This window comes from Rattus norvegicus, chromosome 4, assembly GCF_021556685.1.
Source record: "Rattus norvegicus strain SHRSP/BbbUtx chromosome 4, alternate assembly SHRSP_T2T, whole genome shotgun sequence".
Taxonomy (NCBI): domain Eukaryota; kingdom Metazoa; phylum Chordata; class Mammalia; order Rodentia; family Muridae; genus Rattus; species Rattus norvegicus.
The window spans coordinates 59,952,899-60,077,783 of record NC_141537.1 but is presented as its reverse complement, the minus strand read 5'-3'; the positions used below and the strand labels follow the sequence as shown (position 1 = coordinate 60,077,783).

Sequence of the window (124,885 nt, the reverse complement as noted above, 5' to 3'; positions counted from 1 at the left end):
ATTAAGCTACTCATAAGCAAACAGAACAAAACAAAACCTCCTTCCCCAGTTCCCTTGTGGAGTATAAGTTGTCAGGACCCTGAGCTGGAAGAAATATGCGGTGATCTTTCACGTTGGTTTTCGTTCCCGCCAGGTTGTTTATTGTCTACAGAGTCTGTCTCTTATGTTGTCTGACATGTTTGGGGACATAACCGATTTTAGTCTGCTTGCACATAAATCCGTGAGTTCCTCTTCTTGTTCAACCCTGAAGATAATCAGTCACTAAGAATATTTAACAAAGTGTCGAATGTCTTTAATGTACATTTTTGTTCTTCACAATTCTTTCAAAAACCTAAGCCCCATAATACTTCTCTCTCCAAGACAAAATCAGAACCATATGGATTATAATTCGATTAAATTATGTGAACATGTTGAATACTTATATCAATTCAATCATTTTTATTAGCAAGTGTATTGTTCACATAAAAAGCAATAAAACGAGGTTCAGTGTGCTTCCCAGGGTTCCAAATGCATTTGAGTAGTTAAACTTCTGCAGACTTTCAGTGATTATTGAAATCAGGGGCTGGAAGTGCTCATTGGGTAAAGTGTTCACTGTGCAAACATGGAGACCTGAGTTCAGATCCCTTGCACCCACATAGAAGGCCAGGCACGTCCACACTGCAGTCCCGGCACTGGGAGGCAGAAGGCTCCCTGGGAGCTGTTGGCCAGCCTGTTTGCCAAGTCAGTGAGCTCCAGGTTTGGTGAGAGAGGGTGAGTCTCACCCCGCCTCATCAAACAAGACAGCGGACAACTGAGAAAGACCTCGGGCCTCCATGCACACTCATGAGCACATCCACAGGAACATGTGCGTACGCATGTGCCGTGTGTGTACGCATGTACCATGTGCGTATGCGTGTACCACAGACAGAAATCATTGAGATTATCATGCCAGCCTTGTCTTGGTGCCAAGATCAGATAATGGCATTTAGAAATATAACCAGCAGAAGTACAAACAGCTTAAATTCTGACAGAACAGGATTCCACACACAATTTTATGAAAGTTCACGAGCCACTTCTTTGTTTATCCCACTGGTCCCCTCTGGTGCTGATCCCCCCTTGCTTGAATGAAAAGCAAATTCTCTCTACCTGTACTGTGTTCTGAAGCTCCTGGTAAATTGTGTAGTAAACAGAGGTCAGTTACTTAAGGGCCATTGACTGCTAGTCCACATTTTTACAAGAAAATCAATATGGCTTCCCTTTGAAATTTAGACAAGAAGCTCCCGAGGGGGCCGGTTCACCTACTCTGTGACAGTAGCCCTTAAGTAAATATTCAGAATAAATAAACACGGATCCATGGCTGGTCAGGGTGTGGTCAGCCTGCTGTGTGAGAGACTGGGGAGCTCATTATCTTTTTGTCCCTTGTACAGCTTCCTCATGTCCCTTCTCCCCTCTCCAGAGAGTTGACTGGAGAGTTATGTTACCTGGTTTTGTCCAGTTTCACTGTCCTTTTAGTGACCTTCAGGATTCATCGTGACAGGTACCCCACTCCCACCGCCGTCTCCACCAGACGGTTATTTTCCCTTCTGTTTCAAAACTCAAAGATCCCAGCTAGTACCAGCTGTGTTAGGCAGCACACGTGAGTTCTCTTTGGTATGTTCCGATACATACAGTGTTCACAGTAGTCCAGCGAGATGGAAACCCCTACCCCTATTTTTAGAAGAGGAGGCGGGGCAAGCAGCTCACACCGTATTACTGACTAGAGGAGAAGCTGGTACCCAACCCAAGAATGGTGGGTACCCAACCCAGTGGGCTCTTGGCTTTGGCTTGTCAGGGGAGACTCAGCCACGCAAGGTCTTCCTGAGTGATTCCTCGGTTTCCCCCATGGACATGTAACTTCTGCATGGCTTTTGCTTTCCCTGCCTTCTTCACCACTGAGATTGTTCTGGAAACTGCCTTCTTCTGTCTACTTATGCAAAACGCAGCAGAGCATAAGCATAGCTACCCCTGGGGACGTTTTCACCTCTCCACGTCGGTGTCGGGGGGTCCCATCTCCAACAGCAGCAGCATTCTTTTTTTTTTTTTTTTTTTTTCCGGAGCTGGGGACCGAACCCAGGGCCTTGCGTTTCCTAGGCAAGCGCTCTACCACTGAGCTAAATCCCCAACCCCAGCATTCTTTTTTAAGGTTTCTTTTATTTGTCCACAGATACATGGCGAACTTGGACTTGTGGGATGAGAGTTACAAAATTTTAACTGACCGTAGAAGGGGATGCAGACCACTGTCTAAACTGTTCACGCAATAAAGCACACCGAAGTGCTTCTGTCTAATCTCTTCTTCTTTGATAACATTTCTGGTTTAGGCTGACACCAACTTCAAGAGCTGGCCAACGGCCTCAGGCCCATGTTTCGGGGGAAACAGAGGCACAACTGCAGCCTGTGTCAGCACAAGCCTTACCTCACCACATTCTTCTCCAGAGCAGCTGGCACTGTGACCGTGGCTAAGAGGGACTTTTAATTTTCTCCTTTTACTTTGGCAGCAAACACTTGGCCGGCTCCATCTCTGGGGTTTTTAGATGATACTCACAGTTTGAGTTGCCAAATGAATGCGGATCGTGAAAGCTTTGGGGAAGAATTCATTTCCCTCTGACGAGTTCTCAGGTTTGATGGTGCTCTGTGCTTTTCCCAGAGCTCCTCTTGGCCGGGACACTGCAAACGCTATGCCTGTTCATCTCAAGTTCCTCCAGGCAACATCTGGGGCTTAGCATGTCCACGAATGATGCTTGCCTAGTCCTTCAAGCAGGAGCCCCCGTGCATCTTCCAATCTACCTAGTCCCTCTCGGCCTTGCGGAACAACGGCCAGGATGATGAATGGCTCTGCGTGGTGAGGGGTGGGTGAAGTCATATCTGGACTACGTTCAATGACACTTTAGCTTCAGGCCAAAGCCAGAAAGCTAAACACCGGCATCTGAGCGTTAATTCAAGAGACTACCTAAAAACCTCTCGTGGAGCAGCCACGGCCCCTGGGCTTCACTGAGAGCCACCTGTAATGGTCTGAGAAAGACGTGAAATGAGTTCACATGAAATAAAGCCCTTCAAGGGGCCCTGGAGACTCGACATCAGCATAATACATTCCCACAATTGCAATGGGAACTGAATGTGAACAGAAAGGGCTCTTGGGAGTCCCCAGTGGAGCTACAGCAGAGGATTTAAAGTCCGTCCGTCCCTACTGGGAACCTGTGCGGGCCCAGCCTTGTTAGCAACACAGCTATCCAGAGTATACACCCTTCTAAATATAAAACAGGGACCGTCCTTGGACCGAGATGCTGGAAGAGGAGTTTGGAGTTCTAAACAAAATATTTTTAAAAAGAACAGGCACTATGGCGGCTGTGAGATGCTTGATGCTGCTGAATTGCTGCTAAGTAACCCACACAGGCTTGCCTCCTAGTGTGTTTCAGACAGCCTTCCCCATCCCAAAGCTGACTGTGAAAGCTCACTGCTTTTACAGTGGAGAACTGGGAAGTGTGAACAGCAAATCCACCACCTACACTTGTGTTAGTGTGCATGTGCATGGGTGCGGTGTGTGGGGGGGGTTGTGTGTGTTCACATGTGTGCAGGCATCTGTGTGTGTGTGTATCTCAGGGAGTTGGCAAGTGTGTGTGCATCTGTGTGTGTTAGACAAAATGATATTCATAACATCCTGCTTCGTGGCTAACTTTTTACAGAAACAGCGATTGGTGTGCAAATCGTATACCCGTGCCTCAGCTGTTGGAAGAATGCAGTGATGTTTGTAAATTACAGAACTGCTCTGCCATCAGCACAGTCTGTTTCTAGAACATTCCCATCGTGTACCCAACTTCTTTCACTTAATCTGCCATGGACATTTTTTCCGGGTGAACACAGACCTAGATGGTTTTAGGCTTCTTTCTGTGCGGCTGCGTCACACTCGGAACAATATTGATCCTTATGAAGAAGGTTCCTTTTGATGCACTCTGTTCCTTTGCTATTCCAGTCTTTCAATACAGCCCAAATATTTTCATAAAATAAATTCTTCCAAATGGATCTGCTAAGTCAGGGAGGCCTATGTTTAATTTTTAATGTCAGATTGCCAAATGTACAGAAAGTTATCCTCCTGCCCACAGTGCAAGGCTGTGTTTATTTCTTCATGCGCTTGATAACCCTGTGCGGCCAGTCTTATGTTGTCCTCTATCTGATGAAAGAAAAATGTTTCATATACAAGCGTTCACCGAGGCTCACACCCTTCATGTTTTATTGACTTTTCCCAGCTCATCTTTTTGGGAGATAGCTGCTTCTCTTTTAAAATGCCACTCTTTTTTTTTTTTTTTTTTTTTTCTGGTTTTTGAAGATAGGATCTCCCTCTCTCTCCTCTCTCTCTCTCTCTCTCTCTCTCTCTCTCTCTCTCTCTCCTCTCTCCTCTCTCCTCTCTCCTCTCTCCTCTCTCCTCTCTCTCCTCTCTCTCCCCCTCTCCTCTCTTTCTCCCTCTCTCTCTTCTCTTCTCTCTCCCCCCTCTCTTCTCTTCTCTTCTCTCTCCCTCCCTCCCTCAGTCTGTTATTTACTTTTACCCACTCAAGGTCACTAGTACTTATTCTCCTTTAAGTTGCAGTGTTCCCTACAATTGATGTCTTCTAGCTTCACGTTGATGAATGATAGGAACCAGACCTATGGATTTCTACCTGTGAGAAAGCAGGAAGCTCTTCTCACAGCAGAAACGTTCCAGTAGGAGCAAGCCCCACATCGCTGATACTCACTTACTATCTAAATCGCTCTTAATATAAATATCACGTGTGCCGGTGGCCTAGCAGTGGAAAGTAAACAAAGTGACCCAGTGCAGCCTCTGCCTTCACAGAGCTCACGGTGCTCCATCCCCACCTTTTTCTTACTTTTATTTCTTTCCTTCCTTCTTTCCACTTTTTTATTTTTTGAGATAGGTTCTCATGTATCCCAAGCTGGCCAAAGATGACCTTGAACTAACCCTCCTGCCTCCGTCTCCTGAGAACTAGGATTATAGGTGTGCAAGTGACCCGTGGTTTTATGAGGTGGTGAGGATCAAAGCCGGGCTTCGTGCCTACTAAGTGAACCCTCTGCCAACTGAGGGACATCTCCAGCCCCAACTGTTTCACTTTCTCCTCTCTCTCTGTCTGTCTCTGTCTGTCTCTGTCTGTCTCTGTCTGTCTCTGTCTGTCTCTGTCTCTCTGTCTCTCTGTGTCTCTCTCTCTCTTTCTCTCTCTCTCTCTCTCTCTGTCTCTCTCTGGAAAAGTAGAATTCTTTCAACAATTACTAGGCACTGTAGTCCAAGAACTGTTGATTTTGGAGGTGGAATGGCAAGGTGGTCCTTAACAGCAAGGAGAGTGTGGTTTATTTTAAATTAAGGGGTTCTGCGTCTGTTATTTGTAAAATAATGTCCTCGTATTAATGTTTTCCTTACCAGTCTTTATTTAGGCGGTGACCAGCCAAGGCAGTCAAACACAGCTTTGACTTCCCCACAACCTCTTATCACACGGCTTAAAGGGAAGATGAATAGAGTCCTACAAAATCTTAACTCTTAAATACCTTTATTGTTGTTTGTTTGAGACCTGGTCTTTCCAAGTAGCCTAAGGCTGGGTCCAAATGCGCAATCCTCCTGCCTCCATGTCTTCATGCTGGGACTACAGGGCCGTATCATCAGCCTGGCTGGACAGGCCTTTCTCCTGGCCTCCTAATCTTAGTATGCAGACACTTATCTGTACAGCCTTGGTCTGTTTTTTAAAATATTTGGGTAGGGAAAAACTATGAAAATAGAACTCCAAGATGAAAAGCTTTGTAACCTTCAAGCCATTTTTCTATGAAAAAGAAAAGACATTATGTCCTAGTGCTTGAAGCATCTTGAAATCTAAGTAGCAGAGAGGAAGGAGCCCCCAGTCATCCCAGTCCAGCTCCGTGCATCCTCTGTGGCAGTACCTCTAGCCCCACGCTCATTTCTGAGGGCTGCAGATGTAACCAAGGCTGATTCTTGCTTTAAAGAAGGCAGGATGGGTTGGGGATTTAGCTCAGTGGTAGAGCGCTTGCCTAGGAAGCGCAAGGCCCTGGGTTTGGTCCCCAGCTCCGAAAAAAAGAAAAAAAAAAAAAAAAAAAAAAAGAAAAGAAGGCAGGTGATTGTGCACTGTGATGCTCACTGGAAAGTGTGCGATCACAGGCCTGCAGGTCACCATGCCAAGGGAGGTCAGCTTTTCAGAGAGTGGTATGGACAGGAATATAGGAATGTGGACAGGAAGGAACAAGAGGCGGCCAAGGTCATGCGCTGGGGACATCACAGAGGATTTGACAAAATGTAAGCGGTTTCCACCATTCCAAATGAAGCATCCCCAATACATTACAATTAATGTAATGTCCCTGGCTGGGCATTCAAACCTTATCCTCAGAAAATGATTTCACTTCGCCTCAACGTGTTCTTCCAACTCATTCAGGAGGAGGAGGAGGCCACACTGTGCTCCACAGTAATCTTGGCATCTGCAAACATTGCCATTGGACAGCAGTGGCTAGCGGGATTTTTATATTCCATACTCGGGTTTATGCTTTTCAAGATGGCTACCATCAGCTACCCTGCTCCACAAGCTGAATTCCTCTTCACTATGGGGGTACCATGCATTGGTTACCAGCTATTACCTACCACTAAGTGATGAACAAACCACCCCACTGCCTCTTGGATGCAACTTCACAGGACCCTGGACTACAGGAGAATTTAGGGGTCATGTAGTTCAACCATCCACACATTTCCATTGAGACCCTCGGGAACTCACTTCTGCTCCCCCCACCAGACTAAAAAGGTAAACATCCCTCATGCATTCCTTACACAAACCCCAAGATCCTCCCTCTTATACAATCAGACTTTATTGGGACTAAGGAGAAGAAAGAGGTGGGGGATAAGGGCTGCTTTCAGTAGGGGTGTTTGACTGTGTGGTCCATGATGGTCAAAAGGGCCAGCCATGTCTCCTCCGCCGTAGGGATGATCTGGGAGGCAGGCAGCAGGAATCCTCTAAGCCCAGTGTCCCTCAGTTCAAAAGTGAAAGAGTACTTGATGCCCTGGCTGTAGGTCCAATCGATAGTGCTCCCACTGGCTTGATCTAGGGCAGGGGCAAAGACAGAGGAAAGGGTAAGGGTTGATCACTAGAAATATCTACATGGACTGAGTTAACGCCCAAAGCCTTGTGCAATGCCAAATAGAGTCAATGTCTTCTAGGGGCTGCTATTGACACACAGTGGGGCTTCCAGGAAACCTCTGCTGGGTCTAAGCCCAAGAGGCCCAAATAGGGGACCAGCAACCAGTAATGGCTGTCCTATTCATTAGCAGGCTGCCAGAAAGTCTGTGTAATTGCAAAAGTCTGTTTGAAAACTGTCTCCACCCAACAGTCACCTCCATGACACCTCTAAATATGCCAGAGCCCCCTGCTTGGGAAACCAGCAATTGATCTCTGGGGACTCTGGTCTGCAGAGGAAAGTGCAAAGATTCAGAGTCAAACCAAAGCCTGTCTGTCTCCCTTCGGGAGGGAAAATCTCACAGGTTTGCGGAACACACTGGCTGACAGAGCTGCTTTTGTTGAACTGGGCAGTAGGAGAGGGAGGTGGGCTTCACATTAGAGTTTCACTTCAGGACACTAAACACAGCAAAATCGCTGGGCTCGGGTTGGAAACCATTTCCAAAGAAAGCCTGGGATCCCAAACGCGTTCCTCCTTGGGAAAGACTACAGCCTACTTCCCCGCCTAGAATCCAAGCCCACCGTCGAGCAAGCACGTGAAACGTGTGTGTGGTTCTCCCACCCTGGTGCCCGGATCCTGCTTTTGCCTGCCAGGCAAAATTTTCGAGGCAAAAAAATTCCCCAAACAACCCCATACCACAGGGCACAGCACAGCCTTTACTCTAGAAGGTTTTCCTGCCTGGAGGCCTATTCCCTAGACAACTGGCCCCTCCTGGCCTCCTGCACTTCCTTCACCACTCGCCCAAATTCTCCTCAGTCTGAAAGCCTGCCTCTCAGCCTGGTATTCAACCTCCACCCCAGTAGTCCTGGTGCAGCTGGCCGGCTCTGTATTTCCCCTACATCCAACACCCGATCCAGTGTGGTCTCTAAGCACGTGGTCAGTCTTCCTGCCTAGAATGAGCATTTACCCCTTTCACTGACAGCTGTATTCCAGGCATACAGGGCGAGGCGCGGTGCAGAGCAGGTGGTCAGTAAACACCCCTGCCGACCGTCTTCTGTGTGCTTGTAACAATGACCCCCTCAAGGGCATCTCCTATCCCGAAAGGAAGGGAGTGGAAAGGCGTTATCTTAAACAGAATTTTATGGAGACCTATAAATCCCATCAGAGTTCCAACTCATCCGTGCAGGGGTCCAGATGTAACCTGGAGATAAAGGGACAGCTATGCTTGGAGGACAGATAAGGCGCCCTCTGAACGGTGTCAGGGAAAAACAGGATTCAATATCAGGAAGAAGCACTACCCAGCCTTCCAATAGCGCAGCTAGCAACTCACAGATCTGAGCACCCAAGGCAAGAAGAGACAGCTGATGCCTGCGCCCCGGCCACGAGTAACTTACAGATTGTATCGATGATGCTGCCATACTTGAACTTGGTCCCGTGTAGAGACGTCAAGGCTGTCACAGCAGACTTAGCTAGCTGATCCTGGAGAAAACATCGAACAGTGCCCATGGTTAGATCCAGAGTCACCCAAGTACTGTCAGGGTGGCCCAGGAGTGGGCAGCAGCATAGTCAGTCCCCCCAAGCCCTCTGCCAGCCAGCCCTACGCTGTGACAGTTTCATGTTCCCTCCATCTCCACAGGATGGATGGATGGGGTACGCCTTCTCTCCAGTCACACCACAGCTTGGGGCAGAGCCCACAGCTTCAGAGTCTAGCCTTGCCTCTTGCTCTGTCACGTGACAGAAGTGACTCAACCACACGCTAGGCTTCTGTCTCCCAGCAAATGGAACAGGTCTACCTTGCTGATTGACACAAGTCTTTCTGCCAGACCTCCCAAGTCATCAGAAGACTGGGAAAACGTGGGCCCTGGGTTCACTGGTAGGTTCTCGGCCCTTCATCGGCTCTGAGGGGGTGAAACCCAGTTTCCTCAAGGAGGGAACACAGGAGGAGCCCAGGCAGAGGGCGGTCAGGGCTCTCACCCACCAGCTCTGCCTGGTCAGGGGCTGGTTCCGACGTGTAGCCGTAGGGGTAGAGCAGGAGCTGGGAATAGCTGTGGATGGAGATGAAGGCCTTGATGTTCCCATGGCTCGTCACAAAGTCCACAATGGACTTGACCTCCACCTCAGAGTTGGGAAATTTGCCTCGGTAAGTTTCCGAGCAGGGGTTGCTACTTGCTCCGGCCACTGTGAAAAGGCAGGGGACACAGCTATGACTTCTTAAACCAAAACTTTCACAGCTTCCAGTGTATTTCACGGACTTAGTTGAGAAGTGGGCTGCAGGGAGGCCTCAACCCCACCCCCACCCCAGCTCAGCCCCGATTAAGGAGCAGCCATCACAGTATCCAAAGTCCTGACTTCCTTTACCAGGAAGGCTTGGGTAGAGCAGAAACCAATTTACACAGAGTCATGGCCAGGGATGGCAGGAACCTATACTGAGCTAGACATCCCCCAGGGAAGCTCTCAGACCCAAATTGCATCTAAAAGGAACTTTCTTTTTACAAACAAGGGCTCAGGTCCACCTCCCACCCAGAGCTAAGAGCCCACCCACATTCTCCCTTACTCCTGGGTCAGGCAACCAGACAAAGGCAGACAAGAAGCCATGTTGTCCCATCCCTATCCCATGGGAAGTCTTACTCCCAAAGCCAGCGTCCCAGTTCCTGTTGGGGTCCACACCAACACAGAGGGAGCCCTGGGTGTGTGATCGAGTCTTGCGCCACATGCGATTCTGAGGGGGGAAAGAGGGTAAGCCAGGGGCCAGCACGGCTGGGCTGTTAGCTTGCTGCATTTGACACAGAATAAAAGCTGCGATGGAAGTCAGGACTGGAGCAGGGGTCTCAACCGAGGACAACGTCAGCTCCCCTAAGACATCACAGTGTCAGGAGGTGCTTTGTGTTATCATCAACAGTGAAGGGTTGGTAGCAGAATCAAGTAGGTCAAGAGACTACTTAACACCCACCGTGCACAGACAGTCCCCACTAGCAAAGAATCATCTGCCTGAGATAGCAAGATAGAGCCTAGGCTGAGACCCCAGTTCCACAAGGACAGACCTACTTGCCCCTTCCTCCACTAGTGGGGCTTAAAGGCACATCCCACTGTCCTGGGGAACAAGAGGCAGTCTGTACCGTTTTGTGGGTGTAGGCAAAACCATCAGGGTTGGTGACAATCTCCAGGAAGATGTCCATGTTGTCAAGAACGGCTGTGAAGGTGGGGTCCTGGCCATAGTCTTTGGTGATCTGGTGGGCGGAGGAGGAAAGATGGGGTGTTAGTCATGTTGGTTCAATGGACACATCCCCCAGCCTCCCTCTGTGGGCATTGCCTCTGGGAAGGGAAGGGCTAGTCTCCCACAGTCAGTGAACACCAGTTCCCCAGAGAGCAAGGGCTCTCCTCCTCTCCCCAGCTTTACCTTCTTTGCAAACCAGACCCCACTAGCCTGGGTGACCCACTCCCTAGAATGGATGCCAGTGTCGATCCAGATTGCTGGGCGATTGGTCCCTCCAGTGCTGAACTGGAAAAGAGGCAGGGAAGTGGTTAGGGGGGCAACTTTCCACCAGGCCTGAGTTCATCCCCTGCAAGGGAACACACCTGGGCCAGAAGCTTCCTGTTCTCTGGATAGCTAAAACTGAGGGGGACTGTTTATGGTCGTCCTTTGAGGGGTTATAGTATCAGGGGTCAGACAGGGACCCTAACAGAGCGTGGACTCTGGCCCTGTTCTGATGCTCAGAGTACTGTGAAAGATCACTAGGAAAACATTTGAACTGGATGCCACACTCCATGACCTTCTCAGATTGCAGCACTTGGTTAACCCTGGGGTCACCTTAAACTTTGTGAACATGAGTATAGCCACCTAGGCCTGCACGAATGCTCAGACCTTCCCAAATGACCTGCACAGACACTGTGTAGAAAGTACATTCTGTCACCCATCTGTGAGAGTCCACACCCTTATACGGAGGTCCGCATGGGGGCCCACTGTGGCACATGTGCCTGTGTCTACTCGTGACCTTCATTTACCTTCAGCACATGGATGGGGCGACCTTCAAAGGTGTTGCCGATCTGGATCTTGCTCACAAGCTGTGGGTGCTCAGCCACCAGCAGGTCCATGAATTCGTAGATCTGAGAGGAAGAAAAGGGACTAATGGCTCCTGTGAATACAGGTGTCTCCTACCCACAGCCAGACCAGCCTTGGCCCTGGTCTGTATTCTGTCAACCATGAAGAAGAGTATGGTGCTGTGGGCAGAGTCTCCCAGGGCTGTCCTCACCTCATCCAGCGTATGATAGGTGGCATAATTGAAAGAGTCAGTGGACAAGGCCCTGGCCTGGAAGGCAGACATCTGCTGTTTCTCCTCATCGAGCAGTAACTGCACATCTTCAATCATGATCTCATAGCTAATACCATGATATTCCAAGAATGCTTTCACAGATTGGATGCTGGGGAAGGGCACTCTGACATCAATGGGGATACCGGCCCGGGCAGCGTCCCGCCAGAAGTCCAACTAGGGAAGACAGAAGCCAGAACTGTTTTAGCGGGCTGGAGGCACCAACCAGGGCGGCAGAGTGGGAGAGCCTGAGAAGGGGCGTTGGCACTAGAAGCTCCCACAGGGCTGGAGTTGAAGAACGGGTGCTGGAAGCAGAGGAAAAATGGGGGGGGGCTTGGGAACTGGACAGAGTCCAACATGGGCAGGAAATGGCCAAAATGGAGAGGTTTTAAGGAGCGAGGCAGACAGGAAGCAGGAAAGGGTCCTGGTATGTCATCGGATTCTCAGGGGCACTAAGATCTGAGTCTGGGGTCTGAAGTCAAATCTCAACCACTCAGTCTCATGGCTCTTGCCAAGAGGCAGGGCCTGAGCCTGGGGACTAACTAGGGGTTATAGGAGTTGGTCCCAGATGGCCTAGGAAGTCTCCTGGGTCCTCGGGGAAGCCTGCATGGAGTCTCTAACCTGCAAGTGCTCCAGGTCCTCCAACTCCTTCACTTTCTGCACCTGGGCTTCATCGGCTGCAGAGATTCGGAGAACCTGGTGTCTGGAGAGTGGGAGCGGCTCTGAGTACTTGAGGTACCCCAACACTTCCCAGGCTGAACCCTTAAAGGCACAAGGGGGCCTGAGCAATGGGAGACCTGAACTCCATCTCTTCTCTGCCTGTCTTTGGAAGATTCTAGACTTTCATGCTGTCCCCACCACAGTTTAGACTGGGTTATTCCCAAGCTAACCAGACCTCTTTCTCCTTCTAAAAGTTCCTTCTCAGAGTTTAATTCTGTCAGTATCCATAAGAAGCCGGACCCTTTCAAGCCCCGCCCCACCTGCTTCCCCTCAGGCTGTTGTCGGTCTGTCTTCTCTGGCTATGTTTCCATGTGTCTGTCTGCCTCTTCCAGACACCAACTTGGGAGAGCCATTTATCCCCCACGCCCCCCTCAGGATACCCACTCCTCTCCACACACCCCTACCCCACAAAGTTCTCATTGCCACAGACTGCTTCCAGCAGCAGACTCAGAATCAGTAGTCTCTTCATGGTGAGAAGGTCAGGCCAAGACTGAGATCTGAGGCCTTTTTAAACGCTGACAGGGGTCCCCGGGGACAGTTCCCCTCACATCTGGATCAAGTCCCATGGGGAGGGAGAGGCTGGAGTTCCAAACTGCGGCACCTTTCCACTCTTCCTGATAAAGTATCGGGGAACAAGGCAGGTGGAGAGATAAGCCAGGCTTCTACCCTTGACCATGGGGTCAGCTGCGCCTGAGGTCTCCCAGCTGGGACTACTCATCCGGTTTCCCACAGCCGCAGATACCTTATTGTTAGCTCACGATGTCAGAAACAAGGACGGACATATTTGCGTTTTTACAGTGTAAGGATTCATTGGGTAACAATAAATGCACACATTACATCAATCCCAAGGCCTTTAACTCACCGACTACGAATCTCGCTTGACACCCATGGCCATTGGCAGACACGGGATCTTCCCGATTACTGATATCAACCCTGTGATCACACATTAATGTTTCACAAATGCTAGAGAGGTTCCCCCAAAGAGTTAAAGCAGCTGCTGGGTTCAGAGGGACTTTAGTAAAGGCAGGATCGGATGCAGGTGGTGAGATTAGATATCGACGCCACCAACCCTGTTACAGAGCTGATCAGGCCCAGGGCTGCCAAGTGCTAAGCTCAGTCAAGGTCTCGAGCTGGCCCGAGGCTTTGTGAGCCTGAATGACAGAATGGCGGTCGGCCATGTCAGGCAAGGAGATCATGCTGAACAGAAAATTCAGGAAGGGACTCAACAGCTTATTGCCTGCCCAAATCATAACAGGCGACCCGATGCTCTGATAATGGGCACCCAGTATTTGGTGACCCAGATGACAGGGTCACAGCATTCACTGTTGTGTGGAACAAGCTCACAGACCTTTTTTTTTTCCTTGATAGCATTGAAATGCCCCTGAAGCCCAGTGTTCCTGTAAGGTTGGTAAGTTCCTGGGTGGTGATATCTTGTGTAAATAAGTTATTTTTCAGCCCGTGCCTCATGGACCATGCCAGGTAGATGACGACTGTGTATAGACGTGCACAAGGTGCAGAGTCATTCCGTCTCAGCACCTGCTCTCACAATGGGGCACACTGCCGGGTTTGGTCTGCTCGTACACGCGGAGAGGCCAGAGCCTAACCCCGGGCCTTGTTCACTAGGAGACATCGATTTGTGCTTAGTTTTAATTTATTTGTATTCTCATTCCTCATGCAAAAGCCACGGCTCAGGTGTGCCTCGTTCCGGGGAGGACCAACAAATTCTGCTCTTTTTTTTTTTTTTTTTCCATACAAGTTTTTTTTTTTTTGTTGTTTTGTTTTTTTGTTTTTTTTTTTTTTTTTTTTTGGTTCTTTTTTTCGGAGCTGGGGACCGAACCCAGGGCCTTGCGCTTCCTAGGTAAGCGCTCTACCACTGAGCTAAATCCCCAGCCCCTCCATACAAGTTTTTATCAAGTTGCAAGTTGCTCTTCTGATACATGTGACCAAAAAAATAAAAGCCTAGGAAGACGTTCATTCTCTAACTTCAGAAGAGAACAGAATGGGATGGAGAGGTGCCAGTTGAGTAGGCAACCATGGCAACCTCTGTGGGGCCCTCCAGCTGTGACACATTAAAACCCCAGGACGCTTAGATTTCTTCTTTACTTTAAAATCAAGCCATGGAAACACATCTCGGTGGGACACCGGGAGCTTCATCAGGTCTGTAGGGCAATCAGAAGCCACTGTGGGTACTGGACTGGCAACGGGGGAGGGGGGTCGCCAGGACAGTGTAGGTTGAGGACATCCATATTTTACCGAGGCTTTGGTGTGTGGCGAAGTCACCAGGCTTGAGCGTGTGCTGGAGTTTGGGAGAACCAGGGCCGGTCCTTCTGCACCCTCCTTTAGTTTTGCCATACAGCCACCCTGCAAAGCCTATTGGTTACTCTGAAGATGAGAAGCCGTCACTGTACAATGGCTAGTGGCATGTGTTTCCAGAAGAAAGAGCAGAACTCAGGCCTGGAGGAAGGGCCCTCTAAAGAGAGAGACTCTCTAGTGACGAGGGTCTTTGGGGAATGTCACATCCAAGCCCAAATCTTTGCCTGTGACAAAGAAATAAGCAGGCATGCACATCCATGACAGGTTGTGGGGACAGAGTGTTTCTGCTGAGCTCAGGGAAGGTTCGGGAAGCTCGTCCCCATCAACAGAGCAGATTTAATGGGTTTCCTCATGAAGGACATGAGCGTCAGCACCACGTCCGGCTTTCCTGTTTTCTATAGTGTATTTCCTGTTCGCATCCCACTACAGGTTTATGAACATCTCCTCTGTGGTCTCCCCTCCTCTTCAGGAAGTTGAGGGAGGTGGGCTGGGGGATCAGGGACAGATGAGAACCACATAGCTTTGTGGTTTTTGGCTGGGAAGAACAGGAGGCCAATTGAAGGTCCTGGGAGTATCCAAGAGAAGCTATCAAGAAGCTAGCCCAACACCTGGGGTTTGAGCCTATGCCATTTTCACTAAGGGCTGTCACAAATACTTAGGGAGGCACTTTGGAAGGCTAAATAGGTTGGAGTTGCTCCTCTCTTGTGCTGAAGATGGGGCAGGCCTGGCCCAATTCAGTCATCCAGAGGAGTAAGGGGCAAGAGGAGGCTGTCGATGTGGCCACTAACTCAAGGGCCCATGGAAAACAGGGATGGCTTTAGCCTAGGAACGCTTTACAGGTTCTGCCTTACTCAGCCCCTGTTCCAACATGGCTGGAACCACGCTGGGAGGAGAAACATCCCAGGCTTAGCAAGCATCAATATAGTGACAGAGCTCTTCTGGGAAAATAGGGAGAGGGGGCTGGGGGGCACTGAAGGACAAATTTGGACATCTGTCCTGCCTCTGTGGTTCTCAGAACCCAAGCATTTAAAACAACTTTTGGACAATGGTAACACATTCCATAGCTCCGTGTGGTCTGGCCTGCCCATGTCTAGCCTCTCCTCTTGTCCTTCAGCAGGGCCCCTGATTTTTCCCAGAGGCCCCTCCTGGCCAGCCTGGAAGCTCTTTGAGGCCCAGTGTTCCTTGGACTCTCCTGCAGCCTGCAAACCCCTAACAGCCCCATCTTCTTGCTTTTCTAAAGGAGTGTTTAAAACCTTAGCTCTTTTCTGTAGTCATTTACTCCGTGTTCCTGTCTCTCGCTGGAATGGTCAGAGGGGAGAGGAGGAGGAGGCTGGGAATGGAGACAGCACCGGGCAGCACTCCTGAATAGAGGGCAGTGGCCCTTCACCCTGGGCCTCTGCCTCTGGCTGGCCTCACACAAGCCGCTCACATTCCAAACTGGCTGGCTGGTTTGTTTTCTCAAGAAAGCAATAAGTGCACACATTCACTGCGGTTCTTATGGCTTTCCGTGTGTATAATCACTCTTTCTCCTTCAGTTTTTCCAATTTTTTTAAGCTTTCAAATAAATGCTCATAAATTTTACGGGTGAAAAGGACGAAAAAAAAATTGTACCTAAAAGGTGCAGCTTGTTGAAAAGGGGAAGAAAGGGGGGTTGGAGGGGGATGTAGAAAAACCGAGGAGATGGGAGAGGGGAATGCTTCAGGTTTATGTAAAAGAGAGGTTTTTAAGATGATTTTTCTAGTACTAACACATCTGAGTCTTGAGCTGTTGGTCAATTCACTTAAACCCTGGCCAGTACCTCCCTGATCTTACTGGGACCTGATAGTGGCCTCTCAGCCACGGGGGTCATGGGAGCCTTGTGCAGATCTCATGGTGCAGAGGCCCCATTCTTTCTAACCTCAGGATAAAAGGGTCTGGCTGCAACATCTGGGAACATCTAGATTAACTTGAATAAGAAACTAGTTCTGAGGCCCTTCCCACGCTCCCCCCCCCCCCCCATCGAAGCTGTCGCAGACTCCATTGGGTGTCTTTCCAATATCCGTTCTTCCTTCCTCCTCATCAGCAGAGGAACTCTGCTTTTATTTGAAGCTGCGATGTGACCAGCTGCAGAGCAAGTTCCCAGCCTCCCTTGTAGCTGACCGGCGCCACATGGCACGGCTCCAAGCCATAAGATAGGAATTTAAGCCCATAGACTGGTCAACGCAGTAGCTTACACTTTAACCCCCTGCTCGCCCTGCCTGGAATTCAGACTTGTGTTAGAATGTAATGGCACCATCTAGAAAAGAGGTCAAAGTCCATCTGTGCTCCTCATAAAGGCTCCACCAGGGGTCCCACAGGATGATACCGGAGCTGAACATTTCCGGTCACCTAAAGCCACTGCACCAATAAAGACTATTTCATAAAGTCTTTGGAATGAAGTGCTTCGCTCACACATTTGTGGGGATATCAGCCTAAGCAAACCTATTATGCTGCCAGGTATACAAAGCACAGTACAGACCATTAAACACATTACATAATTCTTGGTAGAAGTACAAACCTGTGTTCCGGCTTCCTCTGTATACCAGCCGATGGTTTTGAGGGCCAATTAGAATCTACTTGTGGTGATTTGAATGAGACGTGTCCCCGCTACTTATTCAATATTTGAATACTTGGTCACCCCATCGGTGGTGATGTGTAACAGGGCAACAGAACCTTTAGGGGGTTGTTTCTGGATGTGCTGGGATTGAACCTAGGTCCTTGAACACGCTGAGCAAATGCTCTACCACTGAACCACATCCCAAGCTTCAAACCCTGTGCTTGCTTCATCTCTTGATGGTGTGACTTTTCCTTGTGCTCATCTCCTTTTATCCTTCTGTGTGCATTGAGGGACCAGGTCCTGCCATGTGCATATACCATGACACCTGGGTGTGCAGTGGCATCCAGAAGTCCCCACTGCTACGGTACATGTGTCTGTGGCAGAATGACAAAGCAGACCAGAAAGGCCTGGGTCCCCACTGTACCGAAAACAATCACTGAGACAGCCTTGGACTGTCCCTGCCCAGTTAACCCCACCTGTTTTGGCCATAGTATGGTGAGTTCCTGTCACCTACAGCAGTGCTTCCCCAAGGCTGAGGAAAGACTGTCCTTCCTTGAATCTCGGTGTCTTTCCCGGTGCCTCTCCGCAGGAGCTAAGGGAGAGTAAACAGCCCAGATGCAGAGCCTTCCCTCACAGCTCTCAGAAAGAAACAAAATCAATTAGTTACTAATGATCATGGCTTCCAAGGAGATAAATGAGGCCTTGGAAAGCAGGAGTGTGGGAGACAATGATCTACGGCCACTGGGTAGTCTGAGGCCTGAGGCTTATGAGGAAATGTTAGAGGGGAAGATTGGGAGAAAGAATGTGCCAGAGGGGAGAAGCGGCATGTGATAAGATCTCTCCTGGGAGGAACTGGGAAGGAGCTGGTGAAGGAGGGCTGAGAGGGACAGAAACGTGGTGGCAGAGGGGTGGGTTGGTTATGTGACCTTGGGTAGGATTTTAAATCATCTGAGGTTTTTTGGTTGGTTGGAGTGTTTTGTTTTGTTTTTGAGAATGGGCCACATCCATACAAGCAGGGAGGCAGAGACAGGCAGAACTTGTGAACTCTGTGAGTTCAAGACCAGCCTGGTCTACACAGTGAGTTCCAGGACAGCCAGAGCTACATAGTGAGACACCGTCTCAAGAAAACCTCGGGGCTGAGGATTTAGCTCAGTGGTAGAGCGCTTACCTAGGAAGCGCAAGGCCCTGGGTTCGGTCCCCAGCTCCGAAAAAAAGAACCAAAAAAAAAAAAAAAAAAAAAAAGAAAACCTCAAACAGGGGCTGGGGATTTAGCTCAGTGGTAGAGCGCTTACTTAGGACCCCAGCTCCGAAAAAAAGAACCAAAAAAAAAAAAAAAAAAAAAGAAAACCTCAAACAAACAAACAAACAAAAAAAGAGACCACCTCCACCCGTCTATGTCATTCCGATCTCTTGTGGAACTCTCCCCTTTACATGGGATCTGGCCAACCATGCTGTAAAAACAGGTTTCTGACACCTTGTTCTGGGAGATTGAATGTGAAGCAGCTTCTGGGATTGAGGCACAGGAGGAACTCTAGGTCCCAAGAGCCAGCCACACCCTGCTCACTGTAGTATGTGACCTTTGTTGATGATACCTCTGAGTCTGAGCCTTCTCATCAAAATTAAGGTCACTAACAGTTCCACCTAAGATAGCTATGAGGAAACAGCATGCTGAATCCCATAATGCACTGGGACCTGTGCTTGGCCCAGAGTAAGAGCTAGAGAAGAACTTAAGACAACATTACTAGAAAACCTATCGGCCCAGTCCTCCTGCCTCCAGGACGATGCTGCTCCAGCTGTACAGGAATCATCTGTCCCACCCCAGAAATGCTGGTTAATTGTGAAGATGAAATCCTAATACCTTCCCGATAAACAGGTTTCCACAGACTCTGCTATAGGTAACTTGGACAATGGTGACACGAGTTTCAGACTGTGTGGCTTTGTTAGGGTTTTTAAATACTCCGAAATAGGAGAGTAAATAGCATTCCTTATCTTAAAAATGAATTTATTGAGCCAGGTATGCCAGTTCACAAGAGGCTGAGGCAGGAGGATTGCCATGACCTCAAGGTCAGCCAGGACCACACCAATAAGTTCCAGGCCAGCTTGAGCTACGGTGTGAAATTCTGTCTCAAAAATTTTTTTAATTTGAAAATGAGCTTATTAATACCAGTAATGTCCTTTCCCATGAGGATAACATAGAAATATTTGTGGAGAAGGCGTAAAAGCTATAACCATGGCTCCAGTGTGCAGAAGTAGAGGCCATTTTATTTATCTACGGCTTAGATTAACGTAGCTCATGACCCTGTATTTCCACTAACAGAAAACTTCAGGTTGGAAATTCCAGCTCGATTAAACCACTTCCAGCTTTAAAAATAAAAACACCTCAGTTTCTTGAGGAAATTTCAACCAGAATGTTCTGACCTCCTCCATTCCTGGCTCATCCCCTGAAAATAATCCAAGTTCTTTAGGGGTTCAGTACCCTAACTTCCTTGGGGCTTCCACAGCTGCTCTTTTGCATGTCTATAATGGCCAATATGTCAGAATATTATACAGGCTGTATTTTCTCTGTCTCTCTCCCTATCTCTGTGTCTGTCTGTGTGTGTTTCTTGCTCAGAATTCCCAATAGCTGCAGCTCATACAGTCGCCTCTAATATCAGCCCAGCCCCCTTCCTCAGACACTTAGTGATTCACTGCTTCAACTTGCAGTGAGTTTGGGCCTTGTCTAGGTCCGATCTAGTGAATATGAGTTTGTTCGTCTAAAATCGTCCCCTTCCAGCAAACGTTTCTCTTTTTTGCAGGCTGTGTGGAAGAGGTTTCTTCCTATATCTTTCTGCTTCCGTTCTTCTGTGTTCCTCAGGAACTGGTTTATAGGCATCCAGAATCCTTGCACACACGCACGCGGGCACACACACACACACACACACACGCACTTGCACACAAGCACACATACACACACATTCACACAGACACACACTCACACACTCATTCACACACACACTCACACACACACACGCACTTGCACACAAGCACACATACACACACATTCACACAGACACACACTCACACACTCATTCACACACACTCACACACACACACACGCACTTGCACACAAGCACACATACACACACATTCACACAGACACACACACTCACACACTCACACACACTCACACACACATTCACACAGACACACACACTCACACACTCATTCACACACACACTCACACACACACTCACACACACACACGCACTTGCACACAAGCACACATACACACACATTCACACAGACACACACACTCACACACTCACACACACTCACACACACATTCACACAGACACACACTCACACACTCATTCACACACACACTCACACACACACTCACACACACACACTCACACACACACACACACTCATGCACACAAAGGGCCCAACTTTTGCAAATGAAGGTCTTGTTCTTAAACTAGTGTTTCTGCCTCAGACTGCTGCAAACACTTCCAGTCTTCAATTGATTCCTCGCTTCTAGGACGTAACAGCAGGCCTTTTCCATGCTCCCCAAATGGCAGGTGCTGGAGAACACACTCACTGGGGTCTCAAAATGCTGCCCTCTTACTCTCTCAGTTAAAGTGCGACTCAGTACATGCCTAACCTTGATGGTCACAAACCAGGGACTTGTTCCGATTCAGACATTGGGTTACTGCAACTCTTGAGTAAGCCCCTTGAATTTGTCCTCCACCCCATCCCTGGTCTGAGAACCCTCTTCTCCCTCAAGGGACAGAAAGTTCGGCGTTGGCTATTCTGTTGTTTAAATCAAGCCCAGTCCCCTCTGGATTTATTAAAATGTCAAAAACTGCTAGGGCAACATATACATTGGCTGTTCCCAGGGAGCAAAGAGAGGGACAGGCGGAGCTCAAACCTCATGGTTTCCTGAAAGCAACAGGGACGGGGGTGCATCCCAGACATGACGAGCTGCCCTGAGGATGCCTAAGCATCCAGAAGAGTCAGCAGCCCACACTAGGGCAGCGAGGCCTGTTCAAAGTTGCTTGTATTTGCTGGGGGTCTAATGTCAGGTTGGGAAGGGATACTTAATATAGGAGGACTTTCAGGGAAAGGGGTGAACCCCAACTGCTCTGGCCCGAGTAGCGTGGCTAATAGGGGTGATTCAGGGTGTGTTTCATAATGGTCCGTAGTGCCATCCATGTCTCCTCGGCTGTGGGAACAATCTGTGAGGCTGGGAGCAGGAAACCATATTGTCCAGTGTCCCGGAGTTCGAAGCTGAAGGCATACTTGATGCCACTGTCATAAGCCCAGTCCACCGTGATCCCGCTGGCTGAATCTAAAAAGAAAAGGGCCAAAAAGTGCCTGGGAAGAAGGAAGAAGGTGTAGTCACAGGATACAGAGGAATCATGAGTGGAAAGTGGGCCCCGCAACCCACCTGAGCCCAGTCACATCAAACTTCCTGATTCAGGCCTCATCCTGGGTCCTCCTACCCTGCCCACCCCCAACCAGTTTCCCCTCTTGCACAAGTAGGCCAATAGACTGAGATCCTGCCCCCAGCCCTGGAGGACTTTGTGACAGGGTCTGTGCACGGCTACTGCTCCCTGGGTACTGCCATCCACCTAGCCCATCAAGGTCAGTGGTCCTGCTCAAGCTGCACCTGCCCTGCCCCAGGCAGATGTAGCTCACTTACAGAGGGTGGTACTGATGCTGCCAAAAATGTACTCCATCCCGTGCACCTTGTAGAGAGCCTTTACTGCATCCTTGGCAAGCTCGAACTGCAAATGACAGCCAGAGAGTAAGAGGCAGGGGATGGCCAGCCTTTGCACGCTCAGCAGCTGCTGAGAAGCATGAGGTGGTAGCCACTGTATATAGATAGTAGAGTTCCTCCAGTTCTGAACTTGATCACACATGGGAACAACTCTACTGACTCTTCCTACCCTGGACTCTCTTATCATTGGTCCAGACCCTCATATTGGGAACCAAAGGAGTCACCTGCAGATGGATCAGGCAGAGTTCCCTAGAAAGAAGCTTTCTGCTTTCTCACCCTATCCAGCCAATCTTACCAGTTCTTTATGGTTGGGCACAGGCTCCAGAGAATGGCCATACGGGTACATGACCATCTGAGAGTAGCTGTGAATGGAGATCATAGCTTTGAAGTTCCCGTGACCCGTGATGAAGGCCACAATCGCAGCTACCTCTGGCTCTGACTCGGGAGCCGGCCCTCGGTAAGTCTCTGAGCAGGGGTTTTTGTTAGAACCATTTCCTGAAAGCAAAATAAAATCACCCAAATGAATTTAAGTCCCCAGGTGTGGTGAGCCACTGTTCAAAAACACCTTTACGTCTTGCAAGCTCCTTCTGCAAGTTGACTGAGGTCATGTGACTGCTTCTGGCCAGAGGAAATTTGAGCAGAAATGATGTGTCATTTCTGGTTTGGGGCTAAGAGGAAAGGTGGCCAGGCCTGGTAGTGCATGCCTTTAATTTCAGCAGAGGCAGACAGATCTCCGTGAGTTCAAGGCCAGCCTGGTCTACAGAGTGAGTCCCAGAGGCCAGCCAAGGTTTGACTGCATTGTTTTATTTTGTGTCTGTGTGACTGAAGCAAAACCTTCTGGAGAGAAGTCCCTCTGTCACCGCTGGAAGAGAGGTGTCATTGAGAGTAAGCTGCCCGCATGGGACTTTGTGCAGAAGATGACCTCTGTGTTAGGCTGTGTTTATTGTTGGATTTCTTCTCCTCATACGTCAGGATGACGAAGGAAGCCATACCCTGACTCAGCGACTCTGCGGGTTTGCAGGAAGCACTCACCGCTCCTTCTTTGGGTTAAGTCCTGACCGAGTTTCCATGCCTGGGAAGATGCGTCAAGGCAACCTGAGCCTTCTGTCCCAATCCCAACCTCACCTAGTAAGCAGCACCTTTTTGGCTAGCTCTTTGGGGTCCATTGCTGGTCAGGGGCTCAGATGCAGTTGTTCCCAGCCACAGCCCTAGAAGCCCCATGGACTTGTGCTCTGGGGGAAAACAAGATGGATCCCCACAGTGGCTTGAGGCTGGTCTGAGAATGGCTCTTGAGAATTTTTCTCAGGGAACCTACTTGGAGGAGAGCGCAGAGAGGAGTTGAGTGTGTGTGTGTGTGTGTGTGTGTGTGTGTGTGTGTGTGTGTGTGTGGTAAGTACTTTGATGACTCAGCTATACTGCCACGCCTGTGCTTCCATTTCTTGGTAGTTGAGCTTGTCGCTTCTCTTAGATTGGCCTACATGCTTCCTTCCTCTGGAACCATGTCGTGTGTGCTGGTCAAGATTTGTGGGCTAGCAACTCATGGGGAAGGAAAAATCCCTACTTCTTACTCCCCTTCTACCTCCCCAAAATGACTGTATCCAAGCCTTCCGGAGACCAGAGAGCTGCCCCAACTTCTGAACCTTTGAGAGAGTGAGCAGCCCTCTTGTCCCCAGGGCCAACAGCAGAGTAATCCTGCAAACTAATCCTTCCCTGTAGTTCAGGTGAGGGAGGCACAGTGCTCTGAGGGGGTGGGGGTGGGGGTCTCCAGGCTACCCATGATACAATTAAAATATGAAAACCATAAACTAGGTCTTCCCACCTGAGTCACGTGTTATTATTCCTGGCCCCAGGCAGCCCAGGGCCATTCTATCAGTCAAGAACACATCCCCTCTTAGTTGGGTGGTCCTTGCCTAAGGTTGGGGACCCTGGCTAGAAGCAGGAGTGCAAGCAGCCCCTTAGACTGGCAGAGGCTAAGCTTGCAGTGGCCCTGTTTGTTGTGTCTGTTGAGCTCCTGCACCTGCTCCACTTGATGAAAGACGAATAGCAACAGATGAGCAGAGCAGGCAGGCTGAAAGCTTTGTCTGTGTTTGCAGCCCACGCAGGCAAGAGCCGTTCCCCTGCCAACGGCCAGGTGGCTGTGCCCAAATATGGAGAAACATTTCGGCCCATTAGTTCTGGTTTGAGCTAAGCAGAGTAAACCAATCTTTCCCTAACCAAATGGGAATTAGCCGCCTGCCTCTCTGACGTCCACAGTCAAGGTCCTCTGAGTCTGCCTGCCTCACAAGTACCTGCTAATGGATTCATTAGCTGTTTATTTTTCCTTCCCTAAAAAATGTAATTTGTAGCAAGGGGAAATCTCTGAAAGTACATGGTGAATTATTAAAGCACTAATCTTTGGGTAGTGGGATTATGGGAGCTTTCCCACTCCTTTGGGCTCCCCTGCCCCAATAATTGTTTTTGTACATTGTATATCCACAGATTTATTTATTCGTTCACAGAGAGACCCCTTATTTTCTTTAAGACAGAATTTATCTTCCTCTAAACTGAGATACCTCAGGATTTGTGAGTCTTGTCAAGCCTGAGACACAGTTGCCCACCTACGTCAACCCTGGTCAATTGGGAGGCAGACAGGTCTAATTTTGTACAGCCATGATCTCTTGCTCCACATGGTTCTCGAATGGTCCTGATCCTCAGGCCCCCACCACCAAGTAATCCTGGGCCTTTGCTCTCCATCCCTTGGAAATTTCCTTATTTTTCATGTAAACGACCTCCAAGACACCAGATTTACAAAGCCACCAACACCTAGATATAGAATGTTCTAGCTTGGCCTCGACTTGTGGATCTGTTTGTTGACAGTGGGAGCTTGGTGTCCCTTGGAGAACCAACCCTTGTCTCCATGGTGGAGTATAAATACCACATCTGGGGCTGAGGTCGAGTTGACTATCCTGACTGGTCCTGGAACCCCACCCATCCAATTGCTGATTTGCTGGGATCCAGGTTATTTCCTTTGGGTGTTCTAGAAGACTTGCTTTCCCTATCTAATCTCTGTGCCTTTGTCACGTGTATGAGAGACAGACAATCGACAAAGGTCACCAAGAAACCACGCCAGCCATGGATGGTATAACCCTGTCAGAATGAGCTAGCCTCTGGCATGTTCTCGCAGTGTTCAGGATACTTGCAATGTGTCTTCATTTTAATATCTCAGGCTTCTCTTAAATGTCCCCATGAAGGCTTAGCATCTAGGTCCATGTATTTCACGTGCAACCTCACCTACATCCCACACTCTGGCTTAGCTATGTGCTCATCTGACCCTGACACACGTAGATTAGTCAACGGTGTTGTCCAGGCCTCCCAATCTATGAGTCAGAATAGTCTGACGGTGTGAGAGGACCTACCCAAGAGCACCCACTCCTCCTCAAGTCCTGCCCCTGGATGCCACAGGCTGCCATACCTCCGAAGCCTGTCCTCCAATTCCTGTTGAGGTCCACACCAACGCAGACGATGCCGGGTTGAATTGACTTGTTTTTCCGCCACAAGCGATTCTGAGAAAGCCCAGGTCATGCAACCTCATTAATTGGGCCCACCTCAAGAGATGGCTGACATTCTGGCCCATGGAAGGGGGAGGGGCTCCTAGTGGGGCAGGAAGGAGCAAAGGAGACAGCCCCTGGGGACAGGATGGGTTGGCATGGAGCTTGGATCAGTGAGCAGATTGGATCTGTGGTTCAAGTAAGGCATGGGGAGAAGTCTAATCATAGGCTAGTAGTAGAAGCTTCCTTGAGCAGTGGGCAGGTTGTTGGACAAGATGGTTTTAATCCCGTAGCTTTAATACCTCGACAACCCCCTTTTTGCCAGCCAGGTTCTCTGAAGAAAGCTCCTGAAGAAGCCAGCTCCAGAGGCCACCAAGACATTTCTCTGCCCCAAATACAAACTTCAGATGAGCACTATTGGGGATCTCCAGCTTACCATGCTATGAGTAAAGGCAAAGCCATCAGGGTTGGTGACAATCTCTATGAAAATGTCCATAGTGTTTAATACTTTTTTCAAGACATGGTCTTTGCTATATGCATTGACAATCTGCAAGAGAGGGTGACAGGAGGCAGCCCTTGCCAGGTATTCCTCAGAAATGCAGCTGGACTCTAAAACAGTCCAGTGGCCACAAGAAGGGATGGTACTGGGTCATCAAATGTATCCCACATAGAACCAAAAGCTTAAGTTTTAAACACTTGGGAAGCAGGCTAGCCTGAATCCCCTACTTGTAAAAGGCCAGGGCATTTGATAATGTTCCAAAGGACAGGAGGGGATAGAGACTCCCGAATTTAAAGGAACTGAGTCGAATTCTTCAACTAGGGATCCCTTTAATAAGTACCCAAGCATCCCTTCGCCATGGGCCCAGTCCCTGAGGCTGTCCCTCAGCTGCCATTCCCAGCTGACCTTCTGCGAGATCCAGATGCCAGTGGCATGAGTGATCCACTCTCGGGAATGAATCCCAGTGTCAATCCAGATGGCTGTGCGATTTGGACCTCCAGTGCTGAACTGGGGAAAATAATCAGACCACAAACAAAGGTGTGAGCAAGACAGCCATGGTGCTGTCCCTCAAAGGTGCATCCTTACTGTCTGGAATGAATCTGTATGTCAGAGTGCTTAACCTGAGACAGGGAGGATACGCTGGTCTACGTACATAGATCTACGAAGTTTGAACACCCAGTGTGGCCTTTGCCTTACAGTATTATTCTTGGAAGGCAAAGTCACCCAACCTGAAATACAGACTTTCTCAGGACCGAAAGTATCTTAGACTTGTGCCTCTCCAACTTCGATGGGCACACGTGTCTCCCAGAAAGAGTAAACAATACACAGCTTCTGGAACAGTGTGTCTAGGGAGGGGTGTTAAGTTTGCATTTAAGACGCACTGGCTTTTAGGTGATGAGGGTACTGATGTACAAAGCCATACTCTGAGGAGCAAAGACTTAGCGAGAGACTGTGGTCATACCTGGTAAGACACCAAAACAGAAGCAAGTTCAGTCACGGTAAAGTTAGGCAAGACTGACTGTTCTGAAGCATCTTGCAGAGCCCTGTGAGAGCTCAGTAGCTACCCCTCCCCCCCCCCCCCCCCGGCCATGCTGAGTGCCCATGTGGTTCCCATGGGAGCACAGGCTATGGATTGATTCTCTTCTGGGGCTTGAGCTACTGTTCACCTTGCTTCCATCATGACCAAGGGCACTACAGTGACCACACTTGCTCAAGCTGTGTTCAGTCGTTCCCCCCCCCCCCCCCCCGTGAAGGGCTGGAAGGTTTCTCCAGAGGCTGCATGCCCATCTATGGGGCTGTCTAAGGCAGATGACCTCGGTCATTGTCAAATGAACCCCTACATGCGCCTCTGTTGTCACTTAGCAGGTGAAGCAAGTTTGGCAACAGGAAGGGCGCTGACTCACTGACACTCCCCCTGAGCTGAGGTGACAACAGACGCCCCAACAGCCTTGTCTCTTTAGCACCTTCCACTACTTCCTGCCCAGGTCACCGCACGGCCACCTGTCCATACTCACAAGGGTGAGTCCCTGGTGACACAAGCTCATGGGTCTGTAGCACAGTATACATTCTTCTTCCCTAGCCAGAAACACCTGCCCAGCCACTTGCCAATGAGCTCAACCTTAGGATAAAGATGCTCGCTCTGTAGTCTAAAGATGCTCTTACCTTCAGGACAAGAATGGACCGATTTTCAAAGCTCTTGCCAATGTGAATTTTGGAGACAAGATTAGAATGTTCAGCTACAAAGTTGTCGATCCAATTATATATCTGAAAATTATGAAGTCTTATCAGACTGGGAGTTACATGGGGAAAGGGGTAAGCCCCAAGCATATCAGCGAATGGGGTTCATTCATCCACCCCACTTTCTTTATTGCTTCCTACCTCCCCTGGGAGTCTAAAGAAATACAAAAGTCTAAAGAATTAGAAATCTTGGGTTGGGGATTTAGCTCAGTGGTAGAGCGCTTGCCTAGCAAGTGCAAGGCCCTGGGTTCGGTCCCCAGCTCCCAAAAAAAAAGAAAAAAGAAAAAAAAAAGAATTAGAAATCTTAAAAATACCCTCAGAGCTAAAGAGCACCTAGTTGAGGCCTGACAAGAACACCAGGCTCCTTGTGCCCGTGCAGAACTACACTTTCACCTTGCCTGAGAGGAAAGCATGCATTGATCTCACTCAAATCCTAGACACGAGCTGCCTGGACACCACATGTCTGTAATCCTAGTCCTTGGGAGTCAGAGGCAGGAGGACCAGCAATTCAAGCCAGCCTGGGCTACATAGGAAGATCTGTCTAAAAAAATATATTAAATAAATTCCTAGACATGGCCTACATGGGTCTGTCTATTGAAAATTCATTCTCTTGCCTTTCACCCTGTGGTAGGTTTTATCCATTTAACAGATCTCGTAAACTGTGGAGTGCAGTTTTATACTGTTTTCACCCCTTCTAGACTCAGCAGCTAGAAGGGAAGGGTAGTGTTTTATTTATTGTTGGCATCAATAACAGTGACAGTCTATATTAGTTCATTTTCTTGTCCTTTCAATATATATATACCAATGAATAAACATTAGGAAGAAAATGGATTCTCCATTACAGGTCCTGGGAAATGAGAAGAATGATAGAGTAGACAATATCAATAATGTCATGTCCTTTAACAAGCAAATGAGGTCCTTTCCTTGGGTTTCTTTCTGGAGTGGAGGTTCCTGTACTCGCCTGTATGTTTTCTCTTAAACACAGTGACCATCGCTAACATCTAGCTGGGCGTCACTATATCATATACTTGCCAAGTAAAAGCAACTGCTTATTTCCATGGGCATGACTTCCCAGTGTGCCTGGATTGATGCCACTCATGCCTTCAAGAATCCAAAGCTGGGGCCACGGAACACCAGGACTGGTCACAAGGAGATCAATGAATCACTTAGTCAGGGGATGAGCTATGAAGGCAGCCTCCGCCTACTTAATTCTGGCCTATAATAGATCCGCACCTTAATATGCCAACCAACGAACCGTTTCATAGATTCTGCGCCCACCTAGGTGTACTTCTGAGCTCCTGTTCCCTCCATCTGACTCTGGACCCCTTAGGGCTGTCTACCCCAAACATCTCTCCTCCTAATGTCTCTTCTCTGTACCATCCCATGTTTATAGTCTCTGCAGTCTCGGAATCCTTCTCTGGTCTCTGCCTGCTCCTGGCTATGCCAAGGGGTTCCAAAGCCCATCTAGAGCTTGCCCAGATGGACTTGCCTCCTCCAGAGTGTGATAAGAGGAATAGCTGAAGCCGTTGGTACTGCGTTCCAGCCTGCGGGACCTTGCCATGGCATCTCTCTCTTCATCCAGTAGCACCTAGCAGATAGGAAAACACACTGGAAAGGCAGAAGAGGGGCTTTGGACCCACAGCATCGACACTGTGGCGGGGGGGTTGGGGGAAACCACCCTGATCGCGTGCAACAGAAGGCTATATGTGATTGAAGGGCGATTCTTCATGTACCGGCATTCATACTATCTTGTCCAAATGAACACAGGGCCAGTCAGTCCAAAGAGACAGATTTTAAGTCCATCTCTACTCCCAACTTATGGTAGAACTTGCTGTAGCCTTAGTTTGCCCAGCTTAAGCATAAGGACAACGGTCCATGCCGTGCTGCTTCACAGGATAAAATGTCATGATGGCTATGAAGGTGTGTTAAGAAGATGCTCATAGGTTCCTGCCAACGTTGTTTTTGTACTTTAAAACCATGGGCACTGACCGCCCTTTGGGAGCAGATGACGGCTCTGACTCCCAACATCAACTCCGCTCCCAGAAAGTAGCTTAGACAACTGGTATCCAAGCCATTTCAGAAAGCCAGATACGGACAAGGCCAGCCCAAATCATGATGAGTGTGTCACTGTTCTCACCATGTTAACGGCCTGTCAGATACAGCGTGCCAGAGCCAGAAGCAACGTGCTTGAGAGATGGTTTGCTCTTGGCATTCAACCTTCACGTGAAGTTTCCCACTGACCACAGGAAGGGAGGGCAGTCAAGTGCCTGGCTTGAGGTGACTGTGGACTGCTCACACTGCCCCCCTGCTGAGATCACTGCTGGGACACTTTTCCCAGCTTAGGTCAGAGTGTGATAGGCAGGTCCAGGACTAACACTGATTATGCAGAGTGGAAAGCTCCCAAGCCCTTCTGCCCGAGGATGTCAACCGACATCCTCAACCACTCAAAGGGACCTCTCCTTAAGCTCTGGGTCACAGTTTGGATACTGCCTTATTTGGGGACCAGTACCCTTTGGTCTATGGTATCTTTATTCTCATGTTCTCTCTCACTTGATCTGGTCAAATGACCAGATTCCAGGGAAGGAACTAACTCGTGGTGTTTCAGAGATAAAGCAGATTGGACGGTGACAGCTCTTCAATGCATAGCTAAGCAGCAGCAGACATGAGATAAAAAGCAGATCTTCCTGTTCCCAGCACTGGATTCCTCAAGCCTAGCAATAAAACATATACACACAGATATGCATGTTTGTGTGTGCGTGTATAAATAAATATAGATAAAGGGAGGAAGCAGAAGTATGCAGAATGTTAACAGCTGAAAACTCTATCATGTTCTTCTTGCAATTAAAAAGTTTCCTCAAGTAATGAAAATCAAGTACCCTCAAGCACAGGAAAACAAGACATTAAAAATGCCAAAAATAAATATAACAAAATGCTAATGGCGCCTGTTGGAATAAGATTAGAATTTTGAACATTTCCCCCCATACTCTCTTTTTGCGTTTTGGCAGCATGCTTATACTTCTTCAGTAAGCAAGGGCCTTTCCGTGAATTAATAATTCCAGGACCAGACCCCTCATGGCTAATGTGAAGCACCAGCTGCAGTGTCCTCAGTCCTTGTGGCTGGGGGAGAGAGAGGGTCCCCACCCGCTGCTATGCATGAGGTGACTTGCCCAGTAACTCATTCTTCCCCAAGGGCCCTGTCCACTTGTTCACGACTCTCAAGTTCATAGATTACAGATTTTCAAATGGGACTAGAAATCAATGTTTGCGGCTCAAATGACTTCATGTTTCAGCACCAACTACATGTTCAGTAATTATAATTGCCATGTTTCTGGCTAGGCTGGCCGAGCTTGGGGCTTTGCATTTGGGCAAAGCCGGAAGGATTGTGTACGTCAGGCACGGCTGGAGGAGGCCTTGTCCTTGAGGCTCACTCTCAAGGACCACCCTGGGAAGCTCTCAAACAAAGAACGTATCTTTTTCCCAGGAAATCCATCTAAATCTCCCCAGCCTACCATGACCAATGTGTGTCTGTCACTGAGAGCTGGTAAAACCAGCCATGATGAGCAGCTGTGAGCAGACTGACAAGTGGGTCTGGGCAGGCCTAGTCATGCTCTGTACCCAGTAGAATGAAGTTACAAGACGTCAAATGTCCCAAGATGTACTAAGGCTTGAGTAGGGGTTGGATGATTGGGGGGGGCAGAGGGGAGGGGAAGTGGGAAGAAAGCCTTAGATGGTCCAGCTCTTGCAACATGGCCAGAAACACCCATAGGAAACAACTTTGAGGAGTTGAACAGCCTTTGTTCTAGAAATCAGATTGGAGGCAAACAGGAGGTTGGCACCAGATTGCAAATGTCTTTCCAAACATCCTCTCGGCCCCATGAATGGATAGGACACCCTCCTAGGAGCTAGGAATCCTCAGCCCTCGCAGCTGGACCTCAATTCCAGGAACATTAATCTACCCTGGACTGAGAACTACACAGATGTTTGCTCCCTTCCGGGGGTGAGAGAAGAGGCTAAGAGCTGAGAATGAAGCCTCCCATGGGTTCAGGATGTTGAACAACCCTGTCAGGCTCCTCAAGGGGGGTGGGGTGGGGGACAGAATGAGTAGCTCAGAAGTCAGCCATTTTTACCTCCTTGGAGACCATTAACTGACCTGGACAGTGAGACCTGGATGTGAATTCAATTATTACAGGGATGCGGAAGGCTGAAGCCTTAGGCAGAAAACAGCACTCCTGTGGTGAAGCAAAACAGCCTCCCAGGACCCCAAAGATGGTGCTGAGGCCTAGAGAATGCCCAATCTCCTTGCAGCCTTGCTTTAACCACAGACCTCTATAGACTCAGCACAGCGTGGGGAACTGTGTGCTTTCAGTAGGCAGGTCCCTAGCTTTCTTGTCTAGAACTAAAGCTGGCTATGTAAGCACCGTTTCTGGAAAGTGCTACCAACCTGATATTTTCAAAATGGGAAACCCCCCCCCAGCAGTTAAGGCTGAACCCCTGGCAGTGAAACCCAAGTTCAAACACCACATACAACCAACTATCTTGACTGCTGAGGTGATAGATGGTCTAAAACACAGTGCGATCCCTGGGTCAGGCTGTCTCAGATGACACACTAATTTGATCATTAAACTGGGCTCTGCCTCAGTTTCCCCTCATACGATGAGGATCATTTTATCATACACTTCAGCATACAACACTAAGTGCTGTCACATGGCTTAGACTGGCATACAGTCAATACCAGCAAAGTTTAGCTAGGAGGAGGGGGGCAATGGCCATGACAGGAGAGAGGACAGGTACAGTTAAAAGAAGGACAAAAGCTGATATGGGGGCAAGATTTTGAAAGCCGTAAGCAAATGGGTCACGCAGATACCAGCTAGGGCCACATTCCAGGAGTGACCCCAGCAAGTACAAAGATGTGGACACAGGCGAGAACCCCAAGGCAGAAACATGTCAGGCAAGTTCTAGGAGCATCAAAGAAGACTGCAGACACAGAGCACTGCAGGAGAGCAAGGATGACTGGGTGGGGAGTGGCTCACTTGGAGCCTTGGTCTTTTCAAGAACTTTGCATTTATGAGAGCTTGCCTGCCTGCACTCCCTTTTGTGCTTGCTGGCTGGCTTGCTTGCTTGATTGCAATTGCGACAGTCTTACTATATAGCCAACCTGGAATTTAACATCCTCCTAGCCCCATCTCCAGAGAGGTGGGCTACCCAGCCCCAACTGGAGGGTGTCAAGTAGGGGCTGACCATAATTGGATTTATCAATTTGGGTAAGAATGCATCTGCCTTGACATGGATAATAGGCAAACAAGGATAAGGTTGGGGGAGAACGATTAGATAGTTCCTGGAACAGAGTCTGGCCCTCCTGTGATCCCAGTTCTCGTGAAGGCGGAGGGTGTTGAGTATTGGCAAGACCCTTTGTGGAACACTGCCAGAATAGTCCCTCGGCTTTAGTTATCCTGACCCATGATGGTAGTTTGGATGTGTCAGAAGTATTTGAAGAAAGACTCTAAGGTTTGCAGCAGGTTGAATGAAGGCTTTGAAGAGTCCAGAGTGACTCCCACCTTTGTTCCCAGAAGACTCCTGACCTCCCAGAGGCTACAGAAGAGCCTTTTGCCTGTAGAGTTTGTAAGACCCTCAGACAGCCAGTGCTGGAGTTCAGGACGGACTTCAGCTGGAGACATAAGCGGGGGTCATGAGGAGGTAGAGGGATTTAGCTCCGTTTCCCTGAACCAAAGTGTAGAGAACAGCCTTGAGGTTTCCTGCAAACCGGAACACTGTGGTTGACAGAGTGACCAGGGAACCAAGACTGCGGGGGACAGTACAGACTCCTAGGAGGCCAGAGGAGAGACATCACTGAACTGCACCCCAGAAAGACGTGCAATTAGAGCCCAAGTAGGCTGGGTGCTCCCTGTGCTTTTGCCCCGGGCCGTTTTGGTGAAGTGAGGGGCAGACAGCCTGCCGAAAGGGATGATGGGTGTGGGAAACAAATAAAAAGTCAGTATTTCTAGTTTTGTTCTCGAAGGAAGCAGGGAGATGGATGGTAGCTGGAGAGGGGAAAGAGATGGGATCAGAAAGATTTTTTTTTTCAGATAGGCTCAGTAACTGCCTATTTGTATGCTGATGTGGTCAAGCCCACAGAGAGGGGAGCTGGTGAAGCGGTGTTCCTACTAAATTGTATTCCTCTCTGGATGGTCAGAGCCTGGGTGATTTTTGTTTTCTTCTTGTGCTTTTCTCCTGTTTTCCAAATTATCTAACATGAATATTTATTAATTTTGTAATCAGAAAAAAAGCCATTAAAATCCCAAGCGCTGATTGCTCAAGTGAAGCCTTTCGGTAGTGACTCATCCCAGGGAGGAGGAAAAAAACACTGGAGGACTGAAAAGAACGAAGAGGTGAAGAAAAATTAAATGCAAATCAAGCACCCTCGGAATCAGATAATTTCTTGCCTGGCCCACTGCAATTTCCCGACCAACCTCCTGCCTGTCAGTCTCCTGGGCCCTGTCCCCAGCTCAACACAATCTCAGTAAGAGTGGTGTTTCAGAAATGCAAATCTGGTGGTGTAAAAGACCCTCCTAGTCTCCCCTCTGCCCACTTCACAGGGCAAAAGATACCCTTTACAAAAAGTCCGGTCCCGGTCCCATCATCAAATCCGGGAGGGGGCCTCTTTTCCCTAAAGCCCCCCTTTCCTGCTTCTCAGTCGCACACAAACGCATGGGTAATTACAGCTTCACAGCTCTGGTGACGTGCAGTGCCTCTGGTATTCGCTCCCATAGCAACCTGTGCGCACTCCATCAGGGCCCTCACCCACTCCACAGTAATCACGCATTTACTCCCTCCCTTCCCATCCCCCACCCCATCCCACTCCCTCTAGCTCTCCTGGATAAAGCCCCTGAGTTTGGTGGACTTGTTTTTGTTTGCAGTTTCTGTGTGTCCAAGTGCCTTGCCACATACGCAGCACACAGTAGGCATGTGTGTGCATGCATGCGTCTGCGTCTGTGTCCGTGTGTGTGTCCGTGTGTGTGTGTGTGTGTGTGTGTGTGTGTGCGAGCTCGGTGGGGGCTGTGCATGGAGTACAGCTGTCTTTCTAAGTATTCCCAGATGCAGAGGTAGAAAAAGAAGATGCAGGCCCCCTCCTCAAAATTCTTCCTCTGGACAAAAACCAAAACCATCAGGAAAAGTTTTCCATGATTGGCTGTGCCTGGCCCTCACTGCGAAACGCGCTTCCTTTTGCTTTGCCTCCTCATATATATGAATTCAGCTAACATTTAGTGAGTCCTAACCAAGGCCAGAGGTGCACAAAGACACCAATGTACCAATAAGGACCCCCTGCACATGTCAGTCCTGGACACCTTGACATCACTCAAGCTACCATTATTGAAGGGTCACTGTGAAGGGACACGTCAGTCCTAGAGCCGAGCCTGTGTGTCCTTAGCTCTGTATCGACCTGGGTGTGCAAAGCCCCTTCTAGTCTTGTCAGTGCTTCTGAGCCTCTCCGACCTGCACCCCTCCCCAGCTGTCACCACAAATCAACCAAGAACAACAGCCTCTCCCCACCCCTGGCGCCCTCAAAGCCACAGAATGACCTCAAAGAGGGCAGTCCGGGCTTAATGCTTTGCAGATTGCACGTTGGATATTCACTTGCAGAGGTTAGAGCGGAAAGTTCAGGCATTTTTCCAGGGAAGGAGTGACAAGTCCCACAGCAGCTCAGGCTTCAGGAGAGGCTCTCTCTAAGAGGAGCCAGTAGGGAAGCTCAGGGGATGTCCCGGACATGCGGTAATCAATAAAGTTTGTGGAGGTTTCTAAGTATCTGTTTGCCAAATGCTGCAGGGTTCTCAGGGCTGGTGTAGCAGAAGCAGGGAAATGGGAACCTCAAAATAGAGGCCTGGGCTAAAAATGAGAACTCAGTTCTGTTCTTTTGATGTGGTAGCCTCTTTTGTCTGTGTGAGTTTCCCCGTTTTTGTTTGTGGGGGATTTAATTAGAGAAACATCCCACCCCCACATGTTGAGCGGGAAAACAGATGTGTCTGTGAAGGATAAAGGACTTTGAATGGACCCAGTGCCCCAGCCCTGTGCTGCCCTGGGAAAGGAATGTTGCCTAATGCGTTGATCCCTTGGCATGCGGTGTCAAGTGTGTGCGCACTGGGAGGCTCCCTGTTCCCACAGTCTGAGCCCTTGCAGGAGATTAGTGCGACCAGCACGGTTAGGAATGAGTCTCTGTGGATGCGATTCTACAGGTATGGAGGCAACCACAGAATCTGCACAAGGATGCAGCCCGGGAGCCTTAACATCTGCATGGTACCCAAATATTTGTTATGGAAGAAGGCTGTGCTACGTGTTCTTCTTTCTCTCTCCGTTAAATGCGTGCAATGCACGTGAACGCCAGACATCCATGTCAGGCGTCTTATTCAATCGCTCTCCGCCTTATTTTTGGAGACAAGGTTTCCCGCTGAACCTGTTGTTCTCTGATTATAAACTGGCTAACCAGAAAACCCCAGGATCCCTGTGTCTCTCCCCTTACCCCTGCTCCTCCCCATCTCCCACCCTCTCAACACTGGGATTACAGGAGCAGCTGTGCTTGGTCTGGGTGCTGGTGAGAACGGCACCCACCTTGAGCCAACTCCCCAGACCTGTGAGGGTCTTTGGGATGTCCTCGAACACAGGGTAGATGGAGTAGATTTTTCACATGCCAGACATATCTAACAACAGAGCTACATCCCCAAGCCCAGAAATGTACAATTAATTCCTTCTGCAGCACGTCCATAAACATGCAGCTGCTGCATACCCACGAGCAAGATGTCTGCTCTTAGGCCCGAGGTTGTCCCCACTCTGAACCAACCAAAAAGAAATGTGGGAGGTGAACGCCTCACTGTGAGCCAGGGTAGGCTCTCACCTGGATATCCTTTATCATGACGCTGTAGGCAAGGCCGTGAGACTTCAAATAAGCTTTAACGCTGGGCAGTTCAGAGAAGGGAACTCTCATGTCCACAGGGAGGCTAGGTCTGGCTGGGCCACGCCAGAAGTCCACCTTGTTCACAAAGAAAGAAAAAAAGAAAGAAACACAGCTGTGTTTATCGACTGTCCTTATATACTCGGTAGGCATCCTGGAGGACTAGGTTTCTTTTATACTTCAAAGGGATCCAGTTCCATTTAAAAATAAAAAAATCCCAGGGTCTACAGCCAGGAATAAATCCCCTCCTCACCAAGGTTCCTTCCGCATTTCCTAGTCTACCTCATTCATTGCCTCACTCATAGCCTCACTCATTCATTGCAATGTCTTCCGGATCCACAGAGCCTAGAGTTCCTACCAATGAGATCGCCATCGTTGGATACTAGGCTGGAGAAGAACCCAGGTCAGGAGAGGGAGAGGGAGCATCACCTCTTCTCATCACCATGAGAAGCAGAAGAGGCAAATCTGGAGCCCGTGCCCTATATCTGCATTTTACATTTGTCAAACGAAGACGCTCGGAGAGTGGTGGAATCCCCTCATTGATGGGGACACTGTACAAATAGCTGCGAGCACTCTGGGCCGCATCCAGAAAAAGCTGGTTGTTTTACAAGCCCTCAAACAAAAGCCCTCTGTTATAATTGTCAAAGAAAATGTTTTCCATTGTGAAAACTTGTAGAGGACAAATGTTCTTGGAAACAGATACCCAGGCTGACAGACACAAACCCAAATACAACACATTTGCCAAGTGAAGCCATTCCAATTGGAAGGCAGATGTAAGCCGGGGCCCCTATGGCACATGGCACCGCGCATGCGCGGCAGGGGCATCTGCGCTTTCCTGCCGCTTTAGGACTTTACAGCTGTTTTCAGAGTCTGCTCATAATCCCCCATCCATAATAGAAGAGAAAGCTAAAGGAATCACAGTTTACAAAGGCCACCCAACTTTACAGGGACATGCTCCTCACACACGGCAGAAAAGCCACATTAGACTTGTCTAGAATCTGGTGATCCTTTTTGGAGACCTCAGGAAGGATGGTTTGGGATTGGAAGGTATAAGGGGGCAAGACAAAGAACTGAGGTGCAAGCGTGGTGACAGTAGTGCCCCCAGAGGCGCCCAGGAGCAATCCTCACCTTCTGGGGCTTCTGGATCTCCAGATCCCTGAGAAGTGACAGCTGCTTCTCATTTTTGGCCAGGACTCGAAGAACCTGGTCTCTGGGGAGACATGGGGAGGGTGAAGAAAACTGTGGAGACCTCCTGAAACGCTAGGTCGATTGAAAGAGCCGGTGTGGAAGAGAAAGGGACCGAACTGAAGGAAACCTGGCACATAGCAAAAGGGAAGAGGGAGCGGGTGGATGGGCAGATAGATTAAAAGCTGCTGGGGAACCAATGGCAGTTCCTAGGCTAGCCCCCCATGCAAGGGGATATCAGATGACCCCAACCTTGGGGCGGAGGAGCAATGCTTGCATCCTTCCATGGGGTAGGTGGAAGGTGATAAGGTAGAGTCCCACATCTCAAGCTCCAGGGTCTGAACGTAGGATGCTGTGGGCTCTCATTGGGGAGATGACTCCCTTTCTAAGCTGTGTCTCTTCCTTAATAAAAGCCTGGAGACCATCTAGCTACCTTCTGCGATATTGGGAGGCCTGGCGTGCAAGCTTGACTGTGGTGCTTCGAAGAAAGATCATAGTACATCTACTCTTGGTATGAGTCCACAGTCTAATGAGGGTTACTAGCCTCCTCAAGAGTTTTAGGAGAAATATAAACCATCAGCCCCTAAGAAGAGCATGTATAAAATCTGCTGCATGCAATTTTCAGAGCTTTGAATTTGTTTTTTAACTGGCATATACTAATTACACCTAATAATACTTTTTATGCATGTATATATTTTGATCCTATTCACCCCTTCCTCATTTCCCTCTCTTGTCCCCTCCCACTTCTTCTGACCTTTTCCCTCTTCCCAACCACTCTCAATTTTAGGGGATCCTCACAGAGTGGTAAAACTTAACAGAGAGCTTTAGATGTAGAACTTTAGAGTTGGAGACAGATAATAACACAGCCAAGTTGTCCAGCCTGGAGCATGAGTGGGAGGCCAAGGGATCTGACTTGGGCTCTGAATGAGAGCTGGAGCTTTTGTCTGGTCCCACCCAAGAAGACAGATGGACAGATGGACAGACACACAGACATACACAAACACAGAGACACACACAAACACACACTCCAACATACACAGACACATACAGACACATCTCTCACACATACACACACACACACACACAACATAGGTCTCCTCCCAGCCAGCCTTCCCTCCCACCAAGCAGCAGTCACTCACCCTGTGAAATTCACTTGGCCCCAAGCTACAGCCAGGATAAAGTTGCAGAACAGAAGTGTCCTTCTGTCCACAGGGGATAGCCCAGGGCCTATGCCTCCTCCTTGGGTGCCCTGCATGCTTCCTCCTCCAGACAAGTTTCAGGGGCTTCCCTCCAGCTTGGGCATGGCCTAGGCCTCACGACAGAACATCACCTAAAGGCCAGCAGACTGGGCCTGAGAATGGACATGAGACTCTAAGGGGGTCTAGCATGTGGTACCCACATGCCAGTCCTTGGGAGAACCGGGCCAACCCTCCTCCCTCCTTTCCCGGGAAGGGAATGGAAAGATGTGGAAATGAAGACAAGACCCTTAGCTTTTCTTTCCTCGGCTGGATGGGTAGGACATTCCCTGTTCCAACCTCCTCAGGAACATCAAATCCTCCACCTCCAGAGAAAAAGAAGCAGCTAGTGGCCCTGGGCTGTCTCCTCTACACAACTGCTCCTTCTGTCCATCCGCTCACACTGTCACACTATACACTGTATGCAGATGGCTGAGGGCATCACCAAAGGGTCACAGGACCAAGAGTCAGGGGATTGGGATGCTCAGTCCCTGTCTAAAAAAACTGGGGCCTTTGACCTGGTCAAAGTGAACTAACTCACCAGTCAGGTGGTGTTGGAAATACCTTCCTTCCCTCCCTACCTCACAGGAGGCCTGGGGTATGAGAGGAGACAACCTGGATGAATTGGCTTGGTGCAGCCCGAGACATGTCTCATTATTCCAAAGGCATTAGCCCTTAATCACAGGTCTGTACTCCTGTTGCAATAGGGAAAACAAAGGGAGAGTGTGGCAGAGGGAATGTATATTGTACACGAGAAGAACTTCAGTCAGGACCCCTCGTCTCTGTCAGCAGGCAGTCATCACTCTACTGAGACAATTCTGCAGGACATGCAAGTCTTTTGTACAGTTTCCAACAGACAGCCAAGTCCACTTCTCCGGCCTGCTGACGCCCCCCTCAGTCTCCTTATGGCTTGGGAACAGTGTGAATAAAGCAGAGGCCAATACACAAAGTAGTCGTCTTGAAAGAAGGAAGCAAAAGATGGGACCTGAATGACACAGGATGGATCTAACAAAATCTGAAAGAGTTAAGAATCTGAGCTAAAATCCAACAAAAGTTGTTCTGTCCACAAAGGCCACCTGTCACTAGAGATTCTCAGCAGATGTGCGCGCGCGCACACACACACACACACACACACACACACACACACTCACTCACTCACACACACATACTTTCCCACAATGGCCAATTAGCTGGTCATGTGTGGAGAGGGGGTCACTCTCCTATTGATAGCTGGCCCTGCTCTCCACCCCGCCTGCCCTACTCCATTATTTCATGGATCAGCTGTTCAGGCGCGCCTAACTCCCCTAGAACCACAGCTTTGGAAACGCTCAGAAAGTAACATTAGCGAACGGCTTAAGGACCTAGAAAAGAGAGCAATTGTATAGCTTCAGTAGCCATGAGAATAAAAGAGGGAGCTGGTAAATCGTAGCTCAGAGATTCCAAAGGAAAGAAGGTGGGAATGGTACTAGTCACCGAAAACACCCAGCATCCTCTTGTTCAAAAGCACCATTTTAAGCCACTAACAATGAGACCAACTATTCCTCTACTTGGTTTAGAAATGGAAGATGGAAAGAGAGAGAGAGAGAGAGAGAATTAGAGTGAGAGCAAGAGCAAGAGGAAAGAAAGAGGAGCGGTTAGGAATTCTGGAGAATTCTACGGCAGCACTGCCAATAGAACATTCTTCGATAATGGAAGCATTCTACCCCGCATCATCCAGGAGGACGGACAATCAGCGGGCCCCTTGGCATGCCTGGGACATGACTATATTTTACTTTTACGAATTTAAACAACCCCACGTAGGGAATGTCTACCGTCTTGGATGGCAGAGTTCGATGAGAATTTACCCGCCCTCAGAGTAGCATAGCCAGTGGCTGAATTTGAAGCAGAGAAACACGTATTTAAGAAAATACTCCATACTGGCTTATCATTCATAATTAATGGCTCATTAATCATTTACTCAATAAGCAGTCTACTGGAACACTTATGTGCCAAACACTCGCTGAGCTCTGGGAGCGAAGCCGTGTGACATGCTCATGTCCTTTACATTTCAGGTGGGTAAGTTCACAGGGAGGAGCACACAGCAGTGAGTGTACTCTGGGCAGTGCACCTACGGACAGAAAACACCGCAGGGAGTACCCTTAAACAACATTTTGCTGAAAGACTTTTATTTCCTGCAGGTAGGTCGGGTTAAAGATCCAAGCAATCCTGCCCCAAATGGAACAACTGGGACGCAGACTCCAATAGCTTCCATAATGTCTTTCTCAATGCGTCACGGGGGTGCTGCAAAAGTAGGTATCTGCAGATCCACACAGTCCTAAAGAGCCATCCAGACAGCTGAGAGGCAAGACGCCTCCCCACAGGTTCTCAGGGCCCTGACTTCTCATAAAAGGTCTGCCTCTTATCGAGGGAGAGTCTCCATTTGCTTGGAGTCACTCTCCTGAAAATGTTCTTGGCTTTGGTTCAATTTCTTTGAAAAGTCTTTGTCCTACTCTCATTCTCGAAGGCATTTTAATGGATACAAACTCCACTCGATTAGTTGTTCTGTCGACACATTGGGAATAGAACCTGCAGGGCGTTGGCTCCCATTTTGCACTTTAATCCATTGGCCTATCTGCTGTGTTCCTTGGTAGGTTTTGTTCATTTCTGGTTGCTTTGAAGATCTCCTTGCTTTTTGTGTTCTACAGTTCTGTTGTCATGTATAACGTTGGGAATGGTAATATGCCTGGACATAGACGTCTCTGTTCTGTTGTGCTAGGGACTCTCTAGTGTCCTGCGTTTGGCTAGTAGATGGTATTTTCAAACGTTCTCAGCCGCTGGGCTTTTCAAACATTGTCTCCTCTCCAGTCTCTATTACCTCCGTCTGGAGCTTTTGATTAGATGATGGCTTTTTTCCTGCCATCCTCTCAGACTTTAAATCATTTCGTTACATTCTTATTTCATTGTCTTTCTGGGTTCCACATTAGAGAATTAATTTACCTCAAATATTTGTAGCCTTCTCCTCAACTGAATTTAACAAGTAATTTAATTGATCAGCTGAGCTTTAACTTTTCGAATGCTTAACACATCGATCCTAAAACATATTTCCCTCACGTTTCAGAGCCTTTGAAATCAAGAGGCAGTCATCACAGTTGGGTCTCACCTTCCAGTAAATAGCAGTGGCTTGGAGGGCAATGAAAACCAGGCTGTTTCTTATGATCCATTCGATTTTATCCTCAATGAATTGTAATTCTCATTGATATTTCTTCAAGCTCAACTGATCAAAGTCTTGGCCTTTTCCCATGCGTGCCAGGCAAGTGCTCTGAGCTGTATGTTCCTGCTTGTTTGTTTTTAATAGTTGCGTCCATTTACAGAGTACACGACGCTTATGTCCACACATCCACCTCTGTTATCACCCTCTTTTCTCTCTGAATCTTTTCTTCTTCCCAACAAATCTCTCAGGTGGCTGTACCATGAAAGAAAACGAAATCACCAGGCAACCCTCGAATGTGTTATCCTCCTGCCTCAGCTCCCAGTAAACTGTTTTTGAGGTCTTAGCCACCAGAATGGCTGTATTTTGGTTTATTTAAACCTAAATATTCCAATATCCAGAGATTCTGTGAAGTTCCTTTCACCCCAGGCCTAATGACGGTTACACAAAATTTAACAAGCAGTGTCTGACAAAAACAAAGATTGTAAGTCAAGTTAATGCTGAAGAGAGAGGCATTTTAGTCTATCACGTTTGAGACAAAAAAATGCTATAGAGAGACAAATGGATTGCACAGAACACCGAATTGAGCCCAAGCCCATTTGGAAACTTCGCCCTTTCAGACGTGGCCCCGCAGAACAATGTGGAACAGACAGACAGACCAATGAATGTGGCTGCAACTCTTATAGCTCTGTATGGAGAAATGAAATTAAATCTCTATTATACCACATAAAAAATCAGTTCCAGGTAGATTAAAATTCTTAAATGTAAAGGCAAAACTATAAAGCTTCTAGAAGGCAGTATGGGGGGTGTATTTTTTAAATAACATTGGAGTAAGAAATAACTTTTAAAAATAAACAGAAGAAGCAAGAGAAAGTAAAGGTTTGTAAAAAGAGAAAGATGAGCAAAAACCAACTGCATTAAAATAAGGGTCCTTGGACTGGTTTTCTCTAAAGCTTCAGTGACATGGGATGCTCAAACAAGGAAGTTAGTTGAGGCCAGGCAAGATAACATACCAAGACCCCCCATCTCTCAAAAGAAAGAAAGGAAAGAAGGAAGGAAGGAAAGAAGAAAGAAAGGAAGAAAGGAAGGAAGGAAAGAAAGAAGGAAAGAAGAAAAGAAAAGAAAAGAAAAGAAAAAGAAAAAGAAAAAGAAGAAAGAAAGAAAAGATTGTCAGGTATGATGCATACTCTTGGGATCCCATCACTGTTGAGGTTGAGGCAGGAGGATCCCAAGTTGGTGGACAGTGTGGCAATAGTGTAATTACATACATATATACCCTATCTGAAAATAAAATTAAAATTTAATCTATTCTAATTTTTAAATGAAAACTGTCTAAATCTGGCACACTGGTGCACACTTCGAATCCTAGCTACTCAGGAAGTTAATGTAGACGGCTTACAAGCTCAGGGCTAGCCTGAGCTACTTAATGTGTTGGAGACCAGATTGGGCCACTTAAGAAGGCTAGATCTCAAAGAAAGAAAGAACATCTGTTTTTTTTTTGTTTTTTTAAGAATCTAAATTAAGAACTAGGAGGGCAAATTTGCAACATATAAAACTGGTGAAGAATTAATAAACCCCAGATTATATAAAGAATATATACAGTGGTAGAGCGCTTACCTAGGAAGCGCAAGGCCCTGGGTTCGGTCCCCAGCTCCGAAAAAAAGAACCAAAAAAAAAAAAAAAAAAAAAAAAAGAATATATACGAATCAATTTCTATAAATTATTTTTTAATGAAAGGTTGTATCGCAGAAGAGGACTCGTGAATGCTCTATATATGTACACAATTCAGTCAGATAAAAGCAAAGTTAAGACCCCAGTGACTATCTCAGACCACCAAATTAGCAAAAGTTTAAAAATTCAGCCAATGCAGAGAATTAACAAAATTACAAGTGGAATACAATCTCTCATCTGCCCCGGCAGGGTTTAAAGTGAAGTAATGTCAGAGACCCAGTGGAGTCAGGCTGGGGCCTGGCGCAGAGGCAGAGCACCCACCTAGTTGTGTTTGAGGCTCTAGGCTGTCTCCCCGCATGTGGAAAACATCCTTTCTCGTTGGCGTTACATTAGCTAGGAAGGTAGAAGGGTACTGGGCACCCTATGCCCTTGTATCCTGCCTGCCTGCCTCAAGAAAGTGGAGGTGCCAAAGCCCGTGTACAGGAGAAAGAGGTGGAAACAAGAGTCAGGCATGGCAGCACACGCCTCTAACCCCCATGCTCAGGAGGCAGAGGTAGGCAGATCTCTGTAGGCCAGGGAGGACCACAGAGTGAGACCCTGTCTCAAAAACAAAGATAAAGAAACAAATCAATACAGGGAGGGAGCACACACCTAGGGGGACAAACCTCAGAAATGTAAAGTGAATGGCAGAGACAGAAAATGCTTCCATTTACATGGGCCCCCAAAACAATAGATCGCCTAAAAATGTGTACCTACATGATAATTAAGAGGAAAATTGTGGAAATCAATAACACAAGTTGGTGGTTTTGTCTGAGGGAAGGGAGGAGGTCGTGCGTTTGAGGGGCTGTGAAGCTCTCTGGTAGCAATGTGGGTCCTTTCTTAGGTCAGATTAAACATGGAGTATAAAACCAACCCGTGTGTGTCTGATATATTTTTAAATGAATGGATGAATATCTTACAGAAAACACTGCGATGTTAAATGTTACGTGTAACTTTTAACTATACACTCAGAAAGAAAGAGGGGGAGGAGGGAGAGGAGAAGGAGGAAGAAGAGGAAAAGGAGGAGAGGGAGGAAGAGGAGGAGAGGAAACTGTCATTTGAACCTATAGGTAAGATAAGAAGGAGTTAAGTAGCCAAGGCCAAGGTAGGAAGGCACTGAGAAGCCTGAGGCTAGCTAGCCCTGAATCCCTGTCATTAAAGGTATTAATTCCCACTTCTGTCACAGACCACCCTGAGGGTCTCCAAGATCCATAAGGTGCCTCAGTACTCACAAATAAAACTCCCAGACTAAATTATGTTTAATCTCCACGAGTCCCCTTTGGGTGCTCCACAGAAATAAATACGTCAACTATAATCTTTAAAACAACAGAGAAACAGGACAGTGCCGTGGTTCGCATCGGAATCTGTGATTAACAAGTTAATTTTCCACAGGTCTTTAAAATAGCAGACTCCCCCCAGGACACTCAAATGTGACTGAACTAGCTGAAAAACAGGTTTATCCTGTCTTCCAGAACAACCCCAAAGACGTGCTTTCAGAGGGAATTAAGTATTGGATATCCCCCTCCAAAAAAACAATGAGCTACCAAAAGGGTGGGCTAATATTGCTGGAGACTGAGGGTCTCTTAAAAAAAAACCGACTTCCTCATTCAGAATTCCACACAGGGCTTCTCACCCTCTAGGGAAACCACAACCACTAACTGCCCTCCCTGGTTTAGCTGCTCATGTCTTGAGCCTTCTGTCACAGCCTACCACACACTTGAATTCTTCCCATGTAGCTGACAATACACAGCTAACTGCTTGCTGGCTGGGGCTTGCTCTATCATCCGTTTGACTTCAGGACGTGTGTGTGTGTGTGTGTGTGTGTGTGTGTGTGTGTGTGTGTGTGTGTGTGTAGACCAGAGCACGGCCCAGGACCCATCTGTTGCGTGTTCTGCCCTTTCACTCACTGAAATGATTCCTTCCAATCTTAGAGGGGAAAACTCAGTTCCTGGGCCTTTCCCAGTGCCTGCTTCCCTTTCCGCATCCAACGTTCAGAACTCTGAAACCTTTGTATGTCTTTACGTCTCTGTTTTTAGTTCCTGGACCCCAGTCTCACTCCTACAGCCAGAGACCCAACCTGATGTCATCCCTAAATGTAATTGTCGACATCACCATCTTGCATGCCCCCTCCGTTCACCATGACTGCTTCCACCCAGACACCCGGCTGTTCTTGCTCAACTGTTCTACATCTACTGCCCTTTCAGCTGGTCGAGATACCCAGCACGGGAGTTCCCGCTCTAACCCATCCCATCAATCTCTGGGTGGGGGGGGGGGCTGTACAGAAACATACCTTGAGCCTCTCTGTTCCATAGCTCTTGCCACCCTGTGGCTGGGAGTGGGGGAGTCTGGCTACCCAGGATCCAGCTAATGTCTACTGCAGAATGTACTGGCATTCATAGATCGAAGGCTGTACAACACAAGCAGAGGCAAGATCGATTCTGCCGGCTCTAACGTGTGTGGTCGTCATCTAGTTGAAGAATGGGCGTTCATTTACAAGACTGAGTTGAACCTAGCAGAGGGTGCGTGTGGATCAGGGCTAAGGGGGACACTCTGATTTAGAGACCTCCAGAGGGAGGCGCTTGGTCCTGTTGGGGGTAAAGAAGAAAGGATCGGGACTTCTGCACTGTATTTTTAATCTCATTCTTTTCCACTTCAGTTTTTCTTTATGTTTTATAAAATACAAAATGCGGACACAGTGGTGTTCGTGCAGAATGTCGAAGCTCTGTAATTATACAGGTGGGGTATGACGTGCTGATTCTTGAAATTATGGGAATGCGGCAAGAAGCAAAACCGAAGCGTGGTCTAATCGAGCACCAGTTAATTTTGAAAACCTTCACACTGTCGCCCCTTTGTTTCTAGAAACATCTCTCACACGGTGCTGGGTGGCAGAATCTGATTTTTAATTACTTTTTTGTTAAATAAATGTTGATAGACATTGGGGAATTTCACTCTCCTTGAAGCTGCACTGGGGGTGAGGGGGATTGAGCAGAGCCCTGAGCCAACGTCTGCCTTTGGAGCTTGGAGTCTGGTTGGGGTTTTCGTGGCTGTTCCTCGTTGTCAGAGCCATCTAACCCCAAGGCGGGCCTTTGGGATCAATAATTTTCAAACTCCTGCTGGGGTCGTGTTGGCCTCAGGCTGGGCTTGACTAACATAAATTACACAGCAGCGTTCCCTGTATGTACTCAATTCAGTCTCCTTAACAAAGCCAACTTTTGTGCAAGAGTGGAAAGACAGGGAGCTGGGGGGAAAGGGGCCTGCCAGGTGGACCCATGCTTCACCTTCCTTGTCTTCACCCACACAGGAGCACTTCTGTGTGGTGTCGAAGACAGAGAGTTTACTATTGGCCAAACAGCTTTTGGTAACCTTGGTGCAACCAGAATAATGGTGAAACCAACATACTGGAGACAAATTACTAGCCTCCCTTGGCCTTTACGGGATTAACCCAGATAGCTGAGGATTAAATCAGACAGAAAAAAAAAAAAGGTAAAAACTAAGGAAGGTGTATGCAAGGTCTGTGAAGGAAGGCTGAGAAAATGGCTGTCAGCATTTTCATTTTTATTTTTGTATTTTTTGGTGGGGGGAGTTGCTTTTCAAGACAGGGTTTCACTGTGTAACCCTGGCTGTCCTGGAACCCACTCTGTCGACCAGGGTGACTTTGAACTCAGAAATCTACCTGCCTCTGCACCCCCAACCCTGAGTGCTGGGATTAAAGGCTGCACCCCACCGCCCGGCTGTCTGTAAAATGTTTATCTTGCAAGCAAGAAAGCCGGAGTTCAACCCTGGACATGTCAAAAATGTCCAGTATGTTAGGGAACAATCGCAATCCCAGTGCTGAGGAGATGAGCTTGCTGGCCAGCCAGCTTAGTCTGCTCAACAAGGCCGTGAGGGTCATTATCAAAAAAGGAGGTGGATGGTTCCTGAGGTCCTCTGTCTTCCACTAGAAAACGCAGACAGAAATGGAGGAGGAGAGGAGAGAGAATAGCCAGGGGACAATATGGCAGCTGAGGTTAAGATTCCACTCTGTACCTTTACAGGTTGTTATGAATGTTCTTAAAGGATGGATGTGTACAGGGCTTTGTATGTCTAGGTGGGCAACTATATCTTATCAATTGGATCAGAGGTTATTGTGTTGTGTGTTCTTTCATGTGCAGATTTAAGTATAATGGAGTGTGGGGCCGCTGGTCTGGGCTGCCGTGAAATTGGAATGTGTGTTTCTGGCATGGAAACCTGCCTTGGGAACTAGATAGGTAGAGAGATTGCTGCCAGCTCAGAGAGAGGCCTTCCGCAGTGTGATGTGGGATGGAGCAGAGCGGGTGAGAGGCTTTGCTGACTGAGTTTCAAGATATCTATCAGATATCATGGGGCACCGCAGTGCCACATCTAGAGCGGGATAAAAGACTGTTCTACTTTTTATATTTTTTACAACAATTACCCACTTGGTTTTGTATATGTACTCTTTCCATATTGGTCACTATTGCTTTTTAAAGACGTATTTTGTTTTTATCTGTGTCTATGTGTAAATATGTACGCCTGTGTGTGGGGACCCTACGAGGCCAGAAATAGATGCCAGAGTCCCTGAGGCAGAATTTATAAGCAGTTATGAGCCACCCAACAACGGTGCTGGGGACTGAAGTCTGGTTCTCTGCAAGAGCAGCAAGTGCTCTTCAGCACTGGGCCACCTCCCTGGTCCCTGGTAGTCTTAATTCCCTGTGTGATGGCTCCCCAATATGGCTCTGGTCTTGATGCTTGCCTTGTCTCCTCAGGGTTTATTTTTTCCCTTGCCCAATTAGATGCCTTATAACTTTTTGTTGAAAGATGGATACAACATATTGAGGAACCAGAACTGAAGTAAATAGGCCTTTGGTGCAAGGTTCTACATTAATCTTGACGGGACCTGGGCTATATTTCTTGTTGGTCAGGGGTATACAATACCAGAGCCGTTAGATGCCTCAAGTGTCCTTTTTTTTCTTGCCTCTTTAATCCACAGTGAGCACAATGGATGTGGTAATAATCTGTGAGAGCAAGAAAATGCTTCTGCTGTTTTAGGATCAAATGGGAGTTGGTGAGTTCCTGGGCTAGCTTTTCTTTTCCCCTTCTTTCCCTTAGGTGAGAGAGGAAGACTAGAATAGACTGGATAAAGCCAGCACTTAGTGGGGGCTATTTTGAGGTTGGCATGTAGTCATTGCATACCTTCACGGGGATGTGGAGTGATATTTTGACACACGTAATCCATGTGCTGTGACGAAATGAGAGGCATCAGCACATCCATCACCTTAGATGTGGATCTGTTCTCCTTTCGTTTTCTTTCTTTCTTTTTTTTTTATTTATTTCATTTTTTTAATGTGTATGAGCTTGCATATATATCCATGAACTACTTGGTGCCTATGGGGACCAGAAGAGGCCATGGATCCTGTCAGAATGGAGTTAAAGATAGTTGTGAGTCACCATGTGGGAGCTGGGAATCAAACCCAGGTCCTCTAGGAAGAGGGCCAGGACCCTTAACTACTGGGCCATCTCTCCAGCCTCACAAGTCAGTTCTTTATGTTGGGACATTCAACGTTCTCTCTGCTACAGAGTGAGGCTTTGCTGTGGGGGGCATGCTGGGCACGGCTTTCTCTTTTCTCTTCCTGTCTCGGACAATGGAAAAGTTTCCTTGGTTCATTGCCAGGAGGCCCTAGTGAGTGTCTAGAGAGAAGACCCACAAACACACACACACACACACACACACACACACACACACACACACACATACACACAAGGAGGAAGACTGAGGACTGAGATGGCGTGTTCCTGGAAGTCTCTCATACTCATGCCAGTCCACACTCAACCTCCAGACACATCCAACGCACTATGGAATTCAAGTCCCCCCATCTACCATGGCTTCTGCTGTGGGTCAGCAGATCACATCTGTGACTCTGAAAGGGCTGTCTCTCCAGATTCCAGGACATCAGTTTGCCCTCTGACCACAATTCTCTGGTAAGTCCGAGAAAAGTCATTGCTTTTCGGTTTATTCAGCTTTCGTGCTTGTTGATAAAGCCAGAGAGGCAGGTTTCTAAGCTTGTCAGAGCTGAAACCCAAAGACCCTGAACTTTTGTAATAGGCAGTGAACCCAACCGTCCTTTGCTTCAGAAACGGACATTATTTTTATTATACCGGACAGTAAATAAATCTACCCTTCACTCTGGAGGGAAACATTATCTCCGGCTTCCAGGGCTGTTGATGGGTCTAACATCCTTGAAAAGACAGTGTGGAAGCACAGAGATGTAAAAGATGCACAGAGGAGGTTCTCTCGGCAGATTGCTAAACCCTGGAGAAACGGCCTGGAAACTGGGTTGAAACAGTGGTGCTCAGCTTCTCCATGGGATACTCCCAGACGTCCATGAAGCTGGGTAAAGATAGAGGTTCTGTCTTCACAGATGGCGTACAGCCTCAAGCATTAGTTTGATGAAGTCCCCCCTCCACACCATGACTATAATATAAAGCCTGGATAAAGATAACCCGTCATACTGAAAGGTGGACTTAGCAACAGTGTGGGGTGGAAGGGATGTTCAGTATGTCCCAAACCTTGCTACATGCGTAAATCATCTGGGAATTGGGATCAATGCAGGTCTGATTCAGTATGACGGCAGTGGGGAAGGGTTCTATTCCTCAGCAGCTCCCTGGTGTTACCAGATTTTATCAATCCACTGGAACAGAAGGCTTTGCCTCCCTGGGCTTCTCTCTACAACCTGTGTCTCCAGATTTGATTTTCATGCTCTCCATAGCTGTGTTCAGGAAGAGGTTATGTGTGAAATGGGAAGGCAGTCTTGCTGGAAAGAGGTTCCTGGTAAGGGTGTCCTTCATGGGCCTACAGCCAGCTTGTGGGTATTGAGACCAAAAGACATTTGAAATATACATCAGGGTGCTAAGAGAGAGAAAGAGAGAGAGAGAGAGAGAGAGAGAGAGAGAGAGAGAGAGAGAAAGGAACAGAGACACACACATTCAGATACATGCACACACTCGAACATACATACACACAGAGTCAAATTTAAAAAGGAAAAAGGAAGTCGAATTTTGGGCATTACGTCTTAAGAAAAAAAACTTTACTCTGGCTCTTGTGTGATTCAAGTGTCTAGATCCATCTAAGGAAGGATCTAGAAATTTGGATTAAATAATCAGAAAAATTCAAAGTGCTGAAGATTTAAGTATTGCTGAAGAAAAGGTTTTATGAGGCGTGTCCAGGAGAAAATGTCCACCTCTGACAAGTGATCAGGTGGCTTTATATCCCCTCTCAGGAGTGAGGGCTCATCCCTGTATATTTTCATCCCTGGGCCCAGTTTCATTCCCAAGGTGATGATACCATAGGTTCCTGGAAAAGCTGGCGCCTGGACCTCCTACCTCTCTGCGACCTTTCCCAGCTCAATGCCACTCAGTGACTCATAACAGGCCTTTCCCCACCCGGGACTCTGTCCCCTTCCCCGTGTCTTTCTGACTAGGAAAGCCCTTCCTTCACTTTCCAGTGTAATTGAAGATTCCCAGACAGGAGCCACTAGCCAAGAAAGTCAACCACATACAGAGATATTTACCCTGTTGATGGCCCTGTAACAGGACAGAGAAGGACCTGCTGTCTTCTTTGCCGTGCCTCCTTAACCAAGTTAATGCCTGTCTATTCACGGGCACTTTAGAAAGATGGCTTCACAGGGCTCAGACAGATCATCCTTTCCCACCGGGCCTGGCTTCTCCTGAGTTTTCTAATACACGTCTACTGAAATTGAAGCAAAAAGCATTTGCTTTCCTGACCTCTGTGATCTCCCCATCCATCAAAAGGGAATAAAGATGGCTCAGAGGTAAAGGCTAGTGCCACAAGGCTGAGGGCCTGAGCATGACGGCCATGCCCCACATGGTGGAAGGAGAGAGCTGACTTCTGTAAATTATCCTCTGACTTCCACGTATACCATAGCGTACTCAGGCCCCCCAACCCCAGATAAATAAACACCATAAAAAATTGTTTAAAGTGCAAAGCGGTGCGAGTGAGGGAGTTGGTCACAGCTAGTTCGCAGAATGGAAAGACCACACTAGACTCCCGGTTGTGAGATTGACACAGCTGTGCAAGTCCACACAATGGTTTTTTATGGTGTGCCATTATGTGCCGAGGATCCCAACCACACAAGACCGTGACTTTGCCTTGAAGCCCCAGACCCAAGTTAATGGGCTTTTTAGGTCTAGGTCAAATTGTTTAAATATTGAAACAGATTATGTCTGTTTGCTTGTCGACAGGAGTGGACACTTCATCATCTAAGGGTAAGAGAGACTGATGGTCAAAATGAGGCAGGTGGCTCTACAGGCTATGCACGCCATGCAAAAGCACATAAGACCCCTGAGGGATGGACATAGTGGCTGTTGGCTCGTTTTAGATGCTCTATATTGAAACATTGCTCATGGTCTCCCCTCCCAAAAAAAAAAAAATCTTGAACAGAGGCCCATGGGTCGGGGAGGGTAGAAAGAAACACTATGCCCCTGTTGGTTATGTTTCCTCAGCTAACGAGGACAGCCAGTGAGGGAGACTTGACTCTTTTTTTTTTTTTTTTTTTTTTTTGGAGTTGAGGATCGAACCCAGGGCCTTGCACTTGCTAGGCAAGCGCTCTCCCGCTGAGCTAAATCCCCAACCCTGAGACTTGACTCTTGCTTCCTCTTATATCCCCTCTCTGGACTGCAGACCTGAAGAGACTCAAAGGACAGGTAGATAATACAAGGCTGTGAAGTCAGTGGGACCACATCACAAAGGCATTCAAGTCCACGAGCCAACCTAGAAGCATGTTGCTGGACTCTTCATCGAGGGCTTGGAATACGGCTTCCTTTCCCGGCCTATGTGCTTACGCCCACAACCGCCCCTCTTCATCGCCTACTAAAGAGGAGATAATAGCATTCAGCCCGCATACATCACCAGGTGGTTGCAATAATTTAATTTTCCAATATCTATAAAGCATTTGACAACTATAAATCACTGGAAAACAGCAAACAACTTAACCCATATCGAGCCTTCCTTATGGCCCCATGTTTAATTTATGCGGTCTCTCTCGGAACTTAGGGACATGCATTTCAATCTATTTTCGGGAATTCGACTTATCGTTTTCTGTTGGGAAAATACACCCTTTCCCTGCCATCCTAACGTATTGAGAGTGTGGCTTATGGGATTGTTGACCGGCTGTCTGTAGCAAATAAAATCTACAAATATTTACTAGCTGCTGAGCATGGTCTTGCCAAAGATGGCAGTGGGTGTGGGTGAGTGGGTGGGGTGGGGAAATGGAATGGGGGTGGGGTAGGGCAAGATTCGATTTCTGCATTAAATGGATAAATTGCCCGGCTGCACCACAGGACCCCCAGATATCCTAGAGGAGAGGAGAAAACCAGCCTGTGTCCCCTCGATGCCCCCCAATACACCTGGAGCTTCATTTCAAACACACAAAACAGCTGGTGCTCATGATTTAAGGCTCAATGCAAAGAGCAGAGGGAATTTATTTTACAAGCTGCCTCGGTTGGCAAAAGTCCAGACTTCATCAAACAGAAAGATAAGGAGGATGGCGGGATAATGACCAGAAGATGCTGCCTCGCTGCCTTTGTAAAGAAACCTAAGAGAAGCGTGATCTCCATAGGAAGTTCCAGAGTTGCAACTCGTCCTCAAGTTGACCCAGAACAGATTCAGAGCAAAGCCTTCCCAGGACCTGTGAAACTCAAGAGATGACCCCATGGGCTTGACAGGGCTGTGCGGGAAGCTAGACCTCAGAAGACTCCAGGCAGTGGTCCTTTGTTTGAATTGAGAGGCGGCTGTAGCTCCAGAAACCACCAACCACCAACAAACCAGCACTTTAAAACTCGACAACACGACATGTGACTTTGGATTCAACTGTGCTTTTCTGTAAACTGTCGAGGTCTTTGCTTTCAGTGTCATCAAACAAGCGAGACTCCGTTTAGAAAAAAAAAATGCCAGTGATTTCATTCATAGATGAGTTTCTACCAGCTGGTGAGAGGAAGGACCGTAACACACTGAGCGCTCTACTGCCACAGAAGCTACGAGATACTCCGAAATACTTCATTAGCTCACTTAATCCTCTTGTTAAGTCATTGCCCATCCTAACACTGTTCACACAGGAAGCCAGGCCCGATGGTGCATTCATGTAATCCCAGCACTTGGGAGGCAGAGGCAGGTGTGTCTCTGAGTTGAAGCCAGCCTGGTCTACATAGCAAGTTGCAGACCAGCGAGGGATACATAGTGAGCCCCTGTCTCAAAACAAAACAGAAACAAATGAAAACAGGCAGAGCTTAGGAGTGGGGCACTTGTGGAGCAGATCTGGGGCCATGGATTTATCTCCAGTGCCTCACCTCTAAATGTAAGAGTGAGAAACTGAGGCTCCCTGAGAGTGCGTCTTGGTGCAAGGTCACCCAGAGTTGGGCCGTTCTGTTGCTCCTCATCTTCCGTGACTGTAAGACTGAAGTAAATAATATAGTCCCTCAGTGGATACAGTTCAGGCTGGCAGCACAGACAGCTGCAAATTCCACCCCCACCTCAGACTGCTGTCCCTAACCAGTGACTTCACAAGCATCATCTTTTTGGTCCCAAGAGAACAAGGAATAAAACCTGGAGATGGTTCAGCGTCCTGACCCCACCACCACCACACACACAGACACACCCATACACACGGACTGCGAAGATAACTCTGGGCTGGGAGATGGCTTAGTCTGTAGAGTGATTTCCATATAAGTACCCGAATCTGGTCTGCAGACTCCATCCCCCCCCCTCCACACACAGCAAATGTTTATGACCCCAGCATTGGGGAGGGAGAGGTGAGTGTGTTCCTGGGGGATCACTGGCTAGCCAGACTAGCCAAATTGGGAAGCTCCAGGCCGATGAGAGGTTCTGTCTCAAAACACTCAGTGGGCAGAAAGATTGCTCAGCAGGAAAAGACATTTACTCCCAGGCCTGACAACCTGAGTTCAATCCCCAGGAAGCCATTCCTGCAAAGTGTCCTCTGACCCACACACACACACACACACACACACACACACACACACACACACACACACACACACACGAGGTTGTCAGGTAGCCTTGATACACATGGGTGCACTTGGTACGAGCACCCATCACACACCCAGAGAGCAAACGAGCCGTGGCTGATGAATTAGCGCCTCTCTGCTCTTATGGCCGCCCTTAAGGGTGAGAAACCCCATGGGTATTTTTCGGCTTTGTGAGGTGCAGAGGTCTTTCCAACTTAAATGCTTTTCAGAAATTTTAGCTGTATCTGTGCAGGTTTCTAATAGTTCCGATTTTCTTTTTCTGTTGGGTTTTCATTTAGAAAACAGGACATATTAATTATTCATCTAAGACAAGAAACATGCAGCCCTTGAGACATTTCCCTCCATAAACTGTAGAAAATTAAATCTAACTCCCCCTGCTCACGTGGCTTAGGGAAGGAGACAAAGAATAATGTTAAGAATAATTTAAAACAAATGCCCCAGTGCTATCTCCTCTAGTTTCCTCAGCCCAGAGAGTTCTGTCACCATCCATCACTCTCCTTAAAGCGGCCTGTCTTATTTATTTATTATTGTTTATCCAAATGAACTTCTTACTTTCGCCGTTACCACAGGTCTTCCCGCCTCTTCGTCCACAGGTCTCCAGGCAGGGAGAGCCTTTGTTTTCTGCTGTTTGCAGTGCAGTATCAGAAACCGTCCCCAGCGCCATAGAAGGGCAATAAATTCATGACACACATGAGCATTTTTAAATTAAAATTCCTATCTTTATACGTATCTTTTAAAATGGATCCAGGTCTATGGAATAGATTCATCATACTATGCCTTGGTGAATGGCGTTCTCATCAGCGACGAGGGGCTTATCTGAGGCCCGACCCTGCCTCCTGCCTCTCCGGCTGTGATAATCATCACTTGCAGTCCTGGGTTTGCTTCCGGTTGTCTTAGGCCATCTCACTGGAAGCAGAGTCTGCAGCCAGTCTTCTGAGAGAGCTACCTTGAGAGGCTGGTCTCCAGAGACCAGCATTGTGAAAAAGGGCTTAGCAAGGATGACTTGCCTGAATCTGTTGTCAACCGGCCTCATCCGACCCCTCAGGACACTGATGCCCAAGTATCGGCCCCACCTTGAAGCAAAGAATCAACTATTTGCACCCTTGAACCAGAGAGTCATGAACTACTTGAAGGGGAGAGACAAAGGAAAAAACATAGCTTCCTAACTGAGGCAGACCTTATTTGGTCAACATCAAGTCTTGGGAATAAGAAAGGGAGTAAGACTTGGGCCAGCCACATGGCTCTGTGAATAAAGGCACTTGCTACCGCCTCAGAACCAGAACCCATATGGTGGAACTGACTTCTGAAACTTGTGCTCTGACCTGCATGAATGGGAAGGGGGGGGGGAACAGAGAGAGAAAGAGGAAGAGAGGGGGGGAAGAGAAAGAGAGAGAGGAAGAGAGGGGGAGAGAGAGAGGGAGAGAGGGAGAGAGAGAGAGGAAGAGGGGGAGAGAGAAAGAGAGGAAGAGAGAGAGGGGGAAAGGAAGAGGAGGAGGAGGACAAGGAGGAGGAAGAGGAAGGAAGAGAGAGGGGGGAGGGGATAAATAAATGTGGTATTTTGTTTTGTTTTTTAAGAAGAAAGGTGAGATTTAAACTTCGGACAGTGAACACCCACAGCAGCTAAGGGGATCAGTGCCTTTCACAAGAAAGGAGAGGTCAGGGTAGGTCAGCTACATCTTCCTCCCCTTAAATAATTTTATCGAGATGTATATGTCTTCCTTATACATGTACACATTGTGTATGCATGTCCATGTGTATGTATGTGTGGATTTGCAGTTTTAATTCTCTAAAAAATAAAAGAAAGAAAAGCAGTACATTTTAATTGACGCACACGACTTCAGCATGTGACCATAGCATGCTTCATCTATCAGTGTCAACAGGGATGTCGACTGTTATTCCCGGCCTTCCCTGGGACAAGCAGAGCCTCTATGACTGTCCCTGCCTAAATCTCCCATTGGATCTCTCAGTCTGGCTTCTGGGGTGGAAGTCGCTGCATCGTAAGCTATAAACTTCAGGCGATAGTGATGAACTGTTTTCCACATTCGTGGTTTTTACTAATTCATCTGTCCACTAAGAATGTGTAAGAGAGCCTTCCGTTCGCACCCGGCCCAACGTTTCCATTTTTGTTAACCAAATGATCGGGGAGTGGCCCCCTTGTTCTGCATGCCCTCCGTCACCCATCATCCCTTCAAAAATGGCTTGTCAGACATACGTCCCTCCTCTTGCACGACATGCTTATATATGCTCAAATAGCTTGCCCAATTTCCCCACAGGGTTATTCGTGTTCTGACTGATCTGCCGGTCGGCATGCATTCTTTGTTGTGTGCATTATGAATTTTGTGATTCTCTTCCTATAACTCTGCCGCGTCTCTTAAAAAAACTAATGTCCTATGTTTTATTCTAGTCACATGTGCCATTATTTTTTTTCTCCTATGGCTCTTCATGCCCTGCTTAAGAAATCCCTGAAGGATCTAAAGGAAAAATCTCAATCGGAGGGCGGTGGCCAGAAATGGAGCTAGGTCACAGGTGGGTCACAGAGGCAAGCATTGTGGTGACTACAAAGATGTCACATTTGGAGCAGCCCTCACTACCCAACACAAGTGACCAGCTGGCAGGTGTGTTCTGGTTATAGAAGTCGACATATCATTCTATTAGAGCTGGGTGCCATTAAAAATTCTAATCATAGGCTGTAATTAACTTTCCTTGCTCCGACGCCTGCTCACTAAGCAACCTTCTGATTATAATTTGGCTGCCCATGTATCTTGCCTACAGGGAGAGAATGCACTGAGAATATACTGTTCAGCCGACGTGAGGATCCAATCCATTAAACAGTTACATGCCATGATGTAAATTAATAAATTCATATTCTGATTTTATCATCGGCCTCATCTGGGCTCCAAAGGCGTGAGTCAGCATCCCTGGGTCTAATCAATGTGGAAGCTCTAAATATCAAGCTTCTGGAGTGAAAACCAAGGAAGTAGAACCAGCCAGAGTGAAATCACCAAGGTAACGTTGCCCCAGAGGCCCCTCAGCCTGATGAAATAGGCTTTCATACATGTCATGCGATAGATAGGGACGGGGGTAAAATTTGCTTTTGACATTATAAAGAGCTGCATATTCAAGACTGTAGCTCAGTTCTATTCAGGTAAAAGCAAAGAATAAAAGATGATCATGAGACCATATTGAATATTTATTGGCTTAGGAGGACATACTAGATGCTGCCCAAATCCTAGGCAGAAGGTTAAGATTTACAGACATGATTGAAAACAGAGAGAAAAAAAAAAAAAAAAACGCCGAAGAAAACAAAAAAAAAAAACAAAAACAAAAACAAAACCACAACACAAATAGGGCAGATGGTGTGTGCTAGGAAGAGAACAGGAAGTGTCTGGCTGATGATGAAGTCTTGTTCCAGGTAGGTACTCAGGGCCCAGGATGCAAAATAGAAGGTAACTTTAAACACAGGAGGAAAGAGACCAGGAGACTGAACCACAGGGTACACCAGACCCCTGGCTGGAATGTGTGGAGGCCCTGAGGTTATCCAGGCTATAGGATGATTTAGGACCTGTGGTGTGAGGTCAAAATCTTTGAAGTGAGTTCAAAAGGCAGAGTGGTGGGGAGGCCAGTGGACAGATGGTGCTAATCTGTCCCTGCAGTCTAGCCCCGGGTTCCCCACGAGCCCTGTGAGCATCACCTACAGTATAACCAACTGACCCCTGTGAGGATCCCAGCAACACCAAATATAAAGAAAAGAGGGTTACGAAAGTGGGCATCATCTGAACACTGAACCTTGTAATTGTGTACGCAAGCCAACGGAAAAGAATTAAGATGAGCCAGGTATGGTGATAGGCGTCTTTAATTCCTTTAATGGATGCTGAAGGCAGAGCCAGGCAGGTCTCTGTAAGTTTGAGGCCAGCTTGGTCTATATAGCAAGTTCCAGGACAGTCATGTCTACATAGAGATCCTGTTTCAGTGTTGATGATTGATGATGATGATGATGATGATGATGATGATGATGATGATGATGATGATGATTGATGATGAAGAAGAAGATATGATGAAATGGAGTAGGAGGAACAAGCAGAGTAGGAACAGCTATGATGGTGGGCAAGTAGGATTTGTTCCTCAAAGAAAAGTGTGTTCCTGAGCTGCATACCACTACTGTGGAGACTAGGGATGGGAGTAGAGTTTGACCCCAGGAGCTTCAGACTAGCATGGGCAAAATAGTAAGACCCTGTCTAAAGGAGAAAAGAGAGAACATGTCTAAAGGAGAAATTACAGAGTTCTAAGGCAAGCATTGCCTCTCTCAGCACCTCCCATGGAGCCCTGCCCGAGGCTACATGTAGAGACTAGAGAACCATCGAAGATCTAAAAGTGAGGTAGCCGTAGGCTACCAGGAAGCAATGACCTTGCTCGTGGCCTGCCTAACCAGCTGCATACATAGAGAGGCATACCAAAGGCTCAGCCGAACAGCAGGACCAACCACCACACGGAGGAAGTGTTCCTCACATGCTGGCCACCAGGATGTGTGACCTCTGGAAGCAAGGCTGGAGAGGAGCCAGCTGAGTTCTCTACCAACCCAGAAGGCTCCGACCTGTTCATGAAGAAGTGATCTTTAACTGCGGTGGTCTAAGGGGTAAAATATGAGAGTTCTCTGACTAGTAGAGGTTGTCCCTAACGTGTTCCATGATGACCTTCAGCCCTAGCCAGGTCTCCTCCGCAGTGGGGATGATCTGGCTGGCTGGCAAGAGGAAGCCATAGTGCCCAGTGTCTCTCAGCTCAAATGTGAAAGCATACTTGATGCCGTTGTCGTATGCCCAGTCAACGCTGCTCCCGCTAGCTGGATCTGTAAGTCAGAAGGAAAAAAACCGTTGAAGCCTACTTCCATTCAAGAATACCTCTAGGTTCCTATGGAAAATAGTGAGAGCTCCGTGTGGATGGACTTCCTTGGGATCCAGAGTTCTTTCAAAGTCGTCAGGCCCTGAGACATGTTCTAAAGACACAGGGTCCATCTCCATCAATATGTCTTAGGTCATCTCAGACCGTGAAGGTCTATTCTAGCCTCAAACTAAGATTTTTAAATCCTCATTCCTAAGACTGGGGAGATGGTCCAGTGGGCGAACTGATTGCCATTCAAGCTTGAGTGGTAGAGTTCAGATCCTTAGAATCCACATAATGGTGATCAGCCATGGTGGCCCACTTGTAATTTCGATGTTCAGGAGGTAGAGTCAGGGTATCCGTGGAGCAAGCTGCCTAGGTGGGTAGGATAGCTGAATTGCAAAGAGACCGGGCTTCAATTAAGTGTAGAGTGATAGGAAAAGACAGTAAATTTCTCTACATGCATGTTCATATACATGTATACTTAAACATGCATAGATACAAATAGCATGTATATGTACATATGCATGTATGTATAATCACTGCAATCCTTCAGGAAACTCAAATCTACTTTGTTAAGGACAGAGTGAGGCAAGCAACCCCTCTAGCACCAGTGACCCCTGTCCCCTCGAAATGGTCCCCTAGGTCATCCTCTTTTAGATAGAAGTAAAGCCGGCCTCATATCCAGAGTTAACAGGATTCTAAAGAAAGAAGTTGTCATGAGAGCCTTGCTTGTCTTCAGGTCACTGGGTCTAGGAAAACCAGCTGCCACTGCTGTAAGGGCACCCGGGAAGCCCAATGAAGAAATGCATCAGCTGGGTGAGGAAATGCAGCCTCCTGCCAGGAATCGACATTAATTCACCAGGCACTGGAGCCAGCCGCCCCACCAGCAGACCACCCAGCCCTGAGGTCTGCTCGATTGCAATCCGGGAATGCAGCTTAACTATGACCTTCTGCAAGACCCTGCCCCAGATTGGTTCCCATAAGATGGTCTTAAATTCCTGACTCACACAAACAGGGAAAGAGAAGAAATGTTTATCATGTGAAGCCCAGAGGTTTTAGCTTAGTTTTGTTTGTTGTTTTTTTTTTCTCTACACAGCAAGAGATAACTGATACACAGAGGAAAAGGAAGCACATTCCTTGGGATTTCCCTTTGCCAGAAGACTTGAAAGAGATAGGATGTCTATTTTTTCTGCTTCTTCTCAAACTACCACAGCAGGAACTGGCCTTCAACTGTCACTAATAAAATAATGGTGAGAGCAGATATTCTTTTTCTTTCAGTATCTGCCATGAGCTAGTTGTCATATCCAACACTTTATATCCACTGATATCATAATCTTGAAGATCCGGTGGTGGCCATTACTGCCCTTAGTTTATGGATGGGCAAGTCCAGACTCAGCCTGGGTAAAGCAGCTAAGGAAATGCGGACAGAAAGGGGTAGAGATGGGATTTAAGCCTACATCCTTCTAAGTGGTCCATCCAGTCTACTTGAGGTCCATCTGGTGGATTAACACATCTGATAAATGTAAGCGCAGGCCCTTCCGTTCCCTTATTCCCGAGAACCATTTCTCATGACATGTGTGTGACTTTTCTAGAGACACAGCTTCCACGGAGATTGCCTGTTCCCAAGGGAATGGAATGGGCTCTGCTCCGTTCTCAGAAACCTTTGTGTGATTCCCCCACAGTCTTTCTACCCTGAGAAATGCCCTGGCCAAAAAAAAAAAAAAAAAAACAACCAACCACCCCAATACCTAGGGTGTCCATTACAGGATAAACTCAAGTAGTTCAAAACACACCTAAGATACTGAAGCAGGCAGGAAGGATACTGCTTGGTATTGAGAGTTGATCAAGTTCATAAACTTCGTTTTGTCTAATTCCTTGCTCAGCGAGCACCTACTCTTGCTTGCACATATACATACTCATGTGGGGTGCACGTGTACACATGTGTGTGCGGATGCATGAATGTGCTACGTGTGAGATAGAAGGTCAGTCTCAGGTGCTGGTTCTCAGTGCTGTCTACCTTATACTTAGAGACAGGGGCTCCCGCTGGCCTGCAACTCACCCACTGGGTGAGGCTCCCTCCATCCCCTTAGTGCTGACTTAAATACAGACAGCACAATGCCTGGCTTACTTATATGGGTTTGAGGGATTGAACTTAGGTGCTGATGTTTTCACAGCAAGCCCTTTCCTAACCAAGCTATCTCCCAGATCTTACACACACACACATACACACACACACACACACACACACACACACACACACACACACTTAACAACACTCTACACATTCTACTTTTCAATTAACTGAAAAGTAGATTGAAGATCATTCCCTATTAGAACATATTGATCCACCAGAATCATTTAAGGGAAGCTTGATACTTCCCTGTATGAACGCTCCAATTGTATTTTTGTCTAGCCCTCTCTTAATGGGGACTTTACATGCTTACCAGACATTTGCGGTGATAAATAACATTGTCGCAAACACCCTTCAAAACCATGATTTATCCCAGTCAGATGAGCCCAAGAACTTACTAGATCAGAAGCCCCTAGTAAATCAGAAGCAGTAAAGAGAAAAGGGATGAATTGCAAGAGGCAGACGGCTCGGAGGCAGAGCACGAGGCCACACCGGTCTGATAGGAGGAAGGAGCCGTAAGACTCTAAAGAGCAGACACACCAGTAAGAGGTGGGTGACAGGGGACAAATGTATGAGCATGACAGAGATGCATGAGAACACCGTCATGGAGTTCATTGTTTTCTAGACTAACTTTGAAAAGCATTAACTGAGAAAAAACAGACACAAGATTTAAAGCAACAAAATGGGACAGGCTAGTTAGCAGAAGGACCTTAGGCATATTCAGTCCTTGGGGTGTCATGATCTTCAGAAAACCACTCGATTGTGTGTCTGGTGGGGGGGAGGGTACGCTGAACTCTCTTTCCTATGTTCTATTTAAGAAGGTAAGAAAGTGTGAACTACTTTTATCTCAAATGGTGACTCCAAGGAAAGGCCAGTGCTCAGAGGGACAGACGTCAACCATGGATAGAGCATATGCCAAAGCCCCTGGGTTAGACACTTTTAATATTAAAAAAAAAAAACAAAAACAAAAACAAAAAACCTGCTTTTTCGGAAAGCAATGGAGCCGAGAAGGCCTAAAAAAGATATAGAATGTTCTTGAAAGACAGGAAGTTTTATGGCTCTGAGGTACTCTTGGGGGAGCCTCCCTCCTGGGAGAGGCATCTGGTGAGTATCCCTTGACTTGACACAGCTCACTCTGGGGGAAAGAATGTGTTTGATGTAAGAGAACAAGGTCATTATTTAAACTGATGTTTCACCCAAAAGCAGGGACCCTGGTGACCCACAAAGGCCTATGGGAAGACTTCTCAAGGAGTTCCTAGAAAGTCTCCATTAGTCCTTGCAAGTCTCTCTTAGTCAGTGGTTCACTTCTGACTGATTAAGCAGAGGGTGGAGAAAGTCTCCAGATGCGTCCTCTGAAGAGTCCCCATTTAACAACACTAATAGCAATAAACTATGAATAATTAATGAATTGTTGCTGCAATTAGCAAGACAAACCCCAGCATCATGCTAACTGCTTTATGTTGCTCTGTAACCCACAGCTGAGATGAGTCTACCCAGATCTGAGGCAAAGGTACAGTGGTTGCTATAGAGAAGGCGCTGTAGAGGGACACACTCCCTGACAAAGGAAGAGAATTCTACTTCCCGTGTTGACACTCACGTTTCCCATTTAGCCAGAGTTGTACGGTCTGACATTTTCCATCACTTGAAGACAGACTCCCAAAATTAGATAACTGGCAAGAAGTCAACAGAAATCCAGTAAAATGCTCAGATGAGACAATATATATATATATATATATATATATATATATATATATATATATCCTTCAAGCTTCAAGGCCAGGTGTGGGTTTGGAGATTTGGTGGGGTTTTTTTTTCCTCCTAGATACTAGTCCTAGTTAAAGGGCTCCCTTCCATTAGGCCACTTCTAATACCCGTTATCTCTGCCATCCATCTCCCAACACAAGGCTGTGAGTTTCCTCTGAGAAATGGATAGTACCTACAGAAACAACTCAAGCATAAAGGGCCTGGATCCGGGTCTACAGCATTCACACATGCACAGGTCAAAGCAGACAGTGGCATGGGTCTGTACCTGCAGACATGGCGGCACAGGTCTGTAATGCTCATGCTGATGAAGCAGAGACAATCAGATCTCTGGTACTTGCCAGCCAGCCAGCATAACCACACACATATACATGGAAGCGAGGTTTTGATAACTTTTTGATAAGCCATGTTAGGAGCCTTAATACAAACAAGGAATGTAGTCTCCGGGCTGACAGGTCCTAACTTATCAAGGGAACATGATAAGCCAGGAAAGGAATGACGACGCTGATGGAGATGGCGCCCACAGCGGCCATTTGTCACAAAGTCTTGACACGAATCTTGGTCTGTTACTAACCACTAAGACAACCAGGCAATAACACAGGAAATAAAGCACCCATCTCTCCTACCCCATCTCAAGTTTCCTCCCAAGGTGCATTCTAAACAGCTCACGCCCGGTGATACTCACAGACGGTGGTGCAAGTCGGTCCCACTTGGTACTTGGTTCCCGAGAGAGAAGCCAGGGCTTTGGCTGCACTCCTCGCCACATCGTCCTGATTAGGGAAGATGGAGGGGAACAGATATCAGTGAGCACTCTGAGGTTCTCTGCTCTGTCTGGAAGGGCGTCATGCAAGCTTTCAGAAAGCCCAGAGAGCCGCCAGCCAACCCTGCAGGAATCTCACTAAGCTAGATTACTGAGATAGCCTAAGGGAGGGGAGTGTCATGTTCAGGAACATGAGAGAAGGCCAAGTGCATTCAAGAGAAAAGCCTTGGGTAGAGAACCAGCTCTGGTCCATATCTAGTCATGAGTTGGTGGTGGGAAGGGGGGAGAGTTTTTCAGTCCAACATGGAGGCATAGGCCTGTAGCTATTCTGAAAATACCGCCCTATTCCTACAGTCCACCTAGGGGTGCCTGTTCTATTCCAGGGATGAGTTATGGGTTTCTGACATTGAGTCCCCAGGCTATGACCAATACCCTCTCTAACTTCTCCATTAACCAGAGAGAAGGCACCTCCCCCCTTTCCCATCATGGTGCCAACCAAACCATGAGCCTAGGACCTGTTCTAACCTTAGAACTTAATGCAGGCTGGACAAAGTCTTAGAACTCACGGAGTTTGATTTGTGCCATCTGACTTACTAGGGTCAAAAACTAAGGGCAGAGAGCCATTGGTCAGGGCTCTTCATGGTCCTCGGGCTCCCATACTTGCCCTCTAACGCTGTAGATCAGCCACCTTGGCCATGCCAAAATCAAAGCAGGCTGGGGCCAGGAAGAAGGCCTTCATCACTTACCAGCTCCTCGGCATCTGGGGCCTTCTTGACCGAGTACCCATAGGGATACATCAGCAGCTGTGAGTAGCTATGCAGGTCAATGAAGCATTTGAAGTTCCCATGCTTTTGAATAAAGTCCACCACCGATTTCACCTCCACTTCAGAATTGGGGTGGGAGCCATGGTATACTTCAGAGCAAGGGTTATTGCTGGCCCCCTCTCCTGTGGAGGGGAACTGATCAGTGACAAGTAACCCACGGGTCAAGAAGACAGAAATGAGTACCCTTAATACAAGTGGGCTGCTATTTGTCAGGTGCCCCCAAGAATCATCTCATTGCAGTTACAGATTCTGAGGGGACAGAGAGGGAGTTTGGGGTTTGCTACAAGTAAGGAGGAAAAGTATTGGGGCTTTCTTTAAGTGGATAGAGTTGACCTCATATTGTGCTAATAGCAGTTGTCATAAATAATTAATGTCACACTCAAGAACGAGTTGTAATTAATAAGTGTTCTCGATAATTAATATGAAAACCAATAAATAATGAAAATGACTCCATTTATTGTGGTGTCAACTTACTCTCTTGGTTCAGGTCTTAATGGCCAACTACTGCCAATGTAATCTATTGTTGTGGTTTTTAGAAATCTCTTGATTATTTAACAGGTATACAGATGGATTGCTTTCTGCATTGTTCACAGTGAAGCAGGCCTTGGTGTGTGTTTGTACGTATGTGTGTGTATGTGTATGTGTGTATGTGTATGTGTGTGTGTGTGTGTGTGTATGTGTGTGTGTGTAGGAGAGAGACTGAGTGACTGACTGACTACTATCCTCTAATCATTTCCCCTGTGATTTTTTTTTATGATGGTTCTATAATTAAAACAAATTCATTGAAAACAAAATATTGGAGTGCTAGAGTATAGCTCAATGGCAGAGGGCTTGCCCTGGATTTTATTCACAGAACAGCAAAAACTAAAATAAAGTTACATATGATTAATTTTGTTTTTGTTTTCAAGACAGGGTTTCATACACTACATTGTCCACCATTAGCCTTGCACCCGAAGCACGTGTGTGTGTGTGTGTGTGTGTGTGTGTGTGTGTGTGTGTGCTCATAGGAAAGAACTACTAGATTTAAAAGTGGAAGGTGAATTTATTTGGTAAGTTTTATCAGCCTTGCAATATTAAGATTATTTCTTGAGTTTCAAGAGCAAAAATCCATTCATTGAGTAAGAAGAAGAGGACAATAGTTGGTTCTCTCGTGGGGATGGTTTTTAAACATCTGGACCTCAGGACCCGGGTCACCTAATTTGCACTCACCTTCCATGACTGTTAGCCACCGATTCATACAAACAGAAGGGTGGCTGCTGGGATTTACGTTTTGCTACAGGCTGTTGCCTATTAGAGTAACAGTACTAACTGCTCTCTTTTGATTTGACGTCAGGAACCCTTCTACAACTTGAGCAGGCCAAGCTGGACCGGCCAGGACTAAGGAAGGGCCTTGGGTCAAAGAATCTGAAGATGTGAGGGGTCTTTCTTAAACGTTAGTGCAGGTGCTGAGAGGGCAGCTCAGTAGTGGAATTTAAATTTAATAAATTAGTAGTTTAAATTAAATAAATAAATATTTATAATTAGCATGATCATAATCACAATGCAAAGACTGTCTGGCTTACTGCTTTCTCGGGAGGATGGGGATTACTGGCTCACTCCCTTTCAACATTACAACAATAAGACTTAAAAACAAAACAGAACACAGGGACACAGAGAGCCTGAGGCATGTCCTCGAGTCTTTCAGCAAACGGAAAAACAAAACCAGTACAGAGACCAGCTCCCTATCCCACGCTGCATATGGACAGGTTCATCCAATGCTGGTGGGATTTGAAACTATCCCCCCACCTACCTGCAAAACTAGCATTCCAGTTTCTGTTTGGATCAGCTCCAATACAGCGGCTTCCTGGGTTCCGGGACCGTGTCTTCCTCCACAATCGGTTCTGAAAAAGCCACCAACCACCCAAGGGTAGGTCAAGATACAGTGAAGAGTTTCTCTCGGTGCAAAGACCACAGTAAAGGGGTTGAGTTGCATGTGGCCCTCACTTGGGGCTACTGGAGGTTGCAAGGAACAGTGTGTCTAGACACCAGTCTTTACTGCCTGGGCAGTCTGCTTTTACCCCTCACAGGAAATGATGTATCCTTCTGGCTTTAAAAAGGGATTTTGAGTCAGACATGGTGACACAAACACCTTTAATCACAGCACTCGAGAGGCAGAGACAGGCAGATCTCTGTGAGTTTGAAGCCAACCTGTTCTACAAAGTTCCAAGCCGGTCAAAAATACAGACATAGCAAGATGCTGCCTCAAAAAAAAAAAAAAAGTGACTCCCCCAAAGTGCCCTAATGAGATGAGAACTTAGCAAGATGCTGCCTCAAAAAAAAAAAAAGTGACTCCCCCAAAGTGCCCTAATGAGATGAGAACTTTCTATACAAGAACCAAACTGGTCCCATCTGAGTGCCTTGACTAATTACTGGCTCATGCAGAAGTCAAAGCAATGTCCACTGAAAATCACCCATGCCACAGACACGCACAGCACCAATTGTTGTCTAAGACAGTCACCTGAATTCAATCACACTCCCGACCGGGGAATAAGGGAAGAAATTAAATCGTACAACAAAGAAGCTATCAGCCAGACGCAGAATGTGAGACATTATACAGGAAATTACTTAGTTTCTCCAACAAATGAATGACATTTTAAAAGGATGTGTTTGGGGTGCTTCTGAATGAATAAAGACTGCCGAGACCCAGCCACAGGTGCGGTGCACAGACCTTATTAGATTCTGGCTTCGACAAATTGACTCCTAGGAGACAGCTTTAAAATAATGGGGGGGTGTTAGAGGATATTAAAGAACTTCCATTAGTTCTCAAAGGTGACAGTGGTGTACTGGGTTTGGGGTTTTATTATTATTATCATCATCAGCTAGAGATGCATGCTAACGTTGTTGTAGATGAAATAACATGATGTCTGGGATTTGCTTTATAATATGTCAAGAAAATAAATTGTGTCGGAGAGAGAAAGATGAATAGAAGATAGTGAAATGCTGAAAATTGTTTAAGACCCACAATAGAGAGTTCCTTAGACTACTCTCTCTAAAAATAATAATATATTCCCTAGTGGTTCTCAGCTCAGAGGATAACTAGAAAAGAAAAGTCCCAGGGGAGCTCCTGACATGCACGTTGGTGGAAATGGTCTCCAGGGGCACCAGAGAAACAGAGAATCCCCTGGGGAATTCAATCCAGGCCCCGGCCTTTAAGAATTACTCACTTGGTTTTGTGTGTACACATATCCGTCAGGATTGGCCACAGGCAATAAGAAAATATCCATTTTCTCTAAAATGGAGGTGACAGCTGGGTCCTTCTGATAATCAGTCACAATCTAAGCAGAGACAATATGCTTGTCAGCTACATCATGGTGGTCTAGGCCCATAGGTCTAACCAGGTCTTTCCCTGAGATACCCAGGATCCACCCCCCAAGATGGCCTCCACTCTCTGAAACCTCCCTGAAGTCCCCATGGGCTCTCTGAAAAGCCCTCTGAGTCCCTCAAAGCCAGAGGACAAGATTGCATGACAATATCAACTGCAAGCAGCTGAGTGAGGGGGTGGTGGCTTTGTTCATGCCTTCCACAGACACTATCCCTCCCTCCGAGCGCTGCCTCCAAACACTTTCTCGAAGGATCTTGGAGGCAACCTGGGAACCTAAAAGACCTGCAGGGCTTGGAAGGGGGTGAAGGCAAAACACATCTAAGTTTGGTGCTGAGGCTCTGATCCCTTTTGCAGGGCCCACAGCGAATCCGTCTCTCAGGCCCACCTTTGAAGCACATTAGCTTTGCTCGCTAACACTGTCACTTAACCATGATGGGATGATCTTTGACTATTTACTTCTCCCATCTGCAAAGGTCCCAGTCTACCAGGTCTGTGCCACATACCTTGTACCTCATCCCCTGGGCCCAACTGCATGGGATACTGCGAACCCCCCACCCCAGGCCCACCAGAATTCTTGACCTTCCTTGCTGTCCAGATGGCAGTGGCCTGTGAGATCCACTCACGGGCATGGATGCCTGCATTCAGCCAAATGGCTGGCCGTTTCTTGCCTCCTCCTCCCGTGCTGAACTGCAGAAGGGAAAAGGGGCCAGAAAGTGACCTGCCAGTCCACGTCTCTCCTCACCTCTCCTCTCCCCAGCTCGCTGCCATTCATTTAATTCATTTAAGATAATTCAGAGACCAAATGTTCCTGAGGGCACCATCTATTTATCGCGCTTACCCGTGACTGGGGAGCTTAATTGGCTGGCTGAAACTCTGGGCAGCCCAAACCTCTCCAGCTTTGGGAGTAAATGGGAAGGAGAAACAATTGGTATTGTGGGTCAGAATGCTAGTGTGATTAGGAATAATAGTGTGTCTCTTGAAAGTTCTCAAATGGTTTCCCAACAGAGAGACACAAGGGGACGTGAACCAGACTGTTCTGCTCCTATAATAAATGGATTCGGTTTTAAATTACGAAGGAGAGGGCTCCACTATAGCTCTTTGTAAACGGCAGTAATGAATTCTGCTTCCTGCCTTCGCCATAGCGTTGGGGCTCTATGGGTCAGAGTGTGGTGCTAATGAAGCCAGGGTCTCTATCAGATGGGCAAATAATCTAGATGTAATTATTTTAAAGGAACCAGTTCAGCGGTCCGGCTCCCTTTCTGACTATTATTTGCTGTAAACCTGGCCCCTACGATGCTGAGGGTCTGGCAAATCCTTAGCACCACCAGTTGTTCCGTGGTTTTTATGCCCAAATTCTTTTCTATGCGTTCAACTGGATTACTTATGTAATTTATGTCACTGGCGTAGCCCTGTGCCTCCTCTGCCAGTACAGACTCGAATGTGTTAGAAATATCTGGAAATTGGGCTCCATGCAGCCATCAAACCCAGATTGGGCTTTAAAAATTACATCTACCTTATAATAATGTAAGGGTCCTAAAAGCAGAGCAGAGTTCATATCCTGTCCTAAGTTGCTAGTGAGAAGGAAGGCAGACTGTGGGCCTCTGAGAGTCTTAAGGAATATTAACAACCTGTCTTTTTTGATCCTTCCGATCAAAACACAGACTGGGATATTTCTAACAGCCCTACAGTATGAAGCCAGGGGACTCAATCGATCGAAATATCTGGTTGAGCAAAGATGACTCTGAGCTACTATCTCTGCCCTAGAACCAAGGGCTCTAAAACGTGGCCTACATTAAGCAGACCCAGGGCTGGGTCCTGGACACTCAGATCCAGAAGTCTGTGTACAGTCAGGATACTTGGCAGGGCCTGGGGCCTCACCTTGAGAACATACATGGGCCGCTTTTCGAATGTCTCTCCGATCTTCACTCGGCTTGCCAGGTCAGGGAAGTCTGTGGCAATACTGTCCATCTCGTGGTAAATCTGAAGAATAGAAAAGCAAACCAAGGACACTTAATTTTTTTTTTATTTTATTTATTTATTTTTTTTTGAGATAGGCTGTTCCTATGTGGCACATTACCGGTCTTGAACTTGGAGCCTTCCTACCTCACCTTTTCAAAAGCTAGGATAGCAGGCTTGTGCTACTGTACCCAACCCAGTGGTGTTTTAAAATTCTGTGCCATTATGAGTTGGGTGTCTGTGAACTTTATCTTGTCAGTGTTTAGTTCCTTCTGAGACCCTGACCTTGGAGTTGGCCACACTGTCAGCACGGAGCAGTGTGAACAGCTGCCTTCTGCAGTTTTCTAGATGACGACATGTTTCAGTTGTATGCAAAATTATAGTCACTTGAGTAAAGCAGAGAGACTGAAACAGATAATACACCAAAGTGTGATTCTTCGGTCTGTTTTGGTTTTTGTTTTGGTTTGGTTTTTTTCTTTTGTTTTTTTTTTTTTTTTTCCAGAGCTGAGGACCGAACCCAGGGCCTTGTGCTTGCTAGGCAAGCGCTCTACCACTGAGCTAAATCCCCAACCCCCTGTTTTGGTTTTTGGAGACAGGGTTTCTCTGTGTAGCCTTGCCTGTCCTGGAACTCACTCTGTAGACCAGGTTGGCCTTGAACTCACAGAGATCTGCCTGCTTCTACTTCCTGAGTCCTGGGCTTAAAGGCATGTGTCCCCACTGCCCAACATCAACATATGATTCATTGCCAAAAAACAATTCACAGTGTGTGTGTCTCCATATAATCAAACAAATAGATTGTGTATAATATAAGAAAAGAAGACACACTTGGCAGTGCCTTTAATCCCAACCCTTGAGAGGGAGAGAAGCTGGATCTCTGAGTTTAAGGCCAACCTGGTCTACAGAGTGAGTTCCAAGATAGCCAGGGTTATACAGAAAACCCTGTCTCCAAAAACCAAAAAGAAAAAAGAAAAAAAGGAAAATATAAATGCTTGTGTTAATAAACGCAAAGAGAGTGCTAGGAAGATGGCTCAGTAAACTAAGTGCTTACCACACAAGACAATCTGAGTCCAGATCCTCAGCACCCACATAGAAAGCTGGGTGTGGTGGTATGCACCTGGAACCCTAGTGGTGGGGGAGCAGACATAGGAAGGTCCCTGAGACTCACTGGCTAGCTGGTCTAGTTCATCACTGAGCCCAGATTCAATGAGAGCACCCCTCTCAAACAATAATCAGTAAATAAAGTAGAAAGTGGCAGAGAAATAGAATGCTCATTTAATACAAAAAGGGCTTGGGAGGTTTGGAGCATAACTCAGTTAATAGAACACTACTGAGCAATCATGAGGTGCTGGGTTCAATCCCCAGGACCTCATAAACCAGGGGTGGGAGTACACACCCATGACCCTGGCACTCAGAAGGTAGCGGTAGGAGGATCATGAGTTTCAGGTCATCCTTAACTACATGGGGAGTTGGAGGCCATGCCAAGATACCACGTAAGACTTTGTCTCAAAATAAAAGGGAAGGGACCCCCAACCCATGGACTCTAACACTGAAGAAAACCAAAGTAGATACCTTGGGCCATAAGAAAAAGAGAGTAACCTACAGTAAGTTAAAACAAGTTGGGGATAGTGGAACTGGCCTTTAAACCCAGCACTCAGGAGGCAGAAGCAGGTGGTTCTATGTAAGTTCAAGGCCAACCTGGTCTACATAGCAAGTTCCAGAACAGCTGCAGTTCTCCCTGTAGAAACCCTGCCCCAGAAGCCCTCTCGAGCAAACCAGGATATAATAGCCCAGCATTTCTAGCCCCTGTAATTCAACCTCCTCCTCATTGGAATCCCTAGCACAGAATAAAATGCCATTTACTCCAGGCATGCAGACATGTGGTTGTTTCCAAGGTTAACCAAATATTTCCACTCATTTATCATGTGAAAGAGAGGGGGGAGGGGAAGAAAGGGGGAGGGGAGGGGAGGGGGAGGGAAGGAAGCCAGCCAAACAGCCAGGCAGGGACCATTGATTGGCAGGTAAAAGCACTTGCTACCAAGCCTAACAACATGAGTTCTGAGTTTGATTCCTGGCACTTACATAGTGAGAGGAGAAAGTTAATCGTCCTCTTGATTTTCATATTAGCACCATGGCACATGCACGCCTACACACAGATAGATGATAGGTAGGTAGGTAGATAGACAGATTCACATGCCAAATATTATCACACAAAGGACCTGAAACCAGAAGTCCTGGCAGAAACAAATGTAGAATTCCCACTGGAGCTCTAAAAAACTTGCATGGTCATAGGATATGAGCTATTTAATGTTGGTTTTAGAAAGAATCCCAAATAAGCTGGCCAGGAGAGAGAAGGCACAGTAACAGGCCACTGGAAGCAAGAGCTAGCTGGAGGTCACTCTCCAAGGAGCACCCAAGTCAGTGAAAACAGAAGCAAGCGGGTGAGAAAGTGAAACAGACCAGCTGGTAAGGTAAGTAGATGTGTCTTTCTTGGTCTCAGAGTGACATTTGTAACTGGTTAGCTCAGCTCGGGAGGGCCCCACATTAATGAGGCTAATGTTACGGGTTTGATCCCTGTGTGGGCCGAGTTCTGCTTTCGTCCATGGCCCGAGACTGAACTGAACTCCTAACTTCACCCAGCTGTTTTGCAGATGTATGTCACTGGTCACAAGAGGGATCAAGGGGCACTGTGGTTGGAAGTGTACACAGTGAGCAAAGCTACTGACAATCATGGGAAAGTAGAAACAGTCAGCCAGCCTTTGAACCAATCCCTCATCTAGAAGGAAAAAAAAAAACAACTTAAAAGTATATGTCTCATGAAAACTTTGCCAGGAACATGATGTTTGCACGTAAAGAACAGCATGTATTAAGGTAGAGGAGGAAGAACAGCTATTTAGATTCGGGAGGGAGGACCCAAGCTAGTAGAGTCTGCAAACTAAGGATAGAGGGCTTGGGAAGTAAGAGACTTGCGTCGTGAACGAGGCTGTTCCGTTCTGTGGTCCCTTCTGATTTCTCAGGTTCCAGTATCATATGAAATGATTCGGCTCCAAGTTTTTCATTTGGAAGTCTGGCCTACCTTGAAAGGCGTCTGTATGAAGTGGTTTCTAACTCCACATAGTACCAAAGAGCATTGTGGGGCAAACGTACGTGCTGAAGAGCCATGATAAATGAGTGGAAATATTTGGTTAACCTTGGAAATAACCACATGTCTGCATGCCTGGAGTAAATGGCACTTTATTCTGTGCTAGGGATTCCGATGGGGAGGAGGTTGAATTACAGGGGCTAGAAATGCTGGGCTATTATATCCTGGTTTGCTCGAGAGGGCTTCTGGGGCAGGGTTTCTACAGGGAAAACTGCAGCTGTGTTTCCCAGGCACTCGGGTGTTGGTAGGAGTTAAGCAACCCATGAGGAAGGGGTTAGAGTAGACATGTTTTAGCTCCTCTGTGAAGTGATACCACGCTGAAAGTGGATGTGAGGAGAGAGGTTTGAAAATTCAAGAGGCACTTACAGCCTCCAGGGAATGGTAAGATCCGTAGTTGAAGTCACCACTCCGTTCTCTCCCTTCATTGTGTTGCATTTCTTCATCTTCAATATCTAAGAGAGCCTAAAATTAAAAAAGAAACAAGCAGACACAGCAACATGGTGAAGGCACCCCTGGAGATCTAACTCGGGTTAGAGGGGTCAGCCAAGATGGTGGCATTCTTAGTGTTAACAAGCAGCACAAATGTCCCAGGTCTCAAGGGGGCTGGAGCACTTAAAAGACAAGACGTTAAAAATTACAACTTGAAAGATTACAACTCGAAAGAACATAAGTTCATGCTGCCTGTTTCTATAATTTCTTCTGTCTTAACTATGTATCATTCTAGTGCTACTAATTTCCAAGAAGTTTATATTAATTCTGCAGGGTAGGACAATGGAATTACCTGTACTAGTTTCTGGTTAAAGTCTTTATTCCCTACATTCTTGGTTCTACCATAACTTTTTGGGACACGAAACTAGTGCAGTGTTCACACTCAGTAGAAGAATGTCTATAGTTGTGTGTGTTAATCGTCACAGTCAGTGTGACACAATTAGAAATAATAATAAATTGTCCTGCCTTTCATTTAAAAAGGGGATTTTTTCCATATGTGTGTGTGCGTGTGTGCGTGTGTGTCTGTGTGTGTCTCTGTGTGTGTGTGTCTCTGTGTGCATGTGTGTCTGTGTGTGTGTGTCTGTGTGTGTGTGTCTGTGTGCGTGTGTGTGTCTCTGTGTGTGCCTGTGTATCACTATACTTTTTGATATCTGATTTACATTATTCCATTCAAACCCTTTTTTGCTCCCTGGAAGCAACCTATGCTTTTCTACAGTATACATCTCTGTAGTTCCTATAGTATGAAATCTATACATCTCTGTAGCGTGAAACCTCTGGACATCGGCTTGCATCTGATATCCGGTGCTTCTGAAGCACACAGCTTGGGAAGCCATTGAGAAACAAAGAGATTCTTACAGCCACTCATACTTTGAAGGTTCCTGGCAGATGTCTGTGACATGTGAGGATGATTAATAAACTCACAGCTGCTCACACCATCAGGAGAATCCCAGGCCAAATCACCAATTAGTCCAGAACCCACCTCTGTGAAGGAGAGAGTGTGAGCCCGAGATACTGTCCTGCTGTTCAGTACAGGTTTGTGGGGCTGAATGGCAATGTCCCCTCTGCTGGGAGCTGTTGGTGACATTCCCCCTTTCTTAAAAGATACCTCTCCTGATTAGTTAGTTCCCAGTAGCCCATACTGATACTCTTGCCTTCTAACTTCAAATACAAAAGGGGAGAGGAATGATCGGCTGCTGGGGAATCTATGAAGTGCCAACTACTGCTTGATGCCTTGTATGTAGTTAATGGAAGCATTGCCTTGAGAAATAGTTGAAATACTAATCATTATCACCATTTAAGCAGAGATGAAATGAAGGCTCATGGAGGCAAACCCGCCCAGGGACACACACCAGTGGTTAGCGAAGTCAAGACTCAGAAACAGATCCGTGTAGCCGCCTATCTGTAACACACTCTTCCTGAAACACGTTTACACTCTGCTCCTATCTGTCTCCGTTTCTTCTCCTGGAAGCTGAAAATGTTGACGCCAGACATTTTTAAATCTCCCTGGCCCAAACTGATTAGTACCTTAGTCTTAGGCAAGACTAGTAGGAGTCCCTAACCTACCCACCTGTAGGTTGTCAATTGTCACTGAGTAGTCTAAACCCTGGGACTTCAGGAAGGACTTGACTGGCAGCAAGCTGACAGAAGGGACGAGAATATCCACAGGCCGATCAAAAGTGGAGGGAGATTTCCAGACATTGAGCTGAGAACAGAAACACGATCAAGTTAAAAGACAGTTCGGGTAAAACATAATGGAGCTCATGTTCTTTACAACCACTATCAAAAGCCAGGATGATTCCCCGAGTCCTGCCCCGAGGGCAACCATCGCCCATTTCACAAACATAGCTGGTCAGATCTGCCCAGCAATCAGTACCTGGCAAAGTTCAAGAAATAGTGAGAGTTACTAGAGGTAGGGAGCCGGCAGCTCGGCCTCCCATTGAATAGAGCTGCAGAATCGAGTTCCGCTGGCCTTCTCCTCTGCGTTCCCTCTTGCTCGTGTGAATGGCATGTTGACTAAGCCTCCATTGTGGACAGAAAACTTGCAGGGATAAAAAGAAGTACAAGAATCTGTTCCCCCTCGAACTCAGAACATTCAAGAGGACAACCTTAGAACCACGTACCTTAAAGTGGTCCGAATTCACTAGCTCGGTCAGTTTCCTGATCTCGTCTCCATTTCTGACATTAATCCTAAAAACTTGGTCCCTGGAGAAGGGGAAGGGAAAGAAGATAATGATGAGCTTCCCGCTAGCAAGTGGACTCGCAAACCCACCAACCCAGACAGAGTTGGGTCGGGTGAAAGGAAATGATCTAGTCTTTGGTTACAATGTATAGCCATTAAAAACAAGACGATGTGGCAAAGATGAGAAAGTGCCTATGTATAACTGAGGGGATATTAAGTAAAAGAGCAGGACACAGAGCTGTACGAATGCCATGATTACCAGCATGGAAAAAGCAGATGGCCTGGAAGCAAAACAGACAACGGAGATAAAGTAGTTGCTGCCAGTGCTCGTTTGGGTCGTGGGATTAGAGAATGGCTTTACTCCCCCCCCTCCCCCTTGTATCTGTTTTCTGTAATGCGGTCATATTACTTTATAATGAAAAACATATATTTGTGCAGAAAGGAATGTCCCTGAGTTAGGCTCCAGGCTAACTCAAGACATAAAGAAACACTTCTTCACTGTCAAATGCAAGGGCTGAAACCCTGATGGAACTTTCGTGCTGGCGAGAGCTGGGAACGTTTGGGAACAGACCCTCTTATCCTGGGAAGGCCAGGAGGAGGGTGCTAAGGGCGAGCTATTCTTCCCTGCCCCACGTGTGCTTTACAATGTAACTGAATTTACAATGTAACTGAATGCGGACTGCAGTATGAGGCTCAACCTGAAACTCATGGCTGTGTGTGGGGACCTGAGAGCTCCCAGAAGAGGCCTGACAATGGCAGCCCACCCCCGCCCCCTTTGTCATTTGTCCTGTACTTGTTTTGCATGTATCTTTGAGAGTCTGCAGCAATGGCAGGGGAAGAGGCCCCCAAGTCCTGCGTGGGTGGGAGAAGGCTACGCCTGAAAAGCCTTCTTTGAGCTCTCAGCTCACTCGGAGAACCAGCAGAGCCATTAGGCGTTGCTAGGTGACGGCCCAAATGAATCCGCACTCGACTCTGTCACGTGCGTCATCCCTTTGACGTGAGTGAATGCCGGAGGAGCTGCTGGAGTGGGATGTGGGCTGAAGGACCTGTTGACAGAGTAAATGGCTCTGTCACAGGGAGCTAAATGTGGGGCTCACGTGGAGGCTCCTTACCAGAAAACCGGTTCAGTCTGGATGGACTTCCACAGTTTTACTTGGTTCTAGAAAGTTCTGGGAAAACTTAGGCCAAGCCCACTACCCAGAGCTCTCCTCAGCACAGGTGACTGGACTGGATAAGGTCCCAGGGTTCTACAAGCCCATCCTTTGACGCTAGCCTTCCCACTAGGTCCTCAAGGTAAGCAGCTAACAGCCTCCCATGAGGCCTGGGGAATGCCCTAGAAGAGACCTCATCTGACATATCCTCATCGAACTGCTATGGTGTAGATATGCCTTGAACATGCACCCAGAGTTCAGGCCCTGGAAGTCTGACCTCCAGTTGAAAGGCTGCATTCAAAGGGTTTAGTGGGTCCTGGGAAGTTGTTTTTGTAGAGCCGGCTCCTATGAAAGAAGGTTTAAAAGATAGGCATGTCACCCAAGTCTCTCTGGCATTTGTCTTGCCACATGGTCTCCACCACTCACCCACGCTCTTTCTACAGTGCCATATACAGGAACCCTCACCAAAGGCAGAACAGACAGGGCCTTCCAGAGCTATAAATGAAATAAATCTTTTTTCTGTGTATGTTATCCAGGCTGATGGTTAATAGTAATTACTAGCCCGACAGGACTTTTACATAGGAGACAAGCCTCTGGGCACACTTGTGAGGAACTGTATAGACTAGGTGAGAAGAGTCAATGTAAAGGAGGGTGGCCTCACCCACTGGGCTTGGGACCTAAGCTGAATAAAACCAGGAATGTAGCTAAGCACATGTATGCCTCTATGTCTTCGAAGGAAACAACATGACCAGCTGCTTCAAGTCTCTCCCACCATGAAGTTCCATTATGGTGGACTACATCTTAAACTGTGAGCCAAAATAAGCCCCTTCTCCCTTACTTTTGGTCAGGGTATTTTAGCACAGGGGCAGAAAAAAAGTAACACACCCAACTTTGATTATTTTGTTATAGCAGCAGAAAGTTGCCTAATACATAACCCACTGGGTATGCAAAGAGCTAGATTATAGCCTGGAGAAGGTAGAGTGTCAAACTATCATTTCTGTCATAGACAAGGAACCTTGAAGAGGGTTTACTAGAGGGCAAGCCGTTCTGAGTACAAAAGCTAGTTTGACAAATGCATGCTCTGTGACCACCTGTCCCTAACACTCCAGAAAAGGGAGTGTCTTTACCATGAGCACGCTGGGTCCAGAGAGACAGTTTGGCTGTCAAGAACATGTACTGCCCTTGCAAAGGACCCAAGTTAGAGTCTCAGGACCCATGTTGGCTGGCTCGAAACTGCTTGTAACTCCAGTTCCAGAGGATCCAATGCCTCTAGCCTCCTTGGGCACCTGTGCTCACGTGCACATACACACACATCAATAAAAACATTAAAAACAAATTATTTTTCTTGAGGACCATGCTAGAAGGGTCGACATCTTGGGTGGAAAAAACAAGCCTTTGCCAGAATAACACTGGCTAGAGGAGTCACACCGAGGGAGTAGGGATGGAGAAGGGACGGGGCAGAAGGACTGATGGAGAACTCTGGAGTAAGAATAGATGACACAGTGCCCACGCTACAAAGTGTGCACTGCCCGCTCCTTTCTCCAACATGGCACTGTCACAACAGAACTTCCCAGCGCAGCCCATAACGATGGGGCACACTGACTTCCCTGGCCCTGGAATGGGTTAAGCTCACAGCCCGTTCTATCATGTCCCAATCGGCCAAGCTACACAGTTCAGAGACACAGACATCTGTGGTGTGCAGGAAGAAGCAAGGCAGAAGAACTGGGGTGCAGTAGAGCACCCTCCTTATCTCTCCTCCACCTCTGCACACCTTCTTGGCTCAAGCTCCCCTGAGAGTTCACGTCCATCCCACACTATTGCCTCTGTGGGCCTTTGCACATGGTGTTCCCTCTGCTTGCAATCCCGGTCCTTAAGTGCCGGGCAGTCTCCCCACGAATCTTCAAGACAAGCTCATGTCACTCATGAGGCTTCCCCTAACAAAGCCAGACATGACAGCACTAAAAACAGGCAGCGATGGCAGAGTGGGGTCTGCCGTTAGTTTACCATTGCGAACATTAGCATAGTGGTGTCTCAAAGCAGAGTGGGTGCCATACGCAAGGCAGTCTCCCTCTTGCCTTCACTGACCTTATCTCTACTTGAAGAATATCTTCTCCGGCTCATGGCCATGCAGGTGACTGAGCACTCCATCTGCACTAGCTGGAATTCCATTCCAAGACCTTGACCTTGAGCTCTTTCTGGAGATAGGAAATTGCCCTGGGTGAAGGGGAGGGAATGTTGGGATCTGCAGGTGCTTGTCTGCCCCTCTTGCTCTGGATGGATATTTACCAGCTCTTCCGGCTCTCTCCCAGTGCACCAAATGCCTTTAGCATTCATGATTGGTGATGTCTTCTCCCTCATCCTCACACCTGGGCCGCACTCAGGACAATCAGTAATTGCTCTGTTGACTAAGCCTCTGTCCCTCCCCCTAGTGCCAGCCAAGTGGTCAGTTCCCAATACCGCTCACCTACATTCCTGCCCAGGCTTAGCAGCTATGACTGATAGCATTAAGAGACGCCCCCAAGAAACCCTGGGATGCTCGCCGGCTACCACTGGCTGACACAACAACCAGTTCTGCAACTGCTTCCTGTTCTCCGCCCACCCAGCACCTCCATGTATCCTGGTTGTTGTCTCATCCTTAAGACATCTGAAGACTAGGGCAGATGATACCAGCAGAACAAGAGTGACCAGGGAACTAGGAAAACAAGTTGTAAGGGTGTGAGACAGGATGGTGGGAAAACATCACCAGCCTTGCGTCCGTCCGTTAGCCAGTCTCCAGCCTGGCTTCCCAATCATTGAGAGGCTGGAGGCCAGGTCCCCTGTGCTCTGTATATTCACTGAACTGGGTGACCAGGACATAGACCCCAGCAAAGATTCTTCAACCTTGACTGAGGTGCCCGCTCTGAGGTAAGAACAGACTTGGAGATGCTTTCATTAAAACCATTTGTCATCGGCCCCATCACACAGCCCTCTGAATGCACAGGTCCTGCAGCGGAGACTCTGGGACCCGGCCCCACTGTCTCGGGCGAAGGTGCCCATTGTATCACCAGAGAGGTCTGTGGGCTGCAAAATAGAGATTTTCAGCTCCATGGATAGCTGCAGTGGGAGCCTGACAGCTCCATGCATCAGCCCACACAGTGCAGTGCAGTTCTGACACACCTACTGCTGAGCTGCCTGAGGGAAAAATCTGCCTCCCTGGCCACCTGCTATGCCTAATTCCTCCAAGCTATTTGGCATCGGAGACAGGTATGAACCATCATCCCCATAAAAATGACTCCGTCTCATGTAAGTAATTGCTTCAATCAACAATCCTCCAGTCCCTTCAACCAGACACCACGACAGAGAATAAACCCGCGTGCACAGGTAGACGGGGAGCTAGAGCATTCCATGGGATTGACTTGAGGTACAGGCAAGGGGTATGGGCTCTATGGTCAGCATTCCAGCTCCCGCACTCACCAGCTGAGTAGCTCTGGGCAGGTCCCTTAACCTTTTTAAGGATGGGTTGGTTTGTTTTTTTGGGTTTTTTTTTTCCCATGTTTATAAGTTTTTTTGTTGTTGTTGTTTTTTTTTCGGAGCTGGGGACCGAACCCAGGGCCTTGCGCTTGCTAGGCAAGTGCTCTACCACTGAGCTAAATCCCCAACCCCATCCCATGTTTAAATTAAGGAAAATAACACCCTTGCCCGACAGAGCTGTTACATGATCCACAAGACAATGCACGTGAACACTCTTTGCAAAAGGCAAAATGTTAGGCCGAGGTGCGTTGTTCTATTACAGTTTTTCTACCATGGTGTTGGAGCATCCCAATCATCTCCCCTGCCTCTCTGGCTTCCTGTCCTTCAGTGTTACGAGGTGTCTGTGTGGAGCATGTAGAGCCTAGGAGCACACACTCACGAAGAGTACAGTTCCATAGCTGTAACTAGGTAAGACCCATCGGATCTCCTTGTCCAAAAGCCTGTGGGATGCACCACTGTTGGAGAGTATCTGTCCCTGAAGCATGAGAACCCAGCTTTTCCCTTTAACCCTGGCAAAGCCTTTCTGACCATTCTTCCTAATTAATGGTGTAGGAAATACCTGGAACTGAGCTTAGAAAGAAGGAGGAGGAAGACGCAGAATTAGCCCGAGATTAAGGATCTGGGGAGGGGCTGTAGAGACCGCTAGCTTTGATTCCACGTGAGAAATCAGGTTTCAGAGAGAGGTGGCTGGTCCAGGACGCTGGGACAGAGGAGATAGAAAAGCCCAGCTCTTCCTCTGAGCCCTACCACCCTAAAGTATGATCCCTCCATTTGGCTCCCAAGTTGGCGAAATAACTAAATGACAATAAGGTTCAAAAGGAACTCACCCAAAGAACTTGTCTCGGCCGCAGATGCCTGTCCCGATAAGGGCCCCAAAGAACAGTAACCACTTCATGTCTCAAGGGCTCCAGTCACACACTGACTGAGTCAAGCCGTATTTATAAGGAACCCGGGGCGGACTCATGTCCTCAAAAATGCTAATACGGTTCTCCAGCACCCTTCCAGCTCTGACAAGCTTGGCAGCACCAGCCAAGGCCTCCTCCATTCCTTTCGAGTGATGAAGGCCCAATCTTTTCCTTTGCAAGGCAGGAACTTGCTCCGCAGGCTGGGAACGTCTTACCCAGGATGCCTCATTGCTCATCACCTGGCCTCTAAGTGATGTTTTCTGAGTGAAGGGAAATTCCTAGGATAGGAGAGGAATTCATAGGACAGGAGAGCCCAGACTGCAAACCTGGGGTGCAGTTACCTCTGACGTATTAAGACCTTTTTCAGAAGTGAAGGCTATCAAGCAACCTTAAGCCGTCTCCAAGACTGCATGCTTGAGGAGCCCGAGCAGAGTTCAGCAAAGCAGATCGTATAGAGGAGGGTTGACAGCCTCTTTATGGGGTTTAAGGCCTGATTGGGTTTTTTTTTTTTGGTTTTTTTTTTTTCTTTTTTTTTTTTTAGGATTCCTTTAAGAAAAAAGAAATGTGGGTGGTGAACAATACAGGAAAGATGTGTCATTGTGAATAAATTAAATTTTCCTTAGGCTCTGAATGACAGAGAAGACTTAATGATACTCGATTTGTACTCAGGTTTAAAATTTCATTATTTATTTACGTGTATGTTTGTGTGCTTGTGTGAGTTTATGAATACCGTGTGCATGCAGGTATCTTTGAAGGTCAGAAGAGAGCATGAGATTCCAACAGGTCCCCCAGAACCTGAGATACAGGCAGTTCTGCATCACCATATGTGTGCTGGGAATCCACCTGGGTCCTCTGCAAAGGCATGCGCAGTCTTGACCTCTGAGCCATCTGTCCAGTCCCAAATTTATCTTTGTTTTTGAGACATGAGCTCATTTTGTATCCCAGGCTAGCCTTGAACTCACAGTCCTCGTGCTTCAACATCCCAAGTGTGCTGGAATAATAGGCCCGAGCCTCTAAGTCCAGCTCACTCTTCTCCTCTCTCTCTCTCTCTCTCTCTCTCTCTCTCTCTCTCTCTCTCTCTCTCTCTCTGCCCAAAACAGGGTTTTTCTGTAGCACTGGCTGTTCTGGAACTCACTCTGTAGACCAGGCTGGCCTGGAACTCACAGAGCTCCTTCTGTCTCTGCCTCCCGAGTGTTTGAGGTGTGTGCCACCAGCAGCTCCCTCCCACTGTCCCCATGGACTCACTCCTTCCACACCTGCTGAAGGGCAATACACAGAACCGAGGATCATGGCTGGGAGTGTTGAAATCTATTCTGACACTTGTTAAAACATTGAGAAAGACTTTATTAAAGACCATTCATTGTCAGATAGCTCGTGACTACAGCAGTAGGAGGCTTGGTTTAGTCTCCAGGCCAAATGCAACCAGGACAGTAGGACAAAGGGATCAATAGACAGAAAATAACTAAGAGGGAACACCAAGGGACGGGGAGTGACTGCTAAGCTGTCCTAAGAGGAATCGCACTAGAGGCAGGTCAAGGACTTACCATCAATGGTGAAGAATAAGAAATTAGGGCTGGGGATTTAGCTCAGTGGTAGAGCGCTTACCTAGGAAGCGCAAGGCCCTGGGTTCGGTCTCCAGCTCCGAAAAAAAAGAACCAAAAAAAAAAAAAAAAAAAAAAAGAAATTAACAGTACCTTTATAGATGGGGTAATAAGATTTGCTATATCGGGCTGGAGAGATGGCTCAGTGGTTAAGAGCACTGACTGTTCTTCCAGAGGTCCTGAGTTCAATTCCCAGCAACCACATGGTGGCTCACAACCATCTGTAATGAGATCTGATGCCCTCTTCTGGTGTTATCTGAAGACAGCTACAGTGTACTCATATATAATAAATCTTTAAAAAAAAAAAAAAAGATTTGCTATATCTTTGCTAATACTGGTTCTGACAGGACCCGAGAACCAACCTAACTAAAATAAGTAAATAAATAAATAAATAAACAAATAAATAAATAAATAAGGCACTGGGTCCCAAGAGGCAGCCTCCATCAGATGTGGCAGAATGTGTTCCCTATCAGCTTGGCCTGTATCGGAGCTCTGTGTCCTCCCAACACTTACACTGGACCTATACCTGCTCTCTCTCCACCACAGAGGCAGGGCTCTAGTTCATACCAAGACAGCCCGCATCCTTGAAGTTAACAGCAAGGAAAAAAAAAAAAAAACACTAGAGTCAGCTAGAAGAATGATAGAAAGAACTAAGAGCTCAGAATTCTAGATGCTGAAACCTATTTTTCACTGTCTCCTGAGGAACACCATCAATCAATCAATAATCAATAAGTCTAATACCACTAACTGAGGTGAAGGTCTAAAGAGAGTCTGTGTGCAAGCTGAGAGACAAACTCAATGTGCCATGAGGCAACAAGATATGCAAGAGCTAGACGCCTGGCATTTTGTGTTGAATGCATGAAGGAACTTAAGTCCATTGCTCACTCTGAAATGCTGCACTGTTTAAAATAAAGGAGCTCAGCTAGGCACAGCAGTCTGTGCCTGAAACCCCAGCATTTGGACAGTATTCCTGTCTCAATAGGTCATTTAGGCTACTGAGTGACACACTAGCTAAACATACACACACAAACACAGACACACACACACATACACACAGACACATACACACACAGACACACACACAAACACAGACACAGACACACACACACACACACACACAAAACACAATGAAGGATTGAGACATGTTACAAAATTGATAAGCCTTGGAAATATTATGCTATGTGAAATAAGTCCCACACAGAGTGACACATGCTATAGGATTTTGGTTCTGACATACCTCGAATAGCAAAATTCATAGAATACAATAATGCTTCTAAGAGGCCTGAGGGAGAAGGAGATGGGGATTTACGTTAATGAGTGAGTACGGTTTTCAGTTTGAGATGATATGAAAGCGTCCTGGAGGTGGATATGGTGATGGAGGCACAGCATAGTAAGCACACTTAAATGCTGTTGAATTGTACCCTTAAAAATAGTCAAGGGGGGCTGGACAGTGATGGCGCACACCTTTGATCCCAGCACTTGGGAGGCAGAGGCAGGCAAATTTCTAAGAGTTCAAGCCCAGCCTGGTCTACAGAGTGAGTTCCAGGACAGCCAGGGCTACACAGAGAAACCCTGTCTTGAAGAAGGAGGAGAATCATCACCATCACCATCACCATCACCATCACCACCACTACCACCACCACCACCACCATCATCATTGTCATGGGGCCGGCATGATAGTGTAACCCCAGCACTTGGAAGGCAGAAACAGGTGGATCTCTGTGAGTTCGAGCCAGCCTGGTTTACATAGAAAGACCTTGTAACAAAAAAATAAAAATAAAGTGTGATCAAGGCACAACTATCCCAAGAGGGCCCACACCACATTTGGTCTCCCTTATTCTTTCCTTTGAGAAGCGTATACCAAACTCTTGGGTGTGTCTTACTTTCTTCTGAGCTCCTGTCATTCTTTCTTTTTAAAGATTTATTTATTTTCTTTTATTGGATATTTCTTTATTTATGTTTCAAATGTTACCCCCTTTCCTGGTTTCCCCTCCAGAAACCCCCTACCCCATCCCCTCCCCCTGCTTCTATGAGGGTGTTCCCCTACCCTCCCACTCCCTCCTGCCTCCCCGCCCTGGTATTCCCCTATCCTGGGGCATCAAGCCTTCACAGAACCAAGGGCTTCTCTTCCCATTGATGCCCGACAAGGCCATCCTCTGCTACATATGCAGCTGGAGTTATGGGTCCATCACTGTGTACTCTTTAAATGGTGGTTTAGTCCCCGGGATCTCTGAGGGGTCTGCTTAGTTGAGATTGTTGTTTTTCCTATGGGGTTATAAACCCCTTCTATTTATTTCATTTTAAGTGAGTGTTTTGTCCACATGTATGTCAGTGTACCATGTACCTGCCTGGTTACCATGTACCATGTAACCTTAAGGTTAAAAGAAAACATCACATGCCCTGGAGCTCGAGTTACAGATGGTTGTGAACCACCATGTGAGAGGGAATCAAACTGGGGTCCTCTGCAAGAGCAGCCAGTGCTCTTAACTGCTGAGCTTTATCTCCAGCCCCGCACCGCCTCTCTTAAATCCTCACGCTCAACATAAATGTTAAAATATCTTTGTTAGCCACCCCCCCCTCCAAAATAATCAAGAGCTGGGTGTGGTTGCATGTGCCTGTGATCTTGGCATGAAAGAGGTAAAGACAGGAGTTCAAGCCCAACCTATACTACAAAATACCTTGTCTGAAAAAATAAAATAAAACAGTAAATTTTATATCAGGTGTAACTTGGTACGTTTTAAAAAGTTAAAGGAGGCTGGGAATAGCTTGCTTAGAACAGGTTAAAGGAAAACACACAGGTACAGCACAGGGGCTTGTGGCTTTGGGACAGCAGAAATCAGAGAACTGGGAGCTGGAAATGAAGCTCAGTGGGGAAGTGCTCACCTAGCAAGTACAAGTCCCTGGGTTCAAATCCCAGGCCCTGGGGGGAGGGGGGAGGGGCGGAGGATAGGGGAGGGTGCTTAAATACTGCTTCCAAAATTGGGATAGAAAAAGGAATGATCAGAGGCCAGCTGTGCTTTAGACCACAGAGACTTTAATGGTGTCGGTCTATTCTGCCGATCCCTAATAGGGGTGGTCTCGTACGTGCTCCATGATGGTCTTCAGGCCAAGCCAGGTCTCTTCTGCTGTCGGCAAGATCTGCTTGGCTGGCAGGAGGAAGCCATAGAAACCTGTGTCCCTCAGTTCAAAGGCAAATGAGTATTTGATGCCAAGGTCGTAAGCCCAGTCGATGCTTCCACCACTCGCCTGGTCTGAGGGGCAAACGGAAACGAAATCTGACTGCACTGTCTCTGTAGACCCTGAACGTGATTAAAGATAACCCCAGCCTTCTAAGCGTGGGCTTCAGGAACAGGCAGTCTACTGAGGGTTCATCTTATGACAAGAACCAGGCTGCCCCCACCCATACCCCCAAAAAGCACAAACATAGTTTAAAACACAAACAAACAAACAAAGGTGTTCGAGTGAACACCACAGTCAGCCTCCTGACTTTATTTACCCATTTAGAACCCATCTGCTCGATGCCCTAATTGACACCTTCCCCCGTTTAGGGAGGACACACCATTTCCCTCATTGTTTTCTCTAGTAGAATAGAACAAATTCTAAATCCAGTGAGTGACTTGCAGGGGATTCTCAGTGTAAGCCAGGAACAAGGTCCCATCTGATGTCAAATCTCATGCCCAGTGCTAGGGATCATGGGTAAGCCACTACAGTAATACGCACCTGAGATAAGTGTGGCCACCAGCAGGGCACACGATGACCTAGCACATGATGAAGGAAGATGGCACTAGGCTACAAAGCCCTGAGGTATTCATGAGTCAGAAAAGCTAAGCAGTGGACTGGCTCTGAGGCCCCTCCCAGGAAGAACAGATTGGAATAAGAAAAGTTGGAGGAAGCTACCAGGTCCCTAAGAACAGACGCAGGAAGGCTGTTACAAGAAAGACCAGGACTCAAGGTTAGTGTTTTAAATTACAAGATACCTGTCCCCCATCAAAAGCCCTCAAAACAGATTACAGGTATTTTGAGATTTTGGAATAATTGTATATGTATAATAAGGTATCTTGGTGGGTGGACCTGAATCTACACATAAAATTCATTTGTGTTTTATATATACCTTATATAGCCTGGAAATCATTATCTAACTACCATTAGTGTACCTGTGCCTTCAGTTAAACCTGTCCTGTAAGAAAGAATTTCCCACTTGTTGCCTCCCATTGGCAGGGGGACATTTTAGAGTCAGAAAGATTTGGGGGTTGAGACTTTTGGATCTGGGATGCTCGACCTCTGAGTCCAAGGGTTTCTACAACGGACAACTATCTCTCCCCGATACAACCACCACAGTACCTAGCAAACAGAAAATGCTAACTGGTTACAGCCTGACTTGAATGGATCTTGTTGGGTTCCAGTAGAGCCAATCCCACTGACAGGTGTAAAGAAGATCAAAGTCTGGGCTTCAGACAAAATCTTGACCCTGCCAATCACTAGCTGGGGATCTAAAGCAAGCCAGCATATCTCTCTAAGTTCCTAAAGATCCCTGTGTCAATGGGGCAGCAAGAACTAGGCAGAAAAAGGTAAGCACGGAACTTGCTTGTGCTCACTAAATGCATCTTCATTGGCCCCTTTTATGCCTATTTCAGTCTGAGGGGGGTGCTGTCCCTATTGTACAGAAGGAGAAACTGAGGCCAGACAATCTATGGAGAACGCTTATTAGTCAGTCAATGTCAGTTATGAGCTAGCACCTGCCCGGCATGCATTAGGTCTCGGGTTCGATTCCCAGTACTGTGTAAAAATAAGATCAGTTGAGTGTCAGTAATGATTATAAGTGTCATTATCGATTATCATTATCAACTGTCAATAAATAAGGAGGGCCTGGTCAAATTAGATTACATCAGAGATAATGGTGGGGAGCATGGCACCAGTCAATGCTTCTGCAGGACTTGAGAGTTAGTGAACACTTTTATTCCATATATTATTATCTTTGAGTCTATCAACAAGCCATTTCACAGATGGGCAAAAACAAGAAAGGATAAGTAACTGCCCCAAAGTGACTGGGTTCCAAAGTGTCAGAACTAGAGTTCAGATACAGGGCTCTGTCCCCAGTGGCTATATTCCTCCTCCTAATGTTCTAACTCTCGTGACTATGTGAAGCTCTTTCAGAGCCCTTTGCAGGTGAGAAGTTGCCCAGGAAATGTGTCACCTACCAAAGATGTGCAGCTGGCCACGGTGTGGAGAGCAGGTGCTCAGCCCAGCGCTGCATGCCAGCCTGAGTCACGAGACAAGACACACTTAACTAGTTCTTAGAGGACTAATTATTCTCCAGGTTGGGGTGAGGCAGGATCCCCGAGTCAGCCCTGAGAAGACCCGCAGCCAGGAGTCGCAGGTATGAAGGACCTGGCCCTAAGGTATCATATAACAAATCTGTATGTGTCTGACCTTTATTTATTGGAACTATCTTTGATACCTCTGTCCTCAGCAGAAAAAAATACACTAACTAGCTCCCAGCCTCCCAAGGTCCAAAAGACAAGGTAAGATAAAAACCTAAATCCCTCATGATGACGTGGATGAGACTTGGGACTGATGGCTTAGCAGTTAAGGACACTGGCTGCAGGGGTTGGGGATTTAGCTCAGTGGTAGAGCGCTTGCCTAGGAAGCGCAAGGCCCTGGGTTCGGTCCCCAGCTCCGAAAAAAAAAAAAAAAAAAAAAAAAAAAGGACACTGGCTGCTCTTCCAGAGGACCTGGGTTTGATTCCCAGCACCCACATAGCAGCTGACAACTGTCTTAACTCCAGTCCCAGGGGATCTGATGCCTCTGTTGGCACTAGGCAGATACATGGTGCACAAACATACATGCAGGCAAAACATCCATAAAAATATTGTAAATAAATAATTTTTTTTAAATTTAGTGACTTAAAAATGAAATAATGAATTTATTAAAAAAGAAAGACAGACAGAAAGAAATTAAGAAAAAAGGAAGAAAGAAAAAGAGAGAAAAGAAAGAAAAGGAAAGGAAGGAAGAAAGGAAGGAAGGAAGGTAGGTAGGTAAGTAGGTGAGACAGGCATGGGGACTTTGGGGATATAGGATGCTTTCTACCAACGTCCATCCTACACTCCAACTTCCACCCCAAGCCTGACAAACAAAAGTATGTACTTCAACAACTTAAGTTGTTGCCAGGGTCCCAAGCTAGGTCTACTTCTCTGTGCCCACTGTCAATACTCAGGGGCTCTGGAGAGTACCCTGAGAGAAGAGGATATGGCTCAGTTGGAGGATTACCTCCCTATCATGTATAAAGTACTGGACTCAACCCCCAGTACCACATAAACCCATTACAACCCTCACCTATAATCCCATCACTCTAGAAGCTGGAGCACCAGGGTCAGATGTTCGAGATCATTCCTGGCTATGTAGTAAGTTTGAGTCAACCTGGAATACAGGAGGAGGAGGAGGAGGAGGAGGAGGAGGAGGAGGAGGAAGAGGAAGAGGAGGAGGAAGAGGAAGAGGAGGAGGAGGAAGAGGAGGAGGAAGAGGAAGAGGAAGAGGAGGAGGAAGAGGAGGAGGAGGAAGAAGGGGAGGAGGAGGAGGAAGAGGAGGAGGAAGAAGAGGAGGAGGAAGGAGGAGGAGGAAGGAGGAAGAGGAGGAGGAAGAAGAGGAGGAGGAAGGAGGAGGAGGAAGGAGGAAGAGGAGGAGGAAGAGGAGGAGGAAGGAGGAAGAGGAGGAGGAAGAGGAGGAGGAAGGAGGAGGAGGAAGGAGGAGGAGGAAGGAGGAGGAAGGAGGAAGAGGAGGAAGGAGGAGGAGGAAGGAGGAAGAGGAAGAGGAGGAAGGAGGAAGAGGAGGAGGGGGAGGAGGAGGGGGAGGAAGAGGAGGAGGAAGAGGAGGAGGAAGGAGGAGGAGGAAGAGGAGGAGAATGAAGAGGAGGAGGAGGAGGAGGAGGAAGAGGAGGAGGAGGAAGAAGAGGAGGAGGAAGGAGGAGGAGGAGGAGGAAGAAGAGGAGGAGGAGGAAGAGGAGAAAGAAAGGTAAGGCCAAGACCATACAGAACATGGTTTTAAGTCTCAGCAACTGTTTGCCGATCAGTCTTCCCAGAGAACAGCCTAAATCACAGACAACAAAACCTCGGAAGCCATTCATTCCACTTGGGTGATTAATCTTTCCATGGAAATATTTTTCCAAAAGACTATCTAACCAATAAAGGAGCTTAGAAAGTACAAATTGTGGCATTACCTTACATGAAATTGGACAAATCCAAAGACCTTATAACTGAGATTTATCAATAAAATATCAAATGACTAACATTAAATATAAAACACTCTACAGGAAAAGATGTCAACTTTAAACAGATGAGTACAAGATGTACACAGGCATTGACTCCAGCCAGTTAAATATGTTTGTGTTCATTGACAACAAAGTCATTAATGAAATTAAACATGGGAAGGAATATGATAAATATTAAATTTTTCCTATAAAGTTCAGTGTACCATAGATCTCAGGAAGGAAGGAAGGAAAGAAGGAAGGAAGGAAAAAAGAAGGAAGGAAAGAATCACAGAGCCCATAATCTAGAAGAGAAACTCCCATTACTTCTTAAATTATCAGAAGTACTTTTGCATTTCCATGAAGCAGTCTGGATTTAATGAGTACATCTCACAGCTCTGCCTTTTAAGACTCGAGTTAAGGAATCCACAAGTAGCTGGGTGTGGTGATCCACACCTTTAACCCCAGCTCTTAGGAAGCAAAAGCAGGCAGATCTCTGTGTGGCTGAAGCTATCCTGGTCCACATAGTCTCCAAAAATAGAAAAGCAAGCAAACAAAAATGAAAATCATAACTAACAAGTGGGCATTCCCCCCAGCCCCCACCATGGCTGTAGCTCTGTCTGTGCTCACAGCAGGTCAGAGAAAAGGTCCCTGCTCTCCCTGGCTGCTCAGTCCCCTCTTCTGGTATCTCCATTCTGCAGTCATCACACACATATATGTCCATATGTGTGTACTATGTGTCTTAAAAGCAGACAAACAACACAAAGTAAAAAAAAAAAAAAAAAGACAGCTTCCCGTGCCGAATCTCTCCATTCCCTTCCTCTCATCCACTCTCTGGTTCCTGCCAAGGCCACTAATGAACTAGTCACAGAAACCCGACAGAAAATGTTCCTTCCTGTGTGCTGACCTTTAGATGGCTTTTATCATTTTAACCACTGTCTCCTTTTTAATAATTGCTCTTCTCCAGTCTTTGAAACTCAAGGTCCTCCACCTCTCTGCTTAGTCCCCTGCTGCCTCTCTCCTCCCAAGGTCCTTCCCACTCCAAATATCTCCTTGCTTTCCTGTTTTAACCACTGTCCCCATATCAACCCTTCTTAAATCAACCTCTCTCCCCTTCTGCTCCTCCCTCCCCTCTCTGCAGAAACGTAGGGCCCATGAACCCGCAGGCCCAGCCCAGTGTACATGATGCATGCCTTTGATCCCAGCATTTGAGAGGCAGAGGCAGGTGGATCTCTGTGAGTTCAAGGCCAGCCTAGTCTACAGAGTGAGTTCCAGGACAGCAGGGCTGTTAACACAGCCTGTCTTAAAAATAAAGCCTTCGAACCCTACAGGTACCTCAAGCTCAATATTTCTATAACCAAACCCATACACTTTCCAACACTCCCCTCTCATGATCCAGAATGTCCTCTCTCAGTGAGTGGCACAACCAAATGACCTTCTTCAAGAACCTCTCTACCACTGATAAAGGGTAAGGACCAATGGCATGTCACAGACACTGCACATGCTCATGCCCTGCTGTAGCTTGGACCATCATCTCCAACCCTAACTCCTCCAGCTCCTGCTGAAGGATGTACTTACTTCCAGTCCATGACCACTACAGCCTCCACTCAATACTTCAACTGCTTCACTGAAAACTCCAAAATGGCTTCCAGAATCCTTCAGATGAAAGTCTCCACATAGCACACAAAAACCCATCCCTTGGCCTCCCTTCCTCACATCTTTCGTCCCAGCAATCCCAAACCTACTTTTGGCTCTGAGAGACCTCCATGAAGTTCCATGCTTCCGTACCCCAGCTCTGACTATCGGAGTACCAGCTCTTTGTTTCTTCTTCTTCAGCTGCCTGGTGGCTAATCTTTAAAACCCTGCATCCTTCCTATGTGAAACTTCTCCACGGCATTAAATCCCCCACCGCAGTTTTACAACACTTGGGAACTGTGAATAACCTACTACCATACACATATCCTAACATCCCCGTACATTCCTGTTCATCTCTCTTCAGAGGGAACTGACTCCCACAAGTTGTCTTCTGACCTCCACACATGCACGTACAAACATACACACACGCACACGCACACAAATACATACACACGGTATGCAAAAGAAATTGAATCCTTGGTAGGTTCCTTGTGTCTGTACTGCTTGGCATCTGGTTTAGCACACAGCAAATGCTTAGTGAAAGCCTGTTGAAGGTAGGGTGTCTGTCGGAGGCTCATGGTCTACTAGTTTCCAAAGGACCTTTGGGCACAGAACATTGTGGAAATGGACACCTGACTATATAGCTTTGAGTTTCTAGCTTTTATAAGGAAGGGCATTTAAATGGTTCCGAATTCAGGATGTGCTGAGATCTCCCAGTGTACCTACTAGAAGACAGAAAAGTCTCACAGCAAACTTGTAGATTTATCCTTACCTCATCTGCATTCCTCTTCCCCCCAGTGCACAGGCAGTCGCCTGTAACAACTTCCCATTGAACCAGCCAGGAGTTTTCTGTTGTTGCTATTTGGTTTGGTTTTGAGGTTGTGACACTGAAGACTGAACCCAGGACCTCATGCATGATGCACATACTCTACCATTGAACTAATCCTCAGCTTCTAACCAGGTCCTCTTAAAGGAGCCACGTCCATTCTTTCACGACCCAAAGTACATGAACCTACTCAAGACAGGAGTCCCTCTTGGCCAGGAAAGGGCAGATTAATAAAAGACCATGACCTTTTACAGCAAGTTCTGATAAAGGTTTCTTGTTTGTCTTTTGTTTTTCAAAACACAGTTCCTCTGTGTAACAGCCCTGGCTGTCCCAAAACTCGATTTGCAGACCAGGCTGGCCTTGAACTCACAGAGATCTGCCTGACTCTGCCTCCAGAGAGTTCTGGGATTAAGTGTGCGGACAAGCTTAGGAGACAGCACAAAACTCACATCTCCAGGAAATCCTTTGTTATCACATCATAAATATTCATGGGGAGCCTAGACCTTCTGAGGGGGAAGCAGGTAAGGTTGGGTTCTGTGTACAAGGGGCACCGCTTTCACGCGAAGGCATTTCGAACCATTAGCCCAAATTCAAATGGTGTCTCTCCTCTTCATAAGGAGGGACAAACCTCGAGGAGGTTAGATACTTACAGATGACAGAACAGATGGGTCCCACTTTATAACTGGTGCCGTGCAGTCTTTTCAAAGCCTGGGCAGCCTTCTGGGCCACTTCATCCTGGAAGGAAAAGTGAATGGATAAACCTTGCCTTGTGGGAAGCCAGTTACCCAATATTCTATCACAGACAGGGAGGCCTGGTTAAGCAGACTCCCTCATTAACCGACACAGAAGCACGCCTATTCCTTTTCTTGAAGCCATTTCTCCGGAAAGTAAACACATGTATTGTCCTCCTGCTATGAGCACCCAACAGGACATACTCAATCTTTCATCATGCAGCTGTTTCGATGCTCCAGAATTCATTATTTGGCCACTGGCTCTCCTTGTTTAGAAACAGAAAGGGAAATAATTTTGGTGGCCTGAGAAATTACTCGGCGGGTCCAACTATTTGTTTCCTGACAGCCTGAACTCAGTCCCTGTGTCTCTCATGGTTGGAGAGAACCAGGTCCTGTGTGAGCTGTCCCCTGACACAGACACATTAAATAAACAAATGTAGCTTTAAATTTTGTAGGAAGTAAGCTGGAGAGATGTCTCGGCTGTGAAGAGCTTGCTCTTAAGAAGATGGCTGCTCTTCCAGGGGACCTGAGTTCAAGTCCAAGCAACTACATGGTAGCATGCAGACATAGAAGCAGGGAAAACACCCATACACATAAAATAATAATAATAATGATACTAATAGCAATAGTAATAATAAACATGCCAGGCTGTGTGGGTAGTACAAATCATTAATCAATCAGAACTCAGGAGGCAGAGGCAGATAGGTTCAAGGCTAACTTGGCATACAGAGTGAGTTCCAGGACAGCCAGGGCTATTATATGGAGAAACCCTGTCTCAAAACAACAACAACAACAACAAAAAAGTTGCATAGGCTTACGGGGACTAAAGTGAACGTGCATGTACTGACCTCAGGATGTACCTGGGAAGTTTGCTGTGTTTTTACCCCCCCCTCAGTTGATCCCTGGCTTATTTTCCTGTGATTCTCTCTGTTTCCAAGAAGCAGACCTCAGCAAAATATTTTCCATTACTCAAGGGTTCCATTTTTGACTGATTGAGGCTTTACTGTCCTTGCTAAGGATAAATGTAAGGTCTTGAACTTGGGTCCAGGAAAACAACTGTACAAATACCAGATGGGGAAAACCTGGCTCAGCCAAAGCCTTGGAGAGCCTGGGGGTTTCAGTTGTCAGTGAGCCCAGCGTGACTCAACAGCACGGTGCAACTGCCAAAATACTAAGGTGACCCTCAGCTGCATGCACGGGAGTACAGGGGAGGGCAGGAGGGACAGCGGCTACAGCCATGCTCCGCTCCTCCATGGTTAAACCGAAACACAGGCTTTGCATTCACTTTGGGGACGACCAAAAGTTGGCATTGGCAAAACAGCTCCTTGGGATAGGGTGGGAGTTTGGTCCTACATTGTAAGTCCTTAAAGGAATCGGGGTAGTTTGGAGGTGGGGTGCAGTATTACAGATTTATCTCCCCAAAAAGAGTGAACTTCGTCAATGTAGCCAGATGAGAAAGCAGGATCAGAAAGCAGACAGCAAAGGAAAAGCCTAATAGGCAAAGGTCTGTACCACATGAAAGGCTCCCTTGGAGGCTGAGACACCCAGTTCTGGGCTGCAGGCTACAGAACTAGCTCACAGATACTTGAGCATGGGAGTCAGACAACTGAAGACTATCAGGGCAGAAATCTAGACCTTGAGAGTGTAAAAGAGATCTCGAGAGGGAAAGAAGTATCTTTGAAGGTATGAGGGGTAAAGACATGTTACCTGAAAACGGAAAAGGACACAACAGGAAACAGAGGGGGGAAAGAATAGGGGAAAGAATCAACAGAAACAAATTTTTTCTTTTTTTGGTTCTTTTTTTCGGAGCTGGGGACCGAACCCAGGGCCTTGCGCTTCCTAGGCAAGTGCTCTACCACTGAGCTAAATCCCCAACCCCCAATATTTTTAATTAAAAATAAATTATACTTAATTTTTTAAAAATGTGAGCAGGGAGTATATTTAGGTTCCTACCAACCTTGACATCCCCCGCCCACCCCCAGATATAATTTTGGTAACAAGTCCCCTTTAACCCTGAAAATGGTCCTAATAAACCCCCCCCAAAAAAAATCCAACTGATAAGACAAAAGATATATTTGAACTGGAATTATCTATTCTATGACAGCCTGGGGCTGCTGGCAAAACTCTATTTGAAGGTAAATTGTCCAAAAGGTCTCAATTCCAGGCTTATCCCTAACAGATGGGTTTCAAAATCAAGCCTAAAAGCCAAATTGGAAATATTTGCACATTCCCTTCATCTGGGAATTGATGTTGCTCAATTGTGAACAGCTCCCTGAGATGTCACCATCTGACCCAGGGCTGCAGCCAATCTGTTTATTTCTGAAATGGGAAAGATGACAGAAGGAATTGAGTTAGGGAGGAAAGCCTTTTAAGTACACATCATATACCAGCGCACTGTCATGTCAGGTCACAGAGCCAAAGGCCCCAACCAAGTCCTAGGGAATTACGGGTCATCGCACCGCTCAGCGCAGAGCATCTGTCTAGCAGTCCAAGAACCTCAGTTCCACACCGAGCCCACATACCTGGGAATTAATGGCGGTGGCGGGCTCCCCAAGCACTCAAGACACTAAGACAGGCAGGAGGATCATAATTTTGCAATTTTACTGCCTGCCTGGATTAGGCTGCCCATAGTAAGACTCTGTCTCAAAAAGGAAAAGAAAAGAAAGGAAAGGAAAGGAAAGGAAAAGAAAAGAAAAGAAAAGAAAAGAAAAGAAAAGAAAAGAAAAGAAAAGAAAAGAAAAGAGAAGGGGGGGGAGCAGACTCCTGGATCAATCTGTGTTAAAGCAACATTAATTTTATGAATTCTACTTACCGAGTGAGCCTAGTCTGCGTTGGGTGTGTGTCTGGTTACCTTAGTAGCCTGTCACTGACATTCCTCCACCTCCGTATCTAACTTTATGAATGGAACTTCACTTGTCCACGCAACAGATGTGGCCATTAAGCTCAAAATAACAATGTAGGAACTCACCAGCTCATTAAAGTCATCTGGCTTGGTACATTTATAGCCATAGGGGAACATAAGCAGTTGGGAATAGCTGTGAAGGGTAATAAAAGCTTTGACTTTCCCGTGGCTCTTGATGAAGTCCACTATGGATTTCACTTCAACTTCAGAGTTGGGCTTGGGTCCGTGGTATGAGTCAGAGCAAGGGCTGCTACTGGCTCCAGGTCCTAGTGGGATAAAGAAATAAGAAGCCTCCTTAGGGCAGTAGCTTTAAGTAGACACCATAGCTCGCAGAGGCGGTATACCAGTACTCGGGAGGCAGAGGCGGAAAGAGGTCTGAGTTCAAGGCCTGCCTAATCTACAATGTGAGTTCCAGAACAGCCAAGGCTACACTGCAAGGTGAACGCGTTCCTCCTGCGTAAATCAGAATAAGCCTATCCTTGTGTTAGGTCCGAATCCCCGCTCTGGGGGCGTGACCAGGAAGCGGAAATGAGCTCATCCTAGACGCGTCTCTTCTTTTAAAATATGGATCCTCTGTACAGCAGAAGGACCTATCAGATTAGATCATGTCTACCCTCTGTGGAAGCTGTTGGAGGAAGAGCTCCTGCACTGGGGGGGGGGGGGGGGGGGGTGTCTGTAACCTCACTTTCTGGGACCTCTTCAAATCTGTATGTAGAGTCCAAGAGTAGAAGTTCTATGCATCTGTATTTCCAAGTCACAAAGCCACAAATGTAAGGAACCTCTGACACGCTTTCCCCCCTGAAGAAATCACATTTGACAAGGCCACCTTTGGTCTTGATTCTCTCAACAGCTATAGTTGCTCAAGACGCCTGAAGCAGGGGTCACTGCAGGCCTGGCAGAGGCTGTGAATGCTCGAGAATCTCTTAGGGAGCAGGTGGGGCTGAGATTTCCCAAGTTCTCCACATGAACTGGGCAAAATATAACTTGCAAACATAACTTATATGCCATCTTATGTTAAAATTATTTAAGAATAATGTTTCAGAGGGGAGAGTGGCATCAGATTACTGGATCTGGTTTAATATTCGGGGTCTAGTGCTTTGGTTATGTTTTTCCTATGCAAAAAAATAATAAGAATAAATCGTTAAAGCAATGAGTGAAGTTACCACTCATGCGTGCCCCGTCACACCTCCCTAGTGGGTCCTGTCTCAGTTCAGTAACTCTCCAGAATTCATTTGGTTTACAAATATTTAATGATTGCTCTCTGCATTGCAGACTCTGTGCTCGTTATTAGGAAAAACGACACAGCGCCCAGCTTCAGGGTTTGTAATACTTAAGCTTCATTGTCACCCTAACTAGATTTGGAACACCTAGGAAACATACCTCCGGAATGTTCTGAGATCTTACCAGAGGCATTTGACTAAGGAGAGAAAACCCACCCTAAATCCTGAATGCAGTAGCACAGCACCACAGACTGGGGTGTTTGAGTGAGTGAAAAGGGCAAGAGGGAGGCCACCTGAGCATGAACACCCATCTCTCTCTACTTAGGGACCAGGGACAATATGCAGTCACATTCTTCATGCTCCTATTACCACCACACTTTCTCTGCCATGGTGCAGTGTTCCTCCAACTTGTAGCCAAAATAAACCTTTCCTCCCCTGAGAAGAAGCTTGTCACATCAATGGTCACATCAATGAGAAAAGCAACTATTGTACTGTTGCAAGAAACTAGTGGGTAAAAAATAACAAATGTCAACTCTGCGATTAGTGAAACAGGTTTAACTGGTGCCTAAAAGCATGAACGAACACCCCCCCACAACTCGCTTGCTAGTGGACCCCCAAACAGAAAAGCTGAAGTCACTAAAACCAAATGAGCAAGCTAGCATTTTATCTCTGACTGTAATTCGAAAATCCATTTCTTAATTCCATTTGTACTTTTTTTTTTGGTAAGTTTTTCTTCTCGAAGCATCTACCAGATGATGTAATGCTTCTCTTCCTTATAGATCCTAACCCCCTCTAGCGGTCGGTTCGGCGCTTCCTGAGCCCCCTCCATTGTGCTAAGCCTGGCGTCTTTGGCTCAGAGGCTGAACCGGGCTACAGCCTGCGGGGAAAACCAAGATGTGAAGCAAACCGTATTAAATGCTGCCTGGAGCTGTGACAGGGCTGTACTTCCGTGAAGGGGGAGAATTTAGTGAAGTGTTTCAAAGAGGGTTTTAAATGACTTGAATCCTAAATGGATAAACGGGCTGAAGGCACTGCAGAGCCATGCAAACCAGTCGGTTGGCCAGAATTCAGTCTGGCCATCCCTGGGGATGACACCCGGTGCTCACCTCCGAAATTTGCATCCCAGTTCCGATTAGGATCCACACCGACACAGCCGCTTCCTGACCTTTTAGAACGGGTCTTTCTCCACATTCGATTCTTTAAACATCCAACAAAACACGAATATGGAGGAAGAAAAAGATGGTCATCCCTTCTGATCAGCAGTCCCTTTTCTGTGCATTCCCTTGTTCCCTCCCTTCAGAACTGCACGATATTTCTTTTGCCCAGAGCTGTCAAATGGTCCCCATAAGAGGTTCACTTTATGTACTTCCTCTCTCAAATAAACACCTGCCAAACCATGTTTCATAAAACATGGATCTGTTAAATGCTAGCCACTACCACAACAAAATAAGAGAAAGAGATGGAATTTGTGAGAGAATAGTTTGGGGAAATATGGGGCTAAATTGGTTAACCTTACTACAAAACTGCCATGGGTGTTTAACGTATTGTTTGTTTGCTTGTTTTAATGAACCTCTAAGAGATCATAGGCAGCATTCCTCTGGCTTGCCTGTGGACCCTATACCCACTCATGCTGTGTCTCTGGCTGTGAGCAGGGGATGTTTCTGTCATTGTCATTGTTACCTGCTCTCTACCAGAATAAACTTGGAGACTCTGATTCACTCTGAATATACATGAGGTCACAATGCCATAGTGGTGTTTTTGTAATGGTGTAAAGGGGAAGGGAGCCTATATAACTCCTTTTAGTATTATTACAGAGGATTTCTTTGACAAATTGTAAGTAAAAAAAAAAATGCTAGGATGCATTGTGCTGCCTACTTAAATCTTGAAGCAATCTGTCAGCAGGTAATATCTGCCTCCTCTTTTCCATCAGACTCACACGCACACTACACACACACACACATACACAATCTCAAAGATAATTGGAACAAATCTCCTAGGTGACTCACTGCAAGCCCAGCACTTGAATAACCCAGCACAACAGCTGAAACAGGCTCTGGCTGAGCTGACATATATAGACATCGAGGGTCGGAATAAGAAGCGATTATAAACATTCCCCGTGCCACTGCTGAGAGTAGGCATTCTGCTTGGAGTAAATCAAGAACAGAAAATTACTTTGGTTTGGTTTTCCGTGTCCCTGCGTGTCTTAAGTCCTGTGGACATAAAAACCACACAAAACAACAAAATAAAATAATTGAGTGTCTTACGGTGGTTTGGGAGAACACATATCCATCGGGATTGGTGACAGGCAGCAGGAAGATATCCAGAGTATTAAGAAGAGACGTGATGGCTGGATCAGTTCCATAATCAGAAGCAATCTGAGTAGAAACATAGACTTTCAATCTTACCATCCCCTTTGCCCAGAAAATGCATTGCAAAATATTCTGGCACTCTGGTTTTGTGCTTCGTTTAGGGGTTTTGTTTGTTCGTTTGAGTTTTTGTTGTTGTTGCTGCTGCTGTTTCTGAACATGAATTAGGGACTAGTGTTGATCAATGGGAAACTTTCCAATACCTTAGAGGGACTTGAAAATATCTTGCAGGGTCTATCTATAACTTTCCTTTCTAGTGACAGTAATGTTCTTATATTAAGTAAATAAAATACCAGTTTTGTTTTCCTTATTAATAAATATCTCCTATCCTCTTAGAAATAGCAACCCTCGAGGCTGGGGATGTGGCTCAGTGGTAGAGCGCTTGCCTACCAAGCGCAAGGCCCTGGGTTCGGTCCCCAGCTCCGGAAAAAAGAAAAAGAAAAAGAAAAAGAAAAAGAAATAGCAACCCTCTCTCTGTTTTTTTTTTTGTTTTTTTTGTTTTTTTTTTGTACTGAAGCTTTTTGCAATGGTGGGTAATGGCATGTGTGGCTTATTTGGGTCTGTAAACCAAATTTTTAAAACTTGATATTCATTAATCCTCCCATGGGGTGACTTTCCAAAAGAACTCGGGACCAACATCAGATTACTTAAATATGCAGGGACTTTGCTAAAGATATGGAGAACCGGTTAAATTCCATTTGGGGAATTACATTTTGACTGCAATCAATTGCAGGAGAGCTGAAGTTTCTGCTGGATTAAAATTTATTCATTTCCTGTGCTCAGCCATCCTAAGGCATTATTATTCAACTGTTAAATATCCATTTCATAATACCCTAAAGGTAACCGCATTTTAATTGAAGGGAAAAATGTATCAGTCGGCATGCACGTGGTTGCACATGCTTGAATGATCTGATGTGGATTGATTTCCTTTGCTCATGAATTAACATTCTGATTTATAGCATGTCATTTTGGAATTACTTAAGAAATACCAGCCTAGGTCACACCCAGCATCGTGTCCTGGCTCTTGTGCCAAGGACCATGTGGAAGAGAGAGATTGCTACATTCCGACTTCAGAATCAGATTTGGGCAATATTCAGAGCAGCCCACAGGCCCTCCACTCCGTTCACTTTAGATCTGTAGGTTAAAGTCTTCTCGAATTTGTTTCCATTTGCTCTCTGAAGCCCTTTCGAGGCTTTGTAGTGGAAGCACCTCCCACTAAGTACCAAGTTTCCCTCCTGCATCCCAGGCTGAAACCCTGACACCCAGAGACCTGCCGTCACTCTTTCCAATTCTTCTGGCTTGCTGGGGTTTTTAACAAGGGGCCCAGGGACTCAGTATCATGATCCTAGATGGGTTAATACCAAAGGAAAGAAAGCTTGGCTGAATCCGTTTCCTGCCGGTGTGGTAAGAGGAGGATTTGGCTGAGAGTGCTCGCAATCAGGCCCACCAGGGCAGTGTGTGTTTACTTAGAGAATCTAACTCCCAAAACACAAAATATGTGAAGAATTTTAAGCAAAATGACCTTATTTGCTGTCCACAGTGCAGTAGCTTGTGTAACCCACTCTCGAGCATGGATCCCCGCATCAAGCCAGATGGCTGGCTTGTCTCCTCCGGTGCTGAACTGCAAAACAAACAGAGCCATGGAAAGAGCTTCTCCCCAGTCGGCGCCTCTCCCTACCGGGTCTCTCTCTGTCCTCTTTCTGTTCTCCGTGGAATTAAGAGAACAAGAGGAGAGATGGACAGGTGACACTGGCTTGATTAGTCCCTTTTTGAAAGGAAGGAAGGAAGGAAGGAAGGGAGGGAGGAAGGAAGGAAGGAAGGAAGGAAGGAAGGAAGAAAGAAAGAAAGAAAGAAAGGAAGAAAGGAAGAAAGGAAGGAAGAAAGGAAGGAAGGAAGGAAGGAAGGAAAGAAAAAAGGTTTAAATGCAGATTGAGAAGCAAAGCAAAATTTCCCTCCCTTAATGTTTGTAAAAAAAAAAGTGGATAATGTAATGAAAATATGCTCGCGTTATAAAACAGGTTTTAGGTAGTACATCATTCTTTTTTAAAACACTAGTTCATGTGAGAGGAAGCTAATGTATGGGGGTGGTGAGGAGGGTGAGGAACGGGGAAGAAAGGAAAAAGAAAATATTTACAGTCATCACCCTATACTGGTGAATTTCCTCGTCTTTTGTTTGTTTGCTTGTTTGTTCCTGTTTTCCACTGTTTCCCCACCCCGATCTATTATTTCAGCTCTAGGAGCCTTCTGAGCCCTCCATCAAACAGGAGGGCGCGCTCCCACAGTGCTCTGCAGAGCTGCGGTTGTATAATCTAAGAGACTGGGTTATTTGGAACAGTGGCCTTGCCAATTGGATCACTAAATAGGAGGAAAAGATTATTTTTGCACCATCAACTTCTACCTCTGTGTAGAACCAAGCACAACAGATAAGGTAAATGAGAAATGCAAATTCCTGCTAAATTTTTCACATTTCACAGGTTCGGGAAAGTTTTGTTGAAAATGTGTTGAGTCTTTTCCTTCAGAGTACTCAGATGTCAAAAGTAGGCAACTTTAAAAAAAAAAAATGTCTCAACCACCAAACCACTTGGAAAAATCGAAGGCCAGGAAAAACCAAGGCCGGATAATTCAGAGTTTCGTGACTCAGAGGTAAGCCAGACAGAAAAGGACGGACAGTAGTAAACACTCTAGCCGTCCAGTAGTGGCAACCACCCCTCCCAGGCCAGCTTTGGGGAAACCGCTCCGGAGGAATCCGTGTCCCAGTTAGTCAGTTGGTTCCTAGCCACGACGTTTCCAAATTTAGTAGGGCGTTGTGACATTGCCTCCCCCCACACCCCCCTTAACAAACTCTTTCTAGGAAGTCTGGGGAAATAATTTTCACTGTTTTTTCTGAACAAAGTGCAAATGCTTGCAACTATCATCCCAAATACCGTTAGGGATGTCGAGTCGCAGGGAACCTGAGCGGATTTTTAACTGTCACCTAAAAAAAAAAAAAAGCCTTCATTCCAGGGCATTACTTTGCATTTAGTTGTCTGTCAACATCTGCACACTGAGAAACTGGTTTTGGTTTTTTTTTGGTTGGTTGGTTCTTTTGGTTGGGTTAGGGTTCGTTGTTGTTGTTGGTTTTGTTTTTTGTTTTTGGGTTTTTTTGGTTGTTGTTGTTGTTTTGCCTTTTTAATAAGGTTCGGACAATTACTAGGTTTTTTTGTCTGCTTGTTTGTTTGTTTTTAAGCTGGCTTTCAAAAGAAAAGAGAGAGGAAAAGAAAAAATCCGCAAAGAACTCCCACTTTGATTAATTTCCCCAGTGCTCGTCCGCCCCTCCCCCGCGCCCGCCGCCTTCTCCTGCTCGGCTCCAATTGGCGCGCTCGGCCCGGCTGCCCGCGAACGCATCTATCAGGACACATTAATTCTCTCCTGCAGACCTGCGTCAGCGTGCAGGAAAAGAGGAAAAAAGAAAAAGGAAGGGGGGCGGGCGGTGATGGGGATGCTCAAAACCAGCAAAGACCGGTTAGGACGGAAAAAAGAAAAAAGAGCGAGAGAAAGAAAGGGGGTGGGGGTGCCTGCTCTGCAAGCCCAGCTGGGAGGAGCGGGATTCTAGAAGCATCATGAGAGGGAAAACAAAAGTCACTGCTCCCTTTGTACCTTGAGCACATTCATGGGCCGATTTTCAAAAGATGAACCGATATTCACTTTGCTCACTAGACCGGGGTTCTCAGCCACGAGGTTATCCATTTCTTGGTAAATCTGGAAGGTTCAAATGATAAACAGTCATCTGTAATTGAGTGACCGAGCGAATGCAACTATTAGGGTCTTGTCGCCCTTCCATTCCCGGTCTCTCCGCAACCCGGCTGGGGACGGCAGGAAGCCAGCCACGGGGATGATGAGTCACTCTGAAAAAGAGAAGCCATCTTGCCGCAGCAAAGCCGGTTCTTTCCAATGCTGCGCAAAGTAAAATGGCATTTCTGGCTTGCCTGTGGCTCCCGCGCGCACACACAGACACAGACACAGACACACACAGACACACACACACACACACACACACACACCCGTCTCTCCCCACCCCCCAGACCATATCCAGAAGGGAAGTCTTTCACCTTAACCAGCAAACCGTAGTGGCACCAAAAGGGATGTGGCCGACGTGTGCTACAAAATACAAAATACACTAGTGTAGGCCTAGAACAATGGGGACATCCTCCAGTTACCGACTACTGCGGCCCCAATTTTTAAGGCTCATTGAAATTCTGAGCATTCTCCACATATCAAGGTTTCGACCATTACAGAGACAGACCTGAAACGCTGTTGCAAGCATTTGTTAGATCCGCAAGTGGGAGAGAGAGAGTGTGTGTGTGTGTGTGTGTGTGTGTGTGTGTGTGTGTGTTCTTTCACACTCTTCCTCTAGCTGGACTAAGACACTTTTTTCTTAAGGGGGAGAGTTTTAGGAAAGTAACAAGACACATATATAATATATAAATTACCAGGTGGCATTGTCCCATGTTCAATCGCGATGGTATTTCTGGCAGTGAAACAAATGAACAAATTCCTTCAAGTCATGACCACCCGCCTCGATCGGTTTAAATACCTTTTACCACTAAATAAATTATGGCCAAAAAAAAATGTTTTAATACATTTTAAAATTTATTTGTTGGCTTAGTGCCCCCTTAGTCTTTCCTTTTCTTCTCCTCACCTCTTAACTCCCCATTGTCACTAACAATCAGACAGTGGAGATAAACAGCTCTGTACCAGTTTCCCCAAAGGCTCTGTGTCACACTAGTGAGTGCAGTGCCTTCCAAGTGCCCACATAGCAGCACATGGCCCTGAGTGAGAGAAAAAACGAGACCCAGAAAGGCAAAGATGTGACTCTTTGCTACTGTGTGACCTTGGATCAATGTGCACTTTGGGAGCCCCCAACATACACACAGACCCTTGTGTGGGAGTCAGCTGATTCAAAGTGGTCCCTGACACATCCAAGACCACAGTTAATCGTTGCTCTTGAGTGACTCTGTAGCCTATGCAGCTTCAAAACCGGCAAAGGAGTGTTGTGGGAAGAGTGTGAAGGAGCTATTTGTGGACTCACTTAAAACATTCTTGACACCTCTAAAATAACTTGTGTGGCTGTTGGGATGGACAAGCGGACTCCAGTTCCTGCATTAAGCAGGCACCGACTAGGAAATCTGAGGGAGACTTTAGGAAGCTAGGAAGGAGAAGGAGAATGATATCTAGGTTATCAAATCACACACACACACACACACACACACACACACACACACACACACACACACCAAGGAAGTACACCTTGTCCTCAGAGAAAAGAGTGGCTGGTTTCTCTGATCTTCATTTGGAAATGCCTACCTCTTCCAGGGTATGGTAGGCCTCAAAGTTGAAGTTCCCACCACGCTCTCTTTGCTGGTTGAATAGCATTTCTTCCCGCTCTTGATCCAACAGAACCTAAGGCAAAACGACTCTGTGATTTGCGTGCATTGCACCAGCAGTGCTTCCTGTCTGGTGGGGTAAGTCACGAGCCGATACTTGACCCCCAGGACCAAGCTTCCCTCACTGTGTTTACATCTCTGTGTTTACATAATGAGAGGTCAGATACCTCTTATCCTGGTAGGATGCTAAGAAGAGATGGGGTTTGCATGGTCTGGAGGCCAGGTAGCAGCTGCAGGCCTGGAGGGGGTGACAGTGCTTAGAGGGCCTTCAGGCCATCTTGTGGCTTGGCCTGCCTTTCTGAGTTAACCTCTAATTAAAAACTAATTGAATCGCAGATTGGTCTCCTTCCATTTGCATGAAATGCAAAAGGGAAGAGGAGAGGGGAAGACCCATGTGAGGAGATGTACCTCCTCACTACCCTGCATAGGTTCATACTAGGGAGACCCATGTGAAACCAACAGATCCCTTTCCTGGCAGGGTGGAGGAGGACCAGCAGGCCTCTCTGCAAGGCTGTTCTTTGGCACACTTACTTGAACATCTTCGATCATGATGGAATAATCGATCCCCTGGGACTCCAAGAAAACCTTGACAGCCTGGATGCTAGCAAAAGGGACTCGAACGTGGACTGTCTCCCCGGGGATGGTGGGTGATTTCCAAAAATCAAGCTGAAAGGAATAAAAAGTCAAGCCAAGATAATGATGGAATCATTCTGGGAGAAAGAGATAGTTGTACGCTGACGGATTTCAATAATGCAGCTGCTTACCTAGTTTATTTTAAGTCTACAAACCCCCGAATCATTTCAGAACCACTGTGATACAGCAGCGAGAGGTTCTGTGCATCCAAGGGTCAGCAAATACATTGTTTTCAGCTCTCTCTCTCTCTCTCTCTCTCTCTCTCTCTCTCTCTCTCACACACACACACACACACACACACACACACACACACACACACACCTCATGGCCAGATATTAAAATTGGCTGAGGGACAGATGATTTTAAATTATGGGAGGCCTTAAAAAAATAAAATCAATCTGGCTCTCGAGAGGTCCAATTCATTTCGTCACGGGGTATTAATGCCATAAATTATTTTAAAGGGGAAATAGTGAGTTAAAGGTATTTGGTAGTAGCTTTCACATTTTCCGTCTTTTTTTTTTTTTTTCAAGTCTTGCAATAGTCCTGTGAGATGTGAAGAATGATATATTTTTCCTCAGTTTTCTGATCGTGAAAATGAATCACCGGGAAAGAAGGCAATTTGCTCCGGGCTGTGAGGTCGGAGCTAAAGTCCAGGTTTTTGGAACGTAAGAGTTGGCGTCCCATATTACCTCAAAGGAGTCAAAGCGCAGACCAAACTAGACGCCCATCATGCCTACTTTATTTACGTAGGGAGAAATGTGGACGGTATGACAAATACCTCGAGATGCTCTTCAGCCTCCAATTGCAGCAGAGTTCTAATTTGCTCTTCATGACTTGGGATGATCTCAAGAACTTGATCTCTGAAATATATTAACCACAGACATGACCTTAAAAGCCAAACCTGTTGCTTTTTTTCCTCCTGTCAGCCTCGGCGTGGAGATGAACGCAACAGTCAATAACCTCTTTCACAAGCCAGAAACTAATAAGTCGAACACTGACCCCCAGCCCCAGAATGAGGCGGTGATCAAACGGCTTCACTTCCTCCAAGGAAATGCTATCTAAATAATAATTAAGAGGGGTACCAGCTCCTAGCAGGAAGCTTGCCCTTAAAGTTTCCTTTCCTTGAGCTAATGAGTATTTGTCAAATAACACCTGCTGCCCATAAAGCACCGCTCTTAAAACTTGTCCATTCCTGCTTTTTCAGGGAGGAGCAAAAAGGAAGAAAGAGGGAAAGGAGAATAATTAATTTGCTGCCTGTAAGAGGAATTAGATCCACATCTGGGGAGACATGAAGTTTTCTGGTTGCTTTTTTTTTTTTTTTTTTTTTTGGTTGTTTTATATTTTGTGGCTGTAAATATAACAGAGTACCTACTCCAGCTCCCATGATCTAAACAAACTGGGGATACAGCGAAAGAAAACTGAGGCCCAGGAAAATCAAGTGGAGGGTCATACCCACATGCTCATGCACACATGTTCTCTAGCATGTACCATGTTCACATGTATCGTGCACACATGTTCACATGTGTCATGCACACATGCATCATGCACACATGTTCACGTGTGTCATGCACACGTGTTCACGTGTATCATGTACACGTGTTCACGTGTATCACGCACACGTGTTCACACGTATCACGCACACGTGTTCACGTGTATCATGCACATGTGTTCACATGTATCATGACAGGAAGGAGAAATCCCCAAACTGGCAAGTATACTGTTAGCAAAAAAGTTTGGGTGGAAGAACCTTTTGCTCCGTAGCAGAGCCTTTTTGTCCTCTGTCCGTTTTCCAGGCTGACTTCCTGTTCATAGGCTCTGGAGAAGGAACAATGCGGTGAGTCACGATGGAAGGGGTGAGGATTGGAAGCCAGTCCTTCAGATAGGACTCCACATGGTTTCCACGGCTCTCCCGTGTGACACACAAGTGGCAGAATGCAAGCTCTTCCAGACCCTTCTGCCCGGTACGTAGCCATCTGTCGCAAATGGGCTGAAAATTCCTCCATTTGGGTCTCATTACTTTTAGTTAATGCATGGCCTCCCAGGAGTCCATCTTTAAAACGAAGTGCTGGGAACAGTAACACATTAGGCTAGTACTTCCTGGTATGCTTTCTAAGGGACCGCAGCCCCAGGAGAGTTGCTCAGCCAAAAAGGGAGAGGTGTAACTCTAAAAAAAATAAAATCCGGGGCTGGGGATTTAGCTCAGTGGTAGAGCGCTTACCTAGGAAGCGCAAGGCCCTGGGTTCGGTCCCCAGCTCCGAAAAAAAGAACCAAAAAAAAAAAAAAAAAAGACTAGAATTAAAAAAAAAAAATAAAAATAAAAAAAAATAAAATCCTCGTAGATTCCTAATGCATACTTAGTCAATATTCTAGAAATCATAAAGTTCATTTAATCCTGACTCCCAAGTTGAATTGGCTAGCTATTTTCATCACTTCGTTAATTCCCTCAAAATACTCTCCAAAAATGCACCCTCACAGAATTGTGGGACCAGGACTGGTGTAGGTGGCCTACACCTAGAAGCCTGGAACTTGAGAGGCAAAAGCAGAAGAAAGGCTACAAGTTAGGGGACTGAGGGCAGCCTAAGTCTCATATGAGTACTGGGGCTGCCATGGCTACATTGAAGAGAAAAGAAGAAAAGAAAAGAAAAGAAAACAAACAAACAAAACTAATGGAAGAATCCAGGGATTTCAAAACAAAGGTGAGTGAGTCCTAAAGCCAAGAGAGGCATCACCTGACACTTGCAGCCCAGACCGACCTTCACAGGAAGGATAGAGTCCAGAGAGGTGGGAGGTGGGTGGGTGGGAGACAGGCCCTTAGGATGGCGCCTCAGGCAAGTATAGACAGCATCTCTTCCCTGCTGTCTATCGGCCTCACATTCCGCCCACTGGAGGGGAAGGGGTGAGGTCAGTTCTGTGAAAATTCATTTTTACAAAATGGAGTCACTCCTGTCGCAGCCCATAAAACATTGTCTAAGGTCATGGGAAAGGAAGAGGAATAGGTCTTGAACTCCTCTCGCTCCCAAGGACAGCCTGCCCAGTCTTTAAATCTATTCTCCCAGGATTGGTCTCAAGACTAACTTCACACAGTTAAGTATCCTCCGTCTCCACTCAGAGCCTCCAGGCTCCCACAGGCACCCAAAGGGTCAAGGCGCTACTGTTCAAAATACATTTCTCCCTCACGCAAAGTCCCTAGCCTCTCCTCTGTTGTCTGTACGTAGTGCAGGCCACCACAGCCTGTGAGTGCCCCAGTGAGCCATCCTACTCTTTATCACCAGATAAAAGGTTTCTGTTCAGGACTTTTGACAGTTTCAACTCCTTTCCACCTCTCCAGTCATTCAGTGCCTCTTGGATCAGCTCCTACCTTTCCTCATATCACACACACACACACACACACACACACACACACACACACACACACACAACCTAAGAGAGCTCTGAAAACACAGAGCGCACACATCTCTTATTCTGTGACCAAGCTGTGAGCAAGTGAGAGGTTTTGGGAATCAAGTAAGTAAAATCCAAATAAGCACCAAAAAGTGTCACTTACCCCACAAACGTTTCTTGACAGTAGATATACCCAAGTAGGGCAGCCAATAACAGGGTCAACCTCATGGTCAATGCTTTTCCCAGAGTCCAGAGTTCAGAGCCCTTCCTGAACTTTATAGGGAGCAGGGCTGAGGGTTATCTATTGGCCCTCTGAGAATTCGAGAGAATTCCCATATGGCCAAATTCTCACCTGCTTGTGAAATTCTCAAGGTCCCAGATAGCAGAGCTCGATACTGCCAGTCTGTATATTTTCCTTTTTTAGGGTGAGATAACAGATTTCAGTGGAAAGAAAACAAAATTGTTAAGGCATACCAAGGGCAAATCAGACGTTTATGATTTGGAACCTGAAGGGCCACTAGCCCTGCTGGGTGACAGAAGCCAGATTAATAGACCTAGAGGTTGAAGTCCTTTCTGGGTCTCGGACAAAGCATTTTCAGTGATTACCCAGCATCCTGTCCATCATATCCCATTACTGTGCTCATTCATTTATTTTTACAGTGTTTACCCCGAAGCGCTGTAGGCACTCAGTCCACATCTGCCCAGGGTCCCTGGAGATGTGGCCCGGCCCAGCCTCACTCTCTATTAAATAAGCAAAACAGAATGCCTTGTAATATTTAATTCCACACTGTCTCTAAAGCGATCCATCTGTATTTGTACCAAATTAACACCTCGATTGCTACGCTTCTCAAAATGACGTCTTTCCGATCAGCATAGTAAAGGTCCTTGGGAAAGTTTGCGCTTCAAGGAAGGGTTTTACTTCACAAATTTCTCTATGCAAGAGAGCAATTTGGTATCAGTTTCTCTGAATTTCTTTAAGCAAATTGCTTAAAGAGGAGTTCTCTCTCTCTCTCTCTCTCTCTCTCTCTCTCTCTCTCTTTCTCTCCTTTCTCCCTCCCTCCCTTTCTCAGATTGTCCTCAATCCAGCTGTGGAGCCGACACTGGCTTCGAACTCCCAATCCCCCTGTGTCTAGTCCCCAAGTGCCTGGATTACAAGCATCTGCTTTCGTACCCGGCTTGGTTGTTTTTTGTTTTTCGTTTTTTTTAAAGCAAAGATTGAACTAACAAAAATTGTTTTTAGATGAAAGTAATTTTTCTTTGTCTGTACATATAGATCTTCCATGATCTAACTTTGTTCACTGTTTACAAGGACACTGAATACACCTATTTTCTTTTAGGAATCCTGTTTATTGCACCCGCATAAATAGGAGTCCTACTTATCACCTACATGTTATTCTGCCTGGCAAGAATCAACCACAAACAGCTGTAGAGAATTTTCCTACTTTCCTTTGTATATCAAAATTTTTATCTGCACACACACTAAATCCTTGGATTAAAATTCTCAAGCAGCTGCTCTAAAAGCACACATATCATGTTTCTAGCTGTAGAAATTATTTAATTTAGTTTTTTTTTTTTGGCTTATGTTTTTGTTTTGTTCTAGGTTTTTTTATTTGGTTGATTGGTTTGGTGTCGAAGGTTTTTGTTTGTTTGTTTTGTTTTGTTTTTTTAATTTGGTGTTTGTTTTGTTCGGTTCCGTTCTGCTTATTTTTGAGCCCAGATGGGTCTCACACAGCTGATGTAGCTGAGGATGACCTTGGACCCTTTTGATCCTCCTGCCTCTACCTCCTGAATGCTAGGACTGCAGACTTGTGCCACCATCCCCACTTTGTGGGGTGACAAAGGTCAAACCCAGGACTTTGTACATGTCAGGAAAGCACTCTGCCGGATGAGTCCCCTGTCTAACCCCTGGTTTTTCTGGCTCTTAAGAGTGAGAGGTGGCTCAGTGGTTAAGAACGCTAGCATCTCTTTCTAGAGGATCTGTGTTTGATTCCCAGTACCCACAAACTAGATCACAACCATTTAATTTTAATCCCAGGGGATCAAACACCTTCTTCTGGCCTCCATGTGCACCAGGCACACGCAGTACACAGATATACATTCAGGCCAAAACTCTGTGCACATAAAATAAATACAATTTAAAAAGAAAAAAGAATCGGAAGATAAACCCAAGAAGCAAAGACTACAACACATGCTGTCTTAAGTTACTGATACCTAAAATGAATGCATGGGACGTCCATCAACGCTACCTCAAAAGGTGGCTGGCCCTCAAGCTGAGTCTCAAGGCAGGGAAAGAAAAATGAGAGGCTCTGAATTGCTAGTGACAGGCAAACATAAGAGCTGGGGAAAGAGGTGCACACGGCCGAGTCAAGGAGTCATGGTGGCACATGCCTTCCATCAAAACACTCGGGAGGCAGAGGCAGGAAGATCTTTGGTTGAGTTCGAGGCTAGCCTGGTCTACAGAGTGAGTTCCAGGACAACCAGGGCTACACAGACAAACCTTGTCTCAGTAAATACATACATACCATACATACAAACATACAAACATACAAACATACATACATACATACATACATACATACATACATACAGCAATAAACAGCCGAGTGTGGGAGCACATGCCTATAAGCTAACACAGATTGCAGCAGGAGGACCATGAGCAAGAACAAAGATGGGCTACACAGCAAAACCCTGTAAGGGAAGAAAGAAAGAACAGCAAAGAGGGGAGGGGAGGGGAGGAGAGGAGGGAGGGAGGGAGGGAGAGGAGATGGGGGGAGAAGGGAGAGAGAATTGAAGTAGTCAAAGCAGCTGGAAAGGGATAAGGCTGAAAGTTGTAAGAGGTCTTTGTTTCTGTTTCTCACCACGGAAAGATCCGTAACTGACAGAGCACTGTGTGCTCTGTTTTCTAATTCTAGAAACGGGATAACATAGACTAAACCTCGTGCACTTTAAACACACAGTTTGATAGGTTTTGACACAGTGTATACCCACATGCATCACCACAATCAATGTCACATATCACATATCATACATATCACATGTCCATCATCCCCGATAAAATCTACTTTTGAGAGTCGCTGAGAAAGTCTCCAGCCAGAAAGAGGTCATAGACATCCTGTGCTTTAGGGATGAAGAAACGACACCCACATACACACACCTCAGAGGAAGGAAAGGGCCTACAGAAACCCCCAGGGCTGATCTAAGGTAGAGCAGACACCAAGAACATTGTCCTCTGGATCCAGTTCCCTGCTTTGATGCTCTCCAGGGCCCGATTACCCCCAAGTAATTCTACTCAGCTCTAGGAAAAGACCATTTTTGACCAAATGTGCCTTTATCAAGGAATTCCTGGGGAAGCTGTAATTAGGAGAAAGACGATAGGTCCCTGTAGAAAAGGGTCTGATGGCATGTTGCTCCCAACCAGGATGATGCTAGGCACGATACTCAGGGTTTTGCCCTTTAACCCCAGAAGGTGAAACAGCCCAACCACAGGGTAAGGGGGGATGCTATATGGAACCAGAGGAGACCCAACCACAAATTAAATCCCTCAGAACAGTTTCCAGACCCCAAAAGTCTCCCACATCAAAACTCCGGACGGGGGACCGTCTTTGTCTGTTGAAGTATGTTTATTTGTAGCAAAGTGAGCTCTGCAGCAGAGTTAATGAACTCCTAACACTATTTCAGAACATAGTGCTTTGACTGCAAAATACACAGAATTTATGGTTTCAATCAGCCAAACTTTAAACAAAAATTCCCATCAGAGCTGCTTGACTCTCTGCAGCACCTTTAAAACAAGACACCTCTAAGCCTTTACGGAATGTCTGTGTTTTGACAAGATGTGAGTGCTCACAGAAGCCTGGAAAGGGAATGCCAGCAACCTCTCCACCATTGGCAACTTTTTCTGTAAATGTAAAGCTATTCTGAAAATGATTCTAAAATAGAAAATTTGTTTTAAAAGTGAAGTCCCGCTGGACATAGTTACATATGTCTGTAATCCCACCACCTAAAAGGCTAAGCGGGGAGGAGGGTTAGGTGTTCAAGGCCAGGATGGTGCCGGGACGGGGTGGGGGGTATAGAATATGAACAATACTGAAAACGGATGCATACACAGATCAAGCATTTAAAGAAGCCTGAGTAGGTATTGGGTCAAGCATTTGCCTGGTGCACACAAGTCCCTGGAGCTGATGCCCAGCACCACAACACTAAATAAATAAAATTAACAACTTGCAAAATGTAAGAGGATAGAAGTGGATAGAAATTCCTGCTACCTGAGTTATTCTACATTTGCATCTTGGCACACACGTGTGGACAAACACACCACATGAACACACACTTTTTAATTAAAAAGAATCATCTGTAATAAAGAATCACTTGAGCTTTTGTTGTTGTTTTGGGTTTTGTTCTTGTTTTTGAGATGGGGGTCTCACGTATTTCAGGCTGGCCCAAACTCCCGATCCTGGGATCCCGGGGATAGCTGTGAAATACTAACCCACCTCCTGAGGGCTGAAATTACAAGTGTATGCCACCCCAAGCTGTCTTTTAAAATGCTATTTTTTGAAACAAGATGTCGTTTTTGCTGTTGTTGGTTTTGCCAGTCAGGTTATTGAAGTTGTGAGCTCTCGCCGCTCGAACCTAGAGACTTCTAGCTCTGTACCGTGATGCCTAACACAGTACTTGAGGAATTTGTTCTAAGAAAATCATTACAGCAACCCAAAGATTGATCTAGGATTTACATTGATCAAAACGATGAAAAAGTGGAATATCCTTAGTGTGTTTTAAGTAATAGTTTGTTAAATAAAGCAAACCGAGTCCACACCAGCCAAAGCCATGGTGATCATTAAAAATGCTGTGGGTAGAGTTGACAACAACACAGATTTGTGTTAGGCCAAGTGATCAGCATGTCTGAAGTTCAACCCCTAGCGCTCGCTCACACACACACACACACACACACACACACACACACACACACACACACCTGTAAAAGGGATTGAGATTTTGTGAGGAACTGACTCAGTGATCAAGAGTTCACACCACTCTTGCTGAGGACCTGAGTGGGTTCCCACCTTGCACACCAAACTGTTCCCAGCAGGCTGTCACTCCAGCTACAGGGGTCTGTCACCTCTGGCTTTTGAGGGCACAGTGCTCACAGTGTGTACATCCACAGACAGACAGACGCAATCATAATTTTTACAATTTTTTAAATGTGTAAAAGTACTGAGAATTTGAAAGACATAAAAAGAAGTGCGCGGAACATTTTCAAACAGCTTATGGAAGGAACAAAATACGTACACAGAACGATGAGTACATATCGATAAGAAATGCACTTAGTGGCTCTAGCAGCACACACTCTCTTAATCCCAGCACTCAGAGGCAGAGGCAGGCGGATCTCTGAGTGCGAGGCCAGTCTGATGTACAACTCAAGTTCCAAGATAGCCAAGGCTACAAAGAGAAACCCTATCTCGGAAAACAAACAAACAAACAAACAAGAAGGAGAAGAAGAAATGCGATAAATGATTTGGCGACTACCAAAACTCCCCTGTGGTGGACAATAACTCTAATTTTCTTTACCTTGGTTATAATTTAGGTAAAAAGAAGAGAGGCCAAACCTACCGACGTAATACTAGAAGCCAAATGTTCCCGTTATGCTTCTTCGCTTATCCTCTGGCCCCATCTTTTTCTCAGTTTCTCTCCCACAAGTACTTTCCAGCCTGGCTTTCATTTTGACCTGTGAGCTCCTGATTTGGGTTGACCCAAGTGCTCTTTATCTACCCAACCTTTGGTGCACCCGAGAGCGTACCGCCCTGGCAGCTCTCTGCTGCCCCCTTCTGCTATGTACAGACAACCATTGTCATTCCCAAAAGGTCCAGATCTCCACCCTCTCGCCTCTTCCGAAGAAAGCCTTTGCCATCCTGGGGCAAAAGGCAAGTACTCTTTTATATATATTAAGTCAATTGGGAAGAAAAAATATGTTATCCCCACAAAATCCTTCTCTAAAGTTCTCAGAGCTCAGGGACTTCTTGCTGTCAGTAAGGGGCAAGCAAGGCCACCAACACCGCGCTGAAGGTCTGACTTCTTCCCCTTCTGTCGGTTCTCGGTCCACATGTCAGCCAGTGCCTGGGCCAGCAGTGTCCAGAGGAAGCGTCCTATACCTATGCTGTCTACATGCTGGACACCAGCCACATGTGACCAACCAAGTATTTGGAATATGAATATGATTGGGAAAATGATATATATATTTTTTAACTTTTTTGTTTATTTGTTTTTGACACAGGGGCTCATTTTTTAGCCAAGACTGCTGTGGAAACCACCGTGTAGCCCACACTGACCTCAAACTCATGACAATCTTCCTGCCTCAACCTTCCAAGTACTAAGATTATGGTTGTGAACCACCAATACTTGGCTACTTTTTTAAAAATTGCTCTTATTGCAACTTAAATGGCGCTGGCTGGCCTAGAACTTGCTATGTACTCCAAACTGGCCTTGAGAGAGAACTTCCAGGGGACATGATTTCAGTTCCCAGCACCCATATTAGACAATTCGAAGCCTGTAACTGCAGCTCTGTGGGGGGAGTCTAATCACCTCTTCTGGCCTCCACAAATACGTGGACAATTACATATGGGTTTGCAATAAATGTCTATTGGACATCACTAGTTCAGACAGAAAAAGGATGTCTACATAAAGTCAGCATCAAACAACAGTTTCCTGGAAGTGTATAGAAAAGGCTAAAGCATAAACAAAATAATATTACCTGTTGTAACAAGATGAGGTTGTTGCTTCCCAAGGGCATAAAATTAATAATAACTTCAATTTCAGCCTGTATTAATTAAAACATTGGGTGAATTTGCCTCCCAAGGGCATAAAATTAATAATAATAATAACTTCAATTTCAACCTGTATTAATTAAAACATTGGGTGAATTTAGTAGCACATGCCTATAATTCTAACATTTAAGAGGCTGAGGCAGGAGGATTTCAATGACTTCAAGGCCAATATGGGCTGCATATTTAAAACAAAGGTGAAAATACTGCAGAGGGAACTGAGGACTTTAGAATATCCTAAAGATAACAGTTCGGTCTACATGAAAATATATTGTTGAGCTGGCAAATGTTCAGTGGGTAAAAGCGCTTGCAGCTAAGGTAAGCTTGAATGCAGTCCCCAAAGCCTACATTCCAAAAGCCAAGAGCAGAAGTCAGCCTGAGGCAAGCGTAGCAGCGCTTCCTTGTGAGGTTAGCCTGGAGAGGCTCTTCTGCCTTTACCGAAGTGGAAGAACAGAAACAATTGCCCAGAGTTGTCCTCTGGCCTCCACAAGTATCTCTCCCTCTCCCTCTCCCTCTCCCTCTCCCTCTCCCTCTCCCTCTCCCTCTCCCTCTCCCTCTCCCTCTCCCTCTCCCTCTCCCTCTCCCTCTCCCTCTCCCCCCACCCCTCTCTCTCTCTCACACACACACACACACTACAGTTATAGTAATAATATATAAAATATTTTTTTTAAGATTTTGTTTATTTCATGTATCTGAATACACTGTAGCTGTCTTCAAACACACCAGAAGAGGGCATCGGATCCCTGTTACAGATGGTTGTGAGCCACCATGTGGTTGCTGGGATTTGAACTCAGGACCTCTGGAAGAGCAGTCAGTGCTCTTAACCACTGAGCCATCTCTCCAGCCCAATAATATATAAAATAAATAAAGAGAAGAAAGCATTGTTATTACAAATTTACCTTTAGAAGCATGAATGTTTTGCCTCTGTGTGCCTCAGAGCCTCAGGGACTGGAGTTACAGATGGCTGTGAGCTGACCTGCAGGTGCTAGGAATTGAACCTGAGTTCTCTGGAAGCCTGTGGCTCTTAACCACTGAGCCATCTCTCTATGCCTACAGACTATTAATAAGTATAGCATTCTATTGTGTGGGGGAAGAAGTCTCATTGTTTTCTAATCTATGAATCGATACACTGATATATTTACTAATTTTTGGCATCTAATTTTTCACCCCTTCAAGGAACAGCCATTAAAGAAAGTTTAATACCTGCTGGTTTAGAGAGATCTTTGGCACTAGGCCCCAGCTGAGCAGACCTTGAAATGGATTCATTCATGGGAGAGATAGCATGACAAAAGAACAGAACTTGGAAATGGGCCAGTTCTCAAAAAATAAAACAACCCATACAAAGAGCCAGCATAGTAGTAGGGAGAGCGATTGGTGGTGACCAGTCCTCTTTGACTGTGAAGTCGTCTTTATCCACACTACTCTGTGTTTCAGGGATTCTACCCTCCCACAAATCCTAGCTCAACCTCCATTTGATGGAAATTCGCTTCCTCTTTTTTTTTTTAAAGAGTTATTTATTTATTATATGTGAGTACACTGTCGCTGTCTTCAGACACACCAAAAAAGGGCATCAGATCTCATTTCAGATGGTTGTGAGTCACCATGTAGTTGCTGGGATTTGAACTCAGGACCTCTGGAGGAGCAGTCGGTGCTCTTGACCACTGAGCCACTTCTCTCCAGCCCAGAAATTGGCTTCTTAACAATGCCTTTCTGTATGCTTCCCATACTTAGCTGTTCTACAGACGAAATGTTATTCTCAGAGTTTCCAAACATTATTGAAAATTTCGGCACACAAAAAGTTGTCTCTTGCCCCTCCTCACCTCAATATGTAATCCATGATAACTAGCAGTCAGATTTAATTTTTTGTATATATTTATATTTTTCCCATATAATCTTTTTCTATATATAAATTATCCAGTTTATTTTGTACATAGGTGTGGGTGGGAGCAAATATCCCAAAATCTGGGACAATCTGAAATTTGAAATACTTCTAGTCCCAAACATTTTGGATAAGAGACATGCAACTTGCACAGTGAAGAGTAGGTAACCATTGAAAAGAGAGGGGAAAGATTTTTATGAATAGAAACTATGTCATAGATTTGTACATGCAAAAAAAGTCTATTGCTGAATAATGTGTGCTAAATGTAACTCGTATAGGAAAAAAAATATTTTTACAGTTACCCCTGGCTAGCCAAATTGAGATAGCGAGAGTTAGATATGGATTCAGATAGTGAAGGATTATATAGTTTCCCAACATGTTTTGTTCCAAATTAGATAGCAAGTACCAGGAGATTAAATTAGGAAAAAGTACCCCAAAATACTTATCCAAAGCCAGGTGTGGTAGCACACATCTTTATCCCAACTCTTGGGAATCAGAAGCAGACAAGATCTCTGTGAGCTGTACTCCAGCATCCTCTACACAGTAACTTCCGGACCAGCCAAGGCTGCCGCGGTGAGACACTGTTTCAAAAAACCCAAGAGCCAGATGGTTGGTGGTGCTCACCTTCAATCCCAGCACTGGGGAGGCAGAGACAGGCACGTTCTTTGTGAGTTTGAGGCCAGCATGGTCTTCAGAGTGAGTTCTCTCACAGTCAAACACACACACACACACACACACACACACACACACACACACACACACACACAAAACCCTGACAAAGAAAGAAAGAAAGAAAGAAAGAAAGAAAGAAAGAGAGAGAGAGAGAGAGAGAGAGTGAAAGAAAGGAGGAAGAAAAGAAAGGAAAAGAAAAATCAAAAAATTTATCTAAATCTATTTGGTTCTGGTTCTTGATTTTGCACAGGAGGTCTGATTATTTTGTGTTTCTTTAAAAAGAAAATCATCCGGAAATAATATGCATGGAACCATTAAGAATCCTCTCAGTGGGGGTTGGGGATTTAGCTCAGTGGTAGAGCGCTTGCCTAGGAAGCGCAAGGCCCTGGGTTCGGTCCCCAGCTCCGAAAAAAAAGAACCAAAAAAAAAAAAAAAAAAAAAAGAATCCTCTCAGTGGGTTCGATTTCTTTTTCCTTTAACAAAACTGTTATCTGAACATCTTACAATGAGCACGGTGCTTCTAATCCAAAAACATATTTTCAGAAAGCCCCTGAGGACCTGGAACCTGGAGCACATGGAATAGGTTGATGACTCTCCTTAGTTGTGTTCAGTTTTGTGGTTGGCCAGGTCATCAGGTTTAATCTCTTTGACTCTTTTTAGTCTCTTCAGGCTCTCAGATTTGCAGGGCAGCCACACTCCCCAAAGGCTGACTTCTGGAAGGGGCAGGCCTGAAAGCCACAGTGGTGGCCGTCTCTGAATGATGATGTCCCCTTGTCACTTTGCTTCCAATGCCTACGGCAAATGGCTGAATTCTTTATATGGAGATGCTGGTCATGGATATAACCATTTTAAATATTCCAGCATTGTCAACTTTATCATGAACAATGCTTACCAGAGACCTTGCTTCCCATATCTGCCCAAAACTAGAATATTTTTTAAAGAAAAAAAAAAAAAGGAGACCTATATCAACCAAAAAATTTAAAAAATATTTCAATTTTCCTTCATGTGGAAGTTGAACATCTCTTTGATGCACTTGGAATTTATCACTTTGTGAGGGTTCCATTAAATATTCGAACTGTTTCTCTGCTAAATTATTTGGCTTTTTCTTATTTTGAAAGTTCTTCATAAACTATGTTCCAAAAATTTTGTTTCTCTCTTTATTTTACTTATGAAGTATTTGGGAGTGAGGGCATTTGTTTTTGGTTTTGTTTTGTTAGTTGATGGTAGTACACACCTTTAATTCCAGTACTTGGAGACAGAGGTAGGCAGAACTCTGATTCAAGACCAGCCTGATCTACAGAGTGAGTTCCAGTACAGCCAGGGTTATGCAGGGAAACCCTGTCTCAAAAAAGAAAAAACAAACAAACAAAACAAAGAAAGAAACAAAATATCTACATATAATTTTGTTGGGGGAAGAACGGTAAATCAAATGTAAGCATGTATGACAATGCATAAGGAAGCCTGTTATTTTGTAAGCTAATCAAAATAATTCTTAGGGGCTGGAGAGATGGCTCAGCAGCTAGGAGAACTGACCGCTCTTCCTGAAGACCTGGGGCCTGGGTTCAATTCCCAGCATCCACATGGCAGCTTACAACTGTTTGTAACTCCAGTTCCAGGGGATCTGGTACCCTTACACAGACATATATGCAGGCAAAACCACCAATGCACATAAAGTAAAAATAAATAATTTTTAAAAATTAAATAACTTTCTTTTTTCTATTTATTTTCTGTGTATGGACATTTTGCCTACATGTATGTTTATATACCATGTTAATACAGTACTCAGAGGCCAGAAGAGGACATTGGATCCCTAGAACTGGAGTTACAGAAGATTACAAGCCACCATGTGGGTGTTGGGAATTGAACGTGGGTCCTGTATAGGAGCAGCCAGTGCTCTTAACCACAAAGCCATCTCTTCAGCTGACAAATAAAATAATTTTAAAGGGCTATATCTTTTTAGGATTGTGTTCCTTAATTTCTGTGGGTTTTGTTTTCACAAATAAACAGTCAATAGGCTTCCATCCAAATACATGATGATGCTCATATGTTCCCTTTCAGTGTATTTCCAGCTTTGTCTCAACTACGCTAAGGCTATAAAATCTACTTATTCTTTTTTTTTTTTTTTTTTTTTGGTTCTTTTTTTCGGAGCTGGGGACCGAACCCAGGGCCTTGCGCTTCCTAGGCAAGCGCTCTACCACTGAGCTAAATCCCCAACACCAAATCTACTTATACTTATTACTAACGTCAACACATTAAATTCTCAAGGACTAAATAGTCTTGCATAATAAACACCAAGGCACACAGGTATTTTTTGCAGTTGAAGCTAAACTATGCGATTGTATGAAATAGTTGCTTGTAAGTTCAAATAAACAAATCTGAACTCTAGAGCATCTAGTAATGCCCATGTGTGACAAAGACATTTAGTAATGTCCATGTGTGACCAGGACATTTAGCAATGTCGTCCATGTATGACAAAGAGCCAGCTCCTTGAAAGAACCAGAGTGTTGCAGAGAATAACCTTGGAATTGTGTCTTAAAACTGATGTCAGCCTCTGTAGAGATCACTTGCGTGTTTGGCAAGTGACTTTCTGCCAGAGGAATGGCATGTAACGAGGTCTGAACAGGATCTCTGTGAAGCCCTTGTAAACTACCTCTGCCCAATAAACTTCCTTCATTACAGCTAGACGGGAGTTACTGCCAGCCACTGGGTTCTTGCTGACTGTCTTCAACAATTATAGAATCATTCATTATCTTGCCCTGCCCTTGGTGTGCCTAATTTGTGTGTGTGTGTGTGTGTGTGTGTGTGTGTGTGTGTGTGTAACAGACAGACAGACAGAACCACACACACACACACACACACACACACACACACACACACACACACGGTTAAAGAACAGCCTTTGAGCCTTTGAAAGATGGTTCTCTCTCCACACTGTAGGTTCTGGGGATTGAACTCAGGCTATCTTGCTTTGCAGCAAGCTCCTTTCCCTGCCCGCTGAGCCATTTTTCCTGCCCTGGTCACATTTTTGTCTTAGTTTAGTTCTAACTGTATAGTAAAGGCCTTTGTCTCCTCTGGGGGGAAAAACTTGAAAGGAAAATCACAGCAGAAAGCTGGGTGTCGTATCTCACCAGCACTTGAGAGGCAGAAAGAAGCAAGGAGGCCAGCCATGAATGTGAGGGCAGCTTGGTATACATCGTGAGTTCCAGACCAAGACCCCGTCAGTAGTAGAGTGCTAGATTGGCCTGGTAAGGTCCTCTGTTCGATTTCAGGCACCACATATAAAAAAGCAAATCAGATCGGGGATTTTTACATGTGATGTCTGAATGGCTTTGAAGGACCTAATTTAGTCTCCTGTGACCTGGTGCCAGGTAGCTCTCCTTACCTGTGAAAAGCCACCACTCTCTCCTTTCTGTCAAGGTTCTGTGTTTGCCTTCACCGAGGTCGCCTTCCACACATCCCCAGGTGCACTTCTGGCTTCTTTTCTGCCCTCAGTATGAACCCTTCCCTGCCTCCAATTCCCAGTGCACGTAAAAGCATTATATTAAAAGGTGGGGTTTTTTCCAATATGATTTAAAAGCTCGATCCAACATCCTCTCCTCCCTGAGCCCTGTGATGCTGCACATTTGAAACTAATTAAAAAGATCTGTATCCTGTAATTCCTGAGAAGCTATCAGCGTGTGTCCTTGAACCTCTTATGAAGCCGAGAAGCACACTGCACACACTGTATTCATTTTACCGAGGGATGTGCGGGAGCCAATATTCTCAGCTCTTCTCAACTCCCACTCGGCAACAGCATCTTGGCAGCTTTGAGATCAGCAAGGGTGCGGGTATCTCCGCCGGGAAAACTGAAGTGCTACACAGTCAAGCTAACACTCCGAGCACTGTCAAACATTCCAGCACACCTCGGGTGTGTGGATTCTTTCGGTTTCTAGTGACAGAGACCCACTTGAGCATAAGTAGAAAGGGGAAGTTATCAGGAGGTCCTGCCGGTAAGGTGCAGTGTCATCGATGAGTGGGTGACACAAAGGCCTTGGAAAGGAGCTGGAACTGGGGGTTGGGAATCCTCCGAACTCTTCACCCTTCTTGGTTTACGGTGTCTACTTCTTTCCCTAACAACCAGCTTCCCTGGCTCCTAATCTACCTGGAGGGTATTTTCCCTGGTCCCAAGTCCAGCTTCTCAGGCAGGGACTTGAATTGGAAGAAAATTCTATCATAGCCAATGCCTGCCTGGTCAAGGCGAAGTCTGTAGGAGTGGGTAGAAAGGAGGCCATCAGCCCAGAAAGACCAAAGTACTCACAAAGACCTTGTCTCAGCACCGACCCACTCTCTCTGTCACTGTCATCTCATCAGATGCTACACATACAGGTTAGCCAGAAAGTATTTCGTGGAGGGGTATTCATCTCTGACATTTCCAGACTTGGATTGTGAACAGTCTGGAGTGCACAAGCTACATGGGGATGCCATGTCCATCCATGGATGTGGGAAGACAACAGTTTCTATACACTTCTATTTCTAGCATCTTTAGCATTACAAAGCACTTCCCAGGTAAAAGGCCCTGCTCTAGACATCACAGGGGAAGATCAACTACACCAGGAAAACTCCCTGAGAATTCTCAAAAAAAAAAAAAAAAAGTTCCTGCCCCCGAAGGCTGAGGACTTAGCTTGCAGAGGACTTCCCTAGTATTTGTGGGTTCCAGCCCCAGCACTGTAGCCTGGGTGTAGTGCTAGGTCCTTGCTTGCACTCTAGAAGTTGAGAAGGAGAATTGAAGGTCACAGCCACATGCAACTTTGAGGTAAGCCTTAAAGGCTACACAAGGACCTGTCTTTAAAAAACAAAAAACAAAAAAACAAAACAGTAATGACAAAGAAACAAAACCAAACTACACAAATAGGCATAATTTGGGGGTTGGGGACCTTGTTTGTTTGTTTGTTGAGACTAAGTCTCACTAATATAGCCTTAATTGGCCTGGAACTCCAAATGAAGACCAAGCTGGACTGGAATTTCTATGCCTGCCTCCCTGGGTGGTGGGATTAAAGGTGTGGTAATGCACAGGTAATTTTATAAAATTAAATATATTGGTAGAGCATGCCTTTAATCTCAGCACTTAGGAGGCAGAGGTGAGTTTGAGGCCAGGCTGCTTCGCATCGAGAATTCCAGGCCAGCTAAGGCTACCTGGTAATAACAAGTCTTAATAAATAAAAAATATTACCTTGCCTGCAAGCAATCCAATAGGCACACTCCTGCAATCCCAGTACAGTACAGGGGGGTTGAGGCAGGCAGATGGTGAGTTCTAGCAAGTGTGAGCTAAAAACAAACAAGCAAACAAAAACAAAACAAAACAAAAACAAAAACAAGAAATCCAAAACAGTGCTCCAGTGCTTGTCAGTACAGCAGCTGGGGACCCATTCGTTCTATCTTTCCAACCCGTGCCTTCCTGGACACGTGTTGCCATCCCCCGAAGACTTGGAGGCATCTGCTGAAAGGAGAGAGGCCATTTCCTCTCTCTGCTTGTCTGTTTTCAGAGAGAAGAAACTTTTAAGAATGCCCTCACCAGCAAACTTTCTCCCTGGAATGAAATGACACCCCCTGCCTGCTTGAAT

At 46.4% G+C, this 124,885-nt stretch overlaps 4 protein-coding genes and 3 long non-coding RNA genes across 27 annotated transcripts; 2 read left to right on the top strand and 5 right to left on the bottom strand.

Annotated features, from left to right (window-relative positions):
* Positions 1-6,841: 6,841 nt before the first annotated feature.
* Positions 6,842-12,971, bottom strand: Cpa1 (carboxypeptidase A1). Its single transcript, NM_016998.3, is given in 10 exon segments — positions 6,842-7,094; positions 8,562-8,646; positions 9,146-9,345; positions 9,796-9,886; positions 10,284-10,394; positions 10,565-10,666; positions 11,170-11,271; positions 11,418-11,651; positions 12,096-12,177; positions 12,599-12,971. Coding segments are annotated over 10 exon segments (1,260 nt in total). The 5' UTR covers positions 12,664-12,971; the 3' UTR covers positions 6,842-6,906.
* Positions 12,972-20,877: 7,906 nt separating this feature from the next.
* Cpa5 (carboxypeptidase A5) lies at positions 20,878-40,625 on the bottom strand. 17 transcript variants are annotated; one of them, XM_087658408.1, is made up of 12 exons: positions 40,442-40,625; positions 38,873-39,084; positions 37,677-37,758; positions 36,492-36,626; positions 29,097-29,195; positions 27,533-27,634; positions 26,276-26,377; positions 25,674-25,811; positions 25,296-25,386; positions 22,140-22,339; positions 21,767-21,851; positions 20,878-21,412 (listed from the first exon to the last, which is right to left on the bottom strand). In XM_087658408.1, the coding sequence occupies exons 2-12, from the start codon at positions 38,986-38,988 to the stop codon at positions 21,225-21,227; spliced, it is 1,338 nt and encodes a 445-aa protein (XP_087514534.1). In that variant the 5' UTR covers positions 38,989-39,084; positions 40,442-40,625; the 3' UTR covers positions 20,878-21,224.
* Positions 40,626-40,688: 63 nt separating this feature from the next.
* On the top strand, positions 40,689-61,059 carry LOC102553416 (uncharacterized). The gene is made up of 7 exons (XR_015686418.1): positions 40,689-41,019; positions 48,853-48,927; positions 49,700-49,841; positions 52,561-52,791; positions 57,377-57,535; positions 57,693-57,926; positions 60,895-61,059. It is a non-coding gene; the product is annotated as an uncharacterized LOC102553416 (long non-coding RNA).
* Cpa4 (carboxypeptidase A4) lies at positions 58,090-81,972 on the bottom strand. Of its 2 annotated transcripts, none has more exon segments than NM_001109346.2 (11): positions 58,090-59,763; positions 64,376-64,460; positions 65,197-65,396; positions 67,064-67,154; positions 68,478-68,588; positions 69,215-69,322; positions 70,514-70,615; positions 74,097-74,192; positions 75,787-75,921; positions 76,340-76,421; positions 81,887-81,972. In NM_001109346.2, coding segments are annotated over 11 exon segments (1,266 nt in total). In that variant the 5' UTR covers positions 81,955-81,972; the 3' UTR covers positions 58,090-59,575.
* LOC120102251 (uncharacterized) lies at positions 72,919-105,084 on the top strand. 2 transcript variants are annotated; one of them, XR_015686416.1, is made up of 3 exons: positions 72,919-73,059; positions 102,960-103,128; positions 103,712-105,084. It is a non-coding gene; the product is annotated as an uncharacterized LOC120102251 (long non-coding RNA). The 2 variants fall into 2 exon arrangements; XR_015686417.1 differs by lacking the exon at positions 72,919-73,059 and adding an exon at positions 102,026-102,228 and having other exon boundaries at positions 103,712-104,128.
* LOC147994783 (uncharacterized) lies at positions 83,081-84,167 on the bottom strand. Its single transcript, XR_015686419.1, has 2 exons — positions 83,654-84,167; positions 83,081-83,537 (listed from the first exon to the last, which is right to left on the bottom strand). It is a non-coding gene; the product is annotated as an uncharacterized LOC147994783 (long non-coding RNA).
* Cpa2 (carboxypeptidase A2) lies at positions 86,580-115,668 on the bottom strand. Of its 3 annotated transcripts, XM_087656514.1 has the most exons (13): positions 115,527-115,668; positions 110,275-110,337; positions 110,086-110,195; positions 107,320-107,401; positions 106,440-106,574; positions 105,829-105,924; positions 104,122-104,223; positions 102,008-102,106; positions 100,384-100,494; positions 99,226-99,316; positions 96,966-97,165; positions 93,917-94,001; positions 86,580-86,816 (listed from the first exon to the last, which is right to left on the bottom strand). In XM_087656514.1, the coding sequence occupies exons 3-13, from the start codon at positions 110,148-110,150 to the stop codon at positions 86,629-86,631; spliced, it is 1,254 nt and encodes a 417-aa protein (XP_087512640.1). In that variant the 5' UTR covers positions 110,151-110,195; positions 110,275-110,337; positions 115,527-115,668; the 3' UTR covers positions 86,580-86,628.
* Positions 115,669-124,885: the final 9,217 nt, after the last annotated feature.

What these genes read in the sequence shown, in the direction of transcription:
- Cpa2 (XM_087656514.1), bottom strand. Translation starts at nt 110,150, where the DNA reads ATGAGGTTGACCCTGTTATTGGCTGCCCTACTTGGGTATATCTACTGT. An exon ending in TCATGATCGAAGATGTTCAA is followed by an intron (nt 105,925 to 106,439) that starts GTAAGTGTGCCA and finishes GTTTTGCCTTAG; the next exon opens with GTTCTGTTGGATCAAGAGCG. An exon ending in GGCCCATGAATGTGCTCAAG is followed by an intron (nt 102,107 to 104,121) that starts GTACAAAGGGAG and finishes TTTGTTTTGCAG; the next exon opens with TTCAGCACCGGAGGAGACAA.
- Cpa4 (XM_087659012.1), bottom strand. Translation starts at nt 74,165, where the DNA reads ATGCAACACAATGAAGGGAGAGAACGGAGTGGTGACTTCAACTACGGA. An exon ending in CTGGAATGCTAGTTTTGCAG is followed by an intron (nt 65,397 to 67,063) that starts GTAGGTGGGGGG and finishes TCCCCTCCACAG; the next exon opens with GAGAGGGGGCCAGCAATAAC. An exon ending in ACCGACTTGCACCACCGTCT is followed by an intron (nt 59,764 to 64,375) that starts GTGAGTATCACC and finishes TCTGACTTACAG; the next exon opens with ATCCAGCTAGCGGGAGCAGC.
- Cpa5 (XM_087658408.1), bottom strand. Translation starts at nt 38,988, where the DNA reads ATGCAGGGCACCCAAGGAGGAGGCATAGGCCCTGGGCTATCCCCTGTG. An exon ending in TTGGAGGACAGGCTTCGGAG is followed by an intron (nt 22,340 to 25,295) that starts GTATGGCAGCCT and finishes TTTTGCTTTCAG; the next exon opens with GAAATGGTTCTAACAAAAAC. An exon ending in CAGCATCAGTACCACCCTCT is followed by an intron (nt 21,413 to 21,766) that starts GTAAGTGAGCTA and finishes TTTTCTTTTTAG; the next exon opens with ATTCAGCCAGCGGGATCACG.